Raw genomic sequence first — 139,268 nt, forward strand, 5'->3', positions numbered from 1 at the left:
AGGCTAGAAGCCAATAAAGCTTCTAGGAGTTCAAGGTAAGTCCAGGCCAGAGAGGGGGTGGCTTTGCGTGTCTTTGGCGCGCGGTGTACGTGTTTATGGTTCCCTAGGCAAAGGGGAGCCACTGGCAGTTTCTGGATGCTCATTTTCGGAGAGACAGCTCCATTCTTCAGGGCTTGCTCGTCTCCCCAAAAGCCGGGGCCTGGCCCAGCCAAGCTGTTTCACCAGAAGAACGAGGGATGGGGCCACCCTCCGGCCGGAGAACGAGGGAGAGAGCAGGAGGGCAGGGAGGACTACGCGGGAGTTACACCACTGTAAACACACTTTAGGGCCCTGTGACTCGGCCATAAGTCGCCGCGCTGTGCTCAGGTGATGCCCCTGACGCTCGGCTGTGTTGATAGCTTTGTTCACCATTCCCTGGGATTTTTTTTTTTTTTTCCTCCCATTCGAGGTAATATGTGTCTCCCTACCACAAGCTCACGCTGAACAAGAGGAGATAAACTTTCATGCCATTTCTGTTTCTTCTTCTTCCGGTGCCTTGGAAGGAAGATTTCCTATAACTCAGCACATGCCTAAAGCTGTTCCTGTGGTCTACTTGCCAGCCCTGTGGCTCCCTACTCCGTGAAATGCAACCTTTGCACAATTCGGAAAAGGGACATCTCTCTGCACCTTCTCCGCCTGCACACGGATGGCTTCGGAGTCAGCAGGGGACAGCTGAATCCCAATCACACGTGTGATTGATGCTGCCGGTGGAAATCCAGGGTGCTTGAGGGCAATAACAAGGTGACCTAACCTGTTGGAGGAATTAGAGAGGCTTCCCTGGAGAAGGGACATCCGGGGGAGGCCTGAAGGAGAAGGAGAATTGGCTTAGGGGATGAGACACGAGAGGGGGGTAGGCCTGGTGGGAGTCAGCGCCGCGGGCGAGAGAACAGCGCAGATGCTGTGACGGAGACCTGTGGCCAGTTCTGGGTGCCGGGGCGGGGGGGCGGTGGGCAGAGAAGCCGAGACTCTGGAGAGAGCTGGAAGGCAAGGGGCAGGAGGGTTGGCAAGGAGCAAGGGCTGGGAGGCAAGGCAGCTCTGTCCCTGGTGCGCTCTGGGAGCCCAGGGGGAGATTCTGTCTGATCCTAAGGGCAGTGGGAGCCACCAGGGAGGCTCAAGCCGAGGAGCCAAGTGGTCAGATTTGAGCTTCAGAAAGAGCCCAGGGCTGCAGAGAGCAGACCCTGGGGGCTTCGGTGGGGGTGACCCTGCCCATGGCAGGAAGCAGATCCTGCCTTCCAGGAGCTGGGGACGGAGGTGGGAAGGGCGTGGAGGCAGGAACGGTCAGGTGCAGGCCAGCGGCTCCTGGGTTTGAACAGGACCATATTGAGGTGGGACTGACCCACAGGAAGCTGTATATATTTCATGTATACAACTTGGTGAGTTTAGAGACGGGTGTCCATCCATAAAACCATCACCACAGTCTATGCCAGAAACAGATGCATCCCCTCCAAAGGTTCCCTCCCACCCCCTTTATTTATTATGATTTTACTTTGCGATGAGGACGCGTAATGTCAGATGTACTCTTAGCAAATGCTCACGTATACGATATACATTGCCATTACCTCCAGGCACGGTGCTGCCCCTGTTGCTGGGGCGGGAGATCTCTGGGACCTACTGCTCTTGTGTAACTGCAACCTTTTACCGTTGACGACTACTTCCCTCCCTGTCCCGGTCCCCTGCAGGCCCACCCTCCTCTCTGGTGGCCCCCCTGGGAGGAGGGCCCTGAAGGAGTAGCCAGCTTTCTGTTGTTTGTTCATTCTCGTGGGGGGCAACTTTTTCCTCTGGATTTGTGTTCCCCAGCTCTCTTCCCAAAGCCTAGACTTGCGCTCTCCGTGGGGAGGACTTAGGGACGGGCCTAGAGGAAGGTGGGGGAAGGGAGGAGGGGAGCCTGCCATGGCCTAAAGGGGCGGGCGTGGTGCTGGAGCCTCACTGCTGGCTGGAATAGAGGCACTGGAAGGACATTAAATCAACGTTCTCCATCTGTCCATTTAGGAAACACCACCAAAGCCGGCAGCCGGACCCTGCCTGGCAGGCGCAGCTGGGTCTGGTCCCTGGCCCCGACAAAGCTGGGAAGCCAGAGGGAACATGCTCAAACAGGGAGCATTTGCAGAGCATGCGCCTGAGGGAACCCCGCAACAGACACCTGCAGGGAAGAGCCCCTGACTCCTTATTAGAGAAGCCCGCGGGGGAAGCCGACCGGGCAGGAAACGGAGGCCCAGAGTCGCAAACTCCTGGCTTTGACTGGAGATGTGAATTCTCAGTACCGAACTCCGTCCCCACTGCTTCTGCTCTGCCCTTGTAAAGAACACGGGCGTTTCTCTCTCCGCGCCTCCCAGCTCAGCTTTAATTGTCTGTCCCTCTTTCCCCCAAGACTGGCTCCTGGAGAACAAGGGGGTGAGCCTTCCTCATCCTCATGTCCCAAGGGCTTCGCCTCGTGCCTGGCCATAGAGTCCGATTTTACTACGAGTCTGCGAGGCGAGCAGATGGACGAATGGGTGAATGAGCGCGTCGTGACCCAAACCCTTGGCAAGGGTTGCTGTGACATTGTTAAGCGTCGTGCTTTAAGTTCACGGCCCTTCTGGTAGTAACGGTTAAGGAAGCCTCACCTTTAGATTTCCATTCACATAGACTTTATTCACCTATACCCTTAAACCTACTATGATGTTCAGTGACCTTAATACCGCCTCAGACAGTGACCCCAGCTACCGACACGGTCTGCTACCCAGCTCCTATGCAGACGTGAGCCACAACCCCGTGTCCCCGTCCCGTATAAACAGATCCGACGATGGGATTTCGGTCTTCCAAGGAGCCCTGGGGAATGCTAAAAGGTTTGGAGGTGGTGGGCTTGGGAGTAGGGCCCAAGGAAGCTAAAGCCAAGGGCCAAAGGAAGATGAGGGACCCCCCTGCTTTCTCCTCGGGATCCCCCACCTTCTGCTCCCTCGGTTCCCATTTTCAGATCCCGACAGGGGGCTGGAGCTACACTCAGGAGGTCAGAGCTGTTTGGACTTCAGGCGTTCTGCTGACGAAGCATCTGGGATGGTTCTGGAGTGCAGGGGTGGGAGTTAGCAAGATACACGGGTGAAGCCTGGCCTGAGAGGCCAGAGGCCTGGGCTCTGGTCCCCCCAGCCCCACTGGAACCTGTTTTGTGGCCTTGAAGGAGCATCTCACCGTCTCAAAGGGGAGTTGGATTCCCTGTTGTCTGAGGCCCTTTCTGGTTTTGAGGCTGGGTGTTTGTGCCTTTGGCTCACATTACTGTTTCCGTGTTTTCCTAATGCGTCTGTTCCCTGCTCTCCCTTCCTCGCGCCCACGCCCACCCCCTGGACCCGAACCCCTACCCTCTTCTCTTTCTCTGAGCTGGTCTCGGCTGGGCTGCTCTTTTGAAGCAGGGGGTCTTCCGATCCCTGTGACCTCAGGCCATGAAATCCTCTTTACATCTAAGAGGTAACTGGTCCATTGAGTGCAGATTGTCTCCTCAGGTCGGAGCTAGAATGTGAGGCTGAATGGGTGGTAAGGAACGGGACATGCCGCTCACACTCGAGTGTCGCACACGGGAAACACGCCCTGGGAGCCTGTGTCTGCCAAGCTCATCCTTCCTAAGCCCTGCCTGGAAGCAGCTTCCCGCTGTCCAAACCTCTCCTTAAATACTGTGGACACTGCTCCTCAGTAGACAGTCCCTTCTGGGGTCTAGCCTCTAGTCCTTCCACTGCTCCCTCAGGGGTTCGCTGATGCCCTTGCCCCATCGAGGGCCTGACCTCCTTGTCTGGCTCCCCATGGGACCCCGGAGGCCTCTCTTCTTCCTGCGCCCCCCCCGCTGCCCTCCTGGTGCCTATCTGAGTCTCTCCCCACGGCCGGTGAGGCTGTCCTCCGGCTCTGCTCTCATCCCTGTGCGTCCCCAAAGCTGGGCATCTAAGGAGAATGGGTTGGGGTAGCAGCAGGAAAGCCCCAGGCCTGACATCTGGAAGGATTTGTGCAGCCCCTGGGGCGGGGAGACAGGACAGGGGGGAAGGAACAGGGAGAGCCGGGGTGCTGGAGACAGTTGGGAGCCGAGGGCTTCTCTCACCGCCCTGGGCTGCAGTCTCTGCAGCAGGGCGCACACAGGATGACCTTCGGCTCTGGGGACTCGGGGTTTCCTTTGTGGTTAGGATTATTTTCCAGGCTGAAAATCAGGATCTTGGCCTTTCTCTTGAGCGTCTCTGGCAAGCAGCAGGAACACAGTCCTCCGCCCCCTCTGGGGGAAAGAGGACAATTTATAGAACTGTTCTGCTGTTCTTAGCCCTCACTGAGACAAAGAATTCATTTCTGTCTCTCAGGGTGGCTTCTCCTGCGGATGGTCATAAATTGCCTTCCTGCTCACTCTCTGACCCCTTGATCTTTTTGCTTTTGTGCTCAAAAAATTAGTAATATTTCTCTTAACTCCATATATAACCTTTGGCTCCTTCTCCCCTTTTTCTGGGTGAAGGTGTCCTCAGGGATTACTCCCTCTGCCTCCAGGCGTGCATACCTCTGCCTGGGCGGGGCCCTGTGCCTGAAGACGGAGACAATTCCAGCAGGAGGAAGGTTCGAAAGTCCCTGCTTTGGGGAGCTCCCACGGAGAACATAATCACAGCTAGCATTTCCTGCTCACTGTGTGCCTAGCACTAAGAGCTGCAGAATACTGACCCACTTAATCCTCACACCTCCCCCCACAGTAAGTGCTCCCGGTCCCTGTTTTCAGATGAAGAAACCAAGGACCGGGAGGTTAGGTAAATAAACTGCTGAGGTCAGGCCGAAAGTAAGGGACAGAACCTGGGTGAGGAGCCCCTCCTGTTGGTTTCCGGATCCATGTGCTGTGTTCTCAACAACTCTGCTGTCCCTCTGATGGGGACAGGGGCTCCCCAACTTGCCCTCAGGAAGTTGCAGACTGAGGGGGCATGTACAGCCCTTGCCCCCAAGGGGCCCCAAGTTTGATAGGGGGGGCAGATATTCTGTCCTGGGGAGGTATGTCTGGTCTGGTGGAAAAGACACAGGCTTTGCCTTTGGGAGCATCCACCAGATACTGGGGACTCAGCCCCAGGATGCCCCCAGTTTGATGAGAGTTGTGATTAGACTCTAGTAGACTCAGTTAATTTAAGTAGAATTGTGAACATTGGTGCCAGAGAGAGGAGAATGGAGCAAAGGCTGGGGAGTTGCAGGAGGGGACGTGTTGCAAGACGGGCTCTCAGCAACATGGCTGGGGGGTAGGGCAGGCACCCTCATGGGTGGCAGGCAGGCACCCGTGAAAGGCAGGCTTGTGGGGGCGGTGCCCAGGGAGCAGGGCCTTGCTGAGCTCAGTAGTTCTCAACCCTGGCTGCCCATTAGGATTACCTGGGGAGATGTTTAAAAACACCAGTGCTTGGGGCTTCACCCTAGAACAGTCTTTGGAAGTGAGGCCAAGGCACCGGCGTTTTTAAAAAGCTTCTCAGGAGATGATGCTCCAGCTGGTGTTGAGGACTGACCGGAGTTGGGGTCTTCAGCTCCGGAATCGGGAATGCTGAATGGCTTATGTGGAGGGGATTTTGGAGAAGTGTGTTTGCTACGTGCGAGCAGAGCCGGTGAGGATTTGAGATTCAAGAGAGGCAGAAGGGAAGTTAAGGGCCTGGGCAAGGCAGGTGAGGTGACTGCTTTGGCTGTTGAGGAACTGGAGAAACTTGGTTCTTCCGCTGCCAGGGTTTCAAGGTAATAAAGAGGTAAGTTTTGATCACCGAGTCCTTCCTCACTCTAAGAGTCACCGTCAAACCTGAACAGAAGCTGGAAGAAGGTGGGTAGGAAGCTCTAAGCCAAGAATATTCTCTTCCCTCATTTCTGGGCTTTTTCTTCTCAACCTTGTCCTGAATAGCTATCACCTGGCCCTCCCTTCTGTGCACCTTTCTGCAGGGTGAGAAGGAGAAAAGGCAGTCTCACTGATACTCCAAGAACACCTCTACCTCAGGGCTTTTGCACTGGCTGTGACCACCTACCTGCTCTTTTTTCCCCTCAGATACCTGAATCCCTCAATTCCTTCAGGTCCCTGCGCAAATGGTGCTTCAGCTGAGCAGTTTTCCCTTAATACTGTTGGTCTTTCACAGCATCTCCTGCAACCTGGTACACTTTATATTTTATATATATTTATATAGAGAGAGGCAGTAAAAACTGTCTCTTCCTCCCCTCTAGAATGGAACTCTAGGAAAGAGGGACTTAGCCTTTTTTTTTTTTTTAATTTTTTTCCATTGTTGTATCTCCAAGGCCTAGAATTGTGAGTGCAGCACAAGCAGGCCCTAAAGAAATATCTGTGGAATGCATGATTAATGAATGAGAAATGAAAAGCCCTTATGTGTCTGCGCACTGGTGTGTGGCTCTCCAAACGTATTTGTGATTATATTCCTATTTCTCTGGGTCGGCTATGGCTCTTTACTTTTAAACTGTGCGTTTGCCTGTGCACATGTGTGTTTGAACGTATGAAGGACTCCCGGGCTGTGCACAGTGTGCTCCTGAATATGAGCTCGTGTGTTTCTCTGCCTGTGGATCTGTGTCCTCCTGTTGTGAGCAGATGTGTCTGGACCGTTCAGCTCAGGTTCAGGTCAGGTTCCTCGAAGAGACCGCCTCGCACCAGCAGGGCGCACCAGAGAGCCATGCGCCTGCGTTTCAAGGGCCGAAATTGAGAATTCTTGGCGGGTAGTGTTAGGGACCCAGGAGACCGAGAATCTGTGGAAAGAAGTGGAGACCTCTCTAGACCAACAGAGTCCTGTAAAGTTATGCAATTCCGCTGCAATGTCTGTGATTTCTCCTCGACGCATCCCCTAGGACGCCGATTCCTGGCACTCCCAGCAACAACGTGAGCAGAAGCATCTGGTTGGGGTTGGGAGGGGGCCTGGTGGCCAAGCTGGGCTCTTAGGAAAGGAGACCCCTACGGAATGCCCTCGTTGCACTCACTGGGAACTCCCTCCCTTCCCAGTTCCCAGATCTCTCAACCCCGAAGGATCTCAAACTCCTCTGTGCTTAGAGATCCTCCCGTGGCTGCCCTCCCCTTGGCCCTTCCGTGGAGTTGGCTACTTTCTCCTCCTGGACGGTACCACCCAGGATGAACAAAGGCAGGAGGCCACTGCGCCCCTTCCCGGCCGGCTGCGGGCTGCGACAGCTGGCCTGGCCCCACTGTGTGCTGGGGGCGGCCCGGGCAGGGGCTCCAGGAGGCTCCGAGGAGCAGCTCCCAGGGCCCAGCTCCGGGTTTTGTAGTTGGGGAGAGGCACACATCGCATCCCCACCCCAGCATTCAGTAGTCCATCGAGAATTCCCAATTTCGAGAATCTAGGGGTTAGATTCTGGATGTGGGATTAACAAGAAAAAAACCCAGGGATTTTGTGTTTTTTGACTCCAAGACCCACCACCTGCCCACCGCGTCCCCCCTCCCCCCATACACACACGCAGACACACACATGCACTCACACTGCCTCCCCATCACGGCCAACCCCCGGCCCAGGGGCAGGTCCTCGCCCGGCCGCCCCCACAGCCCGCCGCCCCCTCGGCAGCGCAGGCCCCAAGCTGCGTGTGTGTGACGGCTGGGGCGAGGTGGCCGGTCCCTGTTCCTCCCCCACCCCGGGTCCCGCGCCGCGGGCATCTCAGTCCCGGCGAGGGGTGTGCGTGCGCGCCGGGGGCCTGAGGGCTGGGGGAGGGCTGGGGGAGGAGACGTCAGGAGGGGCGGGGAGGGAGGGGAGGGGAGGGGAGGGGAGGGCCCGGAGGAGCGGAGAGCGGAAGAGCCCCGGAGAGCGCGAGCTGGGCGAGCAGCAGCACCGGGCGGGAGAGGGCAGGGCCGGGGCGAGGGCGGGACCGCGGGGGCCCGGGAGGCCGGGAGGCCGGGAGGGCGGGGGCCGCGGCTGGGAGCCGAGGGCTCAGGAGAGCGCAGGGCAGGGAAGTGAGTTGGTGCGCGCGGGGGTGCGCGCGTGCGAGTGTGTGTGCGCGTGTGCACGCGCGTGTGCAGGGCCGGGGGCGGGCTCCGGCCCCGCTCCCTCCTCCCGCCCGCGCCCCGCGCTCCGTCGCCAACTCGGAGCCCCGGCGCGGCGGGCGGCGGGCAGCATGCTGAGCCTCCTCGTCTGGATCCTCACTCTCTCCGACACTTTCTCCCAAGGTAAGCCCCGCCGCCTCGCCGGGCAGGCAGCACCCCCCGCACCCCCACCTCGGGCGCGGGCCCGACTTTCCCGCGGCTGCGCCCAAGTTGTCCCCGGCCGCGAGCGCTGGGGTCGGGCCGTCGCGGGACCCGAGCGCGCACGCAGCGCCTTCCCGAGCCTCGGGCGCCCTCCCTGCCTCTGCCCGGCGAGGCCCAGAGTCTGCACGCCCGGGTCCTGCGGGAGGGGGGGCGGAGGGGGTGATGAGGGCTGGGAGGAAGGTGGGATTTCAGATTTGGGGTGGGAGGTGCGCGGAAAGCTGGGGACCCGGCTCCCGAAGATGCCACGAAGGGAATCCCGACTCCAGCCTAGCCCCTGGTTTGGGGGGGGGTGGGGCGCTCCAGCCTGTCTGGGCCGCCCCCCCTGGAAACGGGGAGGGCTGCCTGGGGGCCTCTGGTGGGACCCCTGCTCGCGGAGGCGCCGGCTGGGGAGCGGACTTCCACAGGCAGCTTCGGGCCGGCTGGATGTTCAGGGGGGCACTTGTAGGGGGGCTTCACATCCCACTTGGGGGCGGGAAAGTGTGGATGTCGGGGCGTATTTGGAACTGGCAGGGGAGAAGCTGGGAAATGAGGGAGAGGTTGAGAGAGGTGAGGACGTTAGTGTATCTTGAGGCTGGGAGTCGGGGGGGGGGAGCTGGGGAAACAGAGGGCCCAGACTTCAGCCAGCACCGGGCTCTGTGGGTGTGCATTCTGGCCTCCTGAGTCTCACTCTAAGGAAGAGTTAATCCTGCCGAGCTAGCTGCCCCCTTCCAAAAATGGAGCTGACACACAAACACCAAAAAACAGTCATAGACACAGAGACAGACGACTCACCTACTGAGACAGATGTACCCACAAGCATCTCCCAAACGGAGACAGACACATCCACACAAAGGCACTGACACCAGGAGGAACACAGATTCCTCCCCCACGTCGGCTTGCATGTTCATGCACCCAAACACATCAAAACTCACCCAGACACAGTGCATGTATGCGGGCGGGCATTTACAAGGACGCGACACACACACTGAAACCCTTCTACAGAGACCAACCCTCCAGCAAACAAAGAAACTTGAACAGACGTTCATATAGGCAGACACCTATGGAGGTGGGCAGACTACATCATGGAGGAGGTGGTCTCCTTTTGGGTGGAGTGGAATCTGGGTGGAGGGAAGTCCACTTGGGGTAGAACACCCTCAGGCATTGCCCTGTCTTAGTTCCCTTCCTGGGCTGCTGTGTGTGTGTGTGTGTGTGTGTGTGTGTGTGTGTGTGTGTGTGTTTAGGGGTGGGGTGTTGTGCTGGACACCTCCTCTCCTTACCAGAACCCTCCCCAGCTCCCAAGGCAAAGCCTGGCTGAGTTGGTGGGGGGCTGGTCTGGATCTTTCTTTCCTGGAAAGTCACCCATGCCCCCCAACACAGGCTTAAGACCTGGGAAGGGCGCGCATCCCCAGTGTGAGCGGGGTGAGAGGCGGTGCTGGGGAAGGAGGCCTGGCCCTGGTGTTGGCAGGCCAAGCAGCCGCCTGGCACAAAGTTGGGACAGAGAACGCAAGTTCTGACTTTGTGAGGCTGGCTGCTGGGGGGTGGGGGGGGCTGCTGGGTCAGTAGCAGCATGTGTTGGGGGCAAGCTTATGTCTGCCCCTTTCCTGCAGCCCCAGCATGTCAGCAATATGGAACAAAATGAGCTTCAAGGAACAAAAGCTGCAGTTAGCAAACAGGAGAGACATGTGGATTGAATCGGGAACAGAATCAGTCAGAGAGAGAGGAGTGTGCTGTGTGCCTTCCTCCCTTTGGGAAGGGGAAGGGGGAGGGTCGAGGGTTGGGTCAGTCAAGCTCCCACCTCCTTGCCTTCCAGGAGGCTGAAAGCAAGACCGGAGACCCGAAGGAGTGTGCAGAGTATTTGGGTGGGGGAGGGGTGCCAAAGGAAAGGAAGGGGGAAAATGGACAGGGAGGGAAGAGGAAGTCCAGCCGAGGTTCCTGGGAGGGACTGGGGAGCCGACAGGGAGGGAAGGAGCAGGGACCGAGGGAGACTGGGACACTCACAGGGTAGGTGACCTCCCTTGGCCTCCATCCTTAGAAAGAAAGAGTTCCAGGCTAGGGACTGGGGTCGTGGGAGACGAAAAGGGGGAGGGGGTATGGCGGGGGTGGGGGTGGGGGAGGCTGGTGGTGGGGAAAAGGGGAGAAGGTGGCAGAAGGCAGTCAAATTGAGGGGGAGCAGAGAGGAGGGGGGAAGGAGAGATTCAGCCCAGGCAGAGAAATAAAAATCGCATTTTAAAGAATTTCAATGGGCTTCATCAATCTTCATTTTTCACTAAATAATTTTCTGTATCTTATCTAAATGAAAACCATTATCCTTCCCCCCGTTTCCATCATGCGCCGGCTCCTCAGACTGATTGCGCCGAAAATTGAAATATTTATTCATTTTCTGGGAGATTTTCTCGCTCCCCGGTCTCTGGGAGGAGAAATTGAAAAAGAAAGATTATAGCTAATCAGAGCAATGTGGGATGACAGGCTGGCTCGGGGCGGGAGCTGCCTCTGGGGGATGGAGGTGGGGGTAGGAGAAAAATCTGTCCCTCCAGCCCCCAGCGGCCCCCAGGTACCCCTGCCTCGGCATGGCAGGGGGCTGAGGAGCCAAGGGAAGAGCCAAGAGCCTCCTAAATCCCCAGGATTGGACTGCCTGAGTATAGCTCTGTCCTGGCAGAGAACAGGAGTGTGGAAGGATCAGTGGTTGGGATCTGCTCTCCCCTCGCCGATGCACGCGGGCTGCAGAAGCCCCACCTGTGTCTGCCCAGCCCAGAGCAGGCCTTGAGGCTGGGGAAGAGGCTGGGGAGACATGGCAGAAATCAGGATGCCAGGTCCCCCTCTGACCTTGATTGGGCTCTACTTCCACTCAGCTAAAGGGAGCCTATGAACCCCCTGCTCCGTGCCTGGCATTACTCCTGGACCTCAGACAGGCTCGGATCAGAAGGAGGAGATGTGGAGGCCTTCGCTCCCACCTTATGCTGGTTACCAGGCCCCTGGCTTGTGGTCGTCTTGCTCTGCCTGGTTCTCTGGTGGGGTGGGGACCAGGAAGCCAGCACTGGCCAGCTCTCACCCTTTGCCACGAGAGCCCGGTGCGCTGACCCAAGCTCCTCTGGCCTTTGTACCTTGGGGACCAAGTCTTAATTTCTCTTCCATCCCCTCAGCCTCTGATGCCAGTGCTGCCCACTCGGTGAGTGCCCTTGACTCTGATCGGTTGATTGGTTTGATGCAAGCGCTAGAGTGTGGGAAAGGCAGGGTCTACATCCGAGGCCCCAGGCTAGTTGCTCCCTGGTTACACCCCCTCGGCCACTTGGTAGACATGTCATGGCAGCTTGAGCAAGGTGTGCGCCTTCTCCAGGCCTCACTCTGCTCGCCTGTACAGCGAGGACAGAAATCGCACCTCCCAGGGTTGGGATGGCAATGCAATGCACTGCGTGCGCCTAGTGCACGGACCTAGTGCACAGGGAGCAGGGCTCAGCAACGCTTGCCATCAGGACCTGGTGGCTGCACGTGGAGGGGCAGCAGGTGGGTTGTCTGTGTCTGGGTCTCCTCGCAGCTCTTTATGCTTCTCTGTCTTCTCACTCCAGCTGCTCCGATTCTTGTCCTGGCCTTCTGCCTCCTCGGGGACCTCTCCTGGAGAGGACTGGGTCTCAGCAGGCCCAGGAGGGGACACTGAGCAGCCCCTGCGGGCTGGAGATCTCGGAAGCTCTGGGGCTGGGAAGAAAGCAGAGTGGAAGAAGCTGGCAGTCCAGGGAGGATTCGGGGCTCTTGCGGGCAGTGAGGAGGGGACACTAGCCTGAGGTGGCCGCATTTCTGAGGCTGGAAATAACACAGATCATTTGTGGTGCCCTCGTGCTAACTACTTCATATGCATTATCTAGTTTAATCGGTGCAACAAGCCCCGAGATCAGCTCTGTAATTGCCCCCCTTTCATGGTTGGGGAATTGGGTTTTAGACAGGTGAAATATCTTGCTGGTAGTTGTGGGAACTGACTGACCTCAAAGCCTGTACATACACACGCACCCCTCCCCCTGCCCTGTCCAGGGACCCCACATGCCCCCAGGGACCTTTGCTGTACTAGGACAGATCTTTCCTGGTCCAGAGTGGAATGGGGACTAGGGAGAAGAGGGAGTGAGCATCCCGTAAAGGTAAACTCATTCCCATTTTAAAAACAATCCTTTATTCTGAAATTCTGTCTTTCCATATTTTTTAGTATCGGATGGTTTTTCTTGGATGGTGTGATGGTGCTCAAAAGTGGCTTTTTTTTTTTTAAAGGACTCTACTTGGCAGATAAAAAGGGTTGCAGCCCTGTGTTTGTTTCTAATATTGAACACAGCCTTACAGGTCCATGAACCACACATTTGGGAACTCCACGCAAGGCTGACTCATGGAGGGGGCCAGAATCATATAGAGGCAAGGCGTGAGCACGGGGCAGCCGGTCACTTCCAAGCCAGGCCCTTCCTGGCAGACACAGAGGCTGGGGGCTCAGGCGGCCTGATCCAGTGGGTTTTGAGACGCTATGGCTGGCCAAGCATGGGTGAGGAGCACTTGTGGGAGCGCATCAAAATTACTTTATATTGAAGTCCTACTGTGTGCTTTTCATATTATCCCTTATTCCTTATAATGGCCTTGTGAAGTAAATCCTTCCCCCTCATTTTATAGATGAGGAAACCAAAGCTGAGTTTAACTTGTTCAAGGCCATAGATCCCAGATTAAAACTCTCTTTGTGCGGCTACAAAGCCCACACTCTGCCAGGCACTTCCAGGATGGGCGCACGCATGTGTGTCGGGCCTCACTTGGAGCTGAGGCAGCCTCGGAGGGGAGAGTGGTCTTCCTCTCCTCCTCCCCACGCTGGGGGGGCAGGCTGCTCCTGGTGCCTGGCCCTTGTCCATCTCCTTGCCCTGCTTTGATGGCTCTCTCGTTTTATTCAGAGCGGGTGGGAGCGGTGCATCCTGCCCCTATGATCAGAAAGAGGTTTGCAATGCGTCAGCCCCCTTCCCCCTTTCTTCTACCCGTAGTCTCTAACTGTGTATTTGTGTGGTGCCCTGCAATTTCAGCATTCTCGCATGTACCATCTCATTTAATAGAGATAGACGACCATCCTATGATGCAGCCTGGATAGTTACTATTTCTCCATTTAGTAGATGAGAAAACAGCATAAGAGCTTAAATGACTTGCGAAGGGTAGTAGTTAGGCTGGAGGGAAGAGCTGGGGGCTAATGCCTTAATCCCTCTGATTTCTGGGGGCTGTTTCCCCACGGAGGACGGGGAACTCCCTCTCCATGCATCCAGAGCTGAGAGAGCCATGGCCCTTCTGACCTCCCAGCTCCCGCTTGGTTTCTTCCCGGCACCTTCAGGCCATCTTCCTAGGCAGGCTGTGGGAGGAGGCTCTGGGCTGGAGAGGGCTGGGGGTGCGGGGCTGGGTGGTCAGCAGTGGAGGAGAAACACCAGCCATGTTTTTGATCCTGAAATGTGAGACCAGGGAAAGAAAGGCAGTCTCGGGGATCGGGAGAGAATGGGCTCACTTCAAGTGAGGGAGAAGATCATTTGTTTTTGTGGAGGATGCACTTTGTGTTTTGTATGTATTAGTAACTAACTTAATACTGACAGTAATCTGTGAAAGGCAGGAGTTACTATCCTCATTTTATAAACGGACAAAGAAGACCCAAAGAAGATAAGCAGCTTGTCAGAGATGAAGCAGCCAGGAAGTGACAGAGCCAGGGCTAGAACGTAAGTGCGGTGGGGGTGGGGAATGATTCTCAGAAGAAAGCCCCGCTGGACCAGCATTTCCCCTCTATTACTGCCCCATGGAAGTCTGTGGACACAGGCCCTGCACACCGCGTGTGTGCCCGCCTGCACACGCACACACGCACCCCACCAACATGTGTGCACGCTCATCCTGTTGATGCATGTGAGTGCATCCCATCCACACACTCACCCTGCCTGCACGCTCACCCCGCCTGCACGTGAGCACACTCACCCTGCCTGCACGCTCACCAGCCTCATGCGTGCACACTCACCCCACCAACATGTGTACACGCTCATCCTGCTAATGCACGTGAGTGCATCCCGTCCACACACTCACCCTGCCTGCACGTGTGCACACTCACCCTGCCTGCATGCGCGCACGCTCACCCCACCAACACGTGTGTCCGCTTATCCCGCTGATGCGCGCGAGTGCACCCCGTCCGCACACTCACCCCGCCGACACGTGTGTACACTCACCCTGCCTGCACACTCACCCCACCTCACGCGTGCACACTCACCCCGCCTGCACGCGTGCACGCTCACCCCGCCTGCACGCTCACCCCACCTGCACGCGCGCACACTCACCCTGCCTGCATGCTCACCCCGCCTCATGCGCGCATGCTCACCCCGCTCTCATGTGCACACGCTCACCCCGCCCACACGTGCACTTGTCACAGACCCACTTCTCGCCCCCAGACACGCACGGACCCAGTATCTCCATGTGCGCCCGGCGCGTCCATTCAGCAGAGCAGCAGAGCATGGGTGTGCAGCACTGCCACGTGTCTGGGTAGCACGCCACTTCCAGCCAGGGTGCCGTCCTGAGTCCTCGAAGGCACTGCTGCTTGTCTTGTCTTGCGTGCTCTGTATCCCCTGTGATAGATGCACGCACTGCAAGCAAGGTTAAGCGAGTCAGAACCCGGTGGCTCCCCTGCTGTGACTCGCCCCCCCCCCCCCCCCGCAGCCCCCAGCCCTCACACCTGCCTGCCCGGGTTCACAGACCCTGAGCCTGGATTAGGCCGCTCTGGCTCCAGGACACTATGGACATCACGTTTTGTTCCTTCTCCCAGCCTGCTCTCGCCCTCCATCAGCTCCCGGAGCTCCCAGTTCCTCCCTCCCTCCACATTTAATTTCTCCAGCAACTTTTATTAACCTCTGTAGTCTCTGGGGGCTGATGCCTCATTCCTCTCTGCCCTCCTCGAGCCCATTTAACAAAATTGGGATCGTATTGAAATAAATGGGCCTTGCAGCCAACCACCCTCCTCAGAATGAAGGCTCTTAAATCCAGGGGTGGAAATCTCTAGCACTCCCTAGCAAATTCCCTTAGCTGGTGCTGGGGCTTCATGGGGGGGGGGGCTTCTGAGAAGGGACAGCAGGAGCCCAAGTCAGGTGCCCTGTGCCTGTGGGGCTGTCCCCCCCTCCCCCCAGGCCAGGTGAGGGATGTAGATCCTTCTGGATCAGGCTGTGGGAGGCTTTTCTTCTCTGCTCCTTATCTCCTTCTGAAGCAGTGTGAGGAACACATCCTGGCTGGAAGGCATGTGGAAGGAGCAGGCACTCTGTCCCTTCATTCAGTGGAAATGTGTTGTGTGTCTCCTGTGGGCCAGACACCACTGTTGCAAACCAGCTGTGATTTAAGTGTCAGTTACTTAGCTTCAGGAGGCCTCCTTCCTCCTCTTCCATAAAATGGGGAGATTGAATTTTTTTTCAAATCCAGCTATATCCAACACATTCTGATAGGTGTTACGCAAAAACTTTGAAAAATGACATGATATTGGGGGTCCCTCCCCTCCAAGAGGCTAAGATGTGCACGTGCTGGGATTCCTGGTACCGCTGGGCAGAGGGCCGCCGTGCTGGGAGGGAGGCGTCCAGGCCAGGGGAGTCGGCATGGGCCAAAGAGGCTGGGAAGGGCTCCGTGGAGGAAGTGGGTCTAAGGATGGACAGGATGTGCATGTGGCAGGAAGAGCGAGAGTATTACCAGACCCGCCGAACTTCCGGAGCCAAGGTGTGGCTGCTGAATGCAGGGCGTCCGTGGAGACTGGTTGCAGCCGGGGGGATTTGTGTTGGGGAGAAACAGGCGAGGTGATCCAGAAGAGACTGGGACCAGACCCGGAAGGGCTTGAAAAGCCAGGCCAGAGACTGTCCCATTGGAAACGTGGACCCGGGGCGTTCCGTTGTTTAAGTATGATCCCTACTTCACTCCTCACCAAAACGTCCCCTTCTCTTACGCTCCTCATCTGCTGGGGCGGCCGCAGAAATTTGTAACCCTTCAGTTAAACAACAAGGTGAAGGAGACAGATAATCAGGGTTTGACCAGGCAGAAGTGAGCAAAAAAACCCAGGAGAAGTAGCAGTTCTCAGATCTGTGGGCTGAGTTGGGGAGCCTCTGGGATGATGAACAGGGAGTCCTCGGGCTTAAGACAAAGGTGTATAGGGGCAGAACTCTGTAGAGTGAGCCCAGAGCAGAGCAGTGTCAGGAGGCCTGAGCCTAGGCCCCTTGTGCCTGTTCCCTGGGAGCCTGGCTGGGGGTGGGGGGGTGGGGGCTGTCCAGACTCTAGGGGGGCCCTCTGGTTGCATCTGAGGGCCAATCTGGACTTAGTCCCTGCACGGTCACTCCAGGGCTATGGTGGCCGTAGATGTGTGTGTGTTTGGGGGCTGGGAGCCTAGAGATTTTTAAACTTCTGTAAGCCCGCAAGCTCCTTTTCTCAAATGGAAACCTTTGAAGAAGGTTCTCACCAGCGAGGTGGGAACCTGTGCCCAACAAAGCAAGTCTTCTTGTTTTAATGGCGGGACTGGGCCTGGCTCTCTCCTAGGCACCGGGGATGGAAAGGTAAGTGAAGTGTGGTCCCTGTCCTTGGGGCACTCTCAGTCCGCGGACAAACACAGTGACAACCCTATAGAACCAAAGTTGTGAGGGAAGAATGTGAAAAATGCTGAGGTCTAACAGTCCACAGCCCCGGGAGGCTGGGAGCCCGGCGGGGGAGGGGACAGCGTGGCGGGGGAGGGGGCAGCCCGGCCGGGGGAGGGGACCTCCATAGGCGGGAGGCTCGGGCTGCCGCCGCCGGAGCCTCTGGAATGCAGGGCTGCGCCGTTGAAGATACCCCAGCTCTGGACAATCCCCGATTGTGCCCCCTGCTCCGGATGGAAGGAGCTGAGGAATCCGAAGGAGTGAGCTAAGGTCCCTCCCAAGGATTAGGATTTCCAGGAACAAAGGCTGTTTCTCTAAAGCCCACTTTCCCCAAGTCTCCAAACCCCTGTGTCCAGAGTCCTCCTCCCTACCCCCACCCAACGGGGCTCATCTCTAAATTAACTTTGTCCTTGTAATCAGCTTAGCAGAGTTCTTCCCCCTCCTTCCCGAATTCTCCGAGGAACAGCCTGGGGCCCTGCTCGCTCCATTACCCAGCATTGTCAAGCCAGGAGGTGCTTTTAACTGCTTCTTCCCATTCGATTCGCTTAACCGGGAGGTTATTAGGAGGAAAGGAGCTGAGATGGGCAGATGGGGGCAGAGAGAGAAACCCGGAGGGGGAGAAGGCATTTTTCGGAGGAGCAGAAACCCAGGGGTGGGCAGTCTGGCGGGCGAAGCCCCTGGGAGAAGTTGAGGGTTTTGCCACCTGGGTGCCCTCATTCTCCAGAAGGAGTTTCCTCAGGACCCCTGGGTCTTAATTCCAAGCCCTAAGCAATTGGCCTGCTGCTCTGTGCCTACAACCCAGCCTCCCCGCCCTCCCCCTGCCCGCTCTCCCTGCACACCCCTGCGGCCTGGGCTGCCGCCTCAGCTGCTCTGGGCCACGCGGACACTACGCTCGCCCGTGTGCCTATCACCCCGCACACATCGGGGAAGTCGCCCCTCGCAAGGCAGTGGGGAAGTGGGAATGCAAACTCATTTTAATGTCGGTTTGAGCCAAATATAATTAGAAAGGAAAATCTGACTTTGCAAAAAAAAAAAAAAAAAAAAATCTAATGCATTGCAAAGCCAAGTTGAAATGACTTCTGGATTATCTGCACCACTGCCGCCCTCCATTTATGCAGAAAATTGAGAGCGGGGGGCCACAGAGCCTGTACCTAGGGGATTTAGTTTGTGCACGTAGCCTTTGGTCTCACTCCAGGGTCAGATCATGCAGACTGGGCCCTCGCAACACAACCCTAGAATTGGGTGACCCCTGGAGGGACCTGGGGCTTCCTTACCAGAAGGTCTGTGGGACGACCACCTGTGTGGCTGCCACCAGGCCGCCTGACGGGGGCCTCAGTTCTCTGGTCTGTGAAATGGGGACAGTAGTAGCTATCTAAGTCAGAGGGGAATGTATATCAAGGAACAGAGTCTGGAACACAATAGATATTCAATAAATCATAGTTATTATTAACATGGCACAGCGCCTGCTTCTTACAGCTCTCTGTCCGGGGCAGATCTGAGGGTGAACAAAGAAAAAGTAACAGTCCAAATACAGACAAGTCTCTGGGTACTGTGCCAAGGGAGGTGAACCGTGATGTCGGTAATTCCTGAGGTTGTGGTCTCCGGGGCGCAGTGCAGTGGGAGCTCTGAGGCGGCTGCGAAGCATAGCAGAGAACGCCCTGGTTTGGATTCGTGAGCCTTAGTTTCTGCACCTGCAGAGTGGAGCTGTACCTCTGCTGTAAGCCTGGAAAAGCACTCTGCTCCCAGGGCACCGTAAGCGTGACCCCGCCTTAACCCCTGTCTCTCCAGAAGCTTTCAACTCGGTGGGTCATAGCAGCACTTCTCAAACTCCGGCACGCTTAGGAGACACCCAGGGGTCTTGGTGAAGTGCGGATTCTGGGTGAGAAGGTCTGGGGCAGGTGGGGGTGCTGCCTTGGCGCCGAGCTCCCGGTTGCTGCTGGTGCTGCTGGTCCCAGGACCACACTTGAAAGTGTTAGAGGATGCTCTCCGCCGGGGAAATAGGCCTTGCACGTTCTAATGAGAGGCACCAGAAAACAGAATCCTCATAACTGAATTCACTTGTCGGCCTGCTTAGTTGTATAACGGAGCCTGGATAGGTCATTGATTCGGGAGCTTCTTTGATATATTTGTTTTAGGGAAGCAGGTTGTGGGCAGGAGTGGGGCGGTGCCTGCCAGCCTTCACTGCCATCTTCCCGGAGACTGACCCGCCCGGGCCCGCCCTGCACCTCGCCAGGCCCCAGCCACCCCCCTCCGTCCTGGTCTTCACCAGGAAGGCAGAAGAACAACCAGCCCGGGCATTGGTGGGGACCCCTCCCTGCCTGAGCCAGTCGGTCATTTCCACTCCATTTTTTTTTTTTTTTTTCTTGAAGAAAGTCCTCATCATCCAGCTCTTGGTTTGGTGGAGATTTAGAGAAACAGTTTGGCAGAGATCTAGCCAGGACCTTGACCCCGTTGGTTTTGGCTTGAAAATTGGGTCATGAGCAAATGGTGTGATTTGGGAAGAAAGACGGGTCCTAGGCCTCACTGGGGGCATGGTTTGGGGGGCAGTGAGGACCGTCTCTGGGCAGGTCAGTTTCTCAGCAGACCTAATGGTTGTTCGGGCAACATGGTGAGCTGACCGCTCTTTCCCTCCCGTCTGTATCTGTGGAGGAGAATGGCCCGCAGGCCAGAGAAGAGGGGACCTCCGCCTTCGGAGCTCTCCTGGTGCCCTGGTGATGCTTGAGCCTCACGTCTAGGGCATCCCATCCAGTAGGGGAAGCAGGAATCCCCATCAATTCTCCTTCATCCTCCGCTCTCCCCCGGAGGACAGCACACATTCAGCCATGGCACGTGTGCATGGGGTTGCCGCAAACTGCACACGTGAATCCAGGGGGTTTCAGGGTAAATGAAGAAGGTGGAGCTACGTTTCTGGAGCAGAGGACTGGGTCGGGAATGAAAATGGGGGGATGATTAAGAGCCTGCACATCTTTGGACTCTCACTATGTCTCTCTTCAGGCCGGACTAACTTGACTCCCCCTGGACCTCAGTGTCCTTTTTGGAGGAGAAAGGAGATGCATCAGTCCTCTCTGCTCACTACTCTCATGCCTAATAAGCCCCACAAGTGGGAAGTTCCTGTGGGTGTCTATCCCGAACCCTTCCTGCTCCGACGGAGAAAGCCGTCTCTTCAGGGATCCCAGCGGAATAAACGTCCAGGGTTCTCTACGTGTGGGTAAATGATGTCTTCCCTGGTATGTTCATCTTCTCACTTGGAGGCAGAGCTCCTGCTGATAGAGAAGCAAGCCCAGGGAGGTCATCGGTGGGACCGCCTCTAAGGCCCCACATGAGCCAGAGCAGGTTGTCTCTTCAAAGTCAGATTGTCATTCCAGCAGAGCACCAAGACCCGTCTCCCAGTGTCCCCTAGTTGGGGCCAGAGCTACCATGCCCTGACTTGTCCAGGGCCCCCCTCCCAGAAGCTCAGAGCAGTGGGGGTTTGGAGGACCCTGGCGTCCTTCCCACCGGCTCCAGCCTACGGCCTGGGGGCCCCTCCTTCCCCCTGCACGGGTCCCAGACTGAGGGGGATCCAGACAGTGGCTGCCCGGGTGGGGGTGGGGGTCGTGGAGGAGATGGCAAAGGGAGGCCGGCCCCCCAGGGAGGACCTGTTCCAGCTTCAGGGCAGGAGTAGTTCCCTCTTGGCATCACACGGGGGTGTCCTCAGCCCAGCCTTGCCCTGGGGGATCCCCAGAGACCCCCGTGCGGGCAGAGAAGGAAGGAGCTCGTGTCTGCCTTTGGAGATCTTCCTGGGATCTGGGCCACATTAGATGAATGCAGGCTCTTAGCTCTGAACTTGAGCTTGAGGGAGGAAACGTAGTTTCTCCTATGGGACAGGAGACATAGGCTCCCCATCTTCCTCCAGGTCTACACACATACGAAGATTGCCTTAACGGGGGTTTGAATCCTGTTTGTGCACCGGCACAGGAGGAGACAGAAAGAGATAGGGGTGCTGGAGGGTCCGTTAGGAAGGCTCCCTGGGAGCGCAGTGGGAAGGGGCAAGGGGGACAGGGGCCCCGGTGGGAAGGATTGGCGGTAGGGCGGGATCCCGTGGGAAGGCAGGCAGGAGAGATGGGCGCCAGGGGCGGGCAGAGGGCAGGAGAGCGTGGAGGAGCCCATCTGCGCGAGGCCAGTGGGAGCTCAGAGCTGTGGTGTCACCTTGTCATGTGTGACCCCTGCGGCGTTCACACCAGCGGCTGCTGAACTCCCACAGCCCGGGCAGTTCACACCTCAGGAGGGGTGGGTGCCGCAGTAGCTCGTGCTCCCACCGGGAGGGGCCATCGGGGGCGAGGAGCCAGGGCGTCAGGAGGTGGTGTTGGGGGGGCGCGACCTTTCCAGGCTCTCCGTCCCAGAGGGCCTGCCCGGCGGCCTGGCGCGGGACTGTGTGCGCAGCCGGTCTGTGGCTGCTGGTGCCGTACTCCTCCCAGCCCCCCGGCCAGGGCTCCTGGCCGCTTCCTCCTGCGGTCCTTCCCTGTCTGTGCGTCTGTCTCTCGGCAGGAGTGAAATGTGCCCTGAATGTGCTCCTGAAGCACTTGGTGCTTGATAATTTGTGGATTATAGCTAACTCTCGATAAAGATTCCCCTAATTGCTGGGCTCACCTCAGGTTCTATCATCAAAGCAAAGCCGCGAGGCCCCCTCTCGCCCTCCTTTCCTTTTTATTATCTCTTAATTAATCACTCTGGCTTTCACACTTAGCAGATAATTACAGTCTCCTGGGCACGCAGCTCATTTTCATAACCTCCTGCTCCAAGCCGGCAGCACAAGGGTGGGGGGAAGGGGAGGGAGATACTGAGGAAGGGGGGCAGCGGGTGGGGTGGGGCCCAGGGAGGAGAGACCGGGCCTGGGGCAGCTGTGGGAGCCGGGCCCCGGGGCCGCGAGGAGGCGCCGCCCGGGTGGGGAGGCCGCCGTGCTCCCTGGGGGAGGCCCACCTGCCCGAGCTGCGCGTGGCTGGCTCCCTCGGCCCGCCCAGGCGGCAGGAGAGATGCGCGGGTTGCTGGGCAGAAAGCTTGGTGAGGAGCACGAGATGGTCCCAGGTGAAATCCCTCCGGCCTGTGCTGGAACGAGGGGCCCACGGGGTGAGAACCTGTGACGGTGATGGGCAAGAGCAGACCAGGGCCACCATCCAGGCGGGACCCAGGTCTTGGCCCTGGAAGTTTACGTTTTGAGGAGGACGGGAGACGTACCCTGGGGCGTAGCTCAATCCCATGGGAATGACCAGACAATGATGAGCAACAAGGCCTAACCTGCGTCCACACCTGTGCGGGGTGTCCGTCCTCGGCAGGTGAGAGCCCAGGACAGCCCGGGCTCGGAGAGGCAGAGACGCTGTTCCCGCCAGGCTTTGCCCTCGCATCCCCACAGGCCTCAGGCTTTCTCTGGGCTCCGCCCCAGAGAGAAGCAGAGAGGAGCCACGTCTGGAGGGTGGATTTGAGAGGCTCAGCCACCAAGGAGTTGACCCCGCTGTACGGCGTCTGGCCTGGGACTCCTCAGGTCCCGTGGGAGGTGATGGAGCGGGGGGGAGCATCCCCTTTTCCCTCTCCATGTTGAACTCCCAACCCGGCCCAATGTGCTTGGTCTTCAGAATGAAATAAATTGGATCCTTCTTCCTTTTTTTTTTTTTTTTTTTCCCCTGCCAATAACTAGTCGTGAGACCTGGGGGTTGTCATGGAACCTGTCTGAGCCGAGGTTTCTTCTTTGGGGAGTGGGAACCTTGAAGAGCTTGCAGGAGGTCTACATGAGACCGTGTCCCTGGCCTAGGACAGGGGCTTGGAAGTGCTGCTCCGACTCTCACTGCGGCTATGAGTGTTATTACCACAGCGCAGGAAAGCACCTAGCCTGTGCCCAGGGCAGCCACACGAGACAAGGTGTCTTGTGTACAAAGCTGGTGGCGGGGGGGGGGGCTCCTTTCCTTGACCTTCTACCCTCGGCTCCTTCTGGGGTGTGCTTGGAGCCTGACAGCCCAGGCCATTCTGTCCCCGGATGGGTTTTATTTCCTTAGATCAGTTGTGTGTTCGGGCTGGGGCTGCTTCAGCTCGGGGGTCCAGCTCCAGGCAGGACTGATCCCCCGCCTCGGGGACCTCTGGGCCTCAGACAGCCACGGGGCCTGCGGCCTGCAGCAGAGCCTGTGGGCTCAAGGGTTACACGTGGCACGTCTTACGTGGCTGCCACTTCTGACCCGGCCTCTGGCTTCCGGGGCATTACAATGGGAACATCTGTATCCGGAAGGCAAGAGCACTGGCTTGTAAGTCTAGCTGCGGATGTTAGCCCCGTTTGGACCCAGTGACCGGGGCCTGTTTTCTTTCGTAAAATGAGAAGGTTGATCTCCAAGATTCTTTCTGGCTGCATGGTTTTCCAACTCTTGGCCATCCTGTGGGAGTTCACGAACAGAGCTGGTTCTTCCTGAGGGAGGCCGGTCCTGGGTTTCTGATCTGGTTTGCGGAGGTACTGGGTTCAGAGGGCCAGAGCTGGGGTACCCCAGGACGGCAGGGTGGACCTGGGCAGAGGGACACGGTCTGGACTTGAGGCAAGAAAGCGGGCGTGACCCCCCCACACACACCCATGCACACAGCGTCCGCTGTCCTGGGAGTGGTCTAGCTGCTCTGGGAGGGTGGGGGGGCCCCTGGATCGGGCTGGGGGTGTTCCTGGGCTCCTGGGCCTGTGTAAGAGTTTCTCCCTGAAGAAACATCTCTGGCTTCGCCCTGAACTTCAGCTTGGATTTATGAAAAGATTTTGCAGAGTCTTGTGGGAACATAAACATTTGACAGATTTCTTTCCCTGAAAGCTATTTCTTCTCTTTTCTTTTTCTGGGAACTTTCGCCAGCGAGATCAAGGCCCCTCCGCCCTTCCCTCCTCCCTCCCCTTTTCCTGAGACATCCCCCCTCCTCCCCTCCCCGCAGTGAAAGCAGACTGGTCTGGTGGGCACTGGGAACCCTCTCAGCAAACCGGGCCAGAGGAAAGAAGTGAGGCAAACAGCTCTCCCAGGAGGAGAAATTATAAGGAGGGAGGGAGAGGGAAAATAAGCAAATGGCATCAGCGGTGAAAAGTGAATTCCAGACATTTAAAATTCTTTTGGTTTTAATCATCCCAGAGCCCTACCAGAGCTCGGCTGTGGGGGAAGGGAGGAATGAAAACCAGGGCTGCGGACTGGGAGCCCAGGAGCCAGAACACAGGGCCTGCAGCCTCCTGCCCGGCTTCTCTCCTCACTTCCCTGCGCCCCAGCCCGCCGCACCCGACACCCCCGCATCCCAGGCCTCGCTGCACGGCTCCTCCGGGGGCCCTTCCTGACTTACCTCCCCTTTATCTCATTTCACAGACTCCACTTAAAGCACTGACCTTCCAGTTTTCCACCAGATTGCAAGTTCCCCAAGGCCCTGGACTATGTTTTGTTAAAAACAAAACAAAAATAACAAATAACAAATCCCAACCTCTTTCATAAGTCAAGCCTGGGCCTCCTCTGCGGCCAGGGTCAGGGCCCCCAGAGAAGCTTCTGGGCCTGTTTTCCTCCTCTGTGAACCAATTTGAAGAGACGGGCTGAGCCTGGGAGAGGCTCCAGAGGCTCAGGGAGGCTGGGAGGGCCCGGGGGGGTGGGGGGGGGGCTGCTCCCTGCTCCGTGCAGGAGCTCTGGGCCGAGTCAGGGTCTGCTCTGGGGGCATGGGTCTGACCCCCTCCTCCACATGGGGGCTGGTTGTCTGGAAGCCCCTGGACGCTGGGGTGTTGGAGGGGTGCCAAGCTCGTCCCTTTCCCTGGCCAGGGGACAGGGTGGGTCCAAAGGTGAGGGAGTAAACGGGATCTTGTGCGCCTGGTGAGGGACGCAGAGCCGGAGTGAGCCTGGGAGCAGCAGCAGGGGCAGGAAGGCTGCTGCACTGACCCTCCTATCCTGGCCCGGGTTCCTCCAGTGCTCAGCCTCTTTCTTCTTTCTGAGCACCCGCAGCCCAGGACCCTGATTCTGACTTCTCTACTTTTTCTTTTTAAGTTAGCTCCACGCCCCTTGTAGGGCTTGAACTCATGACCCCCAAGGTCAAGAGTTGCAGGCTGCACAGACTGAGCCAGCCAGGTGCCCCGAGTTCTCTAGTTCTCAGTGCATCTGGAGCAGCTCTTTCCGTGCTCCTGACCACTAGCTCTTTCTTCCTTTTTCCCTCCAATTTTGACCCTTGGGTGTTGGGACCTTTTTTCCCACGTGGATCCCCACCCCCTGTCCCCAGTGAGATGACAAACAGCGAGAGCTCGAGGGTACATTGGAGCTAGTCTCAGACGGGGGCCGGGTGTCCTGGGTTTTCAGCTTCACTCTTCATGGGCACATCCTGTGCCCATTCGGGGTTTACTCGGCTGTAAGACAGTGAGCTGGCGTGAGGTGCCCAAGGCTCCCAGCGGGCTCCTCAGCATCTGGAGTTCAGATAACTGGGTCCGAGCCCAGGACCTGCTGCGTCCCACCAGCTAGACCCTGTCCAGGGCACTCCAGCTGTAGGCTAGTACGTCCGCCTTGTCGGGGCGGGACAGACCGCATCACAACACCTGTGTGGACGCTTGGTGAGGTATCTGGGACGCGTTAAGCACACAGTGTTTGTGAGCTCTTATTGTTAAATCGAATCCTAACCTTCTGGGTTTGTAGTCAGGAGACCTGCGTTCGGGTGCCAGCGTCCTTTCTGACTTTCTGTGTGACCTAGCACAAGTCCGTTTCCCTAATGGTAGCCTAGAGCTCAGAAAGCCTGCCGGCCCCTCCTGCTTGGAGTTGTGAGTATAAGTTAATGCACAGTTCTTGGGGGGCAAGGACCTCCTCTGTCTTGGAGAGATGTCTCAGAGATGATTAGGTGTCCCCCTGAGCTGTGGCCTGCCCGTCTGTCTGGGACTGGGGGTGGTGAAGGGGCAGCAGGGGACAGTCATCCCGCCAGCCCACCAGCAGGGAGTGGAAGGAGCTCCTGGCTTCCTCTGGAAACACCCAGATCTGCTGCTGTAGGATTGCCGCAAGGCCTGCCACCGCTCGGCCTTGGCAGAGACAAGCAGAGCCTGTGGCAGGGTCCCAGGCACCCCTGCACCCCACGGCCCCTTGCCCCGTAACTGCAGAGACTTCTCCCGTTTGAAAATCACTGATTTAATCTCACCCTGGAAGTTAGCAGTGAGAACCAGGACTCAGGAGGGAAGGTGACCCGCTGCCCTGAGCAGATGCTGCAGCATGGTTCCTGCCCGCCCCCCCAACACACATCTCCCACTCCACTTCCCCGCTGCACAGACCCGGAGGTCCTTGCCGGGAGGGGGTGGTGAGAGCAGGAGCCCGCTGCTCACTGAGGCCAGAGAGGACCGGGGACTCCCCAGATGTGCCCTGTCCTCCAGCCTCTGCCCGCCCCCCGCTCCCCCCCCTCCCCCGGGGCTTGCCCCTGCAGTCCTGGCAGCCTGGGGATGAGGGCCAGCCTGGAGCCCGAAGGTCTGGGGAGGGCTCAGGGAGGAGGCAGGTGGAAGGAGGAAATGAGAGAAGAGGTGATGATGAGGAAGCAGCTGGGTGGAGGGCGCGGGGCAGAGAGGAAGGTGGAGGGGAGGGCGGGGATGAGAGCGAAACCTCATCCATCCCAGAGAGAAAGAGGAGCGAGGAGGGGGAGGGAAGAGAGAGAGAAACCTCAACTTTTATTTAAAATCAGAGAGCAGTTGTACGCCTGGAGTCGTTGCCATGGCAACCGCGAAGAAAAGGAGACAGAGGCCCAGGCGAAGCCGTGAAAACCCAACAGGGGTAAATGTTTAAAGCCAGGAACAAAAACCATTCAGAGATAATTAAGTAACAGGCTGCAGGTTCCAGACTCCTGCCCATTGTCGGGTGGGGGGGGGGGATGCGGGGGGCGGTGGGGAATGGCTGAGACTCCAGCCCCAGCCTGGTCCTCCTCACTCACCGAGGGGCTCGGGGTCCTCCTCACTCACCGAGGGGCTCGGAGCTCCAGCCCTCCCGCCAGCCTCCTTCCCTCTGCTGGGGGACCGCCCTTCGCACTCAGTCCAGCCCCTAGGACAGTGGCTGGGCAGGCTTTCTCCCCTGCACTGTGAGGAAAGGGCTCTCAGCAAGAAGGGCTTTGGTCAGATCCGTGGAAGAACTTCTGGACCCTGAATGCCTCTGTGGGTACCTGAGGTGTGAACGTTCTTCCCTCAGGCGATCTCCAGCATAAAGGGTGCTGAGGTCACTGGCTGGCTGACCTCCGTGCTGACCACCGCCCTCCAGGTCTGAGATTCTGAGATGCTGGGGTCCCCGGACTCTCCCTCCGGGGTCGGGGTACCTTGTAGCTGGGAGCTTTGCTGGGGCTACTTCCTGGATGCTCCGTAGGGGCCCTCCTGCCGGACTCCCATCTTCCTGAGCCTTTGGATGGCCAGGAACTAAGCTGATATTTGGGGGTTCGGTACTCTGTAGAATTTTGTTTTTAAATGCCAAAGTACTTTTGTATTTTTTAGGGGAGTTTTTCTCAGGTACCTCACCCCAACCCCAGACATCACAATAGCTGGCTGGCCCCTTGCCCCACCTCCTCAGGGCAACAGTCTTGAGTTCTGCCTTCCCTCCCTTCAGATGCTTCCCAAGAAATGGTGAATATCAGAGCAGGTGGCCTTCTTTTCTTCCTCATCTCAAGAAACAGCTCTGAACTGAGGACCCAAATAACTAAGTAGCAAGAACCCTGTCTCATATATGCTGCCGCTGTTATGACCCACCTCCACTCTGCGCCTCCACATACTCTAAATTTTATCCTCACACTGAGCCAGACTCTCCGAGAGTGGCCAGCCAAGACTGACCGGCTTTGGCCCCTCCAGGAACTGCTTTCACTGAGCTGAGCATTTGGCTCTGTGCCACCAGCCTTCCCGAAGAATATGCTCAGGAGCAACCCTTGAAACTTGTATTTATGGCAGGGATTTTGCCCAGGGCATGGCTCAACACCTCCCCGTGTACTTTCCTGAGGATCCATGGAGAAAGTTCTATAGCAGTACTTTTCCTAAGCCATCAGTTGGTTTTATTTTACTGATACTGTAACTTGTGTCACTGATTTTGAAAGTATCTTTCTTTGCACTTGCTGCTCGGGAGCTCAAAGCGAGCCTTCCAGTTTGCCTCTGATGGGCATTCAGGAGCTCCTGGCGAGCATCCAGTATATTGACTTGACCCCGATCTCTCTTTCCCTGCTTGCCTATTCACCCCCACCTCACCCAAAGCTGAGTTTCTTCTCAAAATTTATTGTTTATGTCATTGACTGAAGGTCTATGTATGTTGCGCCAAATCTTTTATGGAACAAACGAATCAGTTGAGTTAAGATCTATAAAACATATAGCATGGTGCCTGGCAAATAGTAAGTGAGCAGCTACTGAACTGTGAGCTGCTATTCTAAGTGACAAAATATATAAATTGTTGGTAATCTTCCTTTCCGAGGTGCTGTCAAGATGGACCAGGGCTGTGGGGAGCTGTTGGAGTCCCTGGGTTAAATCTGTAAATGTCATTTACTCCCAGTGGTTGCAGTGGAGGGGAAGGCTCACCGTGGGTAACACCCGGCCACTGCTTTAAAAATTTTTTTAACGTTGGAATGCATGATGGTGATAACCATGATGGTAATAATCAGATTTGCCTTGCTCATTAGTGCTGACTTGGACTGCTATTTACGTGAGGTCTAATTCCCTACTTGCACCAAGACTGACAACCGAAACGTTCTGGGTGGCAGAGGGAAGCAGCCTGCCTGGGATTAAGATTTTTCCATGGATAATCTCTAAAGTGAGAAACCGATGGCCTAGTAATTGAGAGCTGATAGCCTTTCTTTGGGTCAGTTGTGTCTAGCCAGACGGGGCAGGAACCGGGCCCAGGGAAGGTAACAGAGTAAGACAAGAAGTGTTTGGCAAAATGTGAGCTCTGTTTGTAAGCCTTGCACAAGCACATCAGGTGAGCTGGGCCCGAGCTCTGTGTCTCTTGTCTGTTCATTCCCAACCAACCTTTCATTTGGTCCTGGAGGAAAGGAAAAACAGCATCAGTAACCCAAGACAGCCCGTTTTATTCAACCCTGCATTTATTGAGCACTTACTGAATGCTAGCACTATGAGGTGCTGTGCCTGTATGGAGAGGAGGACTCTTTTGCTGCCTCAGAGTGGGCTTCCAGTTCTTTCTCTTCTCTTTAAGTGGGAGAAATTGTTCAGTAGAGATGCAGCCCATGATGGGCATCCCAGTGCTCCTAGAGGTGTGCATCCTGAGTGCTCCCAGTGATGGGTGCCCGAGTCCTCCCAGTGATGGGCATGGCACCCAAGTGTTGCTGGTGACAGGTGTCCCAAGTCCTCTTGTGATGGGCACCCAAGTGCTCCCAGTGATGGGTGCCCGAGTCCTCCCACTCATGGGCATGGCACCCAAGTGTTGCTGGTGACAGGTGTCCCAAGTCCTCTTGTGATGGGCACCCAAGTGCTCCCAGTGATGGGTGCCCGAGTCCTCCCAGTGATGGGCATGGCGCTCAAGTGTTGCTGGTGACAGGTGTCCCAAGTCCTCTTGTGATGGGTGCCCGAGTGATCCCAGTGATGGTGCCGAGTGCTCCCAGTGATGGGTTCCTGAGTGCTCCCAGGTGATGGGTGCCCAAGTGCTCCTGGGTGATGGGTGTCCGAGTGTTCCCAGTGATGGTGCCGAGTGCTCCCAGTGATGGGTTCCTGAGTGCTCCCAGGTGATGGGTGCCCAAGTGCTCCTGGGTGCTGGGTGCCCGAGTGTTCCCAGTGATGGTGCCGAGTGCTCCCAGTGATGGGTTCCTGAGTGCTCCCAGGTGATGGGTGCCCAAGTGCTACTGGGTGATGGGTGCCTGAGTGTTCCCAGTGATGGTGCCAAGTGCTCCCAGTGGTGGGGTTGTGAGTGCTCCCAGTGATGGTTTTCTGATTGCTCCCGGGTGATGGGTGCTGTGCTCCCAGTGATGGGTTTCCGAGTGCTCCCGATGATGGGTGCCGAGTGCTCCCAGTGATGGTTTTCTGATTGCTCCCGGGTGATGGGTGCTGTGCTCCCAGTGATGGGTTTCCGAGTGCTCCCAATGATGGGTGCCGAGGGCTCCCAGTGATGGTTTTCTGATTGCTCCCGGGTGATGGGTGCTGTGCTCCCAGTGATGGGTTTCCGAGTGCTCCCAATGATGGGTGCCGAGTGCTCCCAGTGATGGGTTTCCAAGTGCTCCCATGTGATGGGTGCTGAGGGATCCCAGTGGTGGGTTTCTGAGTGCTCCCGGGTGATGGGTGCCCGGTGCTCCCAGTGATGGGTTTCTGAGTGCTCCCAGTGATGGGTTTCCTAGTGTTCCAGTGACGGGCGTCCTGACTGCTCCCCCTGATGGTCGTCCTAAGTTTGCCTCCTTTCCCCTTCCTGCTTCTGCATTTCTCCCAGCCGCTCTTCTCTCTTTTCCTCAAGGTCTTTCTCTTGTTTTCCATTAAAATAAATTTTTGAGAAAGAAAATAGCTCCATATTGTTTTTTTCTTTTATCCTTCAGGTTTTTTTCTTTTTAAAATTCTTCCCATTTTACTTACAAGGGGGGAAAAAAAGCAGCCTTTCCAGTCCCTCAATTCTTTTGCTCAAAAGACAAAAGATCCTTCAGAATTGGGGGGGGGAGGATTCCAGTTAAAAATCTTCATCAGGGTCAAAAACCTGACAGAAAAGCTTTGTTTGAAGGGAATGTGGGGGGGGGGGGAGGGAACCGGCAAGTAGCAGCTCTCAACCTCAAAAGGCAAATATCTTGACAGTTGAAGGAAAGCGGAGATAGTGCACATTCCCATGGAAGTATTGGAATAGCTTTGATTTTCTTTTTCACCCAAGTCTCCTCCTTCTGAGGCGCGTGGAATACACTAGGACTGGGGAGGTGCAGGAAGTCCCTTTTTAATTTCGCTCTGGGTCGGAATTCCCAAGAGTCAGAGTCAGGAAGATTGCAGAGGAGGCCCCGGCCCTGAAACCTTGCGCGGGGAGAGCTGTGCCCCTGGGCCTGGCCTCCCTGCTCTCCGAGAGAGGGAACCCGAGGCCGGGTGGGCGTGCTGGGACGGCCGTGGCAGCCGAGGGGTCTGGCGTGGTTGCTGGAAGCCCGGGCTGGGCCCAGGGCAGTGTTGCCACGGAACTGGGGTGGGGAGGGGGGGTGCCCCCCTGGGAACCGAGTGTGTTATGTGGCCTGAGGTGGGAAGTGTGGAAACCAGGTAACAACTGGGTCATCACTTCCCCACGACTTTGGGCAGAAAAGATGCAGAAACGTCCGCTGATCTGAGGAAGAATGAAGACAGAGGGTGGCGTGGGCGTTCACGAAGGGGTCTAGAATGGGGAGGAAAACGCAGAGCTGGAGGCCTGGATGAGAGGGAAGGAACACTAGAGTTGAGAGAGGCGTGCCAGAGGGGCCGGGAACCCATCACTCATCATGCACAGAGTCCACAGGAGTGGCTGCCCCCCCCCCCCCCCCCCCCCCCCCCCCCCCCCCCCCCGGCTGGCCTGCGCCAGAACCATCTGTGGCAAGTGTTTACATCCCAGGCTACTTGCGCCCTGGCACCTGGTATCCAGCCACCGATTGATGTGCGATGGGGGAGTATGAACGGATTTTAACATCAGCCTGAACAAAACATTAATTAGGAGGAGAAATCTTCTGTTGCCCAGGCGGCTGTGTTAGGAGGTCACATAAGGGTTCATTCAAACGACCTGGGAGCGTCTTCCCCATTCCGGTCCCTACGTCTCTGGCTTGAACCAAAAAAAAAAAAAAAAAACAGGAGCCCAGATCTTCCACCCTGTGATCTGGAAGTTCCAGCGACGGACATGCTGCCGGGGAGCAGGTCTGACTCTCAGCCTGCAGAGAGTGGGGCCTGGGACAAGGGCACAGATCAAGTCAGTGCATAATGAGGAACATGTAAGCAAAGGAGAAAGGGAGAGAGGGAGGGAGAGACAGGGCAGGGGTGGGGGAGGGGAGAGAAACAGGCCAGACAGGGAAGGAAGAAAGAGCCCAGGCGCCCTGTGGTAGTGGCTCCTGGGTTGGAAGAAAGGAAAAGAAAGAAAAAAAAAGGAAAAAAAAGGAAAAAAAAAGAGAGAAAGGATTGAATTATCCTGAGAGATGCAGATGAGGAAGGAGCCACCCGGTGTGTGTCCAGCACTATTACTGGATCCCGGAGGGCGGAGGAAAGGGTGTGGCCCATTTTGGCGGGGGCTCCGGGTAGCTGACGAGGGGGTGAGGGCAGGGTGGTTGAGGGTCGGCCTTCAGTGTGGACTGTTGGGGCCCCAGACACGCCCCCGGGCGCCGTGGGCCGGCCCCTGGGAGCCAGCTGGGGTGGAGGGAGGCAGGAGTGGAAACTCCAGGCCTAATTGCTGGGTCTCTCTCAGCTCTTCCAGGGAGCACAGGCAGGAAATTCCTCAGATTCCAGGCCTGTGGGATCACTGCCGAGTGTAACCGCAGAGCGGAGCGAGGAAAGAGGCAGGGAGGGCGGCCTTCTCTCCGTCTTCCTTCCCTGCAGTTTTTAAAGCAGCAGCTAGTGAGAAGGGCCGAAAGGCCCCAAAGCTTTCAGTCCCTGCAAAGGAAGGCCTGGTCCAGGTGTCCCGGAGAAGGTGGCCCTTGGCCGACTGAGTCTGGGGTGGGAGATGGGCGGCCGGGGCTGGGGCAGGGATTTCCCGCGGAGCTCTAGCTCGGAGGGATGACCAGCGGAAGGACCTGCGCCAGAGCCTGAACCATGGCCGAGCAGGGGGCGTGTGGGAAGGGGTCCTGGGGTTTCCCTTGTGTTTCCTTTGGCTCTAAGGGGGACATGGGCCAGACCTACCCCCAGTGGGGGTCCACGTGTCCCCTCAAGTTCCTCGAACAGCCCCTGCCTTTTCTCATCTCCATGCTCCCTCAGCTCGGGTAGTTCGGGGTCCCCAGTGACCCGTTTTCCGATCCTTCCTCCTCTGAAACCGGCATTTGCCTTGAGTGCACTTTCAGTGCCTCTCTCTTAAGGTTGTGTCCTCTGCACCCCCAAATAAACGATTCTTTCCTTCGGGCTTCCCAAGGAAACAGCCTAAAATTCAACGTGGTCCCTACATTCCATCTTGATCACAGGGGATTGTTTACCGCGGCCTCTCCCGCCAGACTGAACACCGCTGGAGGGGAGGGACTGAGTCTGTCTTCCCTCTGCCCACCCCCCACCCCGGGACTGCACGTGGCCCAGGGCCTGCCACCCAGTGAGTCCACACGGGCGCACACACACCACACAGTCACACGCATGCACACACCACACACACTCACGCACCACACACGCACACGTGCACACACGCACTCACACACGTGTGCGCACTCGCACAGACCATACACCCACGTGCACACACCACACACAAGCGCACACACGTCCTTACACATGCACACCACACACGTGCACACATACACACTCACACATACGTGTGTGCGGACTCACACGCATACACCACATGCACACGCACACACAGTGCTTGCAGAACCGCCGTCCCAGCTAGCTTAGCGAGGTTCATCCACTTGGCAGGTCCTGGTATGGAAGGTTTAATTCCGAGGTGGTTCCTCTCCCAGCTAACCACTTCTCACACTATCACTTAATATCTGCTCAGAAAACGCAGACAGCGTTTTAACATTATCTTCAGTAGGACATAATTAGGTGCTGCTAAAAATTCATTATCATGTTTTCTAAAGCCCAAAGAAATGACTTCTACATTATCTACACCACTGCTTTTCCTCAGAGGTACGGAGGGGGGCCAAGACAGGAGTGTTTTCACCATAATTGAGGATGGGGCTGCCCTAAAGGGCGGTTGGGTTTCCTGGGCTGGATGGAGAAGGAAGCCCATGGGATTCTTTCTGCTCAGAGGCTGAGCGCCCGGGATGCGCACAGAGCACTGGCTTGGGGGCGGGAGGGGGTCCGCCCTCAGCGGATACCTAAAAATGGCCCGGCGGGCTGGCCTCCAGGAAGCATGTCCACCAAAATGCTGCATCTGGATTTCCTTCCAGGACTGTTCAACTTTCTTGAGATCAGATTACAGAATCTCTTCACTTCTTCCTTAGACCTGTGTGCCCACCTCTGTCACCACACCTCTCTTCTGGGAGACCAGGGCAGGTCTCTTCCTGAACTTTAGTGCAGATTCTGCCCCGATAACAGAATCCGGCTGGCCCCACAAGGCTGAGATGGCTCCTGGGTTTGGCTCGTTCCCGTCAGCTGGGAAAAGGATCGGGGTGCACGGGGCATTGCCCTGACCTGGGTGCCCTTCCTGACTGCTAAATGAGCTGTGTGGCTTGGAGCAAGTTGCTTAGCCTCTCTGGGCCTCGGTCTCCCCTCACATGAGGAAGTTGGGGTAGGTAAAAGCAGAGGCTCATTTTAGCTGTGGCTTTCTGTGTTTCTATGTAAAATTATCCCTTTTCCACCTTCCTCCCTTACCTGGGGGATGGAGGGGGAGGCCGCCTGAGGCTGTGTGGATGTGGCCGCTGCAATGGGCTTTAGGAAAGGGGTCGGTCTGGTCCCTTCTGTTCCTCTGTAGGGCTTCAGGGGTAAATTATGCCTGTACTTACTAGGATATGTATATAAGCAGCTGTGGATAAATATAGTGCAACCTGAGGCGTGAAGTACTGACGGGGCAGGAAATGATACGGGGTGTGGTTACAGATGCTGCTGGTTTGGTCAGGCTTCCTTAAGGTGTGGGTCTGGAGCAGGGGCCAGAAGGAGGGGACGTGGCGGGTGGATTGCGGGGGGAGGGGGTTGGAGAAAGAAAGCACCCCCACATGTGGGTGGGTGCAGTGGCAGGGAGGGGCGTGGTGGGGAGGCTTGTGCACCTGGACTCACAGTGGGCAGCTATTGTGGGGAGGAGTGGCCAACATGGTGAAGTGTGAGAGGCTGCACACAGATTTCTGGGCATTTGCAAGTGAGGCAGGCACAAAGCAGGAAGGATGCCGAAGGGGCCCTTATCCCGATGAGACCATAGAGCGGTGTGGAAAACATGATCAATATCTGGAGGGAAGGGAGTCTTGGAAATGTCTCTTCTTGGTCATCTAACTTGCACTGAACACTCCCTGTGTTCTGGGGCAGGAAGGGTTTGTCCCATGGGTCCTGCCCAATGCCACACGGCTGATTCCTAACTCCCAGGACCGCCAAGGACCACCCGCATTCCTGGACCTCAGTTTCCCTGTTAAATTTGCACCTAGTGCCTGAGGGGCTCCCCTGGGGATGGAGGGATGGAGGGGATTTTCATGAGCCCCAGGAGCTCTACTCTAGAGGTGCTGCTCTGCCCCGCCCCTGCCCCCTGCCTGTCCCGCCCCCACCATGGTCAGAAGCTGGGACTTGCCCCAGATCCTCCGCCAGCCTCCCGAGTCCCTCCATGCAGGCGCAGATTTCACAACAGCTGCATCAGCAGGAAGGGAGAAGGCCCAAGTGTTCAGGCAAGCACTGCCCCGCGGGCCCCTCCCTCGCCTGTCCCCATCTGGATTCCGGTGTGTGGACAGTAGAAGTGCCTCTGCTAAAGGTGTCCAGCCCGTACCTCTGCATGGGCCGTGTCCAGCTCACTTCCTCCTCCGTGGACTCTCACCTGCATGTACCCGCTGCGGGTATGAGCTAGGATTTGGTCCAGGAGGGGCCAGGAGGACCCAGGAGCAGCCACCCTAGGAGATGTCTGGGTCCACGGGTGCCTTCCACAGTTCTCTGTGGAGCCCGTGGAGCTCCTGCTCTCTTCTCTCCACAGGCTTGGCCCATAGTCATGAAAAGATCTGAGGATGGCAGTCCTCAGCCTGGGAGGCTGTGCCTTGCCCTCTCCACAGTGGAAAGGGCGAGAAGTTCAAGTCATGCCCCTGGGGGCGGTGCATGGTGGCGCGTGGTGGGAGGGCTGATGCAGGGGGGTAGCATTCTGCTGTGTAGCCCTCAGCCACAAAAGACCCCGTGGCCTTCTAACCGAGGGTGAGGGCCCTACAGCTTTAGGCATGCAATGCAATGCTCTCATTGCCGTTAGGTGCATAGGTTCGGTTCAACAAGCATTTATGGAGTGCCCGGTGCTGCTGGGTGCTGAGACAGGGAACACAGTAGGGGTACCCACTTCCAGGGTGCACAGTTAAATACGTTTTTATTGGAGACCAACAACACCCGTATCAGACATAGGGAGAGAGTGACTAGAGGGAAAGGTATTTGGGGATCCAGACAGAGCGGCATAGTTCTGGAAATCCCCGACCACCAGACTGGACCTTCAGTTCTCCCTTCTGCCTTGAGGGAAAGAGCACGGGGGAGGGGTTCGGGGAGAGCAACTTCTCCCAGCGCTGCCGTTCATACTCCGTCTGCACTAGGCAATGCACTAAATCGCTCTGGCTCTCAGTGTCCCCACACTAAACTTAAATAATTTCTCTCCGTCTTTAAGATAGAATCAATCCAGGAAGGCTTCCTGGAGGAAGTGCAATGTCAGTGTTGGAGACATTAAGTTCTTGTGCTAGGAAAGGCATCCCTGCTGTGTGTAGCGTCATCTGGGAGAAATGGGGGCAGGGATGCGTGGCGGGAGGGAGTACATGCAGACAAAGGGTTTTGAACAGATCCTGTGAGTGTGCAGTGTGGGAACTGATAGAGCTGGGGGATGAATATGGGGCGGCCTCTGGACCCAGGGGTAGAAGATGGTACCGGAAGGCATCACGGTTTGTAGAGGGGACCTGGAAACCGACCTGGTGGAGGGAATCAGATGTTTTCTGTAAGGCAAGTGTTCCCCACCCGCCCGGCGGGGTCCACCCTGACCTCAGAACTAAGGTTCGCTGGCCACCCTCTGCATTTTTAGAAGGAGAGGGTGGTATGGCAGAACTCCTCAAAGGCTGGAGCTGCTTGCCTTAAGTTAAGGAAGCCAGACCTGAAAAAGGGTCCTGCCTCAGACTTCTTACGCAGTGGGCAGCCCAGGTGTGGCAGGCAGAGGGCTGGTCCCTGAGGCGACCCACCGTAACTCCTGCCCCCTCTGTGTGGGGAAGGCATCCTGGTTCCTCGTCCCTGGCCCTGACCCTGCAGGCTCTTCCCCGCCCCTGGGTTTCGTGGCTGGGACTCACTGTGGTCGTGAGCTCCGTGGGGCCTGAGGTTAGGAAGACTCACCAGCACCCTCCCCATGTTGCCCATTCTCTCCTCCCCCCCAGAAGGGGACTGACCACACACAAATCCCTCAGAGGACACAGGTCTTTCCCTGGGTGGAGGCACCAATCCGGAGGGGAAGGAGGTGGAGGAGAACCAGCGAAGGGTAGGAAAAGGAGAGAGAAATCTGGGGCTGGGCCAAGAAAGGGGAGCTGGAGGGTAGGGGGAGCAGACGGAGCAAGCAAGACAGGAGCTGAGGGCTCTGGGGCCAGGGACAGCGGCTGGGAGGAGCAAGCAGGGCCGGTGGCCCAGAGAAGGAGGTCAGGAAACGAGGAGAGGCATGGGGGACCTGGGGAAGCTGGTCTTGGGGGGCCCAGGAGGCAAAGGGTGGGGACAGGATGGTGGCAAGGGGGGTGTGGCCCCGAGGGGCCCCAGAAGCAAACGGGGAGCAAGGCGAGCTCGGGGACAGAGAGATGGGGCAGAAGAAGAGGAGGAGAGAGCGGAGGCAGCAGGGACCTGGGGAGTCCTGCCCTCCTCTCACCCCCCGCCCCAGGAGAAGCCGCTCGTTATGCATCCATGCTCCTGGGCAGAAGGAGGTCAGGAGGTCTGGAGAAATGCCCTCACCCAGCAGAAGGGCAGTGGAGGGGAGTGGTGGGGGCTGCTGAGCCGGCAGGATGGCAGATGGGGACCGGCCCAGCCCGGGGGGCCTCCCTCGCACTGGTGGCGGGGGCGCACCTGCTCTGCTTGGCCCTCTGGCGCGGCTGGCTCTTAGAGAAGCCTCAGCAGGAAGAGGAAGGAGAGGAAGAAGCTGCCAGCAGGGGTTCCTTCTCCCCAGCTCTGCCCTGGGGCCTTTCCGCTCGCCCAGGTCGCTGACTGGTGTTGATGCTTTGCCTCCTCATCTCAAACGCGTACACAGGGAGCAAACTCGGGGCGGGCCCAGCGTCCCCGGCCCAGCGTCCCCCTGCTCCCATCCTGCTGGGTGACATGGCGTTTAGTATACGCAGGCCTGGGACTGCCTTGTCAGGGCTCACGCGATCCTGCATCCTCTAGGTGCCCTGGAGGACAGGGGAGCGCCGGTGTCCCGGAAGTCCTTGATGACCCAGCGGGGACTTGTCACAGGTGGGGACAGTGTACAGAGGGACATCCAAGGAAGGGAGACCCTGGAGAAATGGACAGAAGTCACAGCTATTGGGGTCTAACCCCAGCTTAGGAGGTCCTGGGCGAGTTTTTGCATTTATGTGTGACACGTCAATGGTCTTCACAATGACACTGTGGTAGCAGATGGGCATTTTGGCATCCCCGTTTTACAGAAGAGGCATCTGAGGCACAGAGAAGTTAAGTAGCTTGCCCAGAGTCTCCCAGCTAAGCCTTGCAGAGCTGCTGGGGCTGGAGTCACATAGTCTGGCCTGGGGGTGGTGCTGCTGACGACCCCGCTCCAAGGCCTTTCTCCGAAATGGGGATGATGTCACCCGACACAGGGCCACGGGGAGGTAGGTGTGGATCCACCGAAAGCACTTGGCACATAGTAGGTCCTAGGGTGTTTGTATAATCCCAGAGCTAAATTGCCTTGGAGTAACAGAGTCGGGAAGCTCAGAGCATGGACAGATAACCTTTATCAGGGTGCCCAGGAGGCTTGACCGCCAGGGAGAATTAGCAGGAGTTCATAGGGCAGGGGCATCTCAGGGAAGGAATGATAATCCAGAGACCACTTCAAAAAGAGCAGCACTGTGACCTCCCCACTGCACCCGTGTAACTGCCCACGACACCCCTGTGACCTGCCCACTGCATGCCTGTGACCTCCCCACTGCATCCGCGTGACCTCCCACTGCACCCCCGTGACCTACCCACTGTACCCCTGTGACCTGCCCACGACACCCATGACCTCCTAACTACACCCCTGTGACCTCCCCACTGCACCCCCATGACCTCCCCACTGTACCCCAGTGACCTGCCCACAACACCAGTGTGATCTGCCCACTGCCCCCTTGTGACCTCCCCACTGCATGCCTGTGACCTCCCACTGCACCCCTGTGACCTCCCCACTGCACCCCTGTGACCTCCCCACTGCACCCCCATGACCTCCCCACTGCACCCCTGATCCTTGGACATCTTAGGGGTTGGCTCTGTTGTTATGTTTTTGTTTCTTCTTTCCCCTTTATCCGGAGCAGCAGACTTATAGCACTTTTCCATTCCCTGAGCACTTCTCAGTCCCTTCAGTTGATTTCATTGCAGTCCCGTGAAGTGGGTGGTGGTGGTGTCCCCGTCGTCCAGGTGGACACACTGGCCATGAGAGAGGGCTCTCCTGCTCTGGAGCTGGGTCGAGCCGGGGAGAGCCAGATGCACGTTCGCGCTTTGTCTGGGTAGTAGCGCGCATTCCCCTGCACGGCGCTGCCTGGTAAACATTACCCTACCCGGAGGGCTCACCTCTCTTCAAGGTGGAATAATTGACTTTTATCTTTGTGGTCATCTGCTGAAACCTTTATTGAGCACATGATTGTGTCTGGCTCCGTGCGGGTGCGGTGTGAGAGGTCCCTACGGCCAGCCCTTGCCCTCTGGGGGTGCCGTCTCAGCCAAGGCACTGACATGGATGAGCCTGGACAGGGCGTGTAGGCGGCAGAATGCAAACCGTACCCTGACGTGAGCCGGCGGCGAAGTATTTACAAGACTGTGCAGGGCGAGGAGGATCAGTGCGTTTCGGGACAGAAGGAGCAGCTCTTGCCAGGCTGGCTCGGCAGGGCTCCCCAGCGCCAGATCACAGGGGTGTGTTTCCGGCAGCCATCCTGAGTCTTGCCCGTCTTGCTATGACGCATCCCGTGTGCGTGCACGCGTGTGTGTCTGTGTGCTTTACTCCTTCGGGCTGCCAGTGCGCCGCTGGGTTGGTGGTGAGGCAGGCGGTGATGGGGGTCCTATTTTCAGGTGATGATGGGGTGGGGGAAGCTCGCTGTCCTGTAACAACATCCCAAGATTTGCTGTCCTCCAACACCCATCCAGTTTCTCTCTTAACGCTGAGCTTTTATGAGCACCTGTAATGTAGGGGAGGGAGAGAGAGAGAGTGCCAAACAGCAACTCTGACATCGGAGAGAGAGGAGTTGTCATCCTAGACCTCATATTTAGTCACATCGATGACATCGGGCAACTTCCCTGCACCTGCGGAGCCTCGGTGCACTTGTGTGCAGTTGGGCAAGTTCTCTCTACCTTGCAGGGCTGTGCAGAGAACCAAGTGAGACCGTGTGCAAAGTACTCTGTAACCTGATGACGTCATGTGTTTTTGTTCCATTTTTAATTTTATATTTTTAGTATGTAATGCACATGGTGCAAATTTTTAAAAATGCAGAAGGGTAAATGGTGAAGTCTCTCCCACTGTTTCTCTCGGCCACGTCTTGGGCCTCCCAGAAGCGCTGCGTGGTAGGCGGGGATAGCACTCAGCATCCCTGTTTTTCAGGAATGGACACTGAAGCCCAGAGAGGTGGAGTGGCTTACCTGAGGTCGCCCAGATGGAAGCCCAGCTTGCAGTCCCCACTTCCCGCTGCAGGGCGTGGTCAGAGGTGGACCCCACGTTGCTGCGTCCTGTGATGTGGGGGCGGTAATCTCTTGAGAATCTTATGAGAGCCATTGATCACCCTACCACCCCAGGCCGCCCAGACCCGCACATAGGATTTCATGTGGCTTCTCCACCACTAGACACCCAAACCGTCCCAGGGCCTTCTTTATGTCCTTGATGGGGCTTTAGCTCTGAGGGGCCTCTCTGAGAGCTGTGGTCTGCATGCCGTCTGCTCCCCGAGAAGCCACCAGCGTTCTGGAATCAGAAGACCTGGGTGTCTCTACCCCTGGCCACGGCATGTCTCAGCTTCGTGACCTTGGACAAGTCCCTTGATTCCTCTGAGCTTCCTTATCCATTAAATGGGGTTCGTATTCTCTGTCCGCACAGAGTTGTGAATTAACGTTCATAAAGTCATTTTGCAGACTGTGAAATCATGAACAAATCCAACATCTTATTACTCCCCACAAGGCCTGGAGGGAGTGAGGAACCCAGAAAGTAGCTTCATACTTTGAATCTCCTCCATGGCTTGGAGAGCCCCTGCCCAGCTGGGTGGAGGCTGTCGGGCCCCGTGCCCCTCTGGGACGGGACTAGGTGTGAGCACTGATCACGCAGCATTACGCGTCCCGTCATTAAACCTCAGCTCCATCTGCTCATCCTGGTCCAAAGTGAGCGGTAACCCCATTACGAAGACATGTCTCAGTAAAACAACTATAAGATGCAGCCAGCAAACCGCCTGGTGGAATCGGACTGCTGCTGCCCCCCCACTCCCCACTCATTAATGATTATGGGAGGTTTTATTCCCCCCAACAAAAGTGTTAATTAGACATCGTTCTGAACAGGGATATTACACAAATGAATTAAACTCAAACCAATCAACAAGCCAGCTCTGTGCTTCGGGTCCCCTGAGCGAGAAGGGAATGAAGGCAGTAATGGGAAGCAAGCGGTAGGATGTCTTCCCTAATATGGAAAAATAAGCAGGAAGGTTCCCTTCAGTTCCGCACCGATTATGTGATGGCAGACACCTTTGTCCTTCTGCCTCCTCTGCCTTCCCACTCCTTTCTCTCTATCCCTTTCTGCAGCACGTGTGCACACACACACAGGTATGTGCACACGCACCCCCCCACAAGCATGCATGCACACACTCATGCACACACATACACACATGCACGATCACGCACATGTACATCCACACCTGTACACACATGGGTACATGCACGCGCACACACTTGCACCTGCACACACAAGCATGCACGCAGACACTCATGCACACACGGACACGCATGCACGCTCACGCACATGTACATTCACACCTGTTCACACATGGGTACACGCACGCGCGCACACTCGCACCTGCACACAAAAACACACACGCACACACTCATACACACACATACACGCGTGCACGCTCACGCACATGTACATTCACAACTGTTCACACATGGGTACATGCACGTGCACACACTCGCACCTGCACACACAAACATGCGCACATGCACACATATTTCTGGGGTTCCGTTAGGATTGCATTGTCGTTTGGTGCTTCCCCAGTGTCCGGGGCTTAGGCTGGGGCTGGGTAGGGATGGAGAGGCCACCCCAGGCAGGAGACCAGTTCCTTCCAACCCTCCACTGTCAACTCACCACCTCTCACCATGGGTGAATCCTCCCATCTTCTAGAGCCATCTGTCTTCTGATTAGAAAACAGGGTCTATTATACTTAAGAGTCCGCTGGGTATGCAGTAGGTACTCAGTGATGCCTGCTGCGTCCGTCCCGATCGCTGGGCGCTGCCTGGAAACACTGTGTGGCCTGGTCGCGAGTTCCTGGTACGGATCATCCTCCGTAGGCAGGGTTGGGGGATCCAGAGGGCAGAGTCTCATTTGAGGGCTCCAGCTTGAGAGGGGAGAGAATAGCGCGGCCTGCAGTCTGTTGACCACAGGCAGATGAGAACTGGACGGCAGAGTAGCTGGGAGATACTTGGCTGTGGCAGGACCGGGGGGGCCGGTGGGCTGGGGAGACCTGAGCGGCCACGCTCATGCAGCCTGGAGGTGTGCGGGGTGGGGGGGTGGAGGCTGGAGCAGGTCTGCGGGGCCCCCGAAGGCAGGACTGACCCCCCAGCACCCCACGGCACAGGGCACATGCTCAAATGAGCGTGAGGTTGGACCTGGTGCGACAGGCTGCCCAGGAGGCGGGCCCCACCCCCTGGTCTCTGGGGTTGGCAAGCGTCAGAGGCTATTGAAGGCAGAAGATTTTCCCCAGGAACGGGAGGCAGGGGTGGAGTGTGGAGACGGAAGTCTGTTCAAAGCCCTCTGGCCTGTCTGAGAGGAGAGGAGCTCTGGCTATCCCTTTCTCGAGCCCCGGACGGCCCCCCACCAAGCACCCCTCCACTAGGTGCCTGTGTCTCTACAAACCATCCCCAGCCAGGGGCAGGGCATCCCTGCCCCCTCCTGAGAGGACCCCTGCCCTGCCCCTGTGGCTCCCCTGTGCAGGAACCAAGCCCACGTCCCATGAGCTGCCGCCTACCCTTGCACACAGCGCCTCAGGGGTCTGTGGATGGGGACTGCTGCTCAGCGTCTTCTCCCCTGACTCTGCTCGTCCCCACCGGGAGGTTGTTGGAGCCCTATCTAGAAGCCCGCTGCTGCGGGACGAGCCCACACTCTGCTCTTCGGCCCTTGACCGGGGGTAACCAGGCACCGTGGAGCCAACACTCCAGAGACAGAACATGAGGTTCTTCTTCGTCCTTCCCCTCTTTGATTTTGGGTACCTCAGTTTCCCAGAGGTTCCTCTCTGCCAGTTTCCATCCAAGTTCGTATCCAAGTACATGGCCTTGTTCGTATCCCCGAAACCCCAGCTCTAACAGGATCCTGAGTGATCCCACAGAGCCAGATAGAAGGTAGTTGTCCAGTCCCTGTTCTCTGGGTACGCTGTGGCGTGTCACATGCAGGTAAGCCACGGCGCTCGACGTCACGTCCTTCCCTCGTGTTTACATGTATCAGGAGCCAGGCGGGTGTGGGTCCCAGCTCGTCGTCTGCTCTTACTGGATGTAAATGGACAAAGAATATGTGGTCACAGAACCTCCCTGAGGTTCAGCTTCCTAGCACCGAGTTTTTATGTTTCAAAAATTAAAATGAATATGGAAAATGATTTATGGATTATAAAGCTGTTTGTCAGATGTCAGGGGTTCTGTTAGTCCCTTAGCAAGGCAGTAGGGGTGAAGGGCAGGCAGCCCTCGTGGAGGACCCACAGTGAGGCAGCTGGTGTAGATGGACTCTCAGGTCACGCGGGGCCGCCCACTGGCTACTGCAGGTCACAGGTCACAGGTCACAGGTCATGCATTCGTTTCTCATCCCGCTACATGTAAATGAAAGAAACTGAGGCACGCTGGGGAAGGGGGCGTTTAGGTTCTCTCTGCTCTGTGGTGTGTGTGTGTGTGTGTGTGTGTGTGTGCGCGCGCGCACGCGCCACTGTTTTGTGTTCCTTGCACCCTGTCCTTCCACCTCTCAGGGTGGGGGCTCATCTTGGCATCTGGGATATGCAGCAGACCTGGTGGGGCCCGTGCTCCTGGCTAGTAGCAGTTCTCCTGCCCTTCCAGCCTCTTGTAAGGGATCGATTACTTACCATCCCTCAGTTTCTTTTTTCATTTGGAAGGAAACCTGTTTAGAGCGGCCCCTCCTGGGACTGGGCCCCGGGCAGTGAGTGTGGCAGAGAAGGGAAGTCCAGATGCTGCGTGGCTGGTGCCCGGTTGCCCGTGGTGGGGGCCCAAGGCCAGGACTGCAGGGTTCTGCCCTGGCTCTGGCGCCCTGCAAGCACCAGAGGAGGGGCGGTGGTAACAGGAGGGGGACAGGAAGCCCTTCAAGCTAGGAGGGCAGGTCCCGAGGACAGAGGGAGCCCGAGGGAGAGGATGAACATGTAGTGAGTCCTACTCTGCACCAGGCGCTTTGCTAGATTTTCTACTTACTGTTGACCCACTTAATTGAATTCTCATGGAGCCCGGTTAAATAAAAATTACTAATGCTATTTTCTGGATGAGGTGTGAAGGCCCAGAGAGGTGACGGTGGATGTGGGTTCAAACCCACACCTGTCTGACCCCGAAGTCCCGGTCACTGGGGCCTTGGGGAGGCACGCTGACGAGGGAGGCCAGCCGCGTCCGCACTGTGAGGAGCCGCGTGGCCGGCGGCCGTAATGGGCGATCGGGTGATGTAGCCCGGGTCTGTATTCCCGTGGCAACAGGGCCGGTGATTTGGGAGGAACATGCCTTTGCCCCTGAAGAAGACTTTGTCACCCAAAGCCCAGAAGTCTGGAGCCCCACGGAGCCACGGGTTTCAGAGGTGGATTTATGCGCCAACTGTGTCTACGGACCGCCACCCTCCGTGCCTGCAGAGACCCCGAGTGCGGACAGACCCTAAGCCCAGCAGTCAAAGCCAAGGCATCCTGGGATGGCCAGAGGTGCTCTGGTTTTCTTGTTTTTTCACGTGGAAGGCAGCTTGGGGGACATTGAAAGTCCCGGCATCAGTGGCCCCGACTGCAGTGCAGACGGCGCCCCCTGGAGCACGGAGCTGGAATAGGGGGTTCAGAACGTGCATTGATCCATTCATTTATGAATCACTCTTCCAGACTTAACTTTCTGTTGGACTCCTTGGGTTGGGCACTGAGTGAACGCATAGCGTGGAGTGCGCGTGTGTTGGCAGTGTTTGGCCCGCGCGGGGAGGCCGAGGGGGCTCCGGGAGCTGCTCCGAGAGCCCCTCCGGGCATGGTGGCATACACTTAATGCTCAGACCCAGGGCACTCTGCTGGGCTACCTGTATTTACAGATGGTGACCGGCTGTGTTAGTCCCACATGGCTGCCATCACAAAGCACCACGGACGTGGCGGCTTGGAAAACAAATTCACCTCCTCCCAGCTCGGGAGGCTGCAAGTCCAAGATCAAGGGGTCGGCAGGGCTGGAGTCTCTGCCGGCTGCAGAGGGCCGCCTCCTCCCTGTGTCCCCACGTGATCTTTCCAACGTGGGTGCACTCCGACACCTCCTCTTCCCACGGGGAACCTCGTCAGATTGGGCTAGTAGTGCCCTCCCTAACGGCCTCATTTACCTGAGTCACTTCTTTAAAGGCCCGGATGCAGTCACATTCTGGGGTACTGGGGTTAGGGGCTTCAGACGGATTCTGGGGGACACCAGCCCCAGCAAACGGCACAGAGAACAAGAACAGTTGCAGAAGGCTCCCGGGCCTCTCCACAGGTGGCGCAGGCCCTGCAAGGAGAGCAGGTAGGTTCCCGGAGCCCCTGTGGTGCCGGCTCTCCCAGAGAAGGTGCAGCCTGGGGAGGGGCTGGGCCTGGTGCCACTGGGACTGACGTCCTCCACATACAGTGAGGCCTCTGGGCTGGGATAATGGTTTCATGTATCCGGGTCTCAGCTTGAAGCCGGGGAGCTGCCGGCTGCAGAAGGGCGGTGGGAACAGACCTGTGAGCACAGGCAGGCAGCACGGGGACACTGCGGGAGGGCTCTGAGGAGTGGCAGGCTGGGCAGGTGCCTCTGTGAGCTTCGGCACGTCTGCCGTGAACCTCTGTGAGCTTTGCACTCCTATGGGGCCAGGGCTGCACACAGTCTCAGCTCTCCCTGTGAGCTGGCTTTCTTATGACAGAAATCCCAGAAGATGCCGTGTCATCCTTGGGGGCTCACTGAGGCCTGGGGCCCACTGAGGCCATGATGCCCACTGAGGCCGGGGGCCCAATGAGGCCACGATGTCCCCTGAGGCCAGGGGACCCACTGATGTCTGGGGACCTGGGAGCCTGCTGCCACCATGGCAGCAACAAGTTCAGATTTGGGGTCCTCGACACTTGGTTCAAGTCCCTGTGTTATAGGATCTTAGCCAAGTTACTTCACCTCTGAGCTCTGCTTCTCCATTTATCAAAGGGCATATCTCCTTCTCTGGGGTTGTGAACATTAAATGAACCGGTGTCTATGAGTGGTTAGCGGGGTGCCCAGGATACTTAAGTGTTTAGTAAATGAGTGTTGGCCATCAAGCCCCTCTCCTTGTTCTAAATCCTGTTTGCAGCCTCCTCTTCCAGGAAGCACTCTCTGGCTAAGCTCACAGGACTCTTATACGCTGAACCTGGCCTCATTTTGGATTCCCAAGTAGCTTTGGCTTGTTCTCCCGAGTGTCCTAGAAACACGGTCTCCGGAGCGAGGGCCTGCCTCCTGTCCTCCCCACATCTCTCCCGAGGGTCCAGAGCAGATTTCCACCTGCTGGGCCCTCTGCGGACCCAGCTGTCACTCACTCCCATTTCCTCACCAGGAAACTGTGCGGGCTCTGTGTCAGCTAGACACCAGGCAGGACCAGCATGCCAGCTACTCAGAAGCTCTGATGGAGTCGCGGCCTGGCTCTGCGCCCACAAACCCCCCTGGGAGGCTCTCTTCAAACTGCCACCCATCTGCCCATCTGCCTGGCTGTTGGGGGTAGGGGGGCAGCCCTCTCTTCCTGGGGCAGGTGACGGTGCCCGAGGATGGTCTGTGCAGAGGCCGCGTGTAAGCTGAGTCTTGTCATCCATCCACATAGTTGTGAACTCGGCAAATATGTATGCATCTGTGCCACGTGCCAGGCGCTGTTCTAGGCCCTGGTGATCTGCGGTGGGGAGATGGAGGAGGCTGTCCTGGCCTGGCTGGAGGGAGCTGGCTGGTGGGGCTGGCAGTCGGTAGAGGACGATATGCAGGCCAACCAGGAATAAGTGCCGCGATGCTGGAAATAACCAACATCTTCCAGTCCTTCTACAGCTTTCTCTCCCTCGTTTGAGGCATGCGTCTTGCTGTGCAGTAGGAGGAAGCTTTCTCAGCCCTCAGAGGTCCCACAGAGTGAAGACTGAACACACATGGGGCGCCCAGGGTCTGGGGAGGAGGGCACATCCAGTGGCACGTGGAGGAAACAGGAGACGGGCCCACTAGACAGAAGCACCCCAAGGGACCTGGTGCATTGGCCACTGTAACTTCAGAATCGGGAACAAGTGTTATGAAGTAGGTCCTCAGTAAGTCCCGACGGGCTCCAGAGGGCCAGGCGGGGGTGAATGGATGTGGACGTGGCAGAGAGGCGGAGCTCCAGGGTCTGTAAAGAAGCGCTTCTTGAGAACCAGAGTGTCCAGCAAATGAAAAGGGCCACTTGGTGAGGCAGCAAGGCCTGCAGCCTGGGAGGGTCCAGGAAGCACCTGGAGGGCCTGTGCTGGGCCCACTGGACCGGGAACTTCTGATCCAGAGGGAGGTTGGACAAGGTGACCTCCACTGTCCCTTCTCACACTGAGGCTCTGCCTTTCCACTACCACCTCTCCCCGGGCCCAGCCTGCCCGGCCTTGTGTCATGAACGCCTGGACGTTGCTGACAGACGGCGTCTGCATCTTACTTGCAATAGGATTGTCCGTGAAGAAGGGCCCTGACTGCCCAGCATTAGAAGGGAAAGTCACTTGGAAATAGACTTCCCTTTCCTAGCCCTGCAGGTCTGTCCCCGTTTTATTTTTCTCTATCACATCGCCAACAGTAACATTGCTGGACCCCTCTCGTTCCACCAGTTGGCCAGTGGAGAAAACAATTAGCAGCATTGGCCGGAGATGCGGGCTGGAGGACGCGAGAGCCTCAAGGGCTGGGGAAGCGGCGGGGGGAGGCTGGGCCGGCTGGGGTGGCCAGGGCCAGGATGAGCATGCACTCATGTCACCACATGTCGAGAACCTCCCAGCCCAAGCGCCACACCAGGTTCACAGGGCTGGTTTTCTTCCAACTGCACAGATTGCCCTTGAACACGGGGGTTCGGGTTGGGTTGGGCCTGAGCATTGTTCCCCTTGCCTCCCCTCCTCTTTGGGTCTCCCAATGGGCCTATGATGTACATACAGTCTGGCCCAGTATTGATTTTCTATTTCCAGGCCCTTCTTTCCAGGTGGCCTGGTGTTGCTACCTGTGGTGGTGTGTTGGTCTCAGAGGGAGGTCCCAGAAGGCAAGGGATGTGTCTGTCTCGTTCTTTGTGGGGAGCTGTGCTTGTCACCTGTGGGTGTTGTTGTTATGTTTTTTGGTTTGTTTTGATGTGTTTGGTGTTTTGTTTTTTGGCAACCGTGCCATCTCCTTGGGGTCTGTTGATTTGCGTATAAAATAAGAGCTCCGAAGAGAGGAGACAGTGGATGCACAAGGGGCTCTCCCGCGCGGAGCGTGGGACTGGGCATCCCAGATGTGCTTGCTCTGGACAGTTCCTCACTGCGCCTCCTGCCTGGGGAGTGATGTCACCCCCAGTGCCGCTGTTTATCCACTCATGTGTTTGTTCGATTAACCGCATTTATCGAGGACCTTCTGTGAGCCCAAGGGAGCAGACATGTGCATGCCATAAGGCCAGCAAGGAGGCCCCCTAATAGAGGTGAGAGGCAGTGAGGCAGAGGACAAAAGCCAGGGACTCTGGAGCCAGACAGACAGGGGTTCAAATCCCGACTCCAGCTTTTACGAGTTTTATGACCTACTTGAGCCCGTGGTGAGTGGAATGGGAAGGTCTATCTTCTAACATTGTAGTGAGGAGGAATTAAACTAGAGAATGCATTGTCTGCACCTTATAAATACGGGTCCCTCTTCCCCTTGTCTGTGAGAGTTTAACAGGGGTGGCTCTGTGCCTGGAGGGCTTCACAGTGGAGGTGGTGGTTGAGCTTGATCTTCTAGCACACAGCAGTGGACCAGATGAGGATGGAGGGGACAGTCACTCCAGCACGCGGCATTTCCAGCAGGCATTCCCTTAACCCAACCCTAGTAAGGAAAAGGGCCGGCCTATTCAGAGAAGGAGGGCTCCCCTGTGCTGGGGGTGGGTGGCAGGAGGCAAGGCGGGGAGGGGGCAGGAACCTGGTGATGAAGGGCCTTGGGTGTCCAGCTAAAGATTTTGAATTTTACTGTAAACACCAGGGACATAATGGATTTTTTTTTTTAAGATTTTATTTATTTGAGAGAGAGAGAGCACGAGCAGGGGAGGGAGTAGAGAGAGAGGAAGAGAGAGAAGCAGGCTCCCTACTGAGCACGGAGCCTGAACCGGGACTTGATCCCATAACCCTGGCATCGTGATCTGAGCCGAAGTCAGAAACTCAACTGACTGAGCCACCGAGGCACCCCCATAATCGAGGTTTTTAAGTGATGGAATCGATTTTGCCTTTTGGGATAATAACTTGGGGGGGGCAGCATGGAAGCCAGGCAGCAGGTGAGGAGGAGAGGAGAGACAGCAGGGTGAGGACGGAGCTATAGGCTCTCAGTCATCGAACAAACGTTTATGGAGCAGCTCCCATGTGCCACGCACTCTGCAAAGATGAGTTAAGGAGGGTCCCTGAGGGAGCCGGATACACAGAGAACACGGTGGGCGTGGTAAGTGCTCTGGAGAGACGCACGGCCCGAGGGAGCCGGAGAGGGGACAGAGGGCGAAAGGCCAGGGACAGGGCTCTCCTGTGTCCGCACAGATGCCCGTCACTCACACTGACAAGCCAGCAGGACGGCAGGTGGTCCTGGTATTGAGATTGTCCAGGGGAGAGAATATGAGTTAGAACCAGGGGAGCTCAAGAAAGTATTTTGGAGTTGGAACTGACAATCAGTTTGAGGTACAGATTGAGGGGAGAGGGGATCCAGGCCCTCTAGGGGACACCTGCCAGGAAGGCGCTGGGCTTGCGGGGGCCAGGAATGGTGGTCCGGCCCCAAGCAGGGGTGATAGCAGGCCGAGGATCTGGCTGGGGGAGACTGCTGCCGGCTGGGACAGGGGTCTGGGCTCTCTGCCCCCCGCTGGCTGGGGCTCGCCTCTCCTTTCTCGAACCCAGCCCGGGGGAGGGGGACAGTTCTTCCCCATCTGCTCTTGGCTCTCTGAGCTCTCTTTTCAGATTCTGATGTTAATCTTCTCCCAGAAGAACCAGATTCCATGTCCGCTCCATCACCTGCGCCTGCTGCCTCGTTGGTGCCGTGGGGTACGGGGGAAGTGCTTTGAGGCTGTGAGCTCCAGGCTGCTGCCAGAATTAGCTGTCACCACGGTGGACAGCGGGTTGGCTTGGATGCCATGGAAGGGAAGGTGTTTGGTGAGCTGGAGGTGGGGAGGAGGTTAGGCAGTTTGTCTGCTTCACAGCTTCTTCCTGGGGGAAGAGGTGAGAAGAAGAAGGTTCAGGGCCTTCACAGAAGCTCTCAGAGCTTGCTGCAGTTGTTTTGGGGATGGAAGCAATCTGCAGTCTGCAAGGGTCCATACCAGCTGGTGTTTATGAGTCAGTGCTCGCCGAGTGCCAGGCCCTGCCCTGGCTTGACCTGTGCGCACGGCCTCCTCAGGCCCTCACCTCCACCCGGGGTCAGGTCGGTGCACTCACGCTTCCTGATGGGCTGTGCACGGGCTCTTTGCGGTGCATCATTGCAGGTCCTATAAGGGACTGACACTGGTCCTGGCGGGCGCTCCAGCACCCACCGTGGGCAGGTGGACAGTGGGGAGACGGGAGCTGCGTGCAGAGTGGGCCTGTAGATCCACGGCGGGGAGAGAGTGTGTGGGAAGCTCCTTGCAAACACGAGGCACACGCAGGGCGCCAGGTGGCACCTGTGCTCTCACCGGGGAGACTGCACGCGGACCCGGGCCACCCCGTCCTGCTTCTGTTCCCCTCCACCTTGTGCTGGGCCCCTCTGCACTCCCTGCCCCCACCCTGCGGCCTCGCCCCAGCCGGGATCAGATGCGGCCTTTGTCTTTCTGCCTGGCTGCCTCCTTTCAGGGGATAAAGGCCTCCGTGTCTGGGGACACTGACAGTTCAGGGGACCCGAGGGGGCAGCTCTGGGAAGTCAGACAGGGCTCCCGCCTTTTCTCTCCACCTACTGCCCCTCTCCTCCGCCACCTTCCCGGAGCCCGGGCACCTCATCACAGTGAAGTTCCAGGGGCCGTGGAGGAGGCTTCTGCCTGCCTGGGGAGCAGAGGAAACAGAGCAGAACGTGTGCCTCTTGGGGAAGCTCGGGGGAGGCCGGGGAGGGGGCTGTGAGCCGCAGGACCCCGGGGAGGCCTCCTGGCCTGCTCCTCCGAGTTCCTACCAAGACCAGCTGTGGGGTCCCTGGTGGCCCGTGCCTGCTGGCTGCTGGTGGTTCCTGTGTGGACGCCGGGGGACCCATCCCAGGGGCGGGAAGGTGCACTCCTCACTGGCTTAAGGTGAACGGAGCCCCAGTGTGGATGACAGCGGGCCAAGGCCCAGCCCGCGATGTGGCTGAGCACCTGCCGGCTTTCCCTGTCTGATCTTAGGTGCGTCTCTTAGAGGAAGAACCGGGGGCTTGGGGTGGCTCGCTTGTGCAGTCATGTTGCCGTTGAGGCAGTACTGCGCAGAGGCTGGGGTCGTGCTCTTCCGGGCTGGAAGACCCAGGATTTAATCCTACTTTCCCATCCTAGTGCTGTAACTTCCTAGCTTTATGACATGAGGCAAATGACTTGATTTCTCTCACCCTCCACGTTTCCATCAGTGAGGCGAGGTTAGTGATCTGCCCCGTGATGGTGAGTGTTGAGGGTTCAGTGGGACAATGCACATCAAATGACCAGCTGACTGTCCTGAACGTCATGCATCCATTCGGCCGGTGTGAGCTGGACGTCATCTTGGTGCAGGCAAGGGGTGGCTCACCACACTGTCCTGGGAGCCTGTGCCGGACAGCGTCCATCCTTTCCAGATACCTGGTTTCATGGGAAGTGGACCGACTGGACTTCCCTAGAGGAGGACAGTGGTCAAGCTTCTAGAAACCACAACACTCATTTTTATGCGTTCTGTATTTTTAAAGTACCAGGCACTCTTTCTAAGTGTTGAACATACAGCAATGAGCAAAACGGGGTGGGTGGGTGTGGATATTTCTACCTTTATGGATCCTGTAAGGCTCATGTCAGGGAAGAAGACAAGGAATAAATCAATAGGTAAAATATAAGGCAAGTTGGATATTGGTGTCGGGAGAAATAATAAAACAAGCGAAAGGGAATCTAGAATGTCGTGGAGCAGTGGCGTGATTTTAAGTGGTGTGGTTCTGGAAGAACTCACTCAGAAGGTGGTACTTGAGACAAGGTCTGAATCAGGAAGGGAGGGAGCAGACACAGCAGGGGGAAGCGTTCCAGGCAGAAGGAAGAGCAAATGCAAAGGTCCTGAGGTTGGAGGGCTCCTGCTGTGTTTGAGGAAAATCCCCTGAAAGGAATGTAGTGAAGTGAGCAAGGGAACAAGTGGTAGAAGCAAGGTGTGTGTGTGTGTGTGTGTGTGTGCACGTGCATGTGCAGCATGTACAGGCACACAAATCACAAGGGGCCACACACAGTGCACCGCAATCCTGAGGCTAACCACCCAGAGTTAGTGCACACTCGGCAGGTATAGGGCTCAGCCCCAACAAGTGTGGGAGTCCCCAGGCCACCACACTTCTGACCACGGCCCCCTCAGTTTCCGTGAACAGCTTACAGAACCTGGCAAAGTGCCTTAGTTAGCTTCACTGGAAAGGAGACAAGTCAGGGCCAAGCAGATGAGGAGAGGAGCTCCACGTCCTCTCCCTGGGGAATCAGGCCATCTCCCTCCCGGCACACGGAGGAGGTCACCGACCACGAAATCCCCCTCAGCATCCAGCGTTTACTGGGGTTTTGTGATTGAATCAGCGGCCTGGGATGGAAGCCACCGAGCCCTCTTCCTCTCCCTGAGACCAGCAGGTCAGGCTGGGGTCCGTGGCCCGGAGCCCCAGCCCCTCCAGCGCCATGGCTGATCTACCCGCAGGACCAGCCCCCACCCAGAGTCACAAAGCCGGCTGTGGGCCAAGAGCCCAAAGACACTCCTATCATTTGGGAAGTCCCAAGGGTTCACAGCCTCTGTCCCAGCAACCCAGGACAAGGACCAGACAGGTTATTATGGACAAGAACCTTGACGGGGTCACGAGAACTTGGGTCTTCACCTTGAATGAGACGGGCAGTGAGGGGTAGGTTCCGAGCCGAGAAGTGTGATGTAATTTCGGTTTCAACGGGGTCACTCTGGCCGCTATGTTAGGAGTAGAGGCCGTCATTCGCTGAGAGGACCAGATTTAGGGGAGGAAGACTAGGAGTTCCGTTTTGGAGAGAAGTGTGAGGTGCCCGTCGGACACCCAAGCGCAGCTATGAAGTAAGCCGGTCGGCGGTTATGGCCGGAGCTTGAGCGAGACGTCCGGGCCGGCTGGGGGAGGTGTGGGTGACCGAGCCCGGGGAACTCGCTGAGGGGAAGGCGGCAGGGACAGGACCAGGGTGGGCAGCTAGCGGGGGGCTGGGGAGGAGGCGGGGCGAGGGAGGACCGGGCGAGCGCCGGGCCCGCGAGCCCGGGGAGCAGGGGTCAGCTGTACCAAACCCTGCTGACCCTTTGAGCAAGGGGAGAACAGGAGGTGAGGGTTTTTGTTGGGTGGAGCCGCCGGGGGCGGGGGGTCCTTGGTGACCTTGAGCAGGGAAACCGTGGTGTGAGTCCCTGGGAGAATGGGAGGAGAACCCCAGAAGCAACTGCTCTTGAGGGGTTTGCTGTGACCCGAGCAGAGAGGTGGGGTGGGGGCTGGGCCAGCGGAGAAATCGCCGCCCGCTGGTGTGCCACGTCTGTGGAGGGCAGCCAGGCTGTGTGGTCCCCAGCAGAGGACACACCGTGCTTCTCCCCTTTCCCTCTCAGGGGAGGGGGGAGTGTCCAGTGGCTAAACAGACAGCTGTTTAGCTAGCTGTCTCCAGTAACGGAGAGCCTCTGTGGCTTAAATAAACGAGGCTTAAAAAGGTACTTGAAACTCAGTGATCAGGTGCATTTTCTGGATGGCTAAGCCAGGTAGATACAGCCGTAATAAAACCCTGGGCGGAGAGGTGGGTGGCGCCTTGTCCTTGACAGAGCACATCCTCACAACGGCCCCGCCAAGATCGTTCTGTTTTACAGTCGGGTTGACTGAGGCTCAGAGCAGGAGGCCTGGCCCAAGGTCACCTAATTAGTACAGAGGTGGAGCTGGGGCCACGACCATGCTCACAGTCCTGCGTGCACACCCTCCCAGGGCTGCCCAGTGCTCAGCCATGCCAGTTATAACCTGCTCTGACCCACACACCAGAATGCTTCGGGGCCAGGGTTTGGGTCTCCTGTGGAAGGTTCCATCATCTGTGCCCCCTCCCCAGTGTGGCTCCCACAAAAGTAATCTGCTGTGAGTGAAGCACACAGTTTCCTGCCCTCTGCCCAGGACTTCCCTGCTCCTCCCGGCCGGCCCGACCCTCCCTCTCATTACCCTTACTTTCAGGAGATCTCGGAGCCCTAGAGTGCCTTACTACCGCACTTCCTCGGGCTTCCTGCACCAGCACTCCAGTCCTTGGGCTCCTTGGTGCTGATGACACCTATCGAGTTCCCAAAATCAAAAAGTGTGAGACATCCAAAAATGAAATAAGAAATACTTATATCATCTCCATTTTATAGATGAGCACACTGAGGTTCAGAGAGGTAAAGCACGTGGCCCCAGGCTGCACAGCAGAGCCAGCCACGGAGTCAGCCTGTTTAGCCACTGGACACTCCTGCCTGAGAGGGAAAGGGGAGAAGCACAGACTAGGAAAGGCTTCCAGAAATCGGCATGATTTCTCTGAGCCTCTGGTGTGCTGAGCCATGAGCAAAGAAATAGATGTAGTTGCTGCCCCAGGTGAACTCACAGCGGCAGACTCACCGAACATCAAAGTAGGAAGGGATCTCGGGGCTGTCGTCCAAATTGGGACACAGAGAGTGCAGAGAAACACCTACGAAGGGAAAAGGACGCACACCTTTGCTCGTGTACAAAAATAACATAAAACACACAAGTCAGCAGTTGGACACAGGCCCTGAACAGCCTGTCACAGCAAACACGTGTGTGGGGCGCTGCCACAGGCCCGAGGCAGGGTCCTCATCCTGCAGCTGGAGGGGGAAGTGCAGGGGTAAGAAATCACAGGACGTCGACCAAGAGCACTGACTGCCTTTGAGAAGGAACGAGCGGGAGAGAAGTGTCAGGTAAGGGTGAAATGCTATGGGGTGTGGCCCAAACTCCAGTGGGGGTTATCAGGAAAAGCTTCCTGGAAGAGGGGTCATGTGGGTTGGACTGGAGAAGAAGACTTGGGTCAGCAAGTGAGGAGACAGAATGAACAAAAAATATTTGTAGGGCGAGGTAGAAAAGAAAGAGCAAGTTAACTTTGGGGTTCAGTTCAATTCAGCAGGTTGAGAGTCTCCTAAGAGCTGGACATCCTTGCCAAGCATAAGGATGGATTACAAACAGCGTCTGTCCTCAGGGCTTGTTAGTCATGGGGCACGCAAGTACCCTGGGAGCTCAGGGCGGGGCCTCGGCCCAGGAGGAAGAGGAGGGAGCCAAGTGGCAGGGGAGGGGAGCTTGCAAGGTGGAGGGCTGGGGCGGGAGTTTCTGGAGGGTGATGCGGGAGCAGCAGTGAGGTTGGGCAGGACCTGAGCTAATTTGAGCTTCCTCTGAAGTCACTGGGGAGCTATTGATGGTTTCACACGGGGTGGCGGCGATAGTAGATTTGTGTTTTAGGAAGATCATCCAGGCCACTGTGCGGAGAATGGATTTAAGGGGCACAAGCTGGGGGCGGGGGAACCGGTCAGGGGTGGTTGCCATAGGCCAGGGGAGCAAAGATGGGGCTTCAGCAGGGGGAGTAGGTGCTGGGGGCAGGCATGACCTAGCTGACCGAGCTGTTTAGGAGGGGTGTCCGGCGCCAACTGGCACGCGGTAGGGAGGAGGGGACTGCGGTGAGTGCCCGATTGGAATGTGGGTGGAGAAGTAGCCGAGTCAGCGAGCAGAGGGACCAGGGCTCCAGGCTGAAGGTGCTCGGGTCACGGCAGCCACAGGGCTGGAGCCGGAGTCCCAGCTCTCACGGACTGAGCCCGTCTCACATGCTGGTGAACGCTCCCTGGAGTCCCTGGGTGGGGCCCCTTGGCCGTTGTCTGGAGGTGGGGATCAGGAGCAGAACTGGGTGGGGGGGCTATGCACAGGTGTGACGTGTGGTTGGAGAGAGCATCTAGAGCGTCTGTCCAGGAATTCCTGGGTCCCAGGGGCTCTGGCTCCCCAGGCAGCAGCTGAGCCCCACCCGCGGCCTCCGGGTGAGAGTACAGGCTGAATCCCAGCGCCCTCCGTCCCGGGTTCCGCGGGGGCCGGGCATATCAGAGAAAGGCGTGGAGGCCACCAGACAACAGGACATTGTTGTCCCTATTACTGATTACAGCAGGAGTCACTTAACCGTGAGAGACCACTCAGCACTCAGAGTGCAGAGCGTCCAGGGTTCAAGGGACCATCATGGTGGCAGGTGGGGTAGAGATGGCGCCCGTGGAGCCCAGAGAGCCCTGAGCTGTGCTCCTGGCGTTGCTGTCGACCGGCTCTGTGACTTTGGAGGATCCACCTCGCCTCTCTGGGCCTCAGGTTCCCCATCTGTGAAACGAGAGGGTCGGGTGACGTCATCTTGTGGTCTCCTCCGGCCGTAACACTGCAGGACGTGGGAATGCAGTGGGGCAGCGGCTGTCCAGTTGGTCCATCCCTGCTCTCACTATCTTCCCTCGTCCAAAATTTTACCTTCTCTTGATTCCCGAGAACGTGAGAGCAGGAAACCCTCCGTCGTGTCTGCCTTCCCTTCCTCCTGCTTCAGCGTCAACCTGATGGCGGAGGACAGACATCTGCTCGCGTTGCTGGGAGCCGAGGCCCCTCCTCTGCCTTCGGTCCCCGTGGCTCTTCGATGGTGGACGTGGGGGGCCTGGCCGGGTGGGGCAAGGGGCCCACAGGCAGCCCGGTGCGGCTGTCAGGTCTGCTCACACTCACACTCTGTGCCTTTTCGGTCTTCCCGCCTCTGAGCCTGTGCTCATGCTGTTCCCTCTGCCTGGAAGGGCGGCCTTCTTGAAGCGGGGGAGACACCACAGCTCCCGTCACCTGCAATCTGACGATAAGCCGTTATTATGAAGGGTCATACAACAAATAACCTGCAGGTGTAGAGTTGTCATCCGCGGAGTAATAGCCATGGCTAATATTTTAAAGTACTGACTGTGTGTGCATCTCATCTCTTGCTCACAACTGAACGCTGCCAACAGCCGCCCGGGCCACAAGGGCACCAGCGCTGGAGCACGGTCCTCCCCTTTGGGGGCCACACCCTAACCAGGCTCCCGTCTTGCTTACTCTTCCCCCACCATGGGTGCAAGAGCAGTCTTCCTAAAGTCCACCCTTCCGTGGCCCCCATGGTCCAGAGGATGAGGTCCATACTCCTCAGAATGACCGTGGGTGGCCGCCCCCACTGCGCCCCCCTCCAGGATTCTGACTTTTCCTGCCGTCGGGTGACGCAGCTGAAGACCATCCCCTCGGCTCCCACAATCTCCCAGCCGCCAGGTCCTGCTGATCCTGCGTCCTCCATGCAGTTCATACCTGCTCCGTTTCCCTCTATCCACCGTCTCGGTCCTACATCCTCATAATTTCTCTCGTGGAGCCAAGCCACCGCGCCCTGCGGTGCCGCCCCCCAGCCGATGGCGGGGCGGTCTACCGCACGCTTCATTACTCCTCTCCAACTGTGACAGAATCCCAGCCCGTCCCACGACCCACAAGCAGGACCAACCTGCTTGTGTTCTCTCTCTCATCAGAGCCCCGTGCAGATGCCACCGTCCACCAAACACCCTGCCTCCGAGCCCTTGCCATGCTTATGCTCTTCCTGTGGGAAGCCCTCCACCCTCGCGGCGAAGCTCCCGTCTTCTGCTTAGGGACCGCCTCCTACTTTGCAGATCTTAGTCTCCGTGCTAGCCTCTCTGTGAGGCCTTCCTGGTCACCAGCCCACCCCCGCCCCCGGGCCAAACGGACTCTTTTTCTCTCTCTGTGCACCCGTGAAGCCCCGTCCATAGTTTGCCATGGTGCCTGTCACCCCCTGCGGCCTTCATGCGTGACAGTCTGTACTCCCGGGTGAGGTCCCTGGGGAGCAGGAGGCCGGTGGGATCCCACTGCAGGCCTCTAGCCCCCAGCACGGTGGCTGACGCCTGGTAGGGTAAAGGTGTGTGAAGGGTAGAGGGGGTAAGTGAACAACCTGCCACAGCCTGACCCCAGTCCACCTGTCCTGTCAGGTCCCATAAGCCACAAAAATGCGGCACCTTATAACTGCCAAGCACATGTCATTAGCAAGTACACTGAAGGGGATTATCACTTTTAATCCTGACCACCCTGCCCTTCCGCAAATACCCAGAGCTCCAGGCACGCCAGACTGTTCCCCCCACACACCACACACTTCCCTGCCTTTGTCCCCGATGTTCTTTGTGCCCAGAATCGCTTCCCCTCCGTACCTGCTGGTGCGAGGCTTTGTCTTGCCCCTTACACAGTCTCTGCCCAGAGTCCCTCTTTCCTCTTCCCACCTTCAGAATTAATCATTTCTCTCCTAAACAGCAAAGCCGATGACTGGCCTGAGCCTTATCTCTTACTAAAGCTATTTATTATAAATGCCCCAAGAGCGAGGCTATGCCTTATTAATCTCCTTATCTCTGCGGTGCTTGGTAGAAACCCTGGCGCACAGTAGGTCCCCAAGACTTGTTGCTGATTAGTGTGGAATAGAATTGAACTGAACTGTTTAGCGTTCAAAGTTCTTCCAGGTTTGGAGGGAACCAGAGGCAGAAAGCAGTCCGTGCAGGAATGGGTTGGAGCCTGGGGGCCTCAGCACGACAGGAACCCTTCCACCCAAGTCACGAGATTTCTTATGTGGATGGTGGAGGCACCCTTGTTACTATTAATGAATTTCTGAGTATCCCAACAGCATGCCGAGTGCTGAGTGGCATGCCCATGGCCGGGCTAAGCCTGTGCCAAGAGCGCCTTATGACGTTTCCTATGAATGGCTCTCAGAGCCCCGTGGGTCCTCGGAGAACCCACACCATCTCGAGAGGTGGAAGGCGCCGAACAGGCATCCGGTCTGGCCCGTGCGCTTCACGGATGAGGCATCGGGCGGGGGGGGGGGCCCAGGAGGGAGGCAACGGCAGAGCTGGGGTCAGACCCGGTTCTGGTTTCCAGCCGATGTGTTTCCTGCTACCGTCTCTACTGAAATCTGCCCACACACCAAATTGCTGTGAGCGTTCCTGGTCGTCCCTCTTCCTCCATTCTGTTCAATTCAACAAATGTTTATTGTATCGCGTACCTCCTGCAGAGAGGCCCTTGCGGGGCTTCTGGGGCTAGACAGACTGGAGGACGAGGTTCCTGATAGTCTGCTGCCTGCACTGCGGGTGGAGGTGGGTGTGATGGGGTGCAGGGGGGGCCTGCCTCGAGCAGAGCGCGTCCGCATGCACACCAGTGGGCTCTCTTGCGGCCGCCTGCTCCAGCCGCCCACCACCCTGGGATCTGCCCCCCATAAGACGGGCTCTAGAAGGTGGGGCTGGTACTTGCCCCCGGGGCCACCTGCCCTCCCTCAGAACCGGTGTGAAGGGGACGCCCAGTCCAGTTGGCCGGCCCATGTGAAGAAGGTGGGAGCAGGAGAGTACCCAGGCTCGGGAAGGGGAGGGAGCCTCTTCCACTTCCTTCTGGAAGAACACAACTCACGTCCTGTGCAGTCCCGTGCTTTTTCGGCTCTAACAGAGCTGGGGTTTCAAGAAGGGGGTTTCAAGAGACAGAGGCTGGGAGGCCCAGGCCCTGAAGGCGGGTGTCTGTTGAGAAGCCGAGGAGGAGCCCCGTCCGTCTGTCAGCAGCCTGGGCTCCCCCAGCCCCTCGGCAGGAGCGGCCGCCCCTCCCCGTGCGCTGGCTGCCCAAGCACCATCTCGGGAATGCCAGCGCTCTGTTCATTTGTGGGCCTTGCAAATACTTTATTGGCATCTCGGGGTGTTGAAAGTCATGTAATTATGCGCAGAATTTATATGTCGCCAGGGCTGCTGGGGCGCCCTCCCTGCGTCTCCTTCCAGGCACTGCAAATATTGAAGGCTGTCTTAGAAAAGAATCAAACCTACCCGCCTTTATATCTATGCACCCTGTAGATAAGGTTTTAATTGAAAATTGGTTCATCTGTTCCCTCTGCCTAATGACAAGCTGCCCACATTGACCCTGTGGCACCGGGACCAGAGCCCAGCGCCTGCAGGCGAGAGCGGGGTGGGTCCCGTGAGGGGCTGCCAGTGACTCTGGCTGCCTCCGTCTCCCACATGCACCTCTGGGCCTTCTTGTTTCTTACCCAAGAGTCGGTGGTGTCCTTGGCGGGCAGGGCTGTCCCTTCCCTCCCTCCTTCCTCCCATCCCGTGGCGTCCTGCAGTGGGGGCAGGACCCAGCTCACAGCCTGCTTCCTCCTCCCTTTGCCCCGGGGCGCGCCCCTCCCAGCTGGGCAGAGCTCATCACTGTGAGTCAACACCATTCCCTTGTCCGCCCCGGGTGCCTGGAGGCCTCTCGCCCCCCACCCCACCCCGGGACACACAGTCTAGTCCTCCCCAACCAGCTCTGGACCCTCCTCTCCTGGGGAGCCCCTGCAGTAGTGACCATCCTTGGGACTTACCTCCTCCACCCTCTAATTCCTCCTCATCAAGCAGGATGAGGCAGGACCCGTGGCCTGGAGGCAAGGGGCTGGGTCGTGGGCTCAGCCTGCCCTCCCCAGGGCCTCCTGGAAGGTGGGAGAGGCAGGGGTCAGCTTGGCTGCCTGGCCAGGCAGGCCCAGGGCGGGGGTGGGGGGGTGCCCCCGGCCTCCACCCTCAGCCACCCTCTCAGCCCCGGTCACACGTCCTGCTGTACCCGCCCGAGAGCAGGAGGAAAGATTCACTTCCCAGCTCCAGCGGGCGGCTGTGAAATATGATTTCTGAAGTGTTAATAATGCATCACGTTTGGATAGCACTTTACATCTTGCCGAGTGGCTGGCTGGGCTGGGGGGCTGGCTGCCGGCTTCGCTGCAGGGCTCCTCAGGACCACGGGACTGCTCCCTGGTGCCTCAGTTTCTCTTTCTGAAGCAGCGAAGGAGGGCTTCAGACTTGGCCTCCTGCCAGGGCCTGGAGGTGCCTCCCCTTGCCACCGCACCCCTCGTCTCCACCTGCACGTCTCCTGCATCGTCCTCCCGGGAAGCCCCCAGCACTCCTGCCCTCACTCATCAAGCCCTCATCACGTGCCTGGTGTCAGCAGCGGTGACACCGCCTTGGGGGCTCCGCAGCTTGGCAGGGGTAGGGGCGTGTGTCCCAGCCCCACCCTCCCCTCTGCTCCTGTGGGCAGGGTGTGGGCGGGCTGCCGGGGCTTCTGGGGATCCCAGCTAGCTCACTTCTGTGGACGTGGAGGGGAGCTGTCTTTGGTGGTCTGCTCAGAGCCAGTAGGCCTTCCGGGTCCTGGACCTCCCAAGACCGGAACCTTTCAGCCTGCCCACTCCAGCCTCTGTGCGTTTCACATGTGTGTATGAAAGGACCCCCCTGTCTTCGTTGCTTCCTGGGGCTTCCCACAGACCTAGAATATTCCCGTCTGTCCCTGTCACTGAGCCCTTTTCCACCTGTCGCTTCAGAGGCTTGGAAAATCTCTCCATCAGGGCACCTGGGTGGCTCACATGGTTAAGCGTCTGCCTTCGGCTCAGGTCATGGTCCCGGGGTCCTGGGATCGAGTCCCGCATCGGGCTCCTGGCTCAGCTGGGAGCCTGCTTCTCCCTCTCCCTCTGCCTCTCTCCCTGCTCATGCTTTCTCTCTCTCTCTCTCTCTCTCTCTCTGTATCTCTGTGTCTCAAATGAATAAATAAAATCTTAAAAAAAAAAAAAGACAATCTCTCCATCTCCCAGCCCACATCCACAGTCACCGCTTCCAGGAAGCCCGCCAAGAGTAATCAGAGGGAAAGAGAACACGTGTAGTGTTAGGACGGGTTGCCGCACGTTCCGCCGCTACTCCCACCCCTGACCTGCTGGAGAACCAGGTACTGCCCTCTCTGCCGCATGGGCCCCTGAAAAGTATGTGGGAATTCTGTTTCTGTAAAACTGTACTCGTTTTTAGACCTGGATTTCTGGTTTCCAGAGGCCCTGCTCTGCCACCGTCTTTACAACAGCTCTGGACCTCAGTGTCCGCACCTGCAAATGAGGCCGTTAGAAAGGCGGTCACCAGGGCCTTACTCTGATGACTCTCCTTCCAACAATCCCCTGGCGAATTGTTAGGTGAAGAGAAGAAGCCCTTTGATAAGCACGTAATTGCCTTCCAGCCGATTGATGCCTTCAGGCAAGCGGGGCGCTGTGTTTTCGGGGGGCAGGGCGCTTGCCTGTGCTCTGTGACGTCTTCCTCCAGGGCTCCTGCCCTGGGCGGGCTCTGGCCGGTGGGTCTGGCCCTGACTGAAAGCACCCCGCGGGGGGGGGTGCTGGGGAGCAGGGACGCTTGCCTGCCCCCCCCCGCCCCGCCCTCCTGACTCCTCCCACTTCTCACTTCCTGGGAAGACAATTCCTCACGAAGTTTTCCCGGCGGGTTGCCCTGCCGCTCCTGTTCAGCTGACACTGAGCTGACGAGTTATTAAAAACCCTTCATTATTATTCTGTGCTGTCTCTCTCCCTCCTCCCTCCCTGCCCTGCCCCAGGCTTGCGAGGCCCTTGGCTGTCACTGAGAAATGCCTGGAGGCCCCTAGCCAGGCAGAGGCAGCCTTTTTCCACCCCCCCCCCCACAGAGTGCGCCCCCCAGAAGCAGCAGCAGGCCAGAGGCAACGGGTCCCGCCCAGGCCCAGGGACTCTCGCACCTGGGTTCCCCATCCTGCTTTGGCAGAACTCGGGGAGCTGCTGTGGGCATGTGGATGCTCAGGGCATGGTCAGAGCGGAATCTTGGTTCTGGAGACATTTCCAAGGTGTGCACGTTCCAGACGACATCTGGGACCCGATGCTTCCTCCCGTGGAGAAAGAGTGACAGGGCAACTCCATCATCCCACTGTCTGAGCTGGGGGTCCAAACCTGGCTCATCCATCACATGTGCCAGTAATCAGGTTTGGCTGCAGTAAGAACAGAACAGAATACTCCACTCCTGTCCCAGGTGCAGGGCCCCACGGGAGAGGCCCCACTCCGGAGTCAGGAGGCAGACAGGCAGGGCCTCCAGGCAGCTCAGCACCTCCACGGCACCCTCCCCACTTCAGGGCCTCCCCTGGCGCCCCACGAAGGGCCTTAGGCCCTGTGCCTGGGCCAGACATCCAGGGTCAGCCGTGCATGGGAAGACGTTCAGACTCCATTTACATTGTCCGTGGATTTCTGTCTGCTCAAGTTGCCTCTCGAGATCGAACTCACTCTTCCTGGGGGCTCGGCATCAGGGTCCTCTCGTCCTGAGCCTCAGCCTTGTTCAGCCCCTCTTCCAAGGGCAGAAAGCTCTGGACAGCTGACTTCCAGACAAGAGTAAGCATCCATAAGTAGCCCGAGAATTTGTGCGCCCACATGCCCACCATGACTTGGTCCCCAGGTTGAGCTGACGCCTTCGTTTGCCCGAAGCATTGTCACCACCTCACTAGAGGTGTGCGGCAGAAACAAACCGAAGCCATCAAGCTCCTCTTCATGCAGCCTTCCGTGGAGCTTCATGAGCTCCTCCAACGGGGAATTGCTCTTGGCTTCTCCTCTGCGTCTGGCCGGTCCCGAGGCGGACACAGAACACAGATCGAAGAGACAAGTGAGCAAGGAGTTGAGAAGGGCTCGTGTGGGAAGCTGAGGGGGGCACAGGCCAGCGTGGCTGGTCTGGGTGGGATGGGATGGGGAAGGCGACACTTCCTTTACAATCCCTCTGGGAGGACTGCCTGGAGGAGGAGGATGTGAAGGATGCTAGGAGATGGCGGAGTCACAAGCAGGAAGGGAAGGTGCATCAGGGACAGTGGCCCTCAGGACTGGGGTGGGTGCCGGCCAGAGCCAGGGCTTGGGGCTGACCCAGGCTCAGTGCGGGCACTGGGGTCAGCAGGGGGTCAGGCCTGAGCGGGTTACCGTTAAGGGTAGGGGTTCACGTTTGATTTATGCACTTGTTGATTCACTAAACCTCTGTTGATGACTTTACTGCTGCTGAGCAGGCACTGAGGGAATTTGAGAGGCTGGGTTCTAGTTGGGGTTCGGGGTTGAATGGCTGCTCGGATTAGGTTCTGGTTGGAACTAGTGTTGGTGTCGAGGTGAGCTGGGGGTCGTGTGTGGGGTTGGTGCGGAAACGAACACAGTCTGGTGTGAGGCTTCTCCGTCCTCCCGGGCTCTGCTCCTGGGCCCTCCCTCCCGTGGCTCACCCAGGCTCGTCTCTGCTGCCGAGGCCCCCCTGGACGGACTGGAATCTGTTCAGTGACAGCAAACCTCTGATAGCCCTGCCAGTATCAGCGCTGGCTCCTTGCCTCCAGCCCCGCCTTCTGCCTTCCCTGCATTCCGGCCGTGGTGGGCCAACTCCCGCTCCTGCTGTCCCTCAGCTCAGTTCTGGAGCCTCCGACCCTTGCCCCTCCTTTTCCGTCTCCCTGTCCCGGCCACTGCGGGTGAGCCACCCCCTCCCTGCACCACTGCCCACCTGCCCCGGGCTCTGTCCCGTCTCCTGTGCTCGGCACCTGTCTGTCTTCCGTGCAGTTGCAGGGCTCTGAACAACATGTCCATATCACTCCCTCCCACCCTCCTTTGGCCCATTTTCCAGGGTCCTCCGGTCTGCCCTTCTTCCTCTGCTCACTGCATTCGGAGAACCTTCTGCCGCATCCCTCCCCGTCCCTGGAGGAATTTCTTCTCACGGCTCGTCATCAGTCCTGTGGGGCGGATGCTCAGAGGACACCTGCCCCTTCCAGCAGCCCAGCTAGGGGCCGGTGGTGTTGTGAGGAGAAGTCATTTCCATGGGATACGAGGTGTCAGGGACTGCCGGAGGGAGGGCACAGAGCAGGGACGTGTCTCTCCTTCCCTTGATTCATTCCTGAGCGGAGCAGTGAGCGCCCCCCAGGTCGTCCTTCCCCTCCCTCTATTAGCCCCGTGCCGAGATGTCAGGCGGTGGCCCCATGAAGTGCCAGGATTCCAGGGGAGGCTTGGGAAGGAAGGTCTAGAATTACCTGAGCAAAAGCCTGACTGCTCCCACTGCCACCTTCCATTTCGGAGAATCTGCACACAGACCGGCTGAGGGCCGGGTTTCCAGGGGCCTCTCTGTGCCCCACAGTCCTCCCTGCCCTCCGCCCCCTCCTCTGCCTTTCCCTCACTCTTGGGGCCCTCCTGTGCTCCCATGAGAACCTCTTTCCACCCACCCCATCCATCCTTGGGCGGACGGTGAGCTTGATTGGCTCTGATATCCAGGGGAGGCATAAGATGCATGTTGGAATGCGCGGCGCCCCGGCCCCCTCACAGGGAGATAATCGAGGGGGAATATTGGCTTATCCAGGAAACGAGGTGCTAAATTTGTTGTGAGATTGGTGTCACAAGCAATCAAAGGGAACTTGTCCCCATCGAGGGCTGGGCAGTGAAATGAGGAATCATTAGGTTATTGCAGAGACCAGGGACAGTGGAGGTGGAGGAAGGAAAGTTACCCCTCCCCTTCCCGTTCCCCGGGCGGGGGCGGGGGGCAGCACAGGGAGATCGAAGAGGGAAGGAGAGAATCAGATGCAGAGAGGGTGGGAAGGAAGAGGCAGGCTGCTTTCTCCAACAGTCCCTACAGCTGCGTGTCCTACCCTCTTTGCCACAGAAGCCATCAAGCTCCTCTTCATGCAGCCTTCCGTGGAGCTTCATGAGCTCCTCCAACGGGGACATGCTCTTGGCTTCTCCTCTGCGTCTGGCCGGTCCCGAGGCGGACACAGAACACAGATCGAAGAGACAAGTGAGCAAGGAGTTGAGAAGGGCTCGTGTGGGAAGCTGAGGGGGGCACAGGCCAGCGTGGCTGGTCTGGGTGGAATGGGATGGGGAAGGCAACACTTCCTTTACAATCCCTCTGGGAGGACTGCCTGGAGGAGGAGGATGTGAAGGATGCTAGGAGATGGTAGGGTGACTGGCATGTACACAGGTTGCTCCCCGCCTTCTGTTAAATACCCACCTCCTTCAGAGCTGCTCTGGTTTCCACATGCTTCAGGGTCCCAGGAAGAGTTGTCGGTATGCACAGCCTCGAAGAGAGGTCTCTCCACGGACCCTTGTCGTGGACTCCCAGTTGGCCACCACCACTGCGTTCCCCGCCAGTGTCCTGTAAACTTCCGGGATGAGTGGCTTGGGTCTCCCCTTCCCCTGTCCTTGGACATTTGTGTCCCAGGTGACAAGCAGACTGAAGCAGGCAGGACGGGAGAGATCAGGAGCAGACAGACCCCAGAGTTTGCCGCCCCGGAGGCCCGTCTCCGCTGTGCTGGCGCGGCCCACTGAAGGCCACCATATTGGGACCATATTGGGACCCCGCTCCCACAGCCGTTAATTACAGAGACTGCGCCTCTGGGCTCTCTCGGCTCCTGCAGCAAATTAACATTCCAGTGCCCCTTGCACGTAGAGGATGAACCAAGTTAGATGGATCGATTCAGCAGCCGGTTGGAGCTGCTTTACTTTACACAGGATTGATCCAGGTGACCCCAACTTGGGGCCTCCAGAAGCGCCTTTGCGGGAAATCTTTTTAATGGAGATTAATTGGAAAAGCCTAGAATGTCCTAGTTGTGGTGGCTACGTATCAACACTCGTGTAGAGGTGTACAGTAACGGAAACAAGCTCACAAGACACGTGAACGCAAACCAGGACACATGTACCCCCCAGCACACGCGCATGCACGCATGCACGCACGCATGCACACGCACACCAAGTAGCCGCCTTGCACCTCCTGACTCACCCGGCGGGGCTGACACTCTGCAGCGCTGCATCTCGGATCCGCCACCACGTCCACTTTTGTCTTCCTGAATCCAGACCTCTCTTTTGTGTCTGTCCAGTCTCTCTCAACAGCGTAGAAGTTCTGGAGGGAGGGGAGAGGAATGCCCAGAAGGAGAAAGTGTTTAATTTTTAAAGAGATATAACCTTAGCTCCGATTTCTTTCTGTCCCTGAATTCCAGCCACTTCCGACTGCTCACTGGTCTATTTCCCCGTCTTGGCTCAGGCTGTTCCCTTTGTCTGGAATGCCCTCCCCCAGCTCCCTGGCTGTTGAAACCCTCTTATCGTCAGGGCTCAATGCACTTCTAGTCAGTAAGTGTATATTTATTGAATATCCGCTGTGTGCCACGCAAGGCCTCCAATGTCCAACCTGTATGAGTGGAGGAGGCCAGAGCTCACAAAGGCTGACGCGGTGTGGGTCTCGTCCCACAGGGAGACCAGGGTGCAAGTCAGACATGTGAACCACGCAGTGTTTTCAGTGCTCTAAGGTACTTCCCTGCCTGTCTGTCCTCCATCATCATGCTGTGCTGCCCAGATGGTCGGATACGTCTCCTAGACTGTAAGCTGGGTGGCAGGACCAGCCCAGAGCCCAGGACGGGGCTTGCTATGCAGTAGGTGCTAATGACACGTTTATGGAATGAGTGGGTAAATATTGAATTGAATTGCGTTGACTTTGGGCTTAGTTGCTTTATCCATTAATTGTTAATTCAGATACTCAAACAACAGGCATTTATTGAGCACCTACTGTGTGCAAAGCACTTTTGTACTGGTCGCTTTGGAAGGGATGTGCATGTGAGATTATATCTGTTGTCTTAGAGAGTTTACAACCTAGTCTTGTGGAAAAGGAGCCCGAATAAAATACAGTATTGCTATAGACTAAAGCTACGGGTCTAAATCAACACGATTATATGTTCAGCCCCCATCGCTGACTTGTTGAGTTTCATGATTAATTGCCCTGGGACAGAAGTTTTTCTTATACCTTTGACTTCCGTCCTAGACCGTTTTTTTGACCTGTTCTTTCTCTGTCCCTGTACTTTGTGCAGAATTTCTTCCTTTAAACTTTGGTACGCCAAACCATTTCCGTCCACCTTGATCGAACTGTTATGAATTGATTATTTGATAGGTATGCTTCTAAGTAAGAGGAGAATGTATGAGGTGTGTGAATGGAATCCTAAAGCACCAGAACTGAAAGAGACCTTAAATACCACCCAGAGTCCTCTGGAATACTGCTGACAGGCAATCATCCACCCTTATCTGAACACCTCGAGACAGGGGGAGCACATGGCCATGTGCTAGCGGAAAGTTCTTCTACGGTCACTAATGTCGGGTGTGGGGGCTCGTAATGAAGGCCCGGGAGGGGGTTCCGGGGAGGCACCTGTGTCTGCCAAGTCAGCCTTTCTCAGGGACACTGGTGGGGAGCGGGGGCCAGCGTGGAGGCACCCGTCCACGCCCCGTGCCTTCCGCCTGGCTCCTCGAGTCAGACAGTCCATCTGGAGGTGCTAGAGAAATCTGTGAGGTCATCTGTGATGAAGAGTTCCCGGCTGTGGAAGGAGATAAAGTCTAACTCCTGGAAATGCTGGGCTCTTTCTTTCTTTTTAATTTTGAGGGGAGGGGGGCATGAGGGGTGCAGGGATACGATAAAGCTCGTTCAACTTAGACATGGACAGGTGTCCTGAGGAGCCCCTCCCTGGTGAGAGAAGAGCAAGTGTCCTTCTGGCTCTCAGTGTCCGGGTGAGGGAGGGAATGCCCCCCCTTACTCCTGCCCGCCCCTCCCCAATCTTCTGGATTTCTGAGTCGATGCTATATATTCTGGACACCATTCCTGAAAGTGCCAGGAGCCTCTCGGAGAGGGTCTGGGGAGCAGCCTGCATTTCTTCCTGGGCTTCGAGCCTGCTGGGGGGTCTCGGGGGTCCCATTCTGGCTGCTCTCAGACTGTGCTCGGAAGGAGCCACGTTCATGGGAGGGTAACAGAACGTTTCAGCCAGCAGAGGAGTAGAGCTTCTGCTTGTCCGGGGGGGGCGGGGGAGGCCCCGTGCCTGCGTGCCGGAGGGCCCCGGGGCAGGGAATGGGGCTGGACCCCAGCACCGGCAGGGTGGTGGGAGGTGAGGGCTGGCAAACCGATGCCCTCTGGCAGGCACCCCGAGGACGCCTGTGGAGGGAGCCGGGTGCTTCAGTCCCTCGGGCCATCTGCTCTGTGGGGAGAGACCAGGCCTGGAGTCACCTCATTCTCTCCTCCTCCCCCTCCTTGGCTAACCCTTTCAGAACCCCCTTCCCTTTCTCAAGGATTTTACTCCTTTCCGTTGACCTAAATGCTCAAGGCCTTCCGATGAGGCCGGACGGTGGCCTCAGACCCCGCCCCTCACCGCCGGCCCCGGCCTCTGTCCTCTCCCGGATGTCCCATGATTCCTCCCGCCCCTCGCCCCCCGGCTTTACCCATCTTCCCGGCCTCTTTCTGTAACTGGCCTCTCGCTGCCCCATTCCCTCCCTTCGCTTAGTGAGGGAGGCTTTCCAAGTAAGGACTGGTCGCCCCTCCTTTGCTCGGCCACGATGCAGGACAAGCAGGGTCTGGGCGGCCTGCAGACGGGGCCTGGGTAGCTGGGGGGCTGGCTCAGAAGCCACAGAGGGGGACTTAGACACAGGTCCACCCCGAATACCTGTCTCCTTTTCTGACCCTCAGTCTCTTCAGATAAAGGCGTTGGATGGTGATCACGGCCCCGTCCCGCTCTGACCTTTGGACTCTCTTTCTGATGTCATTTTCTTGTTTCCCTTTCCGGTCTTGTTCCCTTCGCTCATGCCACGGTGACACCTCAGCTCCTTCCTTCCCGACCCTTGAAACGTCCCTTCCTCCCCCTTCCTGCCTCCGACTTCCTCTTCATCTGCCTTGCTCTCTGCTTTCTGTCCTGTCTGCCGTCACTGTCCGTGTCTCCGCTCCTTTTCCTCCCGCTCCGTGGGCCTGGGGACTGCTCGGGGGCAGCAGGTGCAGGACCGGGGGCTGGGGGGGCAGGGGCCGAGGGGCCGCTTCCTTGGCTGCCTTCCCCCCAGTTCCTGGTGCCTGGCTCCGTCTCCTCGGCCTCTGGCTCTGTGGCCGTCCCGGCCCCCGATGTCCTTCTGCTCGCCTCCCTGGGCGTGTCCTCTTACCCTGTCTCCTACCGGAGACGAGTCCTTGCCAGCCACCTGCCTCCTCGCCCGCACTGCCCTTCCCTTGCTCACTGAAGCCAGATTGAAATCCGGTTTTTCAGCAGAACGTCCATCCTCCCTGCCGCCCCCCCTTCCCACTCCCGCTGTCATACCTGCTCCAGCCGACCCCACTTGGGCTGTCCGTGCCCTTGTCCTTCCCATAAAACATTCTCAGGGACCCCTGCCGGGGCACATTTGCATAGAGTTGTCAGATCAGGTCTGGCCCGGGTGTCACCGGGCTGGCAGGACAGAGGGGCTGGAGGTCCAAATGGGAGCAGGGGAGGGGCTGTGTTTCCAGCTGCACCTGCCAGTCTTTGTTAGTTCAGGAGCTCAAAGTCTTGTGAGTGGGCCTGGGCTGGCAGGTCACTTCAGAGACCAGGACTGCCTGCCCGCCCTCCGTCCTCCCTTTTCCCGTGAACCTGGTGGAGGGGAGGTAAGGAACGCCGATGGGGAATGCAGTGCAGGGGAAGCAAAGAATGTCCTTCCTTCCCTCTGCTGGGTCACCATCTGGGTCTTCTGAGCCGCTGTCCTCGTGTCACAAACCCACAGACCTCCCTTGACACCTGCTGGGAGGAAGTGCCAGGGTGGCGCAGGTGCACCGCCCGCCCCCCCCCCCCCCCGCCCCACAGTCCAAGAGGGACGGGCACAGGGCTGAGTCCTTGGAGGGTCATTGAGGTCTGGCTGAGGCCCCAGGAGAGCCGGCGAGGCCGTAGATTCTTAGAACATCAGAGCCAAAAGGCCCTTAGGGGCCAAGTATTCGGCTCCATCGCTTTATAGTTTAAGGAAGCTGAGACCCAGAGAAGTCAAGTGACCTCCCCAAAGTCACACAGCCAGATGGGGGCAGAGGCAGGACCACATAAGCCCACATCTCCTGACCTCTGGCCCAGAGCGCGGCTGTCCCTCCCTGGCAAGTGGTGCTGGGCCCATTCCCCTGCCTCTTTCAGATTCCTGTCCCTGCTTTTCCGTGACCAATCCAGTGGCCCAGACCAATAAACTCATGCTCCCTGTCCCTGTGAGTACCAGCCGGGCCCCGGGGCCAGCCTCCACAGCCAGCCTTTGTGGTCTGCTCAAATGCAAGGAAACCAGGCCAGATTGTGGCCACTTGTAAAATCCCATCTGGTCCCTGGAAAGATTCCCCCTTTGGCTGTCCCTACCATACCCTAGCCTTGGAGATGGGCATCAGGCTGGCTTGGCCAGGCAGGTCGGGGGGAGGGAGGAGAGACCAGTTCTATTGCCTGTGGCTTGGCGTCCAGGTGGGAAGGTGGGGAAGCTTGGTGGGTAGGTTGAGTCAGGACACTGAGGCCCCTGCTGCCCAGGGTGACTTTTTCACTTCAGGCCGTGAAATGAATCCTGGCCGGCAGCAGGGTTGGGTGGTGATAGGCGGAATGTTTGCAAACTTGTCTGGGGCTTCAGCTGATCTCCGTATCACCTGGTGTCTACTCACACCTGAGGTTACCTGCTGGGAGCTTCCTGACCCCTGGTTCTTCACCTGTCAGAGCTTCCCGAAAGCCACACCACATTTCGACATTGTCTGATTCTGGGCTGGACTCTGTATGCGCCAGGTCAGCAGAGCCCCAGCCCCCATGCCTGTCAGCCCCAGCGGGGAGCTTCTGGTCCCAGGGTCCCGAGCCCTCATCTGTCTGCCTCTGTGTGTCCCCACACACTGCCCCGCCTTCTGTCCTTCCTTCTCCACCGTGCCCTTGTGCTGCCCGCCCCAGCCAGCACCCCTCCTGCCCTCCCCCCTCCCTCCCTCCCTTCTCCTGCCTTCTCTCCTCTTCTATCAAAAGTGCAAATCTCCCTTTCGCCTCTCCTTTCCCGTCTGCTGGGCCAATCTGGAGAAGCGCAATCCTCGTTTCTTGGTGAGATGAGAGAAGCCAACGGGAGGGGCCCTCCCTGGCTGTTGTATTTTTCATAGAGCAGGAAGGGAATGGCTGGGCTGGGGGAGAAAGTCGGGGGGGGGGCGGGGGGAGGGCGAATATGTGAGAGCAGGGAGGGGGGCAGCGTGGTAGGAGGAGGGGTGGAGTGTGGAGAGATTTAGTTCCATCTGAAAGCTGTCGGTGCAAATCAAAGGCTTTCCTTTGAACCAGCAGCAATCTGGAGTGCAGAGCGTGGGGACCGCTCCGCCCAGGGGGCTCATTACTGCGCGTTTGATAAATCCGGGGAGACAGGGCCTGGCCTCCACCAACCCCTCTCCTGCAGCCTGGCTTCCTTGGCTTCCTCGTGTGCTTGGCCCCCGTCCCTCTCTGGTTCCTGGCTGGCCTGGCGGGCAGGGCTCTGGGAACATGACCCATCAGGGCACAAGTGCCAGGACACGGGTGCAGAATGCAGTTGTGCGAGAGCAGGTGTGCATGCATGTGTGCACCAGGGGATGTGTGTGCTTACATGTTATGGCATGTGCGTGCCCACAAGACGTACGTAGGGTGTATCTGAGAATCTGTGAGCATCTCCAGCCTCCAGGATAGAGCTGGAGGTCACTTCTAGCTCTGAATCAGAAATGGGACTCGACCTCTGTCCTCACCAGGCCCAGTGGGAACGGGAGATGACCCTGGGGCAGTAGGCCTCTCCTGGCCTAACTCTGGGGAGCAGAGCTGGAAGGCAGTGTCCCCTGGGAGATGTGGGCTGAGGAGGGGAGGAGGAGAGGGTCTCCGAGGGGAGGGGGCAGCACTGAGGGGAGGTGCCGAGGTACCAGGGGGCCGGTTTGCACAATGGCAGGTCTGGGCCAGGAGGTCCCAGTGGTGGTGAGAGGGGGGAAGACAGCAGTAGCCCGGCTGGTGCCGTGGCATTCTGGGAGCCAGGTGTCCTGGCCCCTTGCTTTGCTTACTGGCCCCGCTACTCACCAGCTATGTGGCTGGAGGGAGGTGGCTTTTCTCTGAGCCTCAGATCCTTACTGGGGAGAATAATGGCCCTGCCTCATTGGGCTGTCGTGTGCAGGAAGGGAGCTAGCCTCGGGGAGGTGCTTGGCCCGGTGACTGGCACTTCGTAGGCAGGGGCTGTTTGTTATAACTCCTGATGGTGGACATTGGCGGCTGTAACGCTTGGGGTTTTGCAAATCACTGAAACCTCTCTGGGTGCCGTTGACGTCATTCCAGCCTTGGGAACCACTGTCCCTCCATGTAAGGATATCCAGGTCAAGCTTCTCCTGCGGTTGGTGGCAGGGAAGGCGGAATGGCCTCGGGGTACTGGCCAGCCCCAGATCGAGGAGACTGCCCTCCCCAGAGGCCAACAGGATGAAGTTGGAAGTCGGAGGTATCCAGTGGGGACCAGAAGTAGGGGGTGGGAGCTGTGAGTCCGGTGCCTCCAGGGAATGCTTCTTAGATGCTCCTGGGGCGTGGCACGGTGCCAAGAACAGGGGCCCTGCTGCCGAGATGCCCCGAGTCCGTCCCCATCTCTGCCACTAAATAATGTCTGTATCTTAAGCACCTGGAGCCTCATTTCCCGTTTGTATAAAATGGACATAATAACCGCCCTGTGCAGTGGATTATGATGCTGGGAGTGATGTCTGTAACGCATCTGCCTGGTGCCTGGCAAGTAGCTGGCATCTTATAATTGGGAGTTATCATTATTAAGGGCCGCTGCTCGGATTGAAGGGACAAGAAAGGTAAATCAAAGCGTCTCTGTTCTCCAGGGGCTCCCAGGAGAGTGGGAGAGACAGAAACGCACACATGAGTAACTTTTAATCCAAGGCAGGCTGGGAGAAGTGCTCTAACCAGAAGCCCAAACAATGTGGGAAGAATGGGGGAGGGAGCTCTGACAAGTCTAGCCCAGGAGCTTTGAGTTGGGTTGGGGGGGCAGGGAGGGAGGGGCGCGGGGAAGAGGGTGGGAATGGGGGTTTCTGCCGCTCCGACCCCTCCTCCAATTGTGCGAGAGAAGCACAGAGCGCCCCCCCAGGACCCTCCTCACTTCTCCCCAGGGTCCCTCCGTGTTCCCCTTGCCCTCTTAACACTGTCCTCTTGAAATAAGGGCACGTGAACACAGAGATCATGTATCATGTATTTTCTGCTGTTCACCTGCCCCCAAACCCTGGCTGAGCCTCCCGGGAGTCTCCTGTCCCGTGGCCCCCTGGAAGTGGGGGGCGCCAGGAGTCTGGGACCCCGGCCTCACTGCATGAGTCTAAAGGGGAGACGGGCACCAGACATGGGGGTCCTGGCCGCATGGCCACGCTGGCTGCCCGCCCCCGCCCTCCACCTCTCCCCCTCCATCTTCAGGACCTCGGCCTTCCTTCTCCTCTGCCTTGGCCTGTGGCACTCAGGGTCTTTGCATCAGCGGGCGCTGCCTGCTGTCTTTCCCTCTGGATGCCCATCCTGGACCTGCCTCTCCTGGGCTCCTTCTCACCAAGACCCGCCTTGCCTGGTGCTTCTCCTCCAGTCTCCTCCGTGTCCCTGGCTCTCCCCGGCCTCCGCGGGGGTGTCTGGCTCTGTGCCCCGCCCCCCGACAGCCTCCCCTCAGGGGCTGTGTGGCCCTGTGCCTGTGGCCGCGTGTCCTTCCCCGCCTGTCTTCATGATGGTTGCTAAGGCTTCCCCCTGCACCTGAGACTGTATCGGAGGACAGGGAGGCCACGGATCAAAGCCTGCAGGAATTCATTTCAGAGCCCACCCGCAGATTCGCGCTGGCCCCAGGCTGGAGCTGCCGGGCAGGGCAGGCGAGGCTGGACTGCGGTCGGGGTCTGTCTGAGGTCAGGCTCACCCGAGTCCCCTCCCGCCGCCATGAGCCATGCCCCCGCATTTCTGTTCCACGCTGGCTTTATTTCCTGCGCGCGGGGCGTGGGCCCAGGCGGGACTACAGTCCGCCCCCGCCCCGCCCCAGCTGCAGCGCGGCCTGGGCTCTGCTCAGCCACAGCTGGTGGAGGCCTGGGCCCCCAGGGCCTCGAAGGCATATGTGTGTGTGTCCTTGATAGGCCACCAGGACTGGCTCTTGGTGCCTTTGTGACGCGCGGGGGCATCCCCAGTACCTCCTTCTTTGTCGTAACGCCACCAGGACGCATCTGCCCTTGCTGTGGGGCCTTGTCCGGTGTCTGTCCCTCACTGCTCACTTTCTAGGCTTCCCCTCAGCAATCCCGTCATTGCATCAGAACCTTGGGTCCTGCCTCCTTACCCCTCCCAGCTCTACTCCACACTCCCTCCTCCAGGGAGCCTCTCAGGACTGACTCCACCCTGCCCAGCGCTGTTCTTGTGTCTCTGCAGGGAGAACCTAGCCTGTCCCTCCACGACCCTGCCCTGTCTGTGCGTCCGCTGGAACCTGGGAGCCTGACCGGGGCAGGCGTGCTCTGCCCTCTGCCTCCTTTCCTTGACTGGGGGACGGTGGGGGTGGGGTCGCACGTCAGGATCTCTCACTGCTTCAGAACACCTGCCGTGGGCCCGGCAGCCAGGCCCCACACTGGGTGAGGGGCCAGAGCTCTGAGGGACACAGCCTGGACTCTAGTCTCCTGGGCTCGGGGCAGGGACGGGCAGTGCCGCGGGGGCCATACGAGAGTAAAAGGGGCTCTCAGGGCTCATGGGAAGTCCAGGAAGACTTCCCAGAGGAAGTAACTCTTCGAATCCCAAGGGAGTGGGGGCAACAGTGTCTCCCCACTGCCCCCCCACCCCCGGAACTGGTTGTGCAAGGCCCTGGAAGGGGGGACAGAAGCCTGGGCTGTGCAGAGGGGAGTGAGGCCTGTCTCAGGCACCGTCTTGACTGCAAGGGTTTGTACCAGGCCTGTCACACCCCTCATCCCATTAACCTCCGGGGAACCCGGGAGGTGGGCCTTATCACACCCCGGAGTACCAATGAGGAAGTGAGACTCCGGAGGGACTTGGCCAAGGTCACGGTTAGGAAGTGGCAGAGGCGTTATGCAAACCTATGTCTGCCTCGTACACCTGTGCTCCTAAAAGGGCCCCTGTGGTCCTTGTGCGGACCTGTCATGTACGGTCAAGCCGGGCTGGGGAAGCCACAGTGCTCCTCCCTCCTGCCCACTCCCCATCTCTGACTCTGACCACAAGGGCTCCCCCCATCCTCTGCCCGCTCGCTCCCCGTGGACAAAGAGCAGCTTCTTAGTGTTTGCTGGAGGCTTCGCCGGGAGAACAGGGTGTCCGGGTCCCATTTCCACGCTCGGGAAAGCCGTGAATACAAGTCCCATCTCTGGGCCGGGGTAACGGGCCGCCCCACTCCCAAGCCCTTGACTTGGGCTCCGGGGCTGTGGGAAGGACAAACGTGCTGTGTGGGGAGCTTGCAGCAGGGAGCTGCCCTGGAGAATGCGCAAGGATATGAATAAATTTGAATAATAATGAGGGCAATGCCTGAATTAATAATGCTGGCTGCTCACCTGACCCACCCCTCCCCCAGGATCTCGGCACCTGCCGCTGGAGTCCTGCGAAATGTGGGTGAACCTCATCCTTGGCTTCTCTGGGAGCCACAGACGGCGGTCAAGTCAGAAGAGTTGGGAGCAGCCCAACAGCTGCCCGGTCGCTAACTTCCTGGATTTGTACAGTTAACCGAGAGGGAAGAGGCTGCCTCAGGCATCAAATCATACGCTGGCCGTCATTCCCAGCCCTGCCCCCTCTCTCTCGGTCCCCTTTGTGTGCAGCAGATAACGTGGACGTCAGATGTCCGGGGAGACTCAGAGGGAGGAGATCGCATGGCCCTTGGCTTTAGAGGAGAAGCTCCTCTTCTGGTAGAACGGACAAGGCGAACACCTCCACCCACCCGCTGTGTTCTACCCCACGATAAAAACATGAGCATAAACTCTTAGAGTCTGGGACAGGGAATGCACGGATAGAGCTGTGACTGGGAGATGGGACAAGCTGTGTCTGTCCGAGGAGCTAAAGGATCAATCCAGGAGGGCTTCCTGGAAGAAGGGAATGTGGGGCTAGTTTGGGAAGAAGGGGAGACCTGGAGCGGGAGGAGGAGACAGAAGGGAGGGGACAAGACCTGGGGCCTGTCGCTGGTGGCTTGGAGGTCTCAGAAGGGGGTGTCAAGTTCCCTCTGCTTACACACTGGAGCGATGGAGCATCAGAGACATTGTGGAAAGGGTTGGATTTGGAGGTTGTGGTCTCTGCAGATACGTGGGAGCCGGAGAGGGAAAGAAGAGGGAGGACTCCCCCGAGCTGTGGGCAAAGCTGATTTCGGTCACAGCGGTGTGACAGATTGGGGACAAAGCTAGGAAGCCCCAGACCTCTCCCTTTGCCACCTCCCCCCTTCCCACAGCCTGCCCCACCCGCGGGACCAGTGCTGGCTCGTCCGGGGTGGGGGCCGGGGGTTGGGGCAGCCACAGTCCAATTCCCTGCTCCATTTAGGCTCCACAATTAAAGGCAATTACTCTGCAGCTTCTCTCATCAAACGCTCCCGGCCGGGCTGCCAGCCGGGCTGCCATGTGTGGCTCCGCAGCCGGAGGGAGGGACGAGCAAAGTCACACGCACGCCTGGCTCCCACCGCGCGGGCGGCGGGGCGCGGGTTGGTGTGTCTGTGTGTGCGCACGCGTGCCCTGGAGCTCCGGGGCAAGGGGCAGACGCGCGGGACGTGGCGGGTGTGCCAAGAAGTGGGCTCTGAGGTTTGCTGGTGGCACTCGGAGCCCCGGGAAGCCGGGGTTCACCCTTATGAGGCGCCTGCCCGGGGAATCTGCCCTGTGTGCCCACTGGGCACATCGTGGGGGCTGTCCCTGCATGGCGGCCCACGTGTGCTGCCTCGTGCTACTCGCGTGACACGTGCGGGCAGGGGTGCAGTGGCGTATTCATGGCCCGGGATTGCGGTGGTGGTGCACGACCAGCAGCTTTGGTCATGGATGCAGCACCTGGGAACCGGGGTGGGGGTGAGGCGGAACAGGACCGGGTCCTGGAGGGCTGAGGCTCAGGCTCTGAATCCGCACTCTGCCCCTCACTCACGCTCACCCCCCTGGGCCTTGGTGTCCTGTCCGTGGCACGAGAGGGTGGCATGAGCCCCATCTCAAGCCTTTATATAACACTGCGCCACTCTCTCTGATTGCTGAGCGCCTCCACTCCCGAAACCCGTTCCCCTGGGCCAGGGGGGAGGAAGAAATCCAGGGCGGGCACGTGGCATCTTGGTGGGAAGGGGCTGGGCTGAAGTGGGGCAGGGACGGGAGGGCGGGGTGGGGGCCTGGGAGGGTGGCCCCTTGGTGGGGCCCCTTCCCTCCCACACGCCCTTACCCAGTGCCGGCTTGGCTTTGCCAGGGACCCAGACCCGCTTCAGCCAGGAGCCGGCCGACCAGACTGTGGTGGCAGGACAGCGGGCCGTGCTCCCCTGCGTGCTGCTCAACTACTCGGGCATCGTGCAATGGACCAAGGATGGGCTGGCGCTGGGCATGGGCCAGGGCCTCAAAGGTGAGTGGGCTGCCCGCCGGCCTGGCATCCAGACTGTCCTGCCTTTATGCACCGCCTCCCGGCCTGTGGCCTTTACCTCGCTCCTCACCGCACTCCCTCTCCGTGCTCCAGCCTCCCCTCTCCCATTTGAATGTGGGCAGCCTCGCCCTCTGCTCCTGAGCTCCAGACTCCCTGCTGCCCCAGCCCAGGCCATGTCTGTTCCGGGGCCAAAAACCCCTTGTAACATCAGCCTGGGCACTTAACGCACGTGTTCATCCAAGAAGCCTGTATCAGGTGCTGTGCAGCCCACGCTGAAGCTACCTAGCGATTCAGTGAAACAGGATGAACAAACGATCTCCTATATTCCAGAACAAGTAAAGGTACTTTTGGGAAGGCCTCCTGGCTGTGGCTAAGGGGTAGGCCCCCGGGTTCTGGTGCTGTCTCTGCCACCTGTGAGCGGGGCGACTTAGGAAAGCCGCTGCCCCTCTCTGGGTCTCCGTTTACCACCGTGTAGGAGAGCTATGGTCGTCACGGGCCTGTGCACGGCGTTCGTGAGTTTTGAGCCAAATGAGAGACGGTGTTTTGTGAAAAGCCACGGCTGGCCTGAAAGCAGTGTAATGCCGAAAGCCCGGGAGGGGCTGTATATTTTTATTCTTTCTGTTGTCCGGGGCTTAAAATTATTTGCTGTGGGTTCTGTACATTAGTACAGATAGGGGAAATTTGTCTGTGTAGAGGAAAGAGATGGGCTAGTGGATCTATTGATGATAGAAAGAAAGAGAAACTGGGAGAGAGAGATCAATAGATATGGAGTGAGAAGGATCGATAACCCCTGGACAGAGGGAGATAATGGGAGGGAGCCAGTGGGGAGCCCGGGAGAGGGGGACCGGGGAGGGGGTGTGAGCCTGCAGGGGAGGGCAGGGGAGGCTGAGCCAGAGGGGCCAGAGGCTCAGAGGCCCACCTGCCACAGCCGTGGCTTCTCCAGGGACTGTGTGGGTCAGGGGCTCCTTCAGGGGCAGGACCTGCCTCATCCGTCCCCCGCATCACGAGTACCGGCGAGGCCTTGGCCTTCCTTGGCTCCCCCCGGGCCCCAGGGAACCCCGTCTGTTCTGCGATGCCCTGTATTTCCAGCGCCCTCATGCCCTCCCCCTCTCCTTTTCTCTTGGCTTTTTTCCTCTTCCTTTCCTATTATTACGAGAGACGTTTGTCTGCAAACAGCTCCAGAGATTTCTGCTCCTCTCCCCCTTCCGTCTCCCTGTTGCTCCTGCTCCAGGGCCCCCAGCCTCACTGTAGGAGGTTGTGACATCGGGGGGCGGGGGGTCACACCTGGGACTGTGGACGGAGTCCCAGGCCAGGGTGGAGGGGGAGGAGAGGTGGCCTGGGCGGGATGCAGGCCCCGCCATGGGGCACGGGGATGAGACCTGGGGAGAGAGAGAACCCTGGCGGGCAGGGCGGTCTGGGCCGGTTCCCAGGCCGGTTCCCAGGCTGGGGCGGGGCTCACCTCGCTCGCCCTTTGTGTCCCTGCAGCCTGGCCGCGGTACCGGGTCGTGGGCTCTGCGGATGCCGGGCAGTACAACCTGGAGATCACGGACGCCGAGCTGTCTGATGACGCCTCCTACGAGTGCCAGGCCACGGAGGCCGCCCTGCGCTCGCGGCGGGCCAAGCTCACCGTGCTCAGTAATGCCCCAGCCCCTGCTCTAACTCTTTCCCTCCAGTCCCCTTGGCTCCTCACTTCTTCCTGGCCTCATGCCTGTCCCCAATACCCCCCAAATCCTTCTCTAAACTTCTTCTGAAGCCAAGTCCAATAGAAGAGGGTGAAGCGGGCACGTGGACCCCCCCTGGTGGGACCACGGAGGCATGAGGCCTGGCATCCTCTGCGCCCAGCTGGGTTGGGCTCTACCTGCAGGACATGAGGCTCCCCCAGGGCAGAGGAGTTGGGGTGCTGGAGATGCATCCACCCCCTGGCCCAGGCTCGTCAGTGAGGGAGCTTCTCCCGTCCTCCCCCTCGGCTGCCCCAGCCCTAGCAGCTGCCCTGGGGGCTCCTTTCCCTCCTCACGCAGCCCCCACTGCCCTTCACCACTCCTTCCCTCCCTGGGCACTGAGGTTGCCCTGGAGGCCCTTCTGGGAGCCAAGGAGCAAGACCGGAAGGAACAAGACCCAAGGACTGAGAACTGGGGTGGTGGGCTGTGTCCTGATGGCGCCGAGCGGATGTCCCTCTGTGAGAACACCGGGGCCGTTTGTGGGATGAGTCCCGCTCTCTCTTTTCCATCCCTTTGCCTGAAATCTGTGACCTGGGAAAGCCCCTGGAAGGGATGGGGGGAGAGGAGCGGAGACCGTGAGCTTGGACACAGGAAGGTTTTACCTGGGGGGAGGGTGGGAGTGAGAAGGTGACAGGAAGTCATCCTTGTGTCAGGGAAAGGCTGGACTGGGAGCTGGGAGTCAGGAGCCCTGGGCCATTTTGGCACTGTGACCCTGAAGAGGTCACGACCCCTGGGTATCAGTTTGCTCATCCATAAGTTGGTATCAGCCTCTCCTCAGCCACTTTGCCGCTCCTGCCCAGGGAGCTGTGAACCACGGGAGCTTGGGCAGTGAGGTGTCAGGGCGTCAAGGCCCTGCAGGGCTAGGACTCTAGCCTGGCAGGGGGCTTGCTCTTCCTGCCTGGTGAGCAAGGCACGGGACTGAGGTTAGGGAGAGAGAGTCAGGTGGCCACCAGGGATGGGCATGGGGCGCCATGACCGCACCTCCCGTCCCTCTTGGGGCGTGTGTGAGCCCGCGCCAGCCCGGGCCATCTAAGGGAGTCACGAGATTCTGGGGAGTCCGTCTGTCTTCTTTCCCCTCGCTAACTGCCTCGGTTGTGGGTCCTGGAGGTACTGCTTCTGACCTGGAGGACTCCCATCCTAACAAGGAGCCCCTGGTGCTCCCTCCCCTCTCCTGCCCCAGACCTCCAGAGACAGAGAAATAAAGATGAAAAAAAAAAAAAAAAAAGCCAGCTAAACCCCTAGGTATTGCAGGAATGGGGCTTCTAATGGCATATCAACGGGGACCCTAGATGGAGGAGTACCTTTTTTAAAAGCTTGAAAGCCACTGAGGGAGAGCCCATAGTGGGTGGTTCATTTGGAGAGCGCAGTCCGTGTGCAGTGTGTGGGCCTTCCCAGCCTATCTGGGGGACTTGGGGGGCATGAGGGGCAGGGACAGGCCCCAAGAAGAAGAGGTGAGAGGTTCGTGCTTGCTCATCTCTCTCTCGGACCCCCTGCCACCTGCAGCCGCATGTAGGCTAAGAAGACAGGCTATGTCTCGCACGCTCCCTGCTTACCCAGTTACGTACTCCTTTGCTCACGGCGCTGGAGCCTGGAGATTGGGCAGGGCAGAGTCGAGAGTGGGTTGCGTCCGTGCCCGGTAGACCCCTCATCTGCAGCCATAGCCCTTGGTGGTCTCCCCGCCCCCACCCCAGGCCAGGCTTCCTCACGCAGCAGCCTTTCCTTCTCCCTGCGGCGGACTGAGTGGCGGCCTTCCACTCAACTACAGATGCAGATGCAGACGAGGCGTCCACTTGCAGGCCTACAGCCCCCCGCAAGCGCCGGGGGGAGGGGCATGGCTCCAGGGCCGGTGGGCCTGGTCCCCCCTAGCCCTGCTGCTTAACTCACTCTCCCGCCTCTGAGCACATTTCTTAATCTCTCTGAGCCTCAGGGACCTTGTCTGCCAATTGGGGTCCATGGTATTTACCATGAAAGGGTTAATGAAGTACCCTTTGTGGTGAGCTTCAAATGCGCGTGGTACTTGGGCCCTTTGGTCAGCATTCCATGAACGGCAGAAACACTGGATCACATCACAGCTTAGCGGCTGCATGTCTGGGATCTCATTTTGACTTCACAGCATCACCTCTGGGGAAGAGCTGTCAATGTTATTTTTAAAATTTTACAAACAAGGAAACTGAGGCCACAGACACATGTGCATATTGAGATACAGATTTGTCACAAATCATAAAAATTTGTTCATAAACAAGCATCCATATGGACACGCACCCTCTGATAGCGGAGCAGACACTTCAATGGCCTTATTCTCCTTTGCCCCAGAAACAGAGAGAAAGATGGGTTAGCGACAGAGGCGACAGATGGACGATCTTGCCCGAACGAGGGGAAAGGGCCAGCGTTCTAGGGAAGGAGAGCCGATGGGAGGAGGAGAAGACTTCCCTCTGACCCAGGACACGGTGTCCCCCGCAGATGGGCAGGACTTCTGCCCATCCAGGATGTCCTTCCTGGGTGAGACAGCAGGTGTGACCTCGGAGGGGCCCAAACAGACCAGGAGACCCTGAGCACCGTCTGACAGGGGGACCAGGTAGAGCAGCAAGCAAAGCGGAGTTGCTGGGGACTCGGTGGCTAACCTGTTGGCCAGGAGCTGGGGGCGCTGCTGGCTCTCGTCCGAGCAGCTGAGCGAACACAGCCCGGGTGTCACATGGGCCTGCACGCTGTAGTCCATGCCCAGCACCCCCGCTGACCTTCGCGAGGGCCCCCTGGTGAGGCCCAACTACGTCCCCGTTGAAGAAACAGACTGACCTGCGGGCCTCACCCAAGATCACACAACAGGTAAACAGACGTGCTGGGGTTTAAGATCCGCGCAGCCTGCTTGGAAACTACCCGTCTGCGTGCACGAGTCGAGCGGAACACAGACGGGCTGCAGGTGGTTCCCTTCCAGTGGAAATGGCAGCTCAGGACCGGCATTTCCCACACTCCGGGGCAGCCCGGCGCGCCGCGAGGCTCCGTGGGCCTCCCATGTCTGCTCTCAGGGTTGTCTCACAGAGCCCCCTCTGGGTCTTCCCAGAGGCAAACAGAGCCCTTTCTCATTGCTGGCCTGATGACAACGGGGTGCACCAGAACGATGACAATCAATCCTGCCTCTGTCTCTTCAATCCCCCGTTCGTTCAGTCAGTGTCCCCGAGGACCTGCTTGCTGTCAACCCGGCTTGGCTAGACCTCGGGCTTTCAGAGAAAGAAGCAGCCTTACCTTCAAGGAACTGTAACCTGATCGCCTGAGCTTTTAGGAGCCGTGAGGATAGGACAGGGAGAGACCTCCTATTTCTTGGCATCAGGAATCTGACCCATTCAGCCCCTCAAGAGGGCAGCGGGCGCCTACGGTGACCATCTCTGGGCCCTGGAGACAGTAGAAATCCAGGGAGCCAGGGACAGCGGCCTTGGCTGGGAAGGGGGCCCGGGCCGTCATCCCAAGGGACCCCAACACAGGGTCGGTTAGGAGCTCAGAGCACCTGCGTGGGAGCCCCTGCTGGGCTGGCTGGCGGCGGGGGGGGGGGGGGGGCCTGGGCGGCAGGCTGAGAAGGCTTGCGGCACTTCGTAGCCCTCAGAGGTGTCTGAGCGGGGTGGTGGCACGGTCTTGGCTGCGCTGGAGAAAATGACCAACCTGCCCGCGGTGATGGATGTGTCGGCCAGGGGCACTGGAGGCAGGGAGTCCGTTTGGGAGGCGGCTGTAGTGGCCCGGCTCCCCGGGCTGGCCCAGGGCACAGGGCACACAAGACGGAATAGATGAGGACGCTCCTCCCGAGCCAGGCCCCCGGGGTGTGAGCGGCACCCCAGTCCTGGAGACCCCCGCTCTTCGCCGTTTGCGGCCACGCCCCTCACCCGCCAGCCGGGCTGGGAAAGAACCAGGTGGGGGACGGGGGGCTGTGCTGGTGGCCTGGGGTGAAGCTCCCCCAGGAGCAACAGCTACAGTGATTGCAAGTTAAGGTGGCCACAGCCCTCCACGGGGCAGCCGTGCTGCGGGAGGGACGCCGCCAGGGGCAGGGGCTGTGGTCGCCGGGGCGGAGCTGGCCGCACCCTGACTGAGGCTCTGCTCGCCCTGCAGTCCCCCCAGAGGACACCAGGATCGACGGCGGCCCTGTGATTCTGCTGCAAGCGGGCACCCCCCACAACCTCACGTGCCGAGCTTTCAACGCCAAGCCGGCCGCCACCATCATCTGGTTCCGGGATGGGACGCAGCAGGAGGGCGCTGTGGCCAGCACGGTGAGACCCTGCTGCCCCCCCAGACCCCTCGGCCCCATCCCAGGTCGCCTCTCATTCCCACATGGGCCTGACCCAGACTCGGGGGACAGAGATGTGATAGGAGAGCTTGTAGGTCGTCTGGTCCAAGCCTCTCATCCATCGTGTAGCTGGGAAGTCTGGGATCCAGGGAAGAGGAGGGAGCTCCCAGGTTCACAGTGCATTCAGTGGCTAGCAGGGACTAAGAATAATGCTAATACCAGCTACATTAAGCACCTACTGTGTGCCAGGCACTGTGCATGCTAAGCTCCTAATGGACAGTCCCTCTTAATTGTCAAGCGAGTTTGATAAGTCAGGCGTTCCTTCCAACTCAAGAAAGAGGGACACTGACGGTCAGAAAGGTTGATGCCTTGCACAAGGTCACACGGCTGGTGTGCAGCAGAGCTGGGGTTTGCACCTGGCTCGGGCTGTGCTCCGTTGAGCACCTCAGGCTTCGTCCTTCAGCCTCTGCTTGGCTCAGTGAAGATGCTGAGGAGGCAGAGCTCCTGTGTAGGTTGTATAGACGAGGAAGCTGTGACAGAGTAGTCGTCCGGTGGCGGAGCTGGATTAGCATCCCCATCCCCGGTGTGGGCGAACAGACAGGAGTACCCAGCCCTTCGCTAGGTGCCGGGGGAGACCTGCTCCCCTGTGTGCCTCGGAGAGCAGTGCCAGGCAGAACCTGATTAGCTCTGCCTTTGACAGGCTGTGTGACCTTGCACAGGTCCCTGCTCTCTGGCCTTAGTTTCCCCATTTGACCCAGCACAGTTTGGCCTCAGTGGTGCTTAACCTTTTACCACCAAGACATCTGTAATTTTTCTCCTGTAGGACTACACATTTTGAAATGTTTTGGCAACCAAACGAGCTGATTTGTTAATGGCCATTTGTCGTCCACGTTGCTGCTCGCGTTTTCTAACGAGAGCAGATCGTGGCCAAGCAGCGGGGGGAGCCGGCGGCCCTGCACGGCTCTGGCCCTGCTCCTGCCCAGCAGAGGGGTGCTGCTGTCAGAGGGCAGGGCCGCCCTCGGACAAGCAGTGTGGCTTCCCTCGCACAGCTAAAATATGGCAAACAGCTCACGGGTTCCTGCGACCACATTCAGGGGCCTCAGGTTGGCCGCCAATGAGACAGCCTGTGAGCCCTTCCTGCCCCCCAGGGGCTTACGGTCTGGCAGGAGAGCCCCCGCGCCCATGCGCTCACGCGCAGGGCCCACGGGGCGAGGCAGAGTGGGACAGACGGACCAGGAGGGTCACAATGGCAGTGCAGAAGAGGGGACTGGGGCTGCACTCACAGAATCCCAGGAAGGAGGCTCAGAACCACGGGGAACGGTAGCACACGCATTGTAGGCTCCGGTGGAAACTGTGGACACGGGTCTGTCTGTGGGATGCACGGCCCTCGTGTGTGGTGTTCATTAGCGGAAACTGTGGGGTCTGGGAGGAGGGTGGATGGGAACTTGCTGAATTTTCTGTTCAGTTTTTCTGTACACTTAAAACTTCTCTAAAAAATAAAGTCTATTAATTAGAAACCAAACCAAAGCAGACCTCGGGGAGGAGCCTGGGGCTGGAGGTGGGGTGGGGAGGGCTGCCCTTCGGGTTAAATTTCACATGCCCCTCCGGCGCAAGCCTGTCTCTGGGCCCGGTCATCCTGATCGCAGCGCAGGGGGCTTCTAGCTTGACCCCGTCCCCACTTGTCCCACCCCAGGAACTGCTGAAGGATGGGAAGAGGGAGACCACCATCAGCCAGTTGCTCATTAACCCCACAGACCTGGACATTGGGCGTGTCTTCACCTGCCGCAGCGTGAACGAGGCCACCCCGACTGGCAAGGAGACTTCCATCGAGCTCGACGTGCACCGTGAGCAGGGGGCCCTGCAGCGGAGCTGGGCGGAGGGGTGGGCTGAGGAAGGGAGGGTGGGGCGCCCTCAGAGACGCCCCGAATGCAGATCCCCCGGGGCCCCAGGGCAGATGCTCTTGGATCCCCTGGTTGGAGTACCCAGGGGCCGCAGACCCCGAGGGCTGGGAGAGGCACCAGCTGCGAGTCAGGCAACTCCAGCGTCTAATTCAGCCTGTAACTTTGGCTGTGACTTAATCTCTCTGGGCCTCAGTTCCCAATTCTGTACAATGGAAGAAAATAAAATACAGGCCCACAATCTCTTCTCTGAAATTCCAAACTGAAACTGATTTGCTGGCAAAACGTGAACTAAGGTTCCCCACGGTCTCTTACTTAACCCATATGTCACTGTGAGCTGTTGCCCAGACCCTGCTGGGGGGCTTACATAGTAAATGGTCTGTGCACACCAGCACCTTTCTAAAATTTAAAAACTCCAAATTCTGAAATACATCTAATCCCATGGGGCTCAGAGGAGGGACTTGGGACCTGTTTCCGTCTGTTGGGGCTGTGGGAGCACCTAAACAAGAGAGAGCATCCGAGCAGCCAGCGTGGAGCCTGCTACTCAGGGGATGCTCAGTACAGCCCCTCTGCCCAGAAAAGGGGGGGGGGGGCTGGGCAGGGGCTGGAGATGCCCCACCCCCATCCCTTTCAGTGAGCCACGCGAGGCCACGCTGACGCCTCGTGGCCACAGTGCACCATCACACCCTCTAATTGTCTCTCCTGCGCCAGCCTGGATCCCAGCCCCCTAGCCGGCCCCCTGGAGGCTCCGTGGGGTAAAGGGAGGCAGATGGCTTCTCTATTGGAGCTGCTTCACTACAGACTCCAGTTCCCAGATCTCTGCACAGGGAGAGGGCTGGGTGTGTGTGTTAGGAAGAGAAAGAAACCTGAGGGACAGAAAAGACCCTTCCTGTCCCCTGCTTTGCAGACCCTCCCACGGTGACCCTGTCCATTGAGCCACAGACGGTACAGGAGGGGGAGCGCGTTGTCTTCACTTGCCAGGCCACAGCCAACCCTGAGATCCTGGGCTACAGGTGCAAGGGGTGGGGGCTGGGGGCACCCTGTGCCTGGAGTGGGGGGTGCCGGGGTGCAAGGGGTGGGGGCTGGGGGCACCTTGGAGTGGGGGGTGTCGGGGTGGGGGTCATGCTACTGGATGTGGGTGAGAGGGGTCCAAGCCCTGATCGCCACCTGTGTTGCCTTCACCCCAGGTGGGCCAAGGGCGGCTTCTTGATTGAAGATGCCCACGAGAGTCGCTATGAGACAAATGTTGACTATTCCTTCTTCACGGAGCCTGTGTCCTGTGAGGTTCACAACAAAGTGGGGAGCACCAATGTCAGCACCTTAGTAAATGTTCACTGTGAGTGGCTGCAAGGGCAGGGGTGGATGGGGAGGGCAGGGACCTTTGAAGGGTCTGGGGTAGGGGTGGGGGGACAGGGGACTGGTCGGAGGAGGTGGCAGGGCAGCAGAAGGAAGAGAGGATCGGCTAGAGCTGACCCCCGATGAGACTGAGTCCCTAGCAAGTGCTCTTTTCTACACAGTTGCCCCCCGGATCGTAGTTGACCCCAAACCCACGACCACAGATATTGGCTCTGATGTGACCCTCACCTGTGTCTGGGTGGGGAATCCCCCCCTCACCCTCACCTGGACCAAAAAGGATTCAAACATGGTAAGACGCCTGCTACCCATCTTGAGCACGGGGAGGAAGGAGTCGGTCACAGGTGGGAGAGCAGGGGTGGGGTGAGGCTGGTGCAGCCTTACTTTTCAAGTCGAAGCTAGAGTGTTTCCAGGGTCTTGGGATTTGGAGGAGGCGGTCAGTGCTCGGGGTCAAAACCCACTTGTCCTCGCAGAGCAGCTGGCCGGTTCAGTGGTCATGGGAGGGACGGGGGACCTGTGTGGGGGGGAGGGGGGAGGGGTGGTTTCTGCAGATCCGGTGAATGATTCCACATTAGGAGGGTGGGAGGGTTGAATTCTGCAGCTCTGCAGACACCTGCATTAGATAGTTTGGGCTGGAATTGCAGGAAGAGGGATTTCAGGGTGAAACTTCCTGCCTTGTTTGGCAGGGAAAGCTCTAGAACAGACCGTCAGAGAGGCTGCATTCTCTGGGAGACCACTGCAGCCCCAGCTGCCCTCTCTGGCCTCAGCCCTTCTCAGCCCACCTTTGCAGAGACGGCAGGCCTCAGTGCGGCCCTGTTTAGAGTCAGGGGATGCACCTTTGCCCTTCTGGGAATTCACTTGTGGCCCTTCCTGCTTTCTTCCCGATGCCTCCGATGCGGGGCCCCACTCGGACCCAGGGGCCCAGGCCTCCTGGCTCCCCACCCGAGGCTGCTCTCTCTGCCCAGGTCCTGAGTAACAGCAACCAGCTGCTGTTGAAGTCAGTGACCCAGGCCGATGCGGGCACGTACACCTGCCGGGCCATCGTGCCTCGGATCGGTGTGGCCGAGAGGGAGGTGCCGCTTTACGTGAACGGTGAGTGGCCTTCAGGGCTGGGCTAGGGCGGGCAGGTGCTGTGATGTCCCGCCGGCCCTGACCGCGTCTTCTTGCTCACAGGGCCCCCCATTATCTCCAGCGAGGCGGTGCAGTACGCTGTCAGGGGTGACGGGGGCAAGGTGGAGTGTTTCATCGGGAGCACGCCGCCCCCAGACCGCATTGTGAGTGCCGCGACTGTCACAGGGTCTGAGGACAGCCAGCCACCTGGAGGCTGCGTCCCTCTGCCCTCGTCCCTGCTCACGTGCCACTTCCCCCTCTCTCATTTGTCTCGTGACCCTGAGCCAGTTACTGAGTGTTTCGATCCTCAGTTTTGTCATCCACAAAATGGGGGCAGTGTCCCTGCCTGATGGCCGCAGCAACAGGTGTGAGAGGCCGGGGCGCCCCGGCTGCTCTCTCTGCCTCATCTCCTTCCCTCTCCTCAGCCTCCCTCCACCCTGCCCCTGGGTTCCCCGGCCCTCTGCCCCCTTCTGTCTTCCTCCTCCTACCCGCTCCCCCTCCCCCCTCCGTTCTCCTCTTCCCCACACCATGCGCCATTAATTCCTCCCATGACCATTAACCGTCAAACCCCTCATCACATTTAATGACCATTTGGCTAACTCCAGGGCTGCCCAGGGACACTTCATTACCACGGCCGCCTGGGCAGCGGGCGGCTCGGCTCCCAGGGGCTTTCCTTGCAGAGCTGGGAGGAGTGATCCCTGGAAAGGAGCCAGTGCTCAGGGAGGGGACAGGAAGGGGGTGTCCCGGCCAGGAAGTCAGGGGTGGAGGAGGCTGCGAGAGATCCTCCCTGTCCTAAGAGTCTGGGATGGGTCTCCAGAGCCCCCCGGGTGGGTTCGTGTGGGGCCAGCTGCGGCTTGGCTACAAGTAAGGCTGAAGACTCTCAGACCACCAGAGCTGGACAAACCCCAGGCATCCAACTCCAGCCTGGTCCTCTGCTTTTACAGATGAGGACACGGAGGCCCAGAGAGGGGAGGGGAGGCCACACAGGGGCTCAAGGGAGAGCCAGGCCCAAGGCCGCATGTTGACTCCCCATCCAGGACATCAGGGCTGCCAAGTATTGGTTCACTGGCCCAGCAGCACCTGCATCCATGGGATTGTTAGAAAAACAGAGATTCCTGGACCTCTCCCCTGGAGTTGCATATTTAAGAGTTAAGCTCCAAGAATCTGCATTTTAAAGAATGTCCCTAAGCATATCTGCATGTTCCTGGCATACATCTCCATTGTGTTGGTAGCCACTGTTTCCCTCAGACTGGAGATCCTATGCCAAGGCTTGAGGCAGCAGGTGTGACTTGGGCTTGGCCAAGGCTTGAGGCAGCAGGTGTGACTTGGGCTTGTTGCAGAGTGAGCGCTGGGCCGGGCTGAGGGACACACAGGGCACACGGGACAAGGGTGGGTGGGTCAGGTGTTTCTGCCACCTGCTCCTTCCTTACCCCCCCCCAGGCCTGGGCATGGAAGGAGAACTTCCTGGAGGTGGGGACCCTGGAGCGCTACACGGTGGAGAGGACCAACTCGGGCAGTGGGGTGCTGTCCACGCTCACCATCAACAATGTCATGGAGGCAGACTTTCAGACGCATTACAATTGCACAGCTTGGAACAGCTTTGGGCCCGGCACAGCCATCATCCAGCTGGAAGAGCGAGGTGACCATGGCCAGGGTGCGGGGCAGCTGGGCGTTCTGCTCCCTCTTCTCTCCCCTGGCAGTCCTTATGGGGAGACAGCTCTCTCGGGGGCCTACCCTCCAGAGCCTGCGCTGGTGCTCAGCTGGGGAAAACCACCCCCTTTTTTAAACGTTCATTGAGCCTCCCCTCTGCGCCCGGCCCTGCGCAAGGGGCAGCAGGGATGGCGGTGCGCAAGACGCGGTCCCGGCCCTCGAGGGGGTTTTGGGTCAGTGGAGGAGCACACAGAGTGGGAGCAAAGGACTTCAGGTGGAGAAAATCAGAAGCTTCATGAAAGGGTGTACTACTACCCACCTCACGGGGTTGGCGTGGGGATGAAGTGAGAATATCTATAAAACACCAGGCTTGTGGTGCCCCACCTCTTCGAGAACCCTTCATCTGCTAGGAGGCACATGCTTCCTCCCTTAAGACGCTGCATGTCGAAGGAGGCACGGCCTTTGACTTTTTTGGAAGCTCTGACGAGGGACAGAAAGGCGGGGGCTCCCATCAGGTGTGCCTTAGCTGAGAGAGCCAGCGACGGGGTGGTGGGGAAGAACAGAGCGGAGGGAGTACGGCAGGTCCCAGCGAGGAGGGGAAGAACCTCCCGAGGGTCTGATCCGTCCAGGACTGCCAGGAAGGGAGAAGAAGCTGGAGGAGGCTCCCTGGGTCCTACTCAGCTCTGGGGAGCAAGGGAGCCAAGGAGAACTGTGCGAGCCCTGCGAGGGCGGGTGCTGGTGCCTCCCTGGCCATGGGGTGGGGGCAGGGAGGTGGTGAGAGGTGGGGACACTGGTGACAGGTCGGAGTTTGTGGAGACAGCTGACCTCAAAGGGCAGCCCAGCCCAGGAAGCCGAGGCCAAGCCTCGCAGGCAGGTGGGCTGCAGAGGGGAGGACGGGCCCCCAGGGACAGGGTCACGCTGTGTCACAGCTGCAGGGACGGGACACGGCCATGCTCCCAACCCTGATCAAGCCGAAGCTCAGGCCTAAACCCAGACACAATGCAGACCTTCCCCTCCAACTGCCCCTGACTTGAGCAAACACCGTTCGCGTCCGCGGATATCAGTGGAGCTCTGGCACCTGGCCTTCAGGTCCCTGTGAGCCACCAGCCTCACCCCAGCCTCTCCTTCCCTCTGAAGAGGTGCTGCCCGTGGGCATCATTGCCGGGGCCACCATCGGTTCGGGCGTCCTGCTCACATTCTTCTTCATCGCCTTGGTGTTCTTCCTCTACCGCCGCCGCAAAGGCAGTGAGTACGGGCCTCCCCCCGCGCGCGCGCACGTACAGCGCCCCCCCCCCGACAGGGCGCCCTCCCAGCAGCCGGACCGCCGCGTGCCCAGGGCTGGCCTGTAGCGGCTGGCAGAGCGCGTCCAGGCTGCCCTTCCCTGTCCAGGTCGCAAGGACGTGACCCTGAGGAAGCTGGACATCAAGGTGGAGACTGTGAACCGCGAGCCACTTACAATGCATTCAGACCGGGAGGATGATACAGCCAGCGTGTCCACTGCCACTCGGGTCATGAAGGCCATCTACTCGGTGAGGGTCCTGTTCCTCCTGGCCCACTCCCCTCTTCACGTTCTTGGGACCCGCCCCAGCTCTGCGAACCACCTTCTGTCTGTCTTCCCTGCCACACTCACGCCCAGGCTCACACGTGCTCACGTGTGTACGCACAGGCGCACAAATGCTCCTGCATGTACTCACATGCACGCACGCACACATCCACCCCAGGCTGATTCCCCTACAGCAGAAGACAGGCAGGTGGGGTCCCCCCATAGGCCCGCGCTTGGCCCCATCCTTACCCCCCACACACACACACAGTCAGACTTGGAAGCCCCTAGAAGTTTTCTGGTCCAACTGCCCCATAGCTCAGACGAGGAGACAGTCCCAGAGAGGGGCAGTGACACACCCAAGGTCACGTTGTGCGTCCACGACAAACCCGGTGCCAGGCCGGCTCTCCGGCCTCTCCCCACCCCCGGCGCCCCGGAGCCTCTCCTGGGCTGGGTTCAGACTCAGAGCTCCAGTGGGCCGGGGGCCCCAGACCCCTCCGGCGGCCCCAGGGCGTGGGGCGGGGCCGGCGCAGGATGAGGCCGGCAGGCCCTGACGCCCGCCCTGCGGCTCCGCAGTCCTTCAAGGACGACGTGGACCTGAAGCAGGACCTGCGCTGCGACGCCATGGACACGCGGGAGGAGTACGAGATGAAGGTGCGCGCGCGGGGCGGGCGAGGGCAGGCTGGGGAAGGGGGACGCGGGCTGCCAGCGGGACCCGGCAGGTGCACCACGGCCGCGCCTCCACTGCGCCCTTGCCCCTCGTCCGCAGGACCCCACCAACGGCTACTACAACGTGCGCGCCCACGAGGACCGGCCGGCATCGCGGGCCGTGCTCTACGCGGACTACCGCGCCCCCGGGCCCGCGCGCTTCGACGGGCGCCCGGCCTCGCGCCTCTCGCACTCGAGCGGCTACGCGCAGCTCAGCTCGTACAGCCGCGCCCCCGCGTCCGACTTCGGCCCCGAGCCCGCCGCCCCCGGGCCCGCAGCCCCCGCCGGCGCCGACTCCGCCGGCACGTTGTCCTATGAGAACTACGACAAGTTCAACCCGCACCCCTTCCCCGCGGCGGCGGGCTACCCCACCTACCGACTGGGCTACCCCCAGGCGCCGCCGTCCGGCCTGGAGCGGACCCCGTTCGAGGCGTACGACCCGATCGGCAAGTACGCCACGGCCACCCGCTTCTCCTACACCTCGCAGCACTCGGACTACGGGCAGCGATTCCAGCAGCGCATGCAGACTCACGTGTAGGCCTGGAGCCCGGCCGGGGCGCCTCTGCGGGGCAGAGGACGAGGCTCTCACAGCCGTTCCCTGATATTCAGGGGCGTTGCGCGTCGCTCCCGGCCCGGACCAGCCTTCCTCCGCCGCCGCCGCGGCTGCGGCAGGTGGGGAGCAGGTCTCCCGGAAACACCCCGTCCCGAGGATGGTGCTCTGTGCATGCCCCAGCCTCCTGGGCCTGCCCTTCCCTCTTCTTCGGGAGGACGTGTCTCTTCTGACCTGTGCTCTCGCCTGGCCCCAGCACGGGAACAGGGAAGCGAAGGTTGTGGAGAGCAGAGGGGGCACTTTTTAGCATTCCCATTCTGCCCCACCCCTTTGGTCTCCCCTAAGTGGACAGGGATGTGTGACGATGAGCAGGCGTTGGCCTAGGGGGACACGCAGTGGCGGGTGGGGGTGGCCCAGGCACAGATATGTGGAAACACATTTGCCTGGCCAGCCCCTCTGTCCTCTGCATTCACACCCCGGCAGCATCCTTCCTTCCGCGACTGCAGAAGGGACCTTGGATTGATTTTAGCTGTCCACAGAACAGCCCTGGCACTGAGTTCAGATCCGGCCCTCGTTCAGCTGGGATTAAAGGGCCAGCTGTCCTGGCTGCTCATCATGGACACCTGTCTGTCAGCAGAGGATCCAGATCCGCCCTTTCTCTGTCCTCTGTGCAGGGCCAGCCAGTTAGATCACGGGGTCCCCATGCAGAAAGGAACGGTGGGGGAACCATGTCCTGACTCACCAGCAGGAAGGCTGTGTGCTTAAAGCAGTTTCCAGAACCCCCTCTAGAGGAGCCCCTTCCCTCCTCAGCCTGCCCTGTATCCTGGCTTTAACTCTTGAGCCTGTCTGGGGAGTGGTGATGTGAGGGCCGGATGCTATAGGCTATTTTTCAAAGACAACAAAAAACAATGAAAACCTCATTTGGGGAGAAAAAAAAGCTGTAGGGAATCCCCAGCCCCAAGTCCCAGTGGGAAGGAAAGGGGGCACCTGCTCTCCTCCAGATTCCTAGCACCGTCCATTACTCTGAATTTCCAAGCACTTTGAATCCATTTTTAAACATTCAGGTGGTAAGACCTGTCCCTGATGGGCTCTGACAGGCTTAGGGAGGGGGCCTGGCTCTCAAGACTGCTTGTCCTGCCCACCAGCTGGTCGGGGAGGCTACCTTCCGGGGGCATGGGTGATAGGCTCTTCAGACAGGTTTTGGTTTGTTAAGTGTCTTTTTTTTTCTTGGACCAATCAAATTCCTTCTTCCACTTTCAGTGCCTTGAGTGTCCAGCTTTGGTTGACCGGCCCTGTGTGGGGGAACACAGGGGGTGGGTATTGCAAGCCCCAGACATGCCGTCAGGTGTTGCAGAGTTTCGGGGACGGCGGGTGAGGGGCCTGGAGAGGGAGGAAGGTGGCACGGAAGGGCACTGCAGGCAGTCACGCCCATGCTGTCCCCACACACACATTCCACATGGCCATTCTCAGCCGCCGCCTCTGACCAAAGAGAACTGTGCCCCCGCCCCAGCCTCCCCTTCTCCCGGCGGGTGGAGTCTCGGGGGCAATCCCCAGAACGCGCTTTGCCCTCTCTCCTGGTCACCACTCATTAGTCGTGTTTGCTTTAATGAGTTACATGGTCATCAGCCACGGACCATCACCACCCTTGCGGATGGGTCTGTGGGGTGACATTCCTCACCGTCCCTGCTCGTAAGGACCAGCTAATGCCCAGGGAGAAAGTAGCTCGGTTCCAGCCTGGCAGGCTGCCTCGGCGTCCCCTTCTGCAGCAACAGGGGCAAATCCTGGGTGTCCCTTGGGGGTGGGGGGGCATCGTCCAGGCTCCAGCTGCATTCCACCCCTACCCCTGGGAGCTGACCCCTCCCTACAGAGTCATTTTATGTGAGCCCCTGGAGAAGGTCTGGTAAGGGATGCGGGTTCCTGTGCAGATGAATTCACGCATACTCTGATTATCTTCGCAGAAACAGAAGCCATGCGTAATCCAAACAGTTAAAGTCTAAAGATGGTGATGGCTCTTTAAACAGGAATATTCCAAAAAATATTCATTTGTATTTGGGGTTTGGCTACATTCTGTTTCTTCCCTTTTATTAGTGCTGGGTCCATTCTGTTGAAATGATGAAGAGGAGGGGCCCAGGGTCAGTAGCTAACTCAGTTGACACTACAGGGACCATTAGCTTTCAGAAGCCTGTGGCCAGAGCTCCTTCTCTGCTCTCTGCTCTTTAACCCAGTAACCGGCCCCTCCTGGGTATGGAGCGTGCACAGTGCAAGGCACAGAGAGACCCCGGCGCCCCAGGCCCTCTCTGCCCTCTATTTGCACGCTGTTCATCTGATCACAATCGGAACCGGGGCCTGCCTGTTGGGCCAAATGGAATTGCTTTTCTGGGGAGTGGAAGGCACCCTTGAACGTAGTAGAGCTTTGCTGTTGGAGGCTGGGGCCCTCCAGCAGGGTGCCGAGAGTACTTGATGTGGTCACCTTGGTGATCCTGATCGCCTTTGATATTCTCATCTTAGTGAGAAGAGCGAGGCACTAGGGGTCAGGAGATCGGGGACGCCATCCTGAAGCTGCCATTGTGACCTTGGCCTAACCTCTTTACATTTACTGCCCCCGATTTTCTGGCCTTAAAAATAGGGGGAGGGTGGCACAACCCTAGAATTACTCGGCTCTTGCTGTATTCATTCGGTGAGGTGGGGGGCCCAGCCACCCCTGGTGAGGAGCTGGGAACAGGACGTGAGCAGGGAAGGGATGGGGGTGGTAGAAGGTTCTACTCTCTTGAAAAAAGCTTTCACTGTGGGCCTCTTGCTGGAAGTGTTGCGAATAAGTTTCCACTAGGTTCCCCTGGATGCCAAACGGCAACAAAGCATACCCTGAGCCTGGGTGAGATTGGCGTGCGCTTATCCTCTGACCATTGGGAATGGTCGCTCACATTGGGAGCCCGCTCGGAATTCTGCCCGTGTGGCAAAGGCGTCTGTGGCCAGGGCGGGGCAGGGAGACTCCTCCACTGGTGCCCTGGTTTCGGGCAGCTTTGACCGAGGGGGAACTGGGAGTAGCCACCATCCACGCTGTCCTCAGGAGCGCAGGGACGGCGCAGCCCTCTCACTGAGGAGGTGAACCTGCCGGCCAGGGTCTCCCGAGCCAGATGGTGAGGCGTGAGCACGGCTGACCCCTCTGTGAAGCAGTAGAGGGAAGTTTTGACGTGAACTCGACCTCGAAGAGGCTCTGGTGATTGTGGGTGAGCTGCAGTCTCTTCCCTCGTGGGGGTGCTCACACTGCATCTCGAATCCTGGATCCCTCTAAGCCCAGCCCCAGCGTCCTCGTGAGGTCAGGAAGGGGAGCCAGCAGGGATGGAGCGGTGCTCCCCCGAGCGCCGTGCCTGGGATGGAAAAGGTTGGCTTGACCCCCCATCTGCAGGCCCATCACTTTGAGGGCAGCATTCCAGGACTGAGCGCCCTGCCCCGGCCGTGGAAACCGAGGCTTCTCTACCACTCCAGTGTGTCCCCGGCGGGTCCCCGCCTTGCGCCTCTTGTCGGGGAATCACCTGAAAGGTGTTCGTGACGGCCCTGCCTGGTGGGACCAGTGAGGAGAGAGTCACGGGGCACTCCATAGACCGAGGGATGTAATTTGGAAAGGCATCTATTTTTGTGAAGAGGCTATAAAACTAGCATTTAAGTATCCCCCTCCCTTGTCCTGCCTTCCCCTGCCCTTCAGAATGGGGGGGTTGGGGGAGGTGCCCATTTTCTTGCATCACTGTGAGGGAGCTCCAGGCCCCGTCCCTGGAGAAGGCGTTGCTGTGCAGAAGTCACAGGCCATATGGGCGGCTCTGGTACAAGCCTGCCCTTAAAAATAATAACAGTAATAATAATAATAATAATAGTAGCTCCATTTGCATAGAACTACCACATTCCCGCCAGCCTCCTGCCCCTGCTCCTGGCTTTTCGTTTTGGCCACAACCACCAGCCTTTTCGAGGGTCGGTGGGCTGTGGGGCCTTCTACCTGTTTCTGGAGGTCAGACGCTGCCCCGGGAAGACCCCCCACTGGGGAGAGCACAGCCGAGCGCTGCCCGGAGGCCGGGCTGCACCAAGTCTGCCCGGAGGAGCCCTGGGGCCCCGGAAGTCACACTCTCCACCCCAGCCACCCTTGGGGTCACAGCCTCTACTTGGGGCTCCAGTTGAGTTTTCTCCTCCCAAACCCCAACAATAAATGGATCCAGGATGACAAGAGAAGAGAAAAAAATATATTATTTTTGTTAGGACAGACCATCGTAGGTTTTTAGCAATGTGTGTCTGTGTGTCCTCACGCCTTTTCCTATTCTGCCTGTTTTCATTTTCCTTTTTTTTAAATATTATGTACTATATTTTTAGTCTCAAACACACTATATATTATATATATTTAATTTTTTTATATATATAAATATAAATGTTTTAAAAAGCACCATGTTTTGTGTTATTTAAGGCATGAGCAGCTCTCGTTACTTAAAAGCTTGCCTGATTTGGGGTGAAATGGTCAAATTTGGGGAAAAGAGAGATTTTTGGGTTGAGATTGCAGAGAGGATCTATTTGTGTCCTCCAGGCGGTTACTTATATTTGTGGCTGTCTCAGGGCCCTGCGGCCAGGGAAGCCAGCAGCTGTGGGGGGGAGGGGGGCAAACAGCGGGAGGTCACCGCACCCTAAAGTTTGGTGCCAAATCCGATTATGGGGCAGGAAAGGGGGCGACTGACCCCGGGGTCCGGATCCCGAAGGAACTGGGAGAGGGTGGGAGCCAGATGGGTTGCATTTATTAAGATGCAGAGGTTTGGGTCCGCAGCGAAGTTCCCAAACCTGTGGCCTTCTGGTTCCGAGTGAGGAGGTGTGAGCGGGTGCTGTGGAGGCCCACACGGGCCATCCCGCTGAGAAATTTGAAATCCTGGAGTGTAGTGGCTTTCGCAAGGACTTCACTTTGGTCATTTGACAGGAGCGTTTGAGGATCACTGGGGGAAAAACGGCTGTTTTCAGATCATGTTTTTTGAAAGCTATAAATCATCAGAGAGATAAAAGGCTTTATTGTTTGCATCATCCACGTAACAGCCACGCAAACCAAAGCTGGTCCACGGTAGCCGTTCTGTGTGCAAGGGACACAGGACACAATCGGAGGCAGAGGTAGGGATGGGAGAGCTGAAAAATACTTTAGAGGTAATGTAACCCATTTCCAAGAAGGTTGGAGGTCACAGTCAGAGGCCCCGCTGACGGGCTGGTGCAGTGGGAGCCGTGGGGAGACGCCGTGTCCAGGACCAGGAGCCTGTCGGTGGCCTGAGGCTAGTCCCATGTGGGCGGGAATGAGAGGCTCAGGTGCAGGTGGACCTGGGGGCTGCAGCCAGGTGAGCTGAACCGGGGCAGGTAAAACCTGGCACGATAGTTGGGGGCCAGAAACAAACAGAATAGAGTAAAGAAAAAAAAAAAAAAACAGAGGAGAAAGAAGCAGGTGTGCAAACATGGAGACCCTGGTGAGTCCGTTAGGCCAAGCCGTGTGCGGTGGGTCCGCGTGGGAGGCACCTGCTTCCTCTGTGCATCCCCAAAGCCCAGCACGGGCCAGCAGGCTCTTGGGGACAAGCCTGTGAGCTGTAGAGGGCACCACTCTGCTCCTGACACAAGGGCACCACAGGAGCTTGTCCCGTGTTCTAGGCCTCTGCCTGTGACGGGGGCTCCAGCCACTCCCTTCAGTCACCCCCAGCTTGAGGACCAGTGGTAATTGCCAAGCCTGGCAGAGTTTGAAAAGCCACTTCCTCCTTGTGAAGTCCTCTGGCCCGAGGCACAGCCTCCTGTCTGCCCTTCCTCACCAAAGCCTGAAGTTTGGGTCCCCACTGATCTACATCCAGACCATCTTCCCAGAGGACGGGCTCATGCAACTCTCCCCGTCACTCCCCCAGCGTTTTTGCCGTTAGATGGAGTGCTGCCCTGGGGGCATGCCCCACTGCTCGCCCCCAGCCTCTGTGCTGAGGCCTCAGGTCTCCTTCTCTGCCTGGAATGCACCGGTCCTTTTGCCTCCTCATTTCCAGATTGTACTCATCTTTAGGGCCCAGCTCAAACGCCCTCTCCTCTAGGAAGCCCTGCCTGACTCATGATTGATTCACCTTCACTCCCTCCCGGGAAGTCCTGGGGCAGGTGAGCGGCATGGGGCTGATCTCATTTCCAGCTGTCTGCTCCGAGGGCAGGGTATTATAGGCAGGTTAGGCAGGTTATGACACATTAACACTGTCCTCTTAAAATAAGGGCACTTGAACACAGAGATCATGTATCATGTATTTTAGTATCCTAACCACCCGACAGAGTGCCTGGCATACAGTGGCTTCGTGTGTGCTGGAGGGATGTGGATGGGGAGAAGAAGAGGAAAGCCAGGAGCCCCGTGCACGCAGGGCACTGAGCTGGGGGGGGGGGGCACACCTCGAGGACCTGGTGTTTCATGAGGCAGGACAGCATGGTGACTCAAAGCATGGGCTCTCAAGTGAGTTTGCACAAGGTTGGACAGGGCCAATGCCCGCTGAAGTTGGGTCTCTCCGAGCCCCCTGGCTGTTGGACAAGGCCAACCTGACTCGTTTGGGCCAGGGTGCTATAAACAGAGGTGACTTGTCACTTGCAGACCAAAGCTCTTAATCGTTAGTGTGAGACCCTCCAGTTCTTCCTCTGCCTGGCCACAGGAGCTCATTTATTCCAGATGGTGCGGCTTCGTAAAGTGGGTCCCTCTCTGCCTGGGTCCCTGGGTGACTCCGCAAAGCCATGATGAACACGGAGTTTGAGGGGGAAATGGATCTTTGTTGAGTTCAGTTCATGAAAGTGTGGAGTTGCTTGTTACTGTGACACAGCACGGCCCACCCTGACGAACACGGACCTTCTCCGCTTGCTCCTGCCTGACCTCGGGTCTCTACATCCCGCTTTTCTCCTCCAGGCACTGACAATAGCTCCTCGCCCACACAAAGTGCCTAGCAGAGTTCCTAGCACATGACTACTGGGTAGATTTTGTTAGCCTGGAGAAAGGGGAGTGGTGGGTATCTGCCCCGGGGCCCTGGGCCCCTTTCCTTAGAGACATCCAGAGCCGGTGAAAAATTGCCCCCCAGCAGTGGCTCATGCCTCCACTATCCACCACCCCTGCCCCCTCTCCCCCGCAGGTCAGCACATTTTCTGACTACCTTTTCTTTGCAAACTGTGAGTGCTCAGTGGGAGGAGATACAGAAAACCCTTTGCAAATTGCTAAATGCTATTCAAATGCGAGTCAATTACCTTGGTCTATTGACACTGCAGCATCCTACCCAGACACACACCTTGCTGCCAGCAACGCCCCCCAGCTCCCACAGGCACACTGGATACTGACAGCTCTAGCAGTGACCTGATAGCAGGGGATGTGCCTGGCAGAGCCTATCTGGTCGGGCCCCCCGGGTTCTAAAACCAAAAGACCAGCTCTTTGCAAAGCCGGAACCTGGGGGAGGAGAAAGATCACTTCCTTACTTTTCCATTTCCTTACTCACTGTAATTAGCCGTACAGAGGCAGCCTCCCGGGGAGAGCAGAGCCATCAGCTTCCAGAATTGGACGGGGAGCTTTGTCTTTTCGTCTCCACATAATACTGCTCTCTTGGTAGTCGCCATGCAAACACATCCTGCATTCATTTGCAAACTGGGGAATAGTTCATATTTTGCGGCTCAGATGAATGCTCCAGCTCCCTGAAAGAGACACTGGTTGGGACTCTTCATTTCAGGCAGTGTCATGCCCACGCTCCTGGTCTGGAACCCCAGTCGTGCGTGTCTGGGAGATGACCAACACTGTGTTCTTCTTGGAGCCTTCTCTAAAATAGATGCCTAATGGGGTCACACACTCAAGAGTTGAGGGTACCTCCGGGACATCTGGCCCAACTATGGACCCAAAGCAGGAGGCCCTGTTTGGTCTCAGAGACAGGCTCTGCATCAAGACCCTCGAGCCTGGGAAGCAGGGGTGGCTTTTTACGGAGTCTGGACTTGGGGATCCAAATGCTGGGTCTTCCCCCTGGCTTCCCCAGGCACCAGCTCTATGCCTTTGGGAAAAATCATTTGACCCTTCCAGGCCTCGGTTTGCTCATTGATAAAAAAAATCATTCCTTCATTCATGCCAAAAATATTTATTGAACATTTGCCACGTGTCTGGTACTATTCCAGATCCTGGGGGTGCTGCAGGGCAGCACCGAGTGCCTGCAGTCATGGCGCTCACAGGACAATGATGGATGGCAGCAGGTGGAGGGGGAGGCAGAGCAGAGTACGCGGGTAGATGGCAGGGATGCTGGGAAGAGGGGGGTGGACAATAAGAGAAGAGGAAGGGTAAGCTCGGGGAAAGAATATGCTAGGCAGAGGGAAGAGCAATTGCAAAGGCCCCGAGGCAGAAAGGAGTGTTGGGTGTTCAAGGCCCAGCTGAGGGTGTCCTGAGAGGTGGTAGCCAATCCTGTCAGAAAGGCAACTGGAACAGATCTTGGGAGGACTTGCAGGCCATTGAAAAGGACTTTGGGAAAATGTAGTAAGTCAAGCCATATGAAACTGCTATTTTTCTAGGTCAGAAATGGTTGAACATCAGCAATTTTATATGGTTCAACCTAATAGATGTAAATGTGCAGTGTTGCTAATTTATTATCACCACTTTAAAAAACAGCCTTTTCTATTATTTTGGCAGGATTAATTGGAAGACATGGCTTCCTTCTATTAAGCATGAATCTTCCTCCTTGCAATTTTCACCCAGTGGCTATAATCCAGTCTCCGGGGCATTGCTGTCTGGGGAACCGGCCCCCCTTCCCCACGTGGCCCTTTTGATATTGAGCTGTGCAGTTGTTGCCATGACGTCATGTCTCTTTAGAGACACCTCTGTCCTGAGTTAGATATTTCTGATTCTGCAAACCCTTTCTTTTGCGACGTGGTTCCCTGACTGCCTCCTCTCCCGCGCCGTGCCTGCAGGGTGAGTTCTGAACAATCCTAGGAAGGCAGTGTTTCCTGCTGCACCCCACCAATCGGGGAGAGTTCCGTACGCCACCCCGCTAAGGTTCTCTGCGTTCCCTCACCTCCTCGTTTTCAGTAAATACACTGCCTTCTGGCTCTTCCCCAGGAGGGAATGGTGGTCCCGTCACTTCCCAAAGGCCCTGAGACCATCATGTCCACTGCAGTGGGAGAATGTGCCAGATTCTCAGGTAGAAACCCCTAGGAAACAGAGTAAGAGGGCTGCCCATGTCCTGCAGCTCAGCCATGGCCAAGCCCAGCACCACAACCTCAGTTCTCCGGAGTGTCCTGAGACCTGGAATGTCCTGTGCCGTGGGCCTACTTGGAACTTTTCAGTAGGATGGCGGGCATCACAATGTCCCAGACCTGGCTGTCAGGATCCAGGTCTGTTTGCACCCTGGTTTGAGCATCAGGAGATAAGGATTCTAGTCCAACCTCCATCTATTAGTCATGTGACCTTGGACAAATCACTGACACTTTCTGAGTCTCAGTTTCTTTCTTTCTTTCTTTTTTTTTAAGATTTTATTTGTTTATCTGAGAGAGAGAGCAAGAGCTGGGTGGCGGGGGGAGGAGGCAGAGGGAGAGGGAGACGCAGGCTCCATGCGGAGCTGGACCCAGGACCCTGGGATCATGACCTGAGCCAGAGGCAGACGCCTCACTGACTGAGCCTCCCAGGCGCCCTGAGTCTTAGTTTTCTTAACCACGAAAGGGGGGTAACGACCTACTTCCTGAGCTGGAGGGAGACCTCGTGCAGTTGGGTATTAAATGAGCCTGTGTCCCAAATTCCACCACAGCCTCCAGCGCCCTCCCCAGCCCTGCGGCCCCTCAGCGCTGCCCCGCCCCCGCAGTGGCTAAGCAGCCTCCCCACGTCCCTGCCTGTGCCCCAGAATCAGTCCCCCACAGCAGACATTCTCTGAGGGGTTGTTAGCGCCTTGCAGAAATGCACCTGATCTTCATTCCACCACCAAGGCCAGAAAATTGGACTTCCACTAAAATAGCACAACCGAAGGAAACCTCTTGAAGTGTAAACGACACCCCATCACTCCTTTGCTTCAGGCCTCACGCCTTCCCATCCCGGGTGGGATACAGTCCACACTCCTGGCGGGTCCCCTGGGCCCTACCCCTTGCTACCCTTGTCACTTCTTCCGACTGACCTCCTTGCTCGCAGGGACGTTCTGTCCCCGAGTGAAATGCTGGACCCCTTCCTTCAGTGAAACCACCACGGTTTTGGGGATGCTTAGGGAGGGGAAGAAGCTAACGCATATTAAGTAAACGTGCCAGGCATTTCATACATGTGATTGCATGCAACGTTCAGAGGAATGGGCCCCTGGAGCCAGACCTTTAAGGGAACACCCCTCCTCCACGCACAGAGAAGAGCTCTGCACACGAGCCCCAGAAGCCTCTGGCCTCAGAGCACCCCGGGGCTCCAGCTCTCTTTCTAATAACCTAAAGGCTATTAACAGTCTCTTCAGTTATTAAAACCATTTTTTGATGCCTATCCCTTTGGTCCTGGCTACATGCCACGAAAAGAAGTTGGCACCCCAGATTCCCCTTTGAAAGGGCAGCCCTTCCCCAGGCTAGGAAAAGAGGCGAGACCTCATTGCTCAGGCACCGCCCCGTTCTCACAGGAGGACCCGGACCCTGGCCCTGGAAACAGGTGCTTCCCGGATTTAAAATCTCCCTGCGGGTAAAAGCACCTCAAGGCATGCGTAGAAACACTTGTGTTCTGGAGGGTTGAGGAGAAAAGTCTCGTGTTTGGGCTCAGGCCCACGGGCTGGTTGCAGGGGTCCGATTCTGGGACCCGAGGTCTGTCAACGATGCTGACACTCCCCGAGGGCACCTTCACCTCTTTTATCTGTAAGAAATCGGGAATATCTGGGTGCCTGTGTGGCTCAGTCGGTTAAACGCTGCCTTCAGCTCAGGTCGTGATCTCAGGGTCCTGGGATCGAGCCCCGCATCGGGCTCCCTGCTCACTGGGGAGTCTGCTTCTCCCTCTCCCTCTGCCTGCTCCCCCTGCGTGGGGTCTCTCTGTCACATAAATAAATAAAATCTTAAAAAAAAAAAAGAAATCGGGGAACATATATGACCAGAACGGCATCTGGACCGCTGATCTCCGATCCTTCTAGCAGCTAACGTCTTGGGGTGCAAGATTCTGAGGTCGCGGCCACAGGGCAACCTGGATTTTCAGGAGCAGACGCTTTCAAACGCTCTGCACCAGCTTCTGTGTCTGCAACAGTCTTGGCAAATCAGTGGCAGGAGCCAGGGTCTGGGTTTTGGGACCCTAAGGCCTTCCCACCGCAGCTAGTTCCCTCATACTGGACGCTGACTCAGTGCAGCGTCTCGGACTCCTTCTAGGCCTCCAGCACCCGAGAGAAAAAGGAGGCTTGCCTTCCTCTTATTTAGACTCAAATGAGGATTCACCTCCTCCAGGAAGCCCTCCACCCACCACGCCCCATTAAGTGCCCTTCCTTGGTGGTGTCATTTGTGCCTGTCAGTGTATGCCCAGCGCAGCTTACCACGGTCTGGACATTTGGAAGAGGAGCGTCTTTCTTTCTGCAATAAGGTGCCCTCCGGCCAGTGCCCGAGCTCGGCCCTCCAGTCAGACTCGAGCACACTACAGTCTGCTTCTGTTCCTGCCAAGACTCCCAAACACACCGTGCCCCGGTCATCAAGCCCAGTGGTCACTTTTCAGCTACTCTGTTATGGGATCATTTTTTAAACAAAGGTTGGATTGTGACTTCATACAAATATAAAGTGGACACATGTCAAACATTGTATTTAACCCATGCATTAATGACAGATCCAGTAAGGCATCTCAGCAGGTTCAAGGGAAGATCCAGAAGGCCACATTACATGGGCCAGCCAGGGATTCTGCCATGAATTTGCAAACCTGGCCTGTGCACAAAGCACCAACCCACCGGGTGCAGCGCGTCTGAGTGTCCGTGGACGGGACCTGTGCACTACAGTTTTCTACAATTGATGGGACTATAAAGGAGCAGAGAGACACTGAAAGGCAGAGGTAACCTTGGCAGGTAAGGCAGGACATGCAATGAACTCTTTTGTCCTTCTAGGAGTCTGTCCTGCCACTTCCTTGACCTGTCGGCAGCACTGAGCACGGGGATCCCCTCCTTCCGCCCTGTAGCGTGGCTCAGATTCCCCCCATCTCTCTGACCACTCCTCAGAGGGGGGCTCTCCTTCTTCCACCTGCCCCTGACCTCTAGGCATTCTCCAGGCTCTTGTCCGGGGCCCCCTCCTCCCTGGACCCACACCACCGAGGGACATCCCATCAACTCTCTTGTCTCTAAGGCTCCAGCCTTAGGCTGGTGACTCAGGGAGTTCTGTGGCCGGCTACCTCCGTTTGTCTCTGTCTTCCCCAGCACCGAAGCACAGCATGCCCTTCCTGCAGAACCCACCTTTCCTTCCCCGAAGGGGCCGACGCCAACACCTCGGGAGCCAGGCTTGAGTCTCTGCCCTTCCTCACCTTCCCGGATCCACCACCCAGACCGGCTGATTCTGCCGCCCTCCCTCACGCTCCGGCCTGGCTTCTCCTCTCCCTTCCATTCCTCTGCTCTGGTTTTTGGCTTTCTTCACTGTTTTCTGTATTAATGCAACAGCCTCTGATCCGATATTCCCGTCTCCAGCCTGACCCCATCTAAACCACACTTGAATCTGCTGCGGGAATAATCCTTCTCAAGTGCAAATCTGATGTGATACGCTTGTCCCTGAAGTCATTCCATGGCTCCCTGTCCAGGTCGGGACAAAATTAAGCCCATTAGTAACTTGCTTAAGGGCCTCCGTGACCTGACCCCGTCTTTCCGGCCTCATGTCTCGCTGAGTCCCTTCCTGAGGTTTAAGGATATCACCTGTGAGTCTACTTTACGTTCCCGGGAATGAGGCATGTGCCATTTCTTGCCTCCTTGGAACAGGTGGGTCTCTCATCGGAACGGAGTCCATCCCCTTTTACCTTGTCCTGGCTAACTCCTGGTCGTCGTACAAACGCGTACTGGGCTCTGCCTCCTCCCTGAAGGTGTTGTCCCTACCTGCTCCTGTCTAATTACAAGCTCTGCCTAGGGGTTCCTTCCCGGGGCTTCCATCTCTGCACTCAGGGTCACAGACACGCTTGTGGCCGTTGCCTTATCACAGGAAAAGCTGGTGGCTCCCTGCTTTTCTCTTTCTATGCACTTGGCATGCTGGGTGCGCTCTCTCTCTCTCTCTCTGTCAGGAGACTGGAAGCCCCTTGCAGGCAGGGATCGGGCTCAGTATATACTCCTTCCCCCGCTCAGCATCCTCTTCCTGCACAGTGCCCAGGGGTGGCTAGCCTCCCAAGGGAGAGCACCTGTGTGTAGCCCTTCCCCTTCCAGGTAGAATCTCCAGGAGAGCAGGAGATGCGGGAAGCCAGCAGTGAGTGGAGGGGAAGGACGTGTGACGGACTGGCGACCCCGGCCTCTGGTTTCATCGTTTAAACCCACTCAGTCCTTCAGCACGGGACTCTGCTAAGTCTCTGGAAGTGTGGAGACACGTAAATGATGGTTTCTGTCCTTCGGGGACGTGCCGTCCAAGAGCGGAGACCTACCTGTCAGCAAATCCGTGGACTTGCGAGGTGATCTCTAAACCCTAGGAATCTGAACATAGTGCTGCTTTAGCAAGAAGAGAAAGCCATTACTTGTAACTGTTGAGGGTTCAAAGCGAGGACAATGTAACCTCTGAGCGGGGACGTGAAGGATGAGAAAGGCAGCCTACTTTTTCCCGGGGAAAGAAGGCATCCAGGCAAGGTTCCCAGCGCTTGGCATGGTTTTCCTGGAATAAGTCGGTCACCCACTTGTGTGTGGACTGGGTGTGGGGGCAGGGACGGGCTGCCCGGTGTTCCAGGCAGGCTGAGGTGCTCCTGCCCCCGCCCCCGTGGGCACCCAGGCTCCGGCAGGGGCTCCAGGCGCGGGACTGCAGCCTCCTCTCCACGTCTGGTTTATTACGCACGAGGCAGGCAATTTGCCTCCCGCCCTGGGGACCCATCTCGGACGCAAGAAGGTAGTTTGCTCTCTGCAATGGTTTGTGCTGGAGTGTGGCGAGGCGGGCAGGCAGGGCGGGCGTGAGGGCTGGGGCTGCACGAAGGGGCCCGGGGGCTCCGCGGCCCACCCTGCCCTTCCTCTTCTGCAGCTTGCTTCCTTTCCCCCGCTGCCCTCTGTCCTTCTGCTCCACGTTCTTGACCCTAGTGGTTCTTTCTCCCAACACCCTCTTTTTAGTGCTGGGACGGGGTGGGGCGGGAGGGGGCGTACGGATGACAGCAACCGTCCCCTCCCTGCGGGGACTCAGCCTCTGGGGACCCTGGCTCACTCCCCCCCACCCCAGGCCATCTCTGTCCCTCCTTCTCCCTCACAATCTGTTCCCTCGCGGACCCTAACCTTCATCCCTATGCCCACGGGAAGACACCCCCAGGATCCTCCAGGATCCTCCTGTCATTTCCAGGTGACGAAACATCCACACAGATCCCAAGGATGTGCACCTGCCTCACCGGAGGGCTTGCCCACAGCCTTCTCGTTCACCAGAGGCGCTTCCCTCGTGAAGCCCAGACCTTGCCAGGCAGGGGTCTCCTGGGGTGAGCGCCTTGGGGTGAGGGATGTCGGATCCACCAGTGACTGTGGCTGGGTTGGTGAGTTTCTGCACGCACTCAGAAGAAAGCTGGCAGGGGTCTGTTCTGCGGTCCCCACACACAAACCACCCCTGCGGTCACCCCCGCCCTGCCCTACGCCATTGGCACCCTCGGGCCAGGCTGCGGACCTTGCATCCAGGCGTCTGTCCGCACAGCACAGCCGAGGGTGAGTGCAGCAGCGCGGGCCGAGCTGTTCCTAGTCCGGCGAGTGAGCTGCGTGTTTGGGGTGCCTCCCTTCCCCTCTGGGCCTTCCTTCTCCCCGCTGTAAAGTAAGGAGGTTGCCTTGGGTGGACTCGGAGGTCCTACAGGCCTGTTACGATGTGAGGGTAGAGGCTATCCCAGAATATCCCAGGCAGGGAGCGTCCCCTGTGCTCATGGACTCGGGAGGGCTCCCGTCGAAGGCGGCCCATGCGTAGCAGAGCCGAGCGAGGAGTGGCTGGGGAGAGCAAGGGGCAGCAGGAGTGACTTGGGGCCTGTGTGCCACAGGAGCAGGGCAGACACGGAGCTGGAGACAAATGCAGCCGCAAGCAAGAGTGTGGGGTGGGACGGTTAGGGTGGGGCGGGGGGCCCTGAAATCCTCAGGCAATGTCCTTGGGGAGCAAGGGAGGCAAGAGAGGAGCCAGAGGAGCCCGAAGGGCCCCCACAGGCAGGGCGAGGAGAGCGAGAGAAGTGCCCGGGCCAGGACCTGACCCGGGGCCATGGCCTGGGCCCCTCCGGGACACGTCTTGGGGTGTTGTGGGGACCTGGACCTGCCTGAATCTCCTCTGAGCCTCTGGCATCGGAGAGCCCTGTGTCTGGGTTTTGCTGAACTTCCCAATAACGTAGGGGCACCTCCTCCCAAGAACCTGTGGGTTTATGGTCGAGGCAGCCCCGCTCCTTCTCAGGAAGGGAAAGGTGGCTCCTCAGTGAAAGGCCGGGACGTGTGTGCCCCAAGAGGTCTGTGTCACAGTGGGGATGCACACATGCCGGGGCGGGAAGGTATCACCGGGGTTGCTGCTGAGGCCGAGGGCGTCTTGGGTGCACTTGCCAGGGCTCAGCCACTGCTCAGGGAAAGAAGGAGGAGCCAAGGGAAGGCAGAGAACCCGGAGGAGGTGAGTGATACCCACAGAGCCAGCCAGGCGGGAGGTGGCAGGAGGATGAATCGGCCTGACAGGGAGGAGGAAGCTTTCCTCAGCTACAGATCTCAGGGAAGAGAACAAAGGGGCCGCCGGAGGCAGAGGAGGCTGAGCAGAAGCCAGCCAGACAGGGAGGAGGCTGGAGGGGAGGGCAGGCAGGAGAATGGCAGAGCCCGCCGAGATGGGTCCAGAGAGCGGAGGCCAGGTCCCTGGTGTGGGTGGGGACCTGCTCGGGGCCCCCGTGGGGCCGGCCCAGGCGGGGAGCGGATACCACCGACCGCAGGTGCTTTCACCATGGCTCTGAGGGGAGCTGCTCATCTGGGCCGAGGCAAGAACCAGCAAGAGGCAGAGGTGCACCACACAGATGCGACGAGAGGGGCCGAGGAAAGCTCGGCCCGGGACAGAGCTGCTGATCCCAGAAGCCCCTCACCGCAGCTCCCCGGGCCCCTCAGTGGAGGACGGGGGTTCCCCCTGCCTCGGTGGGCCCACAGAGGACCCTTCCTATTCGGCTCTCTGAGGATACAGGCCAAACCAGATCACGTCCAGTGCCAGACTGCTGTGTGCCCAATAAGTACCCCGCAGACAAAGCCCCGGATGCAGGGTGTGCCCTGCTCCAAGCAAGACCCTCTGGGGAACACAGTACTTTCCCATCCTATTGATGAGGACGACGAGGCTCTCCTTCAGCTCCGGGAGGATTTAAAACTGAGGTCGGAGCATCCCTTGGCTGGAGCAGTCTGTTTTTCTTTAAAAAAAAAAAAAAGCTTAATACGTTTATCTGTTTGATTTGTTTTTATTAGATTCCATGCTGGTCCACATAAAATAATTATAAATTCAAGATTACAGTGAAAATCACTACCATTTTAATATAAAAAAACAGTGTAGGAGGTTCGTAGGCTATATATACTGTCTCCCGTATTTCTCCTGGGAACATTAAAAAAATCCTGTCATGCAATAGAAAAGGTTTTAATCGGAAAGAGAAGGAAAGACATGAAGAGGTGGGAGTGGGGAGCGTGGGGAGCGTGGGGTGGAGCCTCGGAGGCCAGAGAGCCCCCGGGAGGGACTGGGGCTCCCATCAGCTCTGGAGCCGAGCCCAGCAGCGTCGGGCCCCTCTAGGCTCTGGGGGTGCAGCAGAGAACCCCGAGTCGGCTCCCCACAGCCCCAGGGTCTGGCTTCCGGCCTCCCACAGAGCCGCCGGGTTTGGGCCTGCATGGGAGCCCCTGTCCCTGTCTGTCACCCTGTTAAGAGAGCCACTCCCGGATCCAGAAGCTCGGCTGTGTTTGTCAGGGCCCCTTTGTACTCCCCCCTCCACCGCATGTAGGTGAATAAGGGGCCACTGGCCAGGCCTCCCCCTCCTGAGCTCCCTGCCCGCACCCCTCCCAGCACACACGGTGGGAGAACGGATTGGCAGCCACATTTATCTTGGCGTAATTATCTGTCAGATACATCGGGGAAGCCTCAGCCACCCCCAACCACGCCGGAGAATGAATCACACAAGCACACAGACTCGGGGCCGCGCCGTCTCGCCCTCGGCTCCAGGGGCTCAGCCGGGCCAGCCCCGGCCTGCCGGCCTGCCTGCGTCCGCCCCATGTCCTGGCGGGACACTGACCGCCTCCTTCCAGCCTGAGCTCCTCGCTGGGCAGGACAGGGAGCTCCATCCGGCCTTTAGAGGTCATGGATGCCAAGAACGAAAGCAAACAGCATTCTTGGTGGTTTCTGACGACAGCGTTGCAGGTGGGAGGGAGGCCTTAGGATTTGCCCGTCTCTCCTGACACGGACGGCCATGTAACTCCAGATGCCGTGTGCTGGGTCCCTGTGTGCCACAGCGAGGTTGGCCACTTCTCAGGATCTAGCCAGCAGGTCTAGGACCGTGTGAGGCCCTTCAAACGGGTGCTTGCCTCGAGGCCCACGAGGGAGCCCCGTGGAATCGGCGTTTGTGCTCACCGTGGAGATGAGCACACAGCTGGCTGGCGTCCCACCAGAGCCCAGCTCTGCACCTGCCGGGAACATGAGGCCCCAGGCGAGCAGGGCCTGGTCACTTCTGGGTGAGCCTTGGCGTCTCCCTCTTTAAAGTGTGCATGGTCTGTTCATGTCCGAATCCTTGTGGGGATGTAATGGGCTAGCAAGTCTTGGTACATGTAGGGGCTCAGGAAAAGAGGCGCATCCCCCTTTAGCCTCTCCCCCGTGTCTCTCTGTGCACAGGGGGCGCGGAGCCGAGAGCCTGGCTAGACACCGACGCCCAAGACTTTCTGTGCCCAGGACCCTTTTGGCAGTCTGCTGAAGTCTATGGACTCCTTCTCACTGTTGGGTAACAAGAATCCCTTGGGCTTGGTGGCAGGAGGGAGCTGGCCTCAGAGGAGTGGTGGCAGCTCCTTCGAGTTGGAGAGAGAGGTTGGCTTGCATTCAGGCCCTTCCAGCCAGACCAAGAGTCCACCTGACATGAGACAGATCAACAGGAAAAAATCAAATTTGATAGCATATATATGGGGAATCCACACAGACGTGGAAATTTCAAAGACCATCAGGCAAAATGAGGTATCTCTGTCATCCCGAACTAAGGAGAAGGGGGCAAGGGGTCTGGGACTTCAGAGGGAAGGAGTGTGATTCACCGGGCAATGCGGAGAAGAGCAGATGTTTGGTGATTAGGTGTTTGCCCTGCCGTGCAGATGGGTCATGCAGATAAAATTCGTCTCTGCTAGTAACCCTTATTCTGGGAAAGACCCCCAATTTAGATTCTTCTGTGTGGTTAAGGGAGGGCAAAATTTCTCTTGAGCCCACAGGGTCTTGATTGCCCTCGGGTCAAAATAGTCCATATGCCAAAGTGGCCCACTTCGGGGCAGCCTGTCCTTGACTCCTACACCACGGTGTTGTCACACGTGTGAACAGAGATATGTCAGATTGCAAAGAAGCCAATTTTACTGAGAAACCGTTATTGAAAGAATCAAAGCCAACAAATTCATGATGTAGTAATCTACCACCTTCTCCAATGATGCATTCAATGACCAGATCTAGCAACAGATCTGAAAACTACCATAATTTCTGAGATGGAATGAGGGTGAAGGATATTTCAGGAGGCCTGCAGCCACAGATAGATTATGAATGCACCTTGGTTTCTATTGGTGACAGAAGCCCAGGTATTGCCAACAGTACTTGGGTTTGTGGTAGAGAAATCCTGAATTCATTTAGAGTTAGTGAATATATGTCCCCTCACCCAAGTCCCCGGACCCTACAAAACCCACCCATGCATCTCAGGTTAAGAGTAGAAGCAATTGGCTGCAGTACACATTCGTGTGAATTAAGACGAGCAGAGGGTCTACCCACGAGGGCTTTCTGGGACGTACAGGTGTCTTTATGAGCAGGCAGCCAAGAACCGGGGCGGTAGAACGACCCACCTGAGCACCTGAAGGAGTGGGCAGCAGAAGCAGAGCTCCCACTCCTCGGTGCCCCTGCTCTGCCCCCAGGTGATCTCCACCTCGCTGTGGGCCCCCTTGCCCTCTGCCCTCCTCTCTTGAGGAAAACACGGCCCCCTTTGTCCTCCACACTGCATTATTCTGCGTGGTTCTGTGTGGCTCCTTGTGGCTCCATGTGGCTCATGGGTGCACAGGACTCTGCTTGCTAGGGCTTGGGCTTGGTGGCAGGAGGGAGCTGGCCTCAGAGGAGTGGTGGCAGCTCCTTCGAGTTGGAGAGAGAGGTTGGCTTGCATTCAGGCAGGACCGGGAAAAGTCATTGGCACTTACTGGGGCTGAGGAAGTGGGGGTCAGAAGCTGTGGGCTCTCCATCAGCAGGCTGGATAAAGGGACGCACCCACGGAACTCCCTGGGAGCTGAGGTGGAGGGGCTCCCTCAGCCCCCGGTCTTAGGGGGCCCACAGAGGAAAGAATGCTGGCCTCAGACTCCACCATCTGCCTGCACCCCTGACTTGCTGTGGGACCTTGAGCGTTCCTTCCCTGCGTTGAGCCTCTTTTCTCCACTGAGAGAGAATGAGCTTCTTCCTCTCTGTTCTCAGGGGTAATCTGTAAGCGCTAAGGTGCTATACAGCTGTTAGTTATTATTAACAGGGAAACACAGGTTTTCCCGGGTCACGTACGTGTGGTTGTCCTCGGCAGCCGTCTGGTTTGGACGGAGCTTTCAATCCATAAGACCCGCAGAGTCCAGGGAACTTGCTCCTGCTCAGTCACTCACCTTTCTGACCCAAACCAGGCAAGCACACTCTTCTGTGAACACTGGAAAAGCTCTCTCTCCGTATATGAGGGGGTTTACCTAACTGGCTTTTCCTCCCTAAGATGTTAAATTCTTAAATGGCCCACAGCACTTCAGACTTCACAAACATCCTTTATACCTCCCTCCTTGGAGCCCACATTCCTCCAAAATGGGCACAGGTAAGGAAACTGAGGCTCATTTATACAGAAAATTAGTGATCACGTGGGTCCAGGAGTCCCTCCTCTGACTTTTTCTAGGGCTCTCTTCCTTTAGAATGAAGACAGGCTCACGGGGGGATGCAGGCCTGGGGAGGTAATGCAACATTGAGATCCTTCTTACTTGAAGGAAAGCTGGTAGCTGGAGCTCCCTTATCCTTGGTTTATCGTTCTGCTGCTGAGTCGGCCACCCTTACTTACTTAGGGTTGGGAAATGTCACAGCTCCTAAAACAGGCTTCGGGGGAGACACTGAAGTGACTTCTGGTTCCAGAGAAGCTCCAAGAGCTCATTTTGTGTCCTGAGCCCTCTCGGCTGTTCTCCTCGAGGGGATGCTGCCCTCAGGTGGTGAGAGCGGTGACCAACAGGTGCACGGACCCGTCTGGGCTCTCACCTGTCCCCAGCAGGCAATCTGGTAGCATTGTTATTCATTGCTCGGTGACCTTGCCTGAGGGACCTGCGCCAGGCACAGAAGAGGATTTTGAGAATTCACCCTCGGCTTCCAGCAGCTCAGCTCAGCACCTTCACAGCCCAGGATGCTTCATCCCCAGATCTCAGCCCCGCTCTCCAAGCCCCCAGCCAGCCAAGGACAGCCCTGAGGGGATGCTGGAGGGAGTTCTGGCTCAAGAAACCCAACACCTGTCCTTAACTCTTACTAAGTAACCATGGCACCCCGCGCAGGCATCCTACACTTGACCTGAGGGGTCACACGATCCTTCGAGGTAAGTGCGATGTCCATTTTGCAGATAAGGAAACAGAGGCAGAGTTTAAATCCATGGTTCTTAGACTTTGTAGTCCATTATCCCTGTATACTCTTAAAAATTATGCAGAACCCCCCAGGGGCTTTTGTTTACCGGGGTTATATGTATCCATATCTGCCTTATTAGAAACTAACAATAAACTTTAAAAAGTACTTATTAATTCATTTAAAAATAACAGTAATAAACATTATATGTTAATATGAAAAAACATTTTGAGAGAAGAACAGTGTCACTTTTGTAAAGCTCTTTGTCACTTGGCTTCTTTGAGAACAGATCACAGTTGCTCACAAACTGCACCTGAGAAAGAATGGGAGTAATTAAGGAGAATCAGGGGTGCCCGGCTGGCTCAGCTGGAAAAGCGTGCGACGCTCCATCTGGGGGCCGTGAGTTTGAGCCCCATGCTGGGTGTAGTGCTTACTTTAAAAAAAAAAATTTTTTTTTTTAAATAAAAAGGCAAATAACATCGTAATGTTTGTATGGACGTAGTTTTCAACCTTGTGGATGTCCTGAAAGGGTCTTGGGGGACCCCTGGGGACCCCAGGACCGAACTCTGACAGTCACTGTCTTTTTTTTTTTTTTAAGATTTTATTCATTTATTTGACAGAGAGGGACACAGTGAGAGAGGGCACACAGCAGGGGGAGTGGGAGAGGGAGAAGCAGGCTTCCCGTGGAGCAGGGAGCCCGATGCGGGGCTCGATCCCAGGACCCCGGGATCACGACCCGAGCCCAAGGCAGACGCCCAACGACTGAGCCCCCCAGGTGCCCCTGAGAGTCACTGTCTTAACTAATGAGCTCATGGCTGCACGCAGAGGTGGTGGAGCTAGGAGGCGCCCAGGCTCGCCCGCAGTGACCCCCGCCCCACTCACCCCCTCTGGGCATCGGGGACTCCTCTGTAAGATGAGGGTGGATTTCTCCATGGCCCAGGGCCCTCTGGCTCTGACCTTCCTGACCCAGCTCAGGGCAGCTCCCGGGCCGTGTGCCACATGTGAGCATGTCACGGGGCTGGAAGAGCGAGAATATCTACAGGAATGGGAAAGACCAGCGGGGTCTCCTTCTGCCCCCACCTTCTCTTGGGAAGACAGCTCTGGGTTCTATATTTTTCCAAGAAAAGAGGTGCCTCTGCCCACTCCCACCCGTGGTATCACGGGGTTCAGCCGTGGACTCAGCCTCTGGCCCCTGGGACAAGGAGGGTGGGGTGGAGGGCAGGAGGCCAGGCTGTGGTTGCAGGTCCCCGTCCCTTTGACTTGCTTTCAGCCGGGGCTGGGAATTCCACACCCCTCCCTGCTCCCACACACTGTTGAGCAGAGAAAGGCCTACAGAAGGGCATTTCAGGTGGAAGGAATGGGGTTCACGAAGTCACGGAAGAGGGAAGGACTGGGAACTGGAGAGTTAGTGTTCAGTGGGCATTTCAAGGAGCCTTTTCCCCCAGTCTCTTCCTGCTCTCACCTGCACCTCGTCGAGAGCCTTCCCCGGCTCCTCGTGGGCCGATCTGGCAACCTTTGTCTGGCATTCAAGGCCTTTACCACCGCTGATACTCTTTTCTCGGCCTGACTGCTCAGTGTCCCCTACATGCATCATGCAGTTGGCTCACTGTCCCTTGTCGCTTGTCATGCATGTCACGTGCTTCCTTCTGATCCTAAATCCTGTCTGGTACCCTAACATGTCACCTGCTTCAGGGAGCCCTCCCTGATTGATCCAGCCCACAGGGGCCCCTCTGGCTTCAGAAAGCCTGGAACATTCCATTAGCACCCATCCTCGGCCTTTCTCAGAAATCAGCCCAGACTGTTACTGACCGGAGGGAGGTCCTCAGCCACGTCTGGACTGGCAGCTCCCTGGAGGAGGGAGCAGCTTCCTAGTCCCCCTCACTGCCGCCTCCCTCTGGTCCTCATTGCCCTCTGAATGCTTTATGGTGGTTGGTACCTGTTAGCTTGGTCCCAACAGGCCCAGGGGGTGGGGCAGCAGACAGACCGCCCTGCAGGTGGCAGGGAAGAGGAAGATGCAGGGCGCCCCAGTCACAAGGGAACCACACATACTCACGCTGGTGACATTTCAGTGCAGGAACTTCTGATAGGGAAAGAAGGGCTACCTCCAAGCAGGGCTGAGGGGCGGTAGTCCGGCTCTGCTGTGAGGCTTTGGGCAGGTAGCAGCCTCTCTGAGCTTCAGATCCTCACCTTCCCATCTGTGCAAGGGACAGAGTCCTGTCTGCAGGGTACTTAGGCAGAACAGATTTCCATATGTTAAGAGCCAGCATATAGTTGACACTCATTATATAGTATGTTTTAAAGAGGATGAAATTGCCAGCCAGGAGATCTTGAGGATAAGAGATTCCCGTCTTTGTGGAGGTTGTGGTTGCCCTCCCTAAGAGTCCACTATCCTGCTCTGAGTGGGGAAGGGAGGGTCCCTGTGCCCGCTGTCCCCGAGGACTGGGTTTGCTGGCCCTTTGCTGCCATCGGGTGGCCAGAAGCTTACAATGCAGCCCAGCCGGTTTGTCAGTAAAAACAGATTTGGGGAGTGTGAGGAGTTTGGGGAGGAGGGTGACATAGGGCCCCAGGGAGTGGCCGGTAATACATGCACTTGGCTGTTGACCAAAGGAACCTCAGAGGGCTCAGAGCACCGCCCTGCAGGGTTTGCGAGGTCCACTCCCACCTGCGTCTCCAGCTCTTCCTTTTCCCATTCTCGGGCTTGCTGTCTGTGCTCCAGAACCACCATCTTTCTATCCCACGGACACAACAAACCCCCCCCGTTATGGGCTTTCGCCCATGCTGATCTCCCTCTGGAGCACAGGGGCTGCCTGCCTGCACCCATCACATGCAGACCTTCCACCCGTTCTGCAGCCTCGGCCAGCCTGCTGTCCCCCCACGCGCCTTCCCCAGCCCGGGCCAGGCTCCTTCCAAACCTGCCCCCACACCTGCCCCCATAAAGCCCAATTCTTTTCCAGAGCACTTTCTCGGTTTATACTTAACCTATGTGATCACTTCATGGGCATCTTTTGCTCACTGTGCCGTACAGGGTCCAGAAGAGAGAAGATGGGGCCCCTTCCTCTTGTAGCCCCAGCAGCACCCAGGACTAGCCTGATTCACGGCAAGAGCTCAGTAAACATCTGATGGATAAATACAGGCGTCTGCAGGACAGGAGAGAAAGATGTGCCGAATGCTGGGGTGCTGAGGACCTTGCTGCCAACTCTGTGCTCCTTCTCCACAAGCGATGCATGGAAACCATGCACACTCAAGGTAACAGCCCACCCCACCCACTACTTCCCACGCTGGCAAGCTGGATGGAGAAGGGGTGTGGTAGCCAGCTGGAGAGGAATGCCAGCCGACCTCTGAAAAAGGGGCCCATGCTGCAGAGGAGAGAGGGGTACATCTTCCTTGGCCATGAAGCTCTCCGTCCTGTTGCTGGTCAGCTGTGATCTGTTTCTGTTGGAGTTGATGAACCACAAAACAAACACCACACCACCATCAGACACTGGAGGAGGCAGGTGGGGACACTCGCTGACAGGGGTGGGCTCCCCCTGGGTCTGGCAGCAATACTGGCCTCTCCTCAGCACCAGGTGACCAAGCTCCTTAATTTCTATAGGCTGAAGTGGAAGTGTATCGGTGCCTATGGCTGAGATGCAGAATATGCAGCCCAGATTCCCGGAGCGGGGGGAGCAAATTGTCAGAGATGACTGAACACAGTCCCGTGATTCTAAGCAATGGGAAAAGCTTTTGAGGAAGGGGTTCTTAGTTTGTGACTCCAGGGTCAAGTGCCTGTGGAGGGGAGACAAGGGAACCCATGATGGGACTCCTCTAGGAGGAAAGGTTAATAGTGGGGTTGGACATAGAGGTGTTTCTCCAAAAAAAACCCCTACTAATTCCTTCTAGGCAAATGGCCAAATGCTCCTTAGGGTAACCCAAGGCTGAGTGAGAATATGGATTTCCAAAACACTGCCTCTTTAATTTGGATTGCACTTGAAAAGGGAGTTAATTCATTCCAAACTCAGAAAAGATTTTTTAAAGTGAAATTATTATTTTAGAATATGGTATTTTTGAAGTTTGCCAACCCACAAAGTTGGAGAGTGGGGGAGAAGAGAGAAAAGTATTTGGTGCTTCACATCATTTTTTGAGAGGCAATACTTTTTTATTAGCAGAATTAGGTGAAGAGGAGGGAGCATTTTACCTAGTATTTGGGGGCAGGTGAGCTGTTCTATTTCAAGGATCTTCTGGAACTGAGCTTCTGGTATAGCATCATTATATATCAGAGATGCTGTGAGCTCCCAATAATTTCAATATCCCAGAGTCAACACATGCCCGATTCAGAAAGGGAAATTTGGGGTTTGTAATCAATTTTTTAACCCTCCCTGTGTTTGTTTCTTTACTCTGTTAATGCCGAAATCAAGAGCCATTTATAATGTCAGTCGAGAAGACCCACAGAGAGAAGACATTCAAACCCGGCCGCCTGGACCAGCCAGAGAAAGGCCAGATGAGCGAGAATTACAGTGGACGTGGTGGTGGGGAGGGAGGGAGGCAGGGGAGCTCCAGCACTGGGGGACCTGTGGCACCAGAGCAGTCCTTCTTCCCCAGGCTCCGGCTCTGAGAAGGCTCCCGGACGGCCCTGCCTCCTGAGCCTCCAGGTCTTCTCCTCAATGGAGTCCTCAGCAGGGACTGTCCATCTTCATGCCAGCAGAGTTTCCTCCTTTCTTGGATCTGGCCCTCTGTTCTTGTTGCCTTTGTCTTTGGTTACTTTCCAGACCAGGATGAGTAGAGTGACTAGGGTCATCAAGAGTGCAAAGAAGAAGAGAACCTTTACTAGGTAAGTAGGATCAGATATGGTGGTGGTGAGTGTGCCCTTGTCCCATAGGAAGGCTGGGAGTTGTGAGGAAGACATAGGTTTCTCAAAGACACCTGAGCTATGTGGCCTGCCCAGACTGCCCCAATGGCTACACACCGAGAGAACCAGGCAGCTCTTCGTTATATCCTCAAACTGGGTGTGGAGCTACGGTCCCACATCTATCAACCCTGTTGCTCACGTGGCGCCATTTTCCTTGGATGTTAACTGTGCGGGCAGAGAAGTTTGCTCAGCGATGCTGAACAACTGCTTCCAGTACAAATACAGTCCTCAGATGATGGCTTGATTGATAAAACTTCCAGGTGGGGGGCGGGGCATCTGAGGCTTTGTGATGTCACTTGAGGGTGAGGCTAGGGTCTGAACTGAACTGGTTCTAGTCCAGACACCTCCATCCTCTGAGCCTCACTTCCCTTCACGCCTGGCCTCTAGATTGGAAAGGGATCCCCAACTGCTTGTGAAGATGCCCCTTCAATCCCCTTCTATCATTTCCTAATCATTTTGAAATAATTTTAGACATATAGGAAGTTGCAGAGATAGCAGAGAATGCACGTATCCCGATGGCTAATTGTGTGTAACTATAGCACAAAATCAAAACCAGTGAACAGACATTGGAACAAATGTGTGCGTGTAGTTCTATGGCATTTCATCATACACATAGATTCTTGTAACCACCACTGAAATCATGATGCAGAATTACTCCGTCACCATGAAGACTAATGGTGTCCACATCCTACCAGCTGGAGACAGGTGCAGAAAACGTACCTTCCTCAAGCTGCTTCCTCCCTTATCCATTTGCAGGACAACTTTATTAAATATTTCCTCTATGTATGTTGAAATTTACATCCAGCAACGTTATACTTTTTGCTTCAACGGTCAGACATGATTTACAGAACACAAGGGGAGAAGGAAGGTCTGTTTTGTTTACCCCACTTACTGTTGTTCAGCTTGTTATATCTTCGAGTTCACAGATTCTTTTCCTCTGTCCCCTCCTTCTATGGGTGAGCCCATCCTTGGAGTTTTTTACTTTGGTAATCATATTTTGCAGTTCTACAATTTCCATTTGGTTCTCCTTTATATCATCAATTTCTTCACTGAGATTTTCTACTTTTTATTTGTTTCAAGTGTATTTATAACTGCCTGTTGAAGCATTTTTATGATTTTTATATCCTTGTCAGGTAATTCCAATATTTGCCCGTCTTGGTGTTAGCACCTGCTGATTTTTAATTAAGCATCTTTTTTTTTTTTTAATTTGAGATTTCCTGGTTCTTGGTGTGATGGATGATTTTGACTGTATGCTGGACATTTAGGTGTTATGAGACACTGGATCTTATTTAAATCTTCTATTTTAGCAGGATTCCTCTGACATCATGCCCGTTGTGGTTAGAGGGTATCACCTCATTAAGGCCAGGCAGCGGTGAAGGTCTGGGTTCTCTGCTTAAGCTCCTTTATCAACTGAGGGTTGGGGAGAGAGGTAACTCCTCACCACTGGGTGGATATGGGATCTCAGACCCCCAAGGTGGCCTCCTCTGACACTCTGGCAAGGACAGGAAAGGGCACTTTGTTACCTGTGAATGGTGAGCACATGACCTCTGGGCAGGGATGGGAGTCCCAGATCCCCACGCTGTCTTCTCTGTTACTACCCTAGCCTGGGGTGGAGCACGGGGAAGTGTACCTCGTTCCAGCTGGGCAAGTGTGGGACCCTGGGATCCCCACTTGGTCTTTGCTTATAAGATGGGTGTGGGGCTACAAGTTTTTCCATGGCGTTTGGCTAGAGTAGGGCAACTATTATCTAAAAGCCTTTCTGGGTCGTTTCTCCAGCACCCAGTCCACCATGTATGAGACAAAAAGAAAACCCAGAGAACTCACTGCTACGTCCATCCTTGGGTTCCAAGGTCCCCGGTCAGTCTGCCTTCTCCTTCCCACCTTTCGGAGTCTTCTTATGTTGTTTTTATATAAAACATCCAGTGTTTGTACTTCGCAACGCAGGAGGAACTGGGAGAACTGAATGTACTCCAGATGCATCTCCTCCATCTGGGTCTCAGAACCTCTTTATGCCACATCAGGATTCAGGCAGGTGATGACAGTGGGGGCCACAGGAGTTGTGGCTTGAGCACTCAGGTTGGAGCCCAGCACTCGCTCTTTCCAGTGCTTGTGACCTTGGTCAGGTAACGTAATCTCCCCGAGCCTCCATCTACTCTTCACAAATGGAATTATAGTGGTAAGGCAAAATTTATAGGTTTCCATGGGACTGAAATGAGTGTATAAATGCATAATAACTTTTCAAACCCTAAAACTATATACAAATGTAGGTTATTTTAAATAAGAGCTAGGGGGGCGCCTGGGTGGCTCAGTCAAAAAAATTAAAATTAAAATATGAAAAAAATAAATAAGAGCTAGGGTAAACAGAGAGACGGGAAAGAGGGACAACATAGGGTGAGTTGGTTCTCCCCAGTCTCTGTGAACTTGCAAAGGGCTGTGAACAGATCCCCCAGCCCCGGGATATCTGTGCCAATTCCCTGGGACGTGTGGATGTTACCTTATGCACAGAAGATGTGACTCTGCTAAGGATCTCGAGAGGAGGCACTCCTCTTAGGTTATCCTCGTGGGTCCCAAACACAACCACATGCACCTTGTAAGAGAGAGGAGGAGGGAATTCCGAGAGAGACAGACACACAATAGAGAAGGAGATGTGAAGACAGAGCAGAGAGACATGGCCACAGGCCAAAGAATCAAGTGTGGAAAAGGCCAGGAATGGATTCTCCCTCAGAGCGCCTGGAGGGAGCACACCACCTGATTTCAGGCGTCTGGTTTCCAGGACTGTGACAAAATACGTTTCTGTGGTTTTCAGTACCCGCATTTGTGGTCATTTGTTACAGCAGCTCCAGGAAACGGAAACAGGAACCTTACGGACCACTTGTCCACGTCCTTCACCTACTGAAGGAGCTAACTGAGGCACAAGAGTGACCAAGGGCGCACACCCCCTGGCCCAACAAGGGGAGGCCTGGGACTCTGGCCTCTCCTCTCCTAGTCCATCCACTAAAACACACCATCTCTGTTTTTTTTTTTTTTTAACATCTTCATTGAAGTATGACTCATGTACCATACAAGTCACCCACTTAAAGTGTACAGTTCAATGTTTTTATGCTTATTCAAAGGCCTGTCCAAACGTCATCACAGTTATAGCTTCATCCCCCCAAAATAAGCTCCGTGCCCATCAGCATTCTCGTCTGTGTCTTTTCTGTCTCCTTGTTTCATTTTTTTTTAAAGATTTTATTTATTTGACAGAGAGAGTGAGCACAAGCAGGGGGAGTGGCAGACAGAGGGAGAAGCAGGCTCCCCACTGAGCAGGGAGCCCGATGCGGGGCTTTATCCCAGGACCCTGAGATCATGACCTGAGCCAAAGGCAGACGCTTTAACGACTGAGCCACTCAGGGGCCCCTCTGCCTCCTTGTTTCAGACACATTGGGCTCATCTCAGGTCCCCAACCAGACTGGGCTTCCCCGTCTGTTACCTTTCATACTCTTCTCTCATTTTCCAGTCTGTGGCTTCACTCAGGGCTGTGGTTTGCCTGGCTGCCCCTAACTCATATTAGACAGGGTACTGAGAGGCTTCAGTGGAGCGCCGGGCCTGTCGGTTTCCTTCATGCTCCCTGGTTGGGTTGTTGACCTGCAGGAAATGGCCAAACAACTCATCATTCCCTGAACCGACCATCAAAGATGTGCAGACCAAATGGCTCTTGGCTCGTCTGCGAGTCCTGCTGAAGACCCTCCAGCATCTCCGGGGGAAATGCCACTGACATGCAGCACATGCTGGGGTTCCCACTGGCTGGGGCCAGCATCTCTGGATGGCCTGGGTGGTGGTGTCTAGACGCCGAGGAGAAAACAAGACCTAGAATATGGTATTGAGGGACACTTTCTCCGCACTCCTGAGGTCTTCTCTCTTGGAGCAGAAACCCTGCTCCCAATACTCGTGGCCTCTCTGCACCCCAGCTTCCACTCCCTCTCTCTGCTGCAGAGGGCACCCACTGGGTCTGCTCCTTCCCGTGGCTTTTACAGAAGGTCACCCCATGAGTGAGAGGCCCATGGTTTTCCACCGACCCAGAACGGGGTGGTGAGTCAGTCTGATTCCGGTCTTCCCCTTAGGAAGCGCACTGTGGCTGCACACCAAGGCCGTATCTGCCAACATGGTCTTTATCCGCTTTAGAGGTGACTTGTGCCATCTGCCTCATTTCTCTGTGGTGTCTGCGTGAGCTGGGACGTCCACCTACTCCTGCCCTTGGGCATTGGCGTCGCCACCGGTTCTCAGGCCCGTGGACTTGGACTGAAAGACAGCAGCAGATCTCCTGGGTCTCCCACCGCAGATGGCCTGTCGGGAGGCTTCTTGCCTCCATAATTGCAGGAGACAACTGAGGCTCAAGAGGTTGAGTCATTTGCTCCAAGTCATGCAGAAATCAGTTCTAGAACCAGACATTTAACTTTAGAGGGGGAAAAAAAAGTCCAACCTGGGGCTCTTTTTATTCCGATGCTCTTTGTATTGTGGTTCTGTTCTTACATGTCTTGGAAACCTAGAGTGATTCTTAATTTACCTTGCATCAATGCACGCTCACTCCTGGGGCTTGTGATGGCCTCTTCTCATCCCCCTGCTTGATTCCCACGTGCCACTTCTTGTCTACCCCCAAAGAATCCCTACGACCTGCACCCCTTTCTGTTCCTCGAGCTCTCTGCCCTTGACCCAGTGGACAGGTCTAACTGCACAGTCTTAACCTGCTCACCCCTGCAGGGCACCATGAGCACCTCAAGCCCCCCCCCCCAACCCAGGCTAGTTGTCTTCCCTTGCCCGTCTGCCTTGCCGCTGTCTTCACTACAAAGTACGAAGCCCAGGAGTCCTGCTGGCCTGTCTTCCTCCCTGATTCCTGCCCTCACTCAGTTTCGATACCCCTCAACCCCACTTCTGAAGTGCCCTCCGCATCCACCCCTCCTCCTTACCCCCTCTGCTGCCACCTCCGTTCAAGCGTTCATCTCCCCGTCCTTACTACTCCTGTGGTGTTTGCTAGTAGGCCTTCATACCTCTTTCTACCAGCCTTATTCTGGGATCATCCACCCTACTTGCATTAACAGAGTAATATCCGTAAAAAGGTCAGGCCACTTTCCTCCTCAAAATCTATGATTTGCGTTCCTGTTACCTTAAGATAAAGTCCAAGTGCTCCACACGGTGTACAAACTTTGCATTCACGTCCTGCCAAGACTACCTGCCTAGTTTCCTTTCCTGTCCCACTTCCCCACGCATCTCGTACTCTTTTCCGAAAGAGCACTTTCACCAACCTCCAGAGCCAGGTGGCAAAGGGGTGAAGGGCCGCTGCCCGCACTCACGCTCCTGGTTTGAGTCTTGGCCTCAGCACTTACTGTGTAAACTGTGATCTTGTTCAAGTGTTTACTTGACCTCCCTGCCTCTGTTTCCTCCTCCATAAAATAGGGTTCATCCCAGCCAGTGCCGATCTCAAATACCTGTAAGAATCAAACAAAGCAATACTTGCCCAGTTCCCAGAGAGGCGTCCAGCAGGCTCGGCGCTCAGCAAGGCCATTTGCTTCTGCCACCTCCTGGCCTCTGCACCTGGCGTTGACTCTGTCTGCAGCTCTGCTTCTCTCTCCTCCCGCTTCTCTGTGTGCTCAGCTCCCACTTTAAGGCCACAGGTACTTGCCCTGGGACCCGGACCTGCAGCTCCAGGCCATACATGCATAACCCCGTCAGAGTACTTGGTGCTCAAAGTATCCCCCCCACCCCCCCCCCGATTGTGACTTGAGAGCAGGAATTGTTTTTGTCGTAGTTTCCCTGAAAACTAGCATATAAATGTTGCTCATATATAGTTGTTGGATGAACAGGAGAATGTGATGCTCTGGGGAAGCTCATGTTTTCATTAACCCAGAAACTTGGCTCTTCAGACAAAACTGCTGCCCCCGTTTTAAAGCAGAGAACAGGGCAGGAGATACCGGGTCTTATGTTTGGAACTGCCTCCTGAGAACAATATCCAGTTTTATGCTGGGGCTCCACAGGCCAAGCAGCAGTTTTCCATGGGCCTGTGGGACAACCTGTCCTTTCTGCTCTATCCTGGGGGTGTAGAGAGGGAGAGCACAGAAGGAAGGAGGCTGTAACTCCCAAGAACTGGACCTGGAGTCTGAGCATGGGCGTACGCACTCCAGGGAAGCTGTTCACCCATCACCTTGTCCTCACTGGCGTGAAGGGCCCCAGCCAGACATGCAGTAAAGCCTCCTCACCCCTCACCCCTTCCAGGTCAGTTAACAGTGGCTTGTTGAACAAACAACAGAAGGGGTGTTGCATCCAGAGGTTGTACTGCAGGACAGGGGATGCTGTGGCTTCGCTTCCATTGTAGTCACACAGTGGGTGGGAAGGAGGTCCCCCGGTGTAGAAGGATCTGTGAGTTTCCTGAAAGTCACGTGAACAGTGTGGAGATCAGCAGGGCTTGAGCTGTCTTGCCAGTTCTCCTCCCAAGAAAACCAGTAGCCAGGGGAGTCTGGTTATACCACCAAGGGCAAGACCTCAGGGCTTGTGGGAAGCAGTTAAGCTGAAGCAGATTCCCCCCAACCTGGGATTGTGCAATGGGGAGAGCTTCCAGGAAACTAAGCTATGTGCCCATAACTGGCATTTGGGCACCTTCCATATGGAAGGTAGCCATGACCAGTCAGCCTTACCCTGGGAGGCAGAGAACCAACAGATGAGTATAATTACACGCCCAGTCAGGTAAAGGAACTCCTTGCGCTTCCTCCCCAGTGCGTCCTGCAGCTCCCAACGCACCAAGTCGTTGAAATTAGTGAGAGTTCTACTAAAGGAGAGAATACACCAGTTACCCAAACCAAGTCACAGTGGAAGCGTGGCTAGGGTGGGGGAAGGAAGGAGTGTAAAACCTGATATGAGATTGAAGTTTCAAAGCGGATTCACTAGACTGGACTTCTGATAACCATGGGAGCAGAGAGCTACAGAAATCTGTCCAAACCAGACAGGAAGCAATGAGTGTGGTGGAAGGCTCTGGAAGAAACCACATCAGGATGGTGCTCAGCAGAGCTCAGGATGCTCATTAAATTGCTTCTATATGAAAGAAGTCCTTGGGGTAAGAGGTAGCCTGGTGCATTAAAGGGACTGCCGGTATTTGAAGATGATTGGAACAGAGTGGAAGTGCTCTGCTGTAGGAGGCGGCCAGGCCATGAACGCCTTGTTAAGGCGTGTGTACTTTATTCTGGGGTAAGGGGGAGCCATGGCATGTTTTAATGATCATATTTGCATTTTAGAGGGATTCCCACAGGGCTGGGGTGGGGACCGGACACAAGGAAATCACTTAAGCAAGAGATGATGATCTGTGAATGGCGGTAGGGATGGGAAAAGTGGTCAGATGGGAAGGTACATAGACAGAGAATCATCAGGAATTGCAGGGAGAGGAAAGGCCTAAAGAAGCCAGTCTTCTCTTTCCTGGCTGCTTCTCCCAGCCGCCCCAGAAATGCTGTCCCGCCTGCAGTTCCTGCTCCCGGGATCCGACGCTGCACCTGCTCGCTTCTCAGACTTCTCCTGCACTGGGCACAGGGGCCCCGGGCGCTCCAGGCGGCAGGTCTGGGTCCACAGCCCCCCGCAGCGCGAGAGGGCAGGCTGCGCCTCAAGTCCTCCCGGCTTCACAGACCACCGGCCCAGGGCCAGACTTTAGGTGACTGGCAACCCTACGGCTGGTCTGTTAACACAGGGCAGACTGCAACCCCTGCTTTAGGGCTTTTTTTAAATAACATTTCATTGCTGCACCTGAAGTGAAACAGGGGTAAAAAAGGAATTAAAAAAAAAAAAAAGGCAGCATTACCCAAAATACAATCTTTAGAATAGCTTGGAAACAATAAGAACAGTTTGGTCTGTCTCTCGACCGGCTCCCCAGTAAAGACAGGGGCATGCACACGTGCCTCGCATCCGAGGCCCACCCCGGGGAGGGAGGGGAAGTGCGCATGTGTGTCGGGTCCGAGGCCCGCCCCCGGTGAAAGCAGGGAAGTGCGCATGTGCCTCATATCCGAGGCCCGCCCCCAGAGGTGGGGAATGGCGCATGTGCTCCGATTACAAGGACCGCCCAGAATAGGTGGGGCAGCGCGCATGTACCGCGAGGCGAGGCGCACCCCCCCATAGTTGGGGAAGTGCGCATGTGCTACAGTTCCAAGGCCCGCCCCGGAAGAGGTGGGGAGAGAATGTAAAAGACGTGGCGTGGCACAGACCATTCGCCCAAGTAGCCCACGTTTCGTTAGTGAAACCCAAACCACCGAAGATCCCATACTTGGACCTAGGACCTATGCCTTTGGTTTCGTGCCCAGTACCGCAGTTTTGGAATCCCCGAGGGTGAAACTGAACGGGGCACGTAACAGAAAGAGATCTCTCTTCCGGGGGCTTTTCCGGGGCAGAGGAGATGGGCCAAGCCCGTTGGCTGACGGGGACGGAAGAGGCTGTGTCGCTCTTCCTGCGCGTGGGGCATGTTGGGTGTTGTAGTTCAAGGGACGGCAGTAGGAGCTGAATCTTTGAAGCCAGTGGGGCCTCCGTGGCGCAGATTTTCCTTTTGCACGGGAGAGCCTGGTGTGGAGGACCTGCGTGGCTGTGGCGTCGTCTCGCTGTTTCTCTTTAGGTAGCATGGTGTTTCTTGTTTCCCTGCAAGGGCCTCCGCTTCGTCCCACATCGCAGGCGTGTAGAAGCCCGTGTCACCTGCAGACCCCTGTGTCCTTCCAGGCTGGCTCCGACCAGCTTCACGCTGTCTTTCTTGGCTGTCTTCCTCGCTCCCAGTCCCCGGCGTCCTGCCCATCCTCTCTCGCGAGTACCTTCTCTTGTGGGCAGAGCCCGTCTCAGCGCCCCGGGCCGGGGGGTCGTGCCAGGGGCCCCAGGACGAGGGTCCCGCGGCAGCTGTTTGTGGGCGCGGGCGGGTCTGAGCCTCCCACTTGAGCAGCTTTGCAGCTCGCTACTTGTTCTCTTCCGACCATTTTCTGGCTCCATCCCTATGAAGCCTCTTTGCTTCTTCAGTCGGATGGGCCATCCTAGGTCCTAGACGTTCACCCGCGCTCCTGTCACTGTGTCCCTGGCCCCCACAGCGTGGTAATGCTACAGAGGATCCAAACCTGGCTTGACTTAGAGGACGGAGAGGGGGCGCTGAAAGAAACGTGAGAGAAAAGAAGAGGAAACCACTGGACTAGGCTTGATAGACATCAGGCAATGTGGTGAAAGACCGAAGAGAAAGCAAACCTTCTCTTGTACCTCAACCACTTGTGGCGCCGGCTGTGAGCGGGGCTCCGTGTACTCAGTGCTGAGGAGCGCTGGCCCCAAACCAGCCAGGTTGGCCGGGGACGACACAGACATCCGGGAGAGCAGTAGTGCAAGATGGCCTGCCTCAGGGTCTCTCTGACCTTCCTGTGTCTCCCTCTGCTCATTCCCAAGTATTTTGCCTCTTTATTCACCCTCTGTTCCATGGTATTCTTCCTGTGCTCAAGCTGCCTTACCTCCTTGTTCTGACCCAAGCTGTTTCTTTTGTATCTTGCTGTTTTGTCACTTGGACACCAGAAAGTGTTGCCGGGACAGCCATGTTCATAGGGGGTTAGTAGCAGTGTGCCATGCCTGGCCTCATTCTTGTGTGCAGAATGCCTATGAACCTTCCCTTCCCAGGGCTGTGCACACAGGGAGCATTGAAACTCTTTGTTTGTACTGGAATCCGGTGCAGATCTGACATGCTCGTTTAGTGGACTAAATGGACAAAATGGACTGCTGCTTATTTAGTGATGGGAGGAATCTGAGGTTTGAGAAGTTAATCTTATGGAAACAGTAGTCAGGAGGGACCCATTAAAGTGTGATGACAAGTAGGACCCTGCATGAATGGGGAAGATATGCCTTAGCATTTTTTTTAGAGCATGTCTTGGTGGATTGACTAAGCTGGAACGGAAGAATTGCCTTTTTTTTGAACTGTTGAGAAATCTTCTTTTCCAGTCTACTCTAAATTGTCTTATTGGAGGCAGTGTGGTGGTGGGGCAGGGGGGTGGATTCCCAAAGAATAAATAATCTTATAACTGTGATTCTTTAGTTTAAGAATACTTCGCAATACCTGTGGGCAGTAAATTTACCTCCAAGGTGGCCTGTGACTCATATCAGCTTCATTTGCCTTCCTTGCTCCCACCACAGAGAAGTGAAACTTCATCTTTGGTTATGCTTAAAGTAATTCCTCTCCAAGCCCCTACATGATTTGATCCCCACTTACCGCTCACATCTCACCTCCTACTCTCTTCGTATGGTCACTGTGCTCTGGCTACCCTGATTTTTTTTTTTTTTTAAGATTTTATTTATTTATTCATGAAAGACAGAGAAAGAGAGCGAGGCAGAGGGAGAAGCAGGCTCCCAAGGAGCAGGGAGCCCGATGCGGGACTCGATCCCAGGACCCCGGGATCATGACCTGAGCCGAAGGCAGACGCTTAACCATCTGAACCACCCAGGCGCCCTGGCTACCTTGATTTTATCGCCGTTTGTGAACATGCCAAGCACACCCTCCCTGGAATACTTTTTTGTTGTTGTTGTTGTTGTTCAGGGGACCTTGTTCAGGGCTTTACTCAGATACTCGTCTCATCAGCGAGGCCTTCTCTAACAGCCTTACCTAAAATGGTGCCCTTATCACTCCATCCCTGTGTCTTCCTTAATTTCCCTGTAGTATTGTTAACCACTTGAAAAAATTCGGTTACTTGCTTATTGTCTGTTTCCCAGACTAGGAAATAAGCGTCATGAGAGTGTGGTCCTAATCTGTTTGCCTCTCCTGCAAAGTTGCTTTTTCACAATTGAGCTGGAAGAGCAGGTCTTCCAAGAAGTTTTAACAGCTCTCCTCTCCTGCCCACAACAGACGAGTTTCCTCCCCTGTTTCCTCCCATGTCCACTCCTTCTATCAAAACAAAACACACTGCTGTGCTTTGAAACCTCTCTAACCCTATTAGAGTGTAGGTCCTTTGAAGGGGGTCACGTGAAGGGCTGTCTTCATGGTATTTCAGAGCGCAGGCCTCGGAGTCCATCAGGCCCAGGGTTGAATTCCAGCTCAGTCGCTTGTTGGCTGTATGTCACCTGACTCAGAGCCTGTCTCCTCTGCAGTAAAAGCCCTAAGTTTACTCATCTTTGTATCCTCAGCCTCTGGCACCATGTTCAGTACCCTCAGATTTTCTCTGAAGATATTTCCATGTTCTCTGGCCTTTTGCTGTTCATACAGGTCCTAACAGGGAGTGGTGGGCCTGTGTCAGAGAGAGAATGGAGGTGTGAGTAGTGCGTGTCCCGAGCTCAGCCTTGCTCTCATTGGTCTTTCAATGTGCCCAGTGTGTCAAATTAGGGTCAGGTGGCGGCAGTGGGAATGAAGAGTCGGTCATGTGGAGCAAAAGCAGATGGTAGAAGATTATACTTTCAAATATTTATACTTGGTTTTGTACATTTCCAGCTTAAAACCCACAAGAGCAACCGAATTTGAGTGTAATTTATGACCTTGCCGTCTTCAGCCTAAGGTGGTTTTATTTTGATTCATAGTACGTACACTTTAACTCGGTCATTACTTTTGTCTCAAAACCATGGACGCAAGAGATTTCAGAAGTTCAAACGGTGATTGGCATTCTGTTAGATCTGCTTCAGAGGATGGGTTAATCATATCTCACACTAAAGTCTCATTTCAGCCTCACTTTTAGAAAACACTTGGTCCTATTTTTTTAAAAAGATATTTATTTATTTATTTATTTTAGAGGAGAGAGTGCAAGCACACGAGCAGGGGCAGGGGCAGGGAAAGATCATGACCTGAGCTGAAACCAAGAGTCCGACGCTTGACGGACTGAACCACCCAGGCGCCCCTTTTCCTGCCATCTTTGAGAGAAGGCAACCCGACAGAACCATCAAAGAAGATGCTGAAGAGAGAAAATACTTTCTTTGGCCATTGGGTGGGATAATCGCCCAGGCTCTGTGGACACTCGCTGGTTTACCAGGGAGAGCGGACTCTAGGTGGCGGTTCTGTTTGAGCTGAGGAAGCTGGTCAGCCACAGCCGTCCCTCTGACAGCCTCCATGCATGGCCCCATCGCCCCGTCTCTCTCAGGGTTAAGCTGTCCCTCCTGTGTTCTCGTGGCCGTGTGTCTTGCATGGGCGCTTATGGTGTCACGGCCTCCGCTTGTCTTGACCGCCGGCTCTCTTTCCCACCTCCTTTGATCAGCTCCTTTGCACTCTTGTCTTGGCCACAAATGTATGTAAATAAGACATTAGCAGATGAGAAAGGGCATTTGTCCATAATGCCTTTCACCTTCACATGCACCTTGACGCTGGTCTTTACCCCGGAAGCCTTTCCTGAGTCTCAAGTCCGCAGGCCTCTGCTCAGGCTTGTTTGTCCTTGCTTCAGCACTTATGCTGCATTGTATTTGCGGGCTTGGGTGTACGTTTACCTCCGTAAATGTCGGTTCCAGGAGGATGTGGACCATGTCCTCGTCACCGTTGTGCTCCTGGCGTGTGGTCTGTGCTTAATAAATACTTGTTGAAGGAACAGCTGAGGGAGTGTGAAGCCCACCTCTGCTAAGTCCTGTCGAGCATCTTTGCTCCTTTTTCCCCATCGTTCTTCCGTAGCTCTGAGCATCCCTTCCCCCATTGTTGTCACCCATCAGTGGTTGTACACGTCACCTCGTCAAGGCCGGCCTGCCTGTTTCTGGCTGCATGGGAGCGTGCTGAGCTTGCTGGATGTGCATGACTGCATCTGGTATCAGGATCTGTGAGAAGTGCTTCTATGTTTTTCTTCTAGTTTTAGTTTCCTTTTATTAAAGTAAATGTTAGGACTCTAGCTCTTGAGTCAGTATGACTCGAAGATCAAATTTCCCTGATAGAATTTCTCTGGTAGAATCGTTTTTGTTTGTCGCATTGAAATGCAAGCAACTTTCCTGAGAATGATCAGCATTGAGTCGTGGCCTTGAGAAGAAGAGAGGTTTGAGAGGAGGCCCGTGTCTCCAGTTTGGGAGCTGTGTTCTCATGTGACCATATTTAATGTTGGGAAGTCGTAAGGCTTCCCGCACATCCTGATGCCAGAGTTCAACGTCCCCATTCAGGAGGCTCTGGAAAGACCCTTCGCTGTGCTCTCTGCTCATTTTCTGTCCTTCTGGCTGTCTTGACTCTGGTATGTCTCCCCTAACAGATGTAGGCACCCTGGAAACCGTCCCTCGTCCACCTGCCTGATTCCTTGCGAAGCTGTGTTCTCTGCCACGGCCTCTGTTGTTGCCAGTCTTTCTTTACCCTTCTCATACATGTGTCTAAAAGACTGCTCTGGTGGGGCGCCTGGGTGGCTCAGTCAGTTGGGCGTCTGCCTTTGGCTTGGGTCGTGGTCCCCGGCTCCTGGGATCGAGCCCCACATCTGGCTTCCTGCTTGGCGGGAAGCCTGCCTCTCCCTCTGTCCCTTCCCTTGCTTGTGCATGTGCTCTCTCTCTGTCTCGTGTGCTCTCTTTCAAATATATGGATAAAATCTTAAAAAAAAAAAAAAAGACTGCTCTGGGATTCAGGAGGTGGGATTTAGAGTATCACGAAACAGTTCTCAATGCATTTCATTTTCATTTAAAAAATGAAAGGATCGGATTAGCTGGATCCTGAAATCACCCCAGCTCATTTTGTCAGTGGGTGTCAGGCTCTCTGCTGTCCTCATGCTGGGACTTCCCTGGGGCTGCACACTGAATCTTCCGAATCTGGTCATGTATGTGTCTGGGGTGGGGTGGCCGGTGCCTCGAGAGGAAGGGACACATGTTCTGGGCTCTGTGACCTCATCTGGTCCTTGCTGGAGGCAGACCTACCCAGGAAATCCTCCTCTGTTTATTGATTATCTGTTGCCATCGTAAAGCTTCTGGGCTACTTCCTTCCCTTCCCACCGGGAGGCCTCTGCAGATGGACCCCCTGAAGATGCTTCTAGAGAATCAGCCAGCAGCTTGTTTATGTTCTTGGGGTTAGCAGAACTCTTCATAGGCACGGGAAACAGACTCTGCTTCCTGTGCTTTATCAGGCTTGGCTGTTTGATTATAAATTGAAGTTTTCCTCCCTCCCTTTGATTATGAAAACAACGTATGTATATTGCACACATTTCAGAAAACTCATAAAACTGAAAAGTCCCCTGTTTATATCTTTATTCAGAGAAAACCCTGGGAACATTTTAGAGATTTCCCTTCCAGTAGCTTTATCTGCACATGTATAAGAACTTAAAATATGCAACTATTTTTAGTATGTTTTTAATTATAAACAAAAAAGTTACAGCTGTGGCGGAGGACCAAAGTGCCTGTATAGTCAGCAAATAAGTAGCATCTTTTGTGAGTATTTTTTTCCTCCCTGGATTCTTAGAGCACAGAAGGTGGAATGGAGAACAGAGCTGGGCTGCCCGAACCACGGGGCGCGCTGGACTAGGGGGGAGGGGGGCATGCGGAGCATGGGGGCCTGCCAGCAGCGCTGATGGCCACAGTGTGGCTTTTTGGAACGGGCGCTGTGTGGCCTAGGGCAGGGCGGTGCCTGCACGTCAGCCTCGGGATGGGCAGCCGCACACAAGGAAGCCAGGGAGACTTAGGTGTGTCGGGTCTCGGGGACGAGCGTGGCTCTGCACAGCAGGATTCATCCTGAGTGCCTAAGTTAGAATGATTCTGGGTCTAGAACAGCCTTGTCTAATAAAAATAGAATGGAAGCCACAAACATAAATGAAATGTGCCTGGTAGTTATGTTAAAAAAGGTGAAAACAAACAAAAAACCCAGGTACGATTCATTTTAATATATTCAGCCCAATACACCCCAAATATGGATGTTTTAGCACGCCATCAGTACTTTTTAAAATTATTAATGCGGTATCTCACATTACTTGATATGTGGAAGCTTTTGAACTCTGGCATGGGGTTCACACTTAAGACAGTTAACCTCAGGCAGGTCCCCGTGCTTTCCCATATCCTGGTTTTCTCATCTGTGAATCTGGGTAATGACCTTCTCAGGCTGTTGTGAGAACCAAAAGAGAAAAATGAGCATCTAGAGCTTCGTGGGGTCCTGGACAAGTAACCGCTTGGCAGACCGCAGCGTGAAAGCCTTACACCACGGAAGGCAGGCTTACTTCCTTAAGCTCCTTTCCCTCACTGGTTTGAACTTTGGTTGACCTGTCATCCCCGTGATGGGTCTGGGCTGTGAGTGGAAGAGAAACTCCCCAAAAGGTCAGGCCTGAGCTCTGCCAGAGCAGTCACAGTGTCAACCCCATCTTGTTTAAGTAACTTCCATTTTCAGGATGAGGGCAGGAGCAGAAGGGAGGCAGGAGAGAGAGCAGGGAGCAGAGGGAGGAGAAAGTAGGAAAGGGGGGGAAATGGGGATGCAGGGCAGGCAGGAAGGAGATGGGGAAGGACGGGGCTGGGGGTGGGGGGCAAGAAGAATGAAAGCTCCCTGAGTCCAAGAGTCATAGGATCGCAAGACCTCACTCCATACAGTAATTTCTTTATCAGCATATTTGGCAGGTGGTCATCCAGGTCTAGTGTGGGCCTCCCTATGGGCAGAGCTCAGACACACACGCACAAAATCAGACCATCTTTTACTGAGTCACGCCAGGGGCTATAAAATTGTCTCACTCTTGTGTTAAGCTACATTTTGTCTTCTGGTAACTTTCACACATGGGGCCTAATGCCACCAGCCAAGGCAACTGGGAAGTGAATGAATGCCCATTTCTGAAGGTCGGACCTTCAGACCCTGGCTGGTCTGGCTAGTCCCTTAAACTGTTCTTCGTTCTGATGACCTCAGACCCTTACCCATTTTGAATGACTCCTTCAGGACAGGACGTCATTGTAAATGCTCTTCTCCAATCCAGCTGCTTAGCACAATATCAAACGCTGTAGTGTGAACAATTTCTAAAACACAGTAAGGTTACAGGGACTGCCCTCTCATCCCAACACATAGTTTAAAAACTTAGAAATTTAACCTAAAGATGATACAGTCAAGCTCAAACCTGACTCTAAGAAAGAGAAGCATTGAATCCATAATAGTAAGAGTGAGTGACAGTGGTAGCTCGCGGGGGTTTAGGTCCTGCTTACACCTAGGTGCTGGGGCTGGCTTTGCAGGGTCCTGTGCAAGGACAGGAGACTTGGCTTTGGGATCGTGGGAGGTAGAACTTGCAAAAGAGGTCCCCTTCATAATGCTGGATCCTCTAACAGGTGTAAAGTCTATGACAAAAGGCCAAGAAAACCCTGCTGTAGGCCCTAGGAAGTGATGAGAAAGCTTGCTAGGGCAAAATGAAAAAAAATACACACACACACACACACACACACACACACACACACGCTAGAGAAATTACCCCCAGGCTAGGGCAAAATGAAAAAAAATACACACACACACACACACACACACACACACACACACACACGCTAGAGAAATTACCCCCAGGCCTGTGATAAGCACTGGTTTGAGGCCTTGATATTTGTTAACCACCTAGAGTATGAGCCACATACAGAGGAATTACATTAGAACTGGTCTGGGGTCCTGGACATTCCTAGTAACTTGCCAGAAGCAAATGCAAAACGGTTCTCCATAAATTTCCCCCATGGTCTAGGTCAGATGGGACCATCGTAGGGAGACAATTATAAAACATCAATGAAACTGTACAGAGAGGAGGACATAAGACAAGTACACGTTTCTTATCAGCAGGCACAATAAGAAAAGTCACATCCCAAGAATTGCAGATAGCGAAATAAGGTAAAAGAGATAATAAAACAAGTATGCCAAAAATATTAAATGAGCTAAAAAAAAGGGAGGGGGGAGAGAAACCCTCATGAAAAGAACAGTATGAGAAAAACAGGAGGGTTTTCTAAAAAATCAAATAAATCTTTAAGGACTTAGCAACTAGTCTCCAGTATGAACAAGTCAATGGAAAAGTTAACAGCAGAACAGAGAGAGTTGAGTTAGTGAGGTAGAAGGTGGCCCCCCAAAAGTACCCAAAAGTCCACGAAGAGAGATAAAAGGAAGGAAAGAATAACTATGAGATGAAGAGACATAGGGGAGAGTAGGAAACTCCAGCATGTACCTACTGAAAGTCTAGAGCAGACTCGCAAAGATGGTGGAGAAGCACCCCTGAAGAAGATAATAAAGGAGAGCATTAGAAACTAAAGAAATAGATGAAAGCACCACTTAAAGGAGCACAGGTACTCCCAAGCTGATGGCCCCAAACCGTTTGCAGTGCGGGGTCCTTGCAGACACTGCTGTGAACGTGTGTCGGTGTGCCCAGGAGTGCACGCACGCAGGGCTGGGGTGCTGTGGGGGTACACGGTCCATCCACCATCCACCGCGCCCTTGCAGACCCAGTGTGGGGATCTCCGAACCTAATCTGTGGGTCCTGTGACCCTGCTGTATGACTGCAGCACACAGGGCCCAACGGTTTGTTTACCTGGAGAGCATGTCAGGAGCATCTGTGTGCAGGGTCCACACCTCCCCCAGCTCCCGCTGTCTCCGGGTGCTGGTCGTTGCCGTGTTACTTCGATGAACACTGAACGGTGGAATCACACACGTCCGTGCCTATTCCCCCTTCCATTCTCCCTGACCACGTTCTCTGCCTCTGCGTCTCTTAGGATCCCATCCATACTCACATTCCTGTATTAGGTTTGACTCTCCCAGGAGAGCAGGATTCCTGAGTACCTTCAGGGCTGAAGCTCCTGCTTCCCTTACCCTAACCTACTTCCCAGACTTCATCCCCCACCACACCTCCCCAGCACATTCAGGGGCTCCCTAGGGGTAATATGAGGGCAGGTGCAAAGTACAGGGCAAAGAACATGATATTTGGGAAGAAGACACCTGAGTTATGGTCCTAGAGTCAATTACAAGCCGGTGAAACTTAGTGAAAACCTCTGTACTTAAATTGTTTTGCCCAGCAATAAAATGTGAATTAATACCACCTATCTTCATTCTTTTGAAAAATATTTGAGTGCTTAAACTGTCCCAGGGATGATTCTAGGTGCTGAAGACAGCAGGGAAAAAAACCAGTAAGATACCTTTTGGGGTCTTTACCAGGATTAAATAAGACCCTGCTACAAAGGGCTTAGAATGCTTGCAGACATAGAAAATGTGCTTAGCAATGTTTTTGCTTTATAAATATTTATTGAGTACCTATGATGTTGCAGTCGGTATTGTAGCCACTGAGGATATGGTATTTTTTAAATAATTTTTTATTGTTATGTTAATCACCATACATTACATCATTAGTTTTGGATGCAGTGTTCCACGATTCATTGTTTGTGCGTAACACCCAGTGCTCCACGCAGAACGTGCCCTCCTTAATACCCACCAGCAGGCTAACCCATCCCCCCACCCCCCTCCCCTCTAGAACCACTGAGGATATGGTATTGAGCAAGACCAGGGGCAAGAGGTGAGAAAATAAACAAGCAAAATAAAGGAGTCCTTTAATTTCAGAAAGCCATATGCTTGCATGATTCACATGAAAACAGTAAGAGCAAACAAAAGTACCATGGAGATCAATGGGGAAGTTTTATTTCAGAAACTTAACCAAGCCAGCCACTTCAACAGTAATGCCAGGTGTGGGGAGACAGCGAAGGAAAGCAGCAAACGGTGACATAGCCCACGGGGCACAGAAAGCCCCGCCTGAAGCCTGCAGGATTATCAATGGTAAGCAGCATCTCTTCCTCCCACTGGGAATGGGGTTCTGGTAAAGCCCTCAGATCCTGGGCTTCTGATAATGACTCCAGAACCAGTCTTATTTGTGGCTATTCTTAGTCAAATCATCTGTAATTCTTTGATTCTCCTCCAACCTTACTCCCATCTTAGACAGTTCGACTCCCTGCTCTACTGTGATGACCTGGGGTTACAGACCCACAGGTTGAAAGAAATCACAGCAGTCATCTCATTTCCACCACCTCGCAGTAGGAGGTGCACCCTCAGAAGGCAGCCCTGAGGAAAAGAAGTTCTGGACCGGGAGTCAGCAGACTACATTTGGAGGGCTGGCCCACGTCCACTTTGGTCGGTCTGTTTACTGACCCATTAGAGGTAATGATCCTCATCTCTAGCAGTTGCGATGGGGAGTAAGCAAAATGGCCTATGTGAAAGCTCTTTGGGAACCCAAAATGCTCTAGAAGTGAGGGCAGGATTGATCTAGGGGCACGGATGGCAGCCAGCTCCTGGCACCGGGGGAGCGCTGTGGCCCCTTCTCCTGAGGAGACCTGTGCCCTGCTTTTGTGAGCCCACCATGTGGGACCTAGCCTTGCTCCCAGGGGTCCTTCTGTGACTCAGTGAGTCTCTTCCCGAAGGAAGCGGCTAAAGTTGTCATGGCTAAAAGTATCTGCCTCAACTGACCTTTGGAAAATTCGTTGGTGTATCTCCTCTATAACCCCAACATCTGAAGATTGTACCTCCTGGCTTTTGTTTCTGATTAGAAAAAAGCAAACAGCAACAACAACAACAAACCAGTTCTTGTCTTTAGTCTGAGAGGATGTTAGCCTTAGAAAATTTCAAGATGCAGATAAACTAAACAGAACTGTTCAAGTTTTACAGGAAGCTGGACATTTGGAGAATGCCAAGTGAGGCACTGTGCTGTGATTTGTAAACTGTTGTCCTTCTCACTTCTGCCCCCCAGCCCCCTCCTATCTGGGCCTCCAGCAATTTCATATCTTAATTTAATCACCAACCCCTTACTTGTAGCAAAAATAATTTTTCTATGTGACCTCAAAGTGTTTTGGGGCCACATTGAGCACACCGAGGAGGACCAGACACAGCCTCCTCTCTCCAGGACCCTCCCTGCACCCTGGTGGCTCCACGGGGGACCGTAGAGAGCTGGCAGAGAGACAGAGCTTGCCCGCCATCGTAATTACCGACTGATGTGTGCGGGGGAGTGAGGGGGAGGTGACCAAGCTGGTAGCACAAGAGGAGTCCCGTTAGGGCTGACCAGTCTGCCTTTGCTCATACAGGGAGATCTGGGAAGACCCCCTGAAAAAGTGACCTTGAAGCCGAGATCCGAGTGGAAATAACAAGGCATCAGAAGCAGGTCAGGGGAGGAGAGGTCCTAGAGCCTTCCAAGCAAAGGGAACTTTGTGCAAAGATATAGGGCAGGAAGAAGCTTTGCATGTTGGAGGAACTGAAAGCCTTGTGGCTAGGCTAAGGCACAGAGCAGGGGAGACGAGGGTGGGAGGGAGACAGCAGGGGACCAAGG

At 56.7% G+C, this 139,268-nt stretch overlaps 2 protein-coding genes across 3 annotated transcripts; one reads left to right on the plus strand and one right to left on the minus strand.

Annotated features, from left to right (window-relative positions):
- Positions 1-8,026: 8,026 nt before the first annotated feature.
- On the plus strand, positions 8,027-97,697 carry KIRREL1 (kirre like nephrin family adhesion molecule 1). 2 transcript variants are annotated; one of them, XM_088016709.1, is made up of 15 exons: positions 8,027-8,152; positions 78,374-78,523; positions 80,027-80,176; positions 84,352-84,509; positions 86,220-86,370; positions 87,332-87,437; positions 87,612-87,760; positions 87,942-88,069; positions 88,695-88,869; positions 88,951-89,051; positions 90,328-90,526; positions 91,675-91,782; positions 91,927-92,066; positions 92,654-92,731; positions 92,847-97,697. In XM_088016709.1, the coding sequence occupies exons 1-15, from the start codon at positions 8,101-8,103 to the stop codon at positions 93,321-93,323; spliced, it is 2,322 nt and encodes a 773-aa protein (XP_087872835.1). In that variant the 5' UTR covers positions 8,027-8,100; the 3' UTR covers positions 93,324-97,697. The 2 variants fall into 2 exon arrangements, with proteins under 2 accessions (XP_087872835.1, XP_087872836.1); XM_088016710.1 differs by having other exon boundaries at positions 88,743-88,869.
- Positions 97,698-118,893: 21,196 nt separating this feature from the next.
- On the minus strand, positions 118,894-119,106 carry SMIM42 (small integral membrane protein 42). The gene has a single exon (XM_088029057.1). The coding sequence runs from the start codon at positions 119,104-119,106 to the stop codon at positions 118,894-118,896; it is 213 nt and encodes a 70-aa protein (XP_087885183.1).
- Between the last annotated feature and the right edge of the window lie 20,162 nt (positions 119,107-139,268).

This window comes from Eumetopias jubatus, unplaced genomic scaffold, assembly GCF_037043125.1.
Source record: "Eumetopias jubatus isolate StellerSeaLion01/CBP00866 unplaced genomic scaffold, mEumJub1_p1.0 scaffold_12, whole genome shotgun sequence".
NCBI classification, from domain to species: Eukaryota; Metazoa; Chordata; class Mammalia; order Carnivora; family Otariidae; genus Eumetopias; species Eumetopias jubatus.

What these genes read in the sequence shown, in the direction of transcription:
- KIRREL1 (XM_088016709.1), top strand. Translation starts at nt 8,101, where the DNA reads ATGCTGAGCCTCCTCGTCTGGATCCTCACTCTCTCCGACACTTTCTCC. An exon ending in CATGGGCCAGGGCCTCAAAG is followed by an intron (nt 78,524 to 80,026) that starts GTGAGTGGGCTG and finishes GTGTCCCTGCAG; the next exon opens with CCTGGCCGCGGTACCGGGTC. An exon ending in CATCGAGCTCGACGTGCACC is followed by an intron (nt 86,371 to 87,331) that starts GTGAGCAGGGGG and finishes CCTGCTTTGCAG; the next exon opens with ACCCTCCCACGGTGACCCTG.
- SMIM42 (XM_088029057.1), bottom strand. Translation starts at nt 119,106, where the DNA reads ATGTCTTCCTCACAACTCCCAGCCTTCCTATGGGACAAGGGCACACTC.